The sequence below is a fragment of the Bufo bufo genome, chromosome 9 (assembly GCF_905171765.1).
Source record: "Bufo bufo chromosome 9, aBufBuf1.1, whole genome shotgun sequence".
NCBI classification, from domain to species: Eukaryota; Metazoa; Chordata; class Amphibia; order Anura; family Bufonidae; genus Bufo; species Bufo bufo.
Window position 1 is genome coordinate 103,352,075 of NC_053397.1, and position 144,179 is coordinate 103,496,253.

Below are 144,179 nucleotides of genomic sequence, written 5' to 3' on the forward strand. Positions count from 1 at the left end.
TGTATTATCTAGCTGCACAATTGCAGCATATGAGAGGATGGGAGTCGACGGATGGCATGGGTACAGCCAGCAAAATTATTCAGTCTCTGGTGGGATGTCAAAACTTAAGGTCTGCTCTGGAGGAGGGTACTTTTCATGCAAAGGGCAATACATACCGGATACTTCGTTCCATTCACAATACGTGGTGGAAAGCCAGGGAAATCATAGGTATTCAAGGTTACTCTAACATCACTCCTATTTGGCCGAATTTTATGTATACTGAAGTGAACAAGGTTAGTGGAGTAAAGGTTTGGGATGCTTCAGGACTGAAATATATGGGTCAACTGTTTGATAATAATGTTCTTAAAGAATTCTCAAGACTGCAGCAGGAATTTGGGCTGCAGAAGTCCCAATTCTATCTGTATCTGCAACTTAGACACACGCTACATGCTCAGGACCAGGTGGTAGCAGTAAGCCCTGCGCAGAAAAATTCTATATTAGACCTGTTGAAGTCTAGTGGAGGTACAAAAGGAGTGATATCTCTAAATTACACATGTCTTATGGAAGCGCAATTTAAGAAGCAGCAATTCCCGTTATATGATAAATGGAAGAGGGATGCCCCTGATTTGACAGAGGAACAATGGGACACTGTCTTGGAGGAGTTCACTCAGGTTGCGGTGAGTGAAGCTCAAAAAGTGTCTCAACTCTTGTTCTTACACAGAGTATATAAAACTCCTGTTCTAATGAAAAAAATGGGGTACAGAAATGATTGTTGCCCAAGGTGTGATGTGGCGAATGCAGACCTCATTCACTTGATGTGGAATTGCCCTAGACTGAGAAGATACTGGACGGGGGTAGTTGAGATGGTGAAAACTGTTTTTGATGTTGAGCTCAATATGGAAGTGGTGGAGTGTATATTAGGATGTGTGAATGTACCCAAATCGATGCCTGAGAAAAGATTGGCTGTCATTAGGGTATTATATCAGGCTAGAAAGGTAATAGCATTTCACTGGTTAGATAATCAACCGCCATCAGTGGATGAACTAGAAAAAAAGGTGCATGTGCTGATTAGTCTTGAAAATTATGTCTACCAAAAGAGAAACTGTTTGGTCACTTTGGATTCAACATTATAATCTGCAAATGTAAGGGAGTGAGTAAGTGAGTGATTGAGGGATGTACAGGAACGGGTGGAAAGGGGGGCAAAGAATTATAAGAGGAGTGTTTATATACAAAAAATAGCTACCTTTAATGGTGTCAGGAATAGGAGTGTTTCATGAATATTTATACATGTCTGCTTACTCTTGTAGAATGTACCACATTGCTCAAAGGTGCACTGTTCTGATTTAATACATTGTGATATGTAAAAATAAGGGGATGATATGTCAGATCTTATGATGCGTTATCATATAAATGCTCTTGTCCCAAGGGGTATGTTGGAGGGAGGGGGGAAGGGGGGATTGGGGTGACAGTGTTCTGTCTTTTGTTAAATTTGAAAATCTTTAATAAAAAGAATCTGATTTAAAAAAAAAAAAAAATGTTTTGCCTTGAAATCTTTTGTTACAGGAAAAAAATGGATAAGAAAAATAATTTGACAGTTCATCAATTAGGAAAATGCAAAGTGAATGACCAAAAAATAAATAAATATTTGTTGTTGAACTCGGCAGGGAGATTGTTCCAAACATCTTGGAAAACTAAACAGATGTTTTGTGGATGTAGGCTTGCTTAGATCCTTCTGTCTCTTAGGCCTGATGCGGCCTGCAAAACACGGGCACCAGCCGCGTGCACCCCGCATCACGGATGCCTACCCATTCACTTGATCTACAGGTTCTATTTTTTTTACAGTGCAGACAGATCCCGGCTGCTGCACAGATTTAGCCTGTGCATTGGGGGCCGCAAATTGCGGTCCCCAATGCACAGTACGGCCGCACAACGGCTGTGTGCATGAGGCCTTAATGTTATCCCAGATTGACTTGATGATGTCGATTTCAGGGCTCTGTGGGGGCATATCATATCAACTATCAAGAACATAGTAACATAGTTTATAAGGCTGGAAAAAAAAGACATCTGTCCATCCAGTTCAGCCTGTTATCCTGCAAGTTGATCCAGAGGAAGACAAAAAAGGTAGAAGCCAATTTTTGTCACTTCATGGGGGAAAAATTCCTTCCCGACTCCAATCAGACAATCAGAATAACTCCCTGGATCAACGACCCCTTTCTAGTAGCTATAGCCTGTAATATTATTACCCTCCAGAAATACATCCAGGCCCCTCTTGAACTCTTAAGTGAACTCACCATCACCACCTCCTCAGGCAGAGAGCTCCATAGTCTCACTGCTCTTACCGTAAAGAATCCTCTTCAATGTTTGTGTACAAACCTTCTTTCCTCCAGACGCAGAGGATGTCCCCTCGTCACAGTCCTGGGGATAACTAGATGATGGGAGAGATCTCTGTACTGATCCCTGATATATTTATACATAGTTATTAGATCTTCCCTCAGTAGTCTTTTCTCTAACGGGAATAACCCTCATTTTGATAATCTTTCAGGGTACTGTAGTCCACCCATTCCAGTTATTACTTTAGTTGCCCTCCTCTGAACACTCTCCAGCTCTGCTATGTCTGCCTTGTTCACAGGAGCCCAGAATTGTACACAGTACTCCATGTGTGGGCTGACTAGTGATTTGTAAAGTGGTAGGACTATGTTCTGATCACAGGCATCTATGCCCCTTTTGATGCAACCCATTATCCTATTGGCCTTGGCAGCAGCTGCCTGACACTGGTTTCTACAGCTTAGTTTGCCGTTCACTAAAATTCCTAGGTCCTTTTCCAGGTCAGTGTTACCCAGTGTTTTACCATTTAGTATGTACGGGTGATTTGCATTATTCCTTCCCATGTGCATAACCTTACATTGGTCAGTGTTAAAGAGGACCTTTCACTTGTAAAAACAATGTGAACTAAGTATGCTGACATATAGAGCGGCGCCCGGGGATCTCACTGCACTTACTATTATCCCTGGGCGCCGCTCCGTTCTCCCGTTATGCCCTCCGGTACCTTTGCTCTTTAAGTTATAGTAGGCGGTGTCTTCCCTTGTCCTGTGGGTGTCTCCTTCTCCTAGGCTGCAGCGCTGGCCAATCGCAGCGCACAGCTCACAGCCTGGGAGAAAAAAACCTCCCAGGCTGTGAGCTGCGCGCTGTGATTGCCCAGCGCTGCAGCCTAGGAGAAGGAGACGCCCACAGGACAAGGGAAGACACCGCCTACTATAACTTAAAGAGCAAAGGTACCGGAGGGCATAACGGGAGAACAGAGCGGCGCCTGGGGATAATAGTAAGTGCCCGGACGCCGCTCTATATGTCAGCATACTTAGTTCACATTGTTTTTACAAGTGAAAGGTCCTCTTTAAACCTCATCTGCCACTTCTCTTCCCAAACCTCCAATCTATCCAGATCCATCTGCAGCCGTATACTGTCCTCTTCCGTGTTAATTACTTAAAAAAATTATAATAAAGTAATGTAAATACAGTTTAGTGTCATCTGCAAAAATTGATATTTTACTGTGCAAGCTTCATACAAGATCATTTATAAATATATTGAAGTGAATAGGGCCCAATACTAACCCCTGTGGTAGCCCACTAGTGACAGTCACCCAATCTGAGTGTGTACCATTAATAACCACCCTCTTTTCTATCACTGAGCCAGTTACTTACCCACATACAGACATTTTCTCCCAGTCCAAGCATTCTCATTTTATATACTAACCTTTTATGTGGTACAGTGTCAAATGCTTTGGAGAAGTCCAGATATACGACATCCATTGATTTGCCGCTGTCAAGTCTAATACTTACCTCCTCATAGAAACTGATTAAATTAGTTTGACATTACCGATTCCTCCTGAAGCCATGCTGATATGGCGTTATTTGCCTATTTTCATTGAGGTACTCCAAGATAGCATCTCTTAGAAAACCTTCAAACAGTTTACCCACGACGGATGTTAAACTTACTGGACTATAGTTTCTGGGCTCTGTTTTTGGACCCTTTCTGAATATTGGCACCACATTTGCTATGCACCAAACCAGTCAGTATAGAGAGTCCTTAAATATCAGCAATAAGGGGTCTAGCTATGACATTACTCAATTCTCTTAGGATACGGGGGTGTATGCCTTCTGGTCCCGGCGATTTGTCTATTTTTATCTTTTTAAGATGCCTCTGCACTTCTTCCTGGGTCAGACAGAGCACTTTTAGTGGGGAATTTACTTTTACATTCTGCATTTCATCTGACAGTTTATTTTCTTCAGTAAATACAGTGGAGAAAAAAATTTTTTTTTAATAACTTTGCTTTCTCCTCATCGCTCTTTACAACTTCCCCCTCATCACTCTGTAAAGGACCGACACCTTCAGATTTATACTTTTTACCATTTGTATAATTGAAGAACATTTTAGGGCAAGTTTTACTCTGGCAATTAATCTCTCGGTCTCTAGTTTGGCTGCTTTTATTTGTCTTTTACATATTCTATTTTTTCCCTTATATTTTTTTAATGCTTCCTTTTTAATGCTTTCCCAGGTGTCCCCCTGCTCTGTCAGGTCTATTGATTAATACTAAGTCCAGTGTGGCCGTCCCTCTAGTCACGTCCTGAACCAGTTTGGAAAGGTAATTGTCTTTGGTTATTTCCAAGAACCTGTTTCCTTTATGAGATGTACAGGTTTCAGTTTTCTAGTCTATATCTGGGTAGTTGAAGTCTCCCATAATAACGACCTCATTATGATTTTCCGAACAAGCTTTTTTTTTCCTTCAATTTCTGGAGCACTAGAGAAGATTCCTTATTTATCCCATTTCTTTTTTTGCCACTGTCATGTTGATGTAAAGAAGAAAGATAAATCACATTCTCTAACTGCAAACATATTATAAAAAGTTTTATTTAAAATATGCCCTCGCACACAAGTATATTTTAGAACAAGTATAACGTTTACCCCTCAAGGAAACCATCTATACCCGTGATGGCTAACCTCCAGCTGTGGTAAAACTACGACTCCCAAGATGCCCCCTTGCTTGGCTGTTCTCAGAACTCCATTTAAATGAATGGAGTATGCTGGGAGTTGTAGTTTCAGAACAGCTGGAGTGCCGGAGGTTAGCCATCACTGATCTATACAATGGCTTTGTATTACAGAGAAAATGATCAGTAACGCTAACCCTAACTATGACAAGAATATACACCTAAGGTATAAACTTTCATGGCACAGAAAAAGATACAGTGGCAGATTTACTAGCACTAGTTTTAATACAGTAACTTAGATTAAACAATTGCACCAGCTTTATCAAAATGGGTGGTGCTGGATGAGAAATCTGGAAACTCTCTAGGCTGTGTAGTCTAAATTTATACCACCAATGTGTACCAGTTTTTGGTGCAAATTGTGCAAGAATTCAGTTAGTATTTATAGGATTAGTAAGTTTCACCCATAGTTCCAAATTATTAGAGGGGTATGCCTTAATTCCCGATCAGTGGAGGTCCCAGCAGTTCCCCTTGTTCTTTTCCAGCAAAGCAGTGCTCCTGGCCACAAACCGTGCTAGGAACTACAACACAGCAACATTCACTGCCTCTGTCCTAGTTCCCTGCAAAATGGGGACTTTGGAGCACTGCTGTCCAAGGACTAAGCTGAAGGGACCCTGGCTCTAACATCCTCTGATCAGCAGGGGTCCAAATATGTTAGAGAATATAATATAGATATTTCCCTTTAAACACTCCAAACTATCTGCAATTTAACGGTGTACGTTCTCAGGAAGCAATTCACCATACCGCTGAAAAAAAAGTCCAACTATCATTTCAGTACCTTTAGTCACAAGCTAGTACATTTATTTTGCAACCAATACAATTTACTAATTGGAAATCTCTGACTGCATTCACACATCAAATCTGAATGTGAATGTGAATTCCTTTTTTTCTGGATAGAAGTAATTAAGGCAGGAATTAAACATGCAGTTTTCGTGCAGTTTTTTTTAGGCAAAGCCAGAAGTTAATCTCAGAGGACAGGCAGATATAGCAGAAAGGCTGAAACTTCTCTTCTTTGTATGGCTCAAAAAAAAAAAACACATGAAAAACGGCCACAAAAATGCATGAGTGATTCTAGACCTTATAATGTATTTTAAAAAGTTATGGTGGGAGGTTATGGTGACATTATATGTTATTTTAATATAATTCAGAATAAAAAGCTAGTTAATATTAGGAGATATGACATTTATAGGGAGAGCATTGCAGCAGAAAAGATAAGCCCCGACAAAGGACACCTCTCCTGGGCTGCCAGTTGATGAAAATCTAGCAGAGCAATGAATGGGGAGACTTCTGTGTAAACGGCTGGTTCTAGCTTTGTAAGGGCTCATTCAGACGGCTGTATGCTGTCCGCAAAAATACTGAATGCTATCCGTTTTTTTTTGCAGATCCGCAAAAAAAACGGATAGCATTCAGTATTTTTGCGGACCCTTAGACTTCAATGGGACCATGTCCTGATTTTCACGGACAAGTTTCATTTGTTTTGCGGAACCGTGGAATAGAAAAGGGTCCTATAGAAGTGAATAGGTCAGCATCTAATCCGCAAAAAAAACGGATTCACATTTTTGCGGATGGCATACGGCCATCTGAATGAGCCCTTAGAAAGAGGAAGTCATGTACTTTATGTCTGATTTCTTTTTTTTTTTTTACATCAACCATGTCATAAGCCCTCTAAAGGGAACCTGTCACATTGGACATGGTGTTTGAGATGCAGGCAGTTGTAGAGCAGGAGGAGCCGAGGAGAATACTACATCGTTTTTTGGGGAAACAATCAGTAAAACTTGTATTTCATTCATTTGAATACCTACTCATTCTGGGCTTAGTAGTCAAGGAGGCGGTCCTATCAGTGACAGCTATCTCTATATGTACTATCATAGATGGAAGGCTGACTCCTCCCGACCTGCTCAGCTCCTCCTGCTCTATAACAGACTGCCTGCAGCTCAAACACTATGTTCAGTGTGACAGGTTCCTGTTAAGAGGGCTTATGTCTTGATTGATGTAAAAAAAGAGAATCAGACATAAAGCACATAACTATCTCTTTCTAACAAAGCTAGAACCAGCCCTGTACACCGAAATCTCCCCCATTCATTTCTCTACTAGATTTTCTTCAACTAGCAGCACAGGAGATGTGTCCTTTCTCAGGGGGCTGTAAACTGCATATTAATGTTTATGGCACAAAAACTGTACTGTCTTTGCAGAAACTAATTTCAGCTTAGGCTAGTTTCAAACTAGCGTTGTCAGATCCAGCAGGCTGTTCTCTGAATCCAGCATTGCCACTAGCCACAGCATTCCCTTCCAGCCCCACTAAACCATATGCCGAGAATCGGCCGGACGGAAACCGCTTCGCCATTCCCCATTATAGTTTATTGGGGCCAGACAGGGACGCTGTGGTTTCCGGCAATGCCGGATCTCACAATGCTAGTGTGATCTTACAACTAGAGATTAAACCTAGTTGGTCTGCAGATAAATGCACAACTTCAAGGGCTTATTTAGAGAATTAATGTTCAATGTTTTAAACAAGATTTGCCCATTCAAGTGAATAATTCTGCAAAAAAAAAAGGACAGCACAAGGATCCGTGAGCAGTCCATTTAAAATTGTTCATTTTTAGCAACCAAAAGACGGATTGCTCGTCGGACATCACTCATCTGAACAAGTCCTTGGATCTGACACAGTCTCCCAAAAAGTAGCTGAATAATGTAGTTAAATATTAGATAATTTTCTGGAACATGCATTGGCCATTATTTGCAAAATTCTGCCCATAGAACTCAAAACGGTTCCTGGAACAAACGTTATCTGTGAATGACAATTATACAATTCCATAGGTTGAAGAACATTCTATATACTAGTGACCAATAGGTCTGGACTAAAATCAAAAGAATAAATGAAACACGCGTGCCAAAGAATTCTGTTCAACGATTCAAGGTCCAGGAAGGTTGACGTCAGCTCCCATTGACTGTGATGTTACACTGTTGAACTAGTTGAAGTAATTTTCCTTCTTGGTTTAATTTATGGGTTTCAGTGCCACCTCCAATACAAGCTCCATTTACGAACACTCTTGGCACCTAAAGATGAAAATAATGATATTAGCATATTTAGATTTTTAGATGAAACACATTGCTTATTACAATTAAAATTACTTTGCTCTTAGGTCACCTGCACACGTGGCAGAATATGTTTTTTTTTTTATCCCGTGCGGATTCCCATGCGGAAAAACCACAGCATAGTATGTATGTGTATGTATATATATATATATATATATATATATATATATTTTTATTATTATTTTTATTATTATTATTATTATTATTATTATTATTATTATTATTATTTATATATATATATATATATATATATATATATATATATATATATATATATATAACACAATAGTAAATAAATATATAAATATATAGGGGCACACTATTTACTATATATTTACTATTGTTCACGTCTTATTTGGGCCTGAGGGTGGGCCTTTTAAGGTGCGCACCTTATCCATTCAAGGTGAGAGGTTGAGCCGCTGGTGATATATATATATATATATATATATATATATATATATATATACAGTACAGACCAAAAGTTTGGACACGCCTTCTCATTCAAAGAGTTTTCTTGATTTTCATGACTCTGAAGGCATCAAAACTATGAATTAACACATGTGTAATTATATACATAACAAACAAGTGTGAAACACTGAAAATATGTCATATTCTAGGTTCTTCAAAGTAGCCACCTTTTGCTTTGATTACTGCTTTGCACACTCTTGGCATTCTCTTGATAAGCTTCAAGAGGTAGTCCCCTGAAATGGTCTTCCAACAGTCTTGAAGGAGTTCCTAGAGATGATTAGCACTTGTTGGCCCTTTTGCCTTCACTCTGCGGTCCAGCTCACCCCAAACCATCTTGATTGGGTTCAGGTCTGGTGACTGTGGAGGCAAGGTCATCTGGCGCAGCACCCCATCACTCTCCTTCATGGTCAAATAGCCCTTACTTTCAAAGTTTTTCCAATTTTCCGGCTGACTGACCTTCATTTCTTAAAGTAATGATGGCCACTCGTTTTTCTTTACTTAGCTGCTTTTTTCTTGCCATAATACAAATTCTAACAGTCTATTCAGTAGGACTATCAGCTGTGTATCCACCTGACTTCTCCTCAACACAACTGATGGTCCCAACCCCATTTATAAGGCAAGAAATCCCACTTATTAAACCTGACAGGACACACCTGTGAAGTGAAAACCATTTCAGGGGACTACCTCTTGAAGCTCATCAAGAGAATGCAAAGAGTGTGCAAAGCAGTAATCAAAGCAAAAGGTGGCTACTTTGAAGAACCTAGAATATGACATATTTTCAGTTGTTTCACACTTGTTTGTTATGTATATAATTCCACATGTGTTAATTCATAGTTTTGATGCCTTCGGTGTGAATCTACAATTTTCATAGTCATTAAAATAAAGAAAACTCTTTGAATGAGAAGATGTGTCCAAATTTTTGGTCTGTACTGTGTGTGTATATATATATATATATATATATATATATATATTCAAAGAATGAAGAGGCAGCACTTCCAGTTGTTAGGTGATAGGGTGACGACCCCAAACTTTATTCCAGCTACGTTTCTGCCTTCTCAATGAGGCCTTTGTCAAGCTACAACAGTGCTACACTGTGGGGTTTATATACCCACAATCCAATACAAATTGGTGCAATTAGTGAAACCACATGTGCACAATAAAATCACATGATCCCAAAGACGTCACATCTCACATGACTATTTGTGTAAACATATTCTACATGTCAAAATTTTTTTATACAGAAGTGGTAACATATTCAATAGTGAAGTACCTACTTAATAGGTTCTATATATATCATACATAGTGTTCCAATGTGCTGTATCAATATCCCTCGTGTACAGCTTCTAATTACACATATGTGAATACAAAAAGTGCTCCATCCATTAAGGGTTAAAATCAAATACTCGATGCAGCTGCATCATATTAAACTTTAAAAACTTTTTGGGACTAACCGTCATTGATCAGCCCGGCGCGTTGGCATCAGCGTCCCTCCGTCAGCCAGGCGCATGCGCCGCGCCATGCGTCATCCGTCCACCTCCCCACGTCGTCGCGTCATCACGCACGCACCCTGGAACGCAACTTCGCCCAGTGGAGCGCACAGTGAACATAGCGGCGGCGGGGGGAGGGAAAGAGAAGACACATGACCGGACACACTGCCGAGGCGTCAAGGGGGCGTGCCTGTAACCATGGTGACACAGTGGAAATCAATACAAAACAAAAAGAGAGGGACATCGAGGCAGTCACGAGCGCATAATTACCTAGCCAACCTGCATATTGATGTGCAAATGAACCCAGGAGTGGCGGCCACTACAGCATCCATACACTGACCTGACGCAGTGCGCCCCCTAGGTTAATGTGCACATCCAGAGTGAAAAATCTGTGCAGTTGCAATGGGAGGGATCCATCCCATCTCCATGCACTAAAACATGGTATATACACAGCCAACTTCTGGCTTATAGATTCCCGGTCCGGGTTGGCATCAAGTACCATTCTAGTAAAAATTGATGCAGGTCGGGTTGTCCTAACGTGCTACACGTGACTTGTCATCAGCGCCCCTCCTCAGCATAAGCCACTGGTCACCATTATGTCAGCGCGCTGGGGTGGTCCATATACGGAGCAGTCCAATCATGAGACAAAGGTTCATTGTGTTCTTCAAAACTTCCATCTATAAATAAACCAAAGATATATGAGTGTATTTATCATACAAATGATTACAAATAGCACTGTTGTATATCCTCCCCATTCGACTCAACGAATAATATCACCTCCACATCTGATGAGCAAATAACACATTACCTATCCACATAACTCCCATCTGCATTCAGCATTAAGACCATCAGGTCTAAGTGTACGCAATTTGTGTATCCACATGATCTCACGTTGTTTCAACTTTTTCTCCCTGTTACCTCCCCTTTTAAGTGGGGGAATAAAGTCTATCACCCTGAACTTGAGATCCTTTTCCCTGTGTCCAGCCTCTACAAAGTGTTTGGACACCGGGAGGTCTCTCCGTTTCTGACGGATGGAGTACCTGTGATAGTTCATTCTCGTCTTCACATCACAAGTAGTCTCCCCAACATATAGGAGGCTACAGGGGCATGTCAATAAATAGACCACGAATGAACTATCACAGGTCAAGAAATGTCTGATCTCAAACACTCTATTGGTCACTGGGTGTGTAAATGTTTCTCCCTTCAACATATAGTTGCAGTTTACACAGTTCAAACATGGATAGCTTCCAAATCTTTTTCGACCCATGTATGTCTGAACTGCGGTTTTATCACCTGCCACCTCTGCTCTAACCAATTTGTCCCTCAGACTGTCAGCTCTCCTGTAGGACATCAGGGGGGGTGTAGAGAATTCTTTCACATGGCCAAAATTGCTACTCAGTGTAGGCCAGTGTTTCCTAATAACCCTTGCTACTTGAACACTTCCTTCAGTGTAGGTGGAAATGAATGGTATTCTAGCTTGTTCAGTCACTCTCTTAGGGTTCCTAGGTTTCAGATCATCCAGATGTTTCTGTATTAATCTCTTGGGATACCCTCTATTTAGAAATTTCTCGTCAATCTCAGACAGTCTTTTATTTTTTACAATAGGATCTTTTACAATGCGCTGGATACGGAGGAACTGGCTCCGTGGCAAAGACTTGACCATAGGCCGCGGATGGCAGCTCTCAAATCTCAAGAGCTTATTGCAGTCCGTCGGTTTAATGTACAAGTCAGTTACCAGCCTCCTATCTTGTTTCCTCACCATAGTGTCCAGAAACTGGACCTGCTCAGTGGAGTGCGTCAGAGTGAACCGGATTTCAGGATCCATATTGTTCAAAAATTCATGGAACTGGGTCAATTCACCCTCAGTGCCCTCCCAGATGACGAACACGTCATCTATGTATCTCCACCACCCCAGCACATGGCTGAAGTGGTGGGACACATAGACGTGTCCGGCCTCCAGGTCTGACATGAAAATGTTGGCATAGGTTGGTGCCATATTTGACCCCATTGCGGTTCCGCGTAATTGGAGGTAGTAGCCATTTTGGAAAGCGAAATAATTGTATCTGAGCACTACACCGAGCAGGTCAGTTATGAACTCCTTACATTCATCAGTATAATGTGTTGAGATCAGACATTTCCTAACAGCCTCCACACCCCTATCATGATTGATAGAGGTGTAGAGACTGACCACATCAAAAGATGCTAGTATAGTCATGGGTGTCACTTCCACTCCAGCTATTCTGTCTAGGAAATCGCCTGTGTCCTGTATGTACGATCTAGCTGAACAGGCAAACCGCCGAAGAATCCTGTCCAGAAAGATCGCCAAATTAGAGAGTACAGATTCCCTTCCGGAAACTATGGGTCTCCCCGGGGGGTTACACATGCTCTTATGAATCTTTGGTAGCACGTACATTAATGGTGTCTTGGGATGTGTAACCAATAGGAAATTGTACAAAGACTCATCAATCAGACCTCCTAGTTTGGCTCCATCAAGTACCCTGGTAATGACTTTAATCACTTCAAACTTGGGGTCATGATTCAACCGTTTGTAAACCAGAACATCACCCAGTTGTCTCTGTATCTCAGAGATATACCTTGCGGTGTCCATTACAACGACGGCTCCCCCCTTATCAGCGGGTTTCACTGTGAGGGAGCCGTCGTTGCACAGCTCACCCAGGGCCCGTATCTCAGCAGATGTCATGTTCGGGTGTTTGAGACCACTGGTTTGTAAAGAGTCCTTAAACCCTTCCATCTCCACCTTCACTGCATTAATGTACGTGTCAATAGCTGGACTTCTAATCTGTGGCGTGAAGTCGCTCTTCACGTGTAATCCAACACTGTGAAGGGAGAGTTCACAACTTCGTGCATCAGTATTTACAATTGACTGCTTCTCAGAAAACCAGACCTTCAACTTAATATTCCTAAAAAAATTTTGTAAGTCGACCTCAAGCTGAAACCAGTCAATACCAACTGAAGGACAGTATGATAGGCCTTTAGCCAAAAGTTCAGTCTGTGCAACTGTTAAGACTTGAGAAGATATATTTACCACCACTGATGATTTCTCTTCCTCGTGGGCCGATTCTTTACTGTGCGCTGATCTTTTTCTCCATCTGTATTGTCTTTGTCCCCCACGTCTGGTCCTTTTGGATCTGGAGTGGGGCCTAAAAAACGGTCATCACGCCGCTGTTCCATTTGCATGGATCCCACTTCTGTAGCCGCTTTCATTCTCTGGGTAGAATTACTGCTGTTGTTCCTGATATTGGTGGTGTTACCATAGTTAGGTTGTCGTCTCTGATTTCTCTGTTCTTGCCATGTGTACACATTTCCCCGTTTGTAGTCCTCCTCATCTCGTAGCCATTTACGCCGCTTAATCAATTCTTGCTCTTTTCTGAATTTCTCCAGATAGGCAGAACAATTGGTTAAATAAGTGTCATAGTCCTGTATAGGGAGAGCATCTTTCAATTTAATATCAGCTCTTTCGAACTGCTCACGTGTTGCTCCTAGTTCATGCTGAAGAAACTCCAGATTTAGCAATATCACATCTAGGGCATACTTGTTGGAGATTTGTGTGAACTTGTGTGCAAATTTGCTATCAGCCGGAAATAGACTGGGCTTCAGTTGGGAGCGCATACCCCTTGGGATTCTGTGCGACCTGTAGTATTCAGCTAAAGTCGCCAGATGCAGCTCCATTGAGGCCAACCGTTTTCCATCAGCCTCATAGCCTTTTTTCAATTCCGTGACAGATGGAGTGGATAGGAATGTGCAGTCACTCACCAGATCATGGAGGATCCTCTCCTCGTCTTGTCTCGTGTAGGAGAATATATCGGGGGGGTCCCGTTCAATAGTATCAGGCATTTTATGTGCGTACAGTGCTAAGCTGCTAAGTCCTTATACAATACCACAAATAATGCAGCAGCACAGTCAGATGTGGAGCTCTGGGTGCAAGAAATCCTCACAGAGGTTGGCCTCAATGGAGCTGCATCTGGCGACTTTAGCTGAATACTACAGGTCGCACAGAATCCCAAGGGGTATGCGCTCCCAACTGAAGCCCAGTCTATTTCCGGCTGATAGCAAATTTGCACACAAGTTCACACAAATCTCCAACAAGTATGCCCTAGATGTGATATTGCTAAATCTGGAGTTTCTTCAGCATGAACTAGGAGCAACACGTGAGCAGTTCGAAAGAGCTGATATTAAATTGAAAGATGCTCTCCCTATACAGGACTATGACACTTATTTAACCAATTGTTCTGCCTATCTGGAGAAATTCAGAAAAGAGCAAGAATTGATTAAGCGGCGTAAATGGCTACGAGATGAGGAGGACTACAAACGGGGAAATGTGTACACATGGCAAGAACAGAGAAATCAGAGACGACAACCTAACTATGGTAACACCACCAATATCAGGAACAACAGCAGTAATTCTACCCAGAGAATGAAAGCGGCTACAGAAGTGGGATCCATGCAAATGGAACAGCGGCGTGATGACCGTTTTTTAGGCCCCACTCCAGATCCAAAAGGACCAGACGTGGGGGACAAAGACAATACAGATGGAGAAAAAGATCAGCGCACAGTAAAGAATCGGCCCACGAGGAAGAGAAATCATCAGTGGTGGTAAATATATCTTCGCAAGTCTTAACAGTTGCACAGACTGAACTTTTGGCTAAAGGCCTATCATACTGTCCTTCAGTTGGTATTGACTGGTTTCAGCTTGAGGTCGACTTACAAAAATTTTTTAGGAATATTAAGTTGAAGGTCTGGTTTTCTGAGAAGCAGTCAATTGTAAATACTGATGCACGAAGTTGTGAACTCTCCCTTCACAGTGTTGGATTACACGTGAAGAGCGACTTCACGCCACAGATTAGAAGTCCAGCTATTGACACGTACATTAATGCAGTGAAGGTGGAGATGGAAGGGTTTAAGGACTCTTTACAAACCAGTGGTCTCAAACACCCGAACATGACATCTGCTGAGATACGGGCCCTGGGTGAGCTGTGCAACGACGGCTCCCTCACAGTGAAACCCGCTGATAAGGGGGGAGCCGTCGTTGTAATGGACACCGCAAGGTATATCTCTGAGATACAGAGACAACTGGGTGATGTTCTGGTTTACAAACGGTTGAATCATGACCCCAAGTTTGAAGTGATTAAAGTCATTACCAGGGTACTTGATGGAGCCAAACTAGGAGGTCTGATTGATGAGTCTTTGTACAATTTCCTATTGGTTACACATCCCAAGACACCATTAATGTACGTGCTACCAAAGATTCATAAGAGCATGTGTAACCCCCCGGGGAGACCCATAGTTTCCGGGAGGGAATCTGTACTCTCTAATTTGGCGATCTTTCTGGACAGGATTCTTCGGCGGTTTGCCTGTTCAGCTAGATCGTACATACAGGACACAGGCGATTTCCTAGACAGAATAGCTGGAGTGGAAGTGACACCCATGACTATACTAGCATCTTTTGATGTGGTCAGTCTCTACACCTCTATCAATCATGATAGGGGTGTGGAGGCTGTTAGGAAATGTCTGATCTCAACACATTATACTGATGAATGTAAGGAGTTCATAACTGACCTGCTCGGTGTAGTGCTCAGATACAATTATTTCGCTTTCCAAAATGGCTACTACCTCCAATTACGCGGAACCGCAATGGGGTCAAATATGGCACCAACCTATGCCAACATTTTCATGTCAGACCTGGAGGCCGGACACGTCTATGTGTCCCACCACTTCAGCCATGTGCTGGGGTGGTGGAGATACATAGATGACGTGTTCGTCATCTGGGAGGGCACTGAGGGTGAATTGACCCAGTTCCATGAATTTTTGAACAATATGGATCCTGAAATCCGGTTCACTCTGACGCACTCCACTGAGCAGGTCCAGTTTCTGGACACTATGGTGAGGAAACAAGATAGGAGGCTGGTAACTGACTTGTACATTAAACCGACGGACTGCAATAAGCTCTTGAGATTTGAGAGCTGCCATCCGCGGCCTATGGTCAAGTCTTTGCCACGGAGCCAGTTCCTCCGTATCCAGCGCATTGTAAAAGATCCTATTGTAAAAAATAAAAGACTGTCTGAGATGGCCGAGAAATTTCTAAATAGAGGGTATCCCAAGAGATTAATACAGAAACATCTGGATGATCTGAAACCTAGGAACCCTAAGAGAGTGACTGAACAAGCTAGAATACCATTCATTTCCACCTACACTGAAGGAAGTGTTCAAGTAGCAAGGGTTATTAGGAAACACTGGCCTATACTGAGTAGCAATTTTGGCCATGTGAAAGAATTCTCTACACCCCCCCTGATGTCCTACAGGAGAGCTGACAGTCTGAGGGACAAATTGGTTAGAGCAGAGGTGGCAGGTGATAAAACCGCAGTTCAGACATACATGGGTCGAAAAAGATTTGGAAGCTATCCATGTTTGAACTGTGTAAACTGCAACTATATGTTGAAGGGAGAAACATTTACACACCCAGTGACCAATAGAGTGTTTGAGATCAGACATTTCTTGACCTGTGATAGTTCATTCGTGGTCTATTTATTGACATGCCCCTGTAGCCTCCTATATGTTGGGGAGACTACTTGTGATGTGAAGACGAGAATGAACTATCACAGGTACTCCATCCGTCAGAAACGGAGAGACCTCCCGGTGTCCAAACACTTTGTAGAGGCTGGACACAGGGAAAAGGATCTCAAGTTCAGGGTGATAGACTTTATTCCCCCACTTAAAAGGGGAGGTAACAGGGAGAAAAAGTTGAAACAACGTGAGATCATGTGGATACACAAATTGCGTACACTTAGACCTGATGGTCTTAATGCTGAATGCAGATGGGAGTTATGTGGATAGGTAATGTGTTATTTGCTCATCAGATGTGGAGGTGATATTATTCGTTGAGTCGAATGGGGAGGATATACAACAGTGCTATTTGTAATCATTTGTATGATAAATACACTCATATATCTTTGGTTTATTTATAGATGGAAGTTTTGAAGAACACAATGAACCTTTGTCTCATGATTGGACTGCTCCGTATATGGACCACCCCAGCGCGCTGACATAATGGTGACCAGTGGCTTATGCTGAGGAGGGGCGCTGATGACAAGTCACGTGTAGCACGTTAGGACAACCCGACCTGCATCAATTTTTACTAGAATGGTACTTGATGCCAACCCGGACCGGGAATCTATAAGCCAGAAGTTGGCTGTGTATATACCATGTTTTATTGCATGGAGATGGGATGGATCCCTCCCATTGCAACTGCACAGATTTTTCACTCTGGATGTGCACATTAACCTAGGGGGCGCACTGCGTCAGGTCAGTGTATGGATGCTGTAGTGGCCGCCACTCCTGGGTTCATTTGCACATCAATATGCAGGTTGGCTAGGTAATTATGCGCTCGTGACTGCCTCGATGTCCCTCTCTTTTTGTTTTGTATTGATTTCCACTGTGTCACCATGGTTACAGGCACGCCCCCTTGACGCCTCGGCAGTGTGTCCGGTCATGTGTCTTCTCTTTCCCTCCCCCCGCCGCCGCTATGTTCACTGTGCGCTCCACTGGGCGAAGTTGCGTTCCAGGGTGCGTGCGTGATGACGCGACGACGTGGGGAGGTGGACGGATGACGCATGGCGCGGCGCATGCGCCTGGCTGACGGAGGGACGCTGATGCCAACGCGCCGGGCTGATCAATGACGGTTAGTCCCAAAAAGTTTTTAAAGTTTAATATGATGCAGCTGCATCGAGTATTTGATTTTAACCCTTAATGGATGGAGCACTTTTTGTATTCACATATGTGTAATTAGAAGCTGTACACGAGGGATATTGATACAGCACATTGGAACACTATGTATGATATATATAGAACCTATTAAGTAGGTACTTCACTATTGAATATGTTACCACTTCTGTATAAAAAAATTTTGACATGTAGAATATGTTTACACAAATAGTCATGTGAGATGTGACGTCTTTGGGATCATGTGATTTTATTGTGCACATGTGGTTTCACTAATTGCACCAATTTGTATTGGATTGTGGGTATATAAACCCCACAGTGTAGCACTGTTGTAGCTTGACAAAGGCCTCATTGAGAAGGCAGAAACGTAGCTGGAATAAAGTTTGGGGTCGTCACCCTATCACCTAACAACTGGAAGTGCTGCCTCTTCATTCTTTGAATATATATCTTGGAGGACAAGCCAGCCTCTGTGAGGATTTCTTGCACCCAGAGCTCCACATCTGACTGTGCTGCTGCATTATTTGTGGTATTATATATATATATATATATATATATATATATATATATACACACACATACATATATATACACACACACATACACACACGCTGTATATAGCCAGACAACCTGAACACTCATTCTATTTATTCTTTATAATATGCGTATTATTTAGGCAACTCAAAATGTGTTATACTTTTTGCATTACTTTTGATTAGTGGGAATGTGGGATTAGTGGTGATGAAATTTATTGCTTTCAATTAAAAAAATAGCGGTACATCAGATGCAGGTTTTCTATACACAGTTTTAGTAAAGGGTCCTGAATTTTGGTGCTTGTCACTGCACAATACTGTACCACAATCACCCAAACTGTTCCTGCTATGTATGAACCCAAATGCCAACAATTTAGTATCACGCCAACGCAGTTCAGATTAAAAGGTCCATGTTTATTGCTGTACACCGGCACTTATGGGCGGGCTTTACCGCTGTGCTAGCCTGTAAACGGCTAGGGCAGCGCTAAAGCACACCCATCATTGCCAGTGAAGTCACCAGGAACACTGCTAGGTGGAAGCCTGCACCTAGCAATAAAAAATGTAAACCAAAAAGCTCTTACTCTGCTCAATACAACGCAGGGCAAGGGAGAGCCATCAGATGCTCATATCAGAGGGCCTGCCTGGGTGAAAACGGGGATATGTTCGGGTTTAGCTCTGAACCCGGACAAACCCTTTAACATTTTAAAATATCAAGAAACCAAATCACTTTATAAGAGTAAAACGTAGTCTTTGATTTCATGACAAGTTAAAATACATTAAAACTATTCTTGTATCTTTTTTATTAATTTTGTTGTAGATTACAAATAATGATAATTGTAGTTTTTTAACTGGCCACTAAATGTCAGTACAAATTGCATTTACAGAAGAGCACACTAACAGATGAAGGGGTTTTCCATATAATGTGTATTAGGCCTCATGCACACGACCGTTGTGTTCCATTCCGCAAAATGGGGGTCAGTTGTTCCGTGATCTGTTTTTGTTTCCGTGTGTCTTCCTTTATTTTTGGAGGATCACCAGACATGAAGGAAAGTAAAAAAAAAAGTCTAAGTCAAGTTTGCCATGCAAATTATAGGAAAAAAAACGGACGCGGATGACAATCTTGTGTGCCTCCGCGTTTTTTCACGGTCCCATTGACTTGAATGGGTCCGCGAACCGTTTTCAGTGAAAAAAATAGGACAGGTTATATTTTTTGGACGGACTGGAACCACGGATCACGGATGCGGATGACAAACGGTGCGCATTAACCGAGTTTTCAACGGACCCATTGAAAGTCAATGGGTCCGCAGAAAATCACAAAAAACGTAACAACTGACACGGAATAAAACAACGGTCGTGTGCATGAGGCCTTATGGTGCTGCTCTGACCTCTCTGCTGGGTTGCAGCCGAGACATTTTTTGGCCGCAGCGGTGACTTCCTGCATACCGCAAAGTAATACTACCATATAGTGGCCAAATATGGACACTTAATGGTCAACTAGTATTAAACAATGTCCATGTCCCTGTACATCACAAGCTGTAACCAAGGATGAGCAGTAACACCAGACACCGCTCAGACAAAAAGGGTCGGTTTCTACCATCTGTGTATGGATACAGCGTCTTTAGTGTAACTCAGGCTTTCTGGTGCAATAACAAAAAACTAAAATAAAACACTAAAAAAAAATGGATATTTAAAGGGAACCTGTCACCATGAAATGCAGTGCAATCTCCAGGCAGCATGTTATAGAGCAGGAGGAGCTGAGCAGATTGATAGATTGATAAACAGTTTTGTGGGAAAATATTCAGGAAAATCTGTAATTTATTCATTTAAACCTCTGCACAGGAGTCATGTGGGCGGTCCTGACGGCTGATTGACAGCTAACTCTGCATGACTTATCTGCATACAGGGAAGGCTGTCAATCACCGAGTGGGACCGCTCACATGACTCCTATTCATAAAAAAAGAGCCGAGGATTAAATGCACAAATTACAAGTTTTCCAGAATCTTTTCCTGCAAAACTATGTCAATCTGCTCAGCTCCTTAGGCTCTATAACATGCTGCCTGCACTGATTCCTTTTAAGCGGTCACCCAGCTAATATATAGCTCCTCCCACCAGCTAATTACATAGACACTGGCCTATCACTGCCCCTAACACCCAGCTAGTTTATAGCTCCTCCCACCAGCTAATTACATAGACACTGGCCTATCACTGCCCCTAACACCCAGCTAGTTTATAGCTCCTCCCACCAGCTAGTTACACCTTATAACTGCCCCTAACACCCAGCTAGTTTATAGCTCCTCCCACCAAGCTAGTTACATAGACACTGACCTATCACTGCCCCTAACACCCAGCTAGTTTATAGCTCCTCCCACCAAGCTAGTTACATAGACACTGGCCTATCACTGCCCCTAACACCCAGCTAGTTTATAGCTCCTCCCACCAAGCTAGTTACATAGACACTCCCCTCTCGCTGCCCCTAATGTTACCCAATTAGCGGTGCTGTGCGTGGTAAGCTACAAGGAGGCTGTGGCCTCCTCAAACAGCTGATAGTCGGGGTTCCAGGAGTCTGACCCCTGCCAATCTGATCTTGATGATATCCTAAGGATATTAAACACCCAGGAAACCACTTTAGGCTTGCGGACTCGCAGCAAGGCACCTGGCCTGAACTCCCAGCACTGCCAGGGTCACATAGCATTAGATTGGTTTATGATGCTATGTAACCCTTACAGTTCTGGAATGTATTAGAGGACACTGACATAATGCTGTCACTGTTATCTAATACATTCCGGAACTGTATATAGCATCATAAATCAATGTAATGCTATGTGACTCCGGTGCTGCGAGTCTGCAGTGAGACACTCGCTCATCTGAAAGGGGCCTTAAAGGGAACCTGTTATCTGGATTTTGTGTATAGAGCTGAGGACATGGGTTGCTAGATGGCCGCTAGCACATCCGCAGTATCCAGTCCCCATAGCTCTGTGTGCTTTTATTGTGTAAAAAAAAACGATTTGATACATATGCAAATTACCTGAGATGAGTCAGAGCTTGAAAATATGACTCTTCTCTGGTCACACAAGATATGACTCTTATGTTAATTTACATAAAAGGCAGGAAGTACAAAAATGCATAATACTTACTGAATTCGTCTGCAAATGAAATTAATGAAATTAAAAGTGTAATTTATATGTTTAGGGTAGCACAATGAACATTTAGAAACGCTCAGTGAGGGTAGCATAGTAGAGGTGACAGGTTCCCTTTAAGGTGGTCATCTCACAGAGGTTTCATTACTTACTGTTCTAGCCCCGGTCAGTTGGTGAAGTGCTTCTTGAAGCTGCCGTCCATCTATTTCATCCAGCTCAATGCTCTTATAGCTCACGTTTATGCTGTTAAACGCATCTTTGGCCATTTTGCAATATGGACATGTGGTCTTTGAATAAATTACTACACAATTTTGAGAGACAGTGTCCTATAAAAAGATGACAATTTTATTGATAACCATATATTCTTGGTGACATACTATAATTCCTATAAAAATAGCCTATTCCCGTCAATATCCAGTAATCTGACAGGCTGTTTTGGCAGCATTTACGGTACACCGTTATGCATCTTCAATGTTTTCCATCTAAATACTGTACATTTAGAATGACATAATATATCCTGCACTAGGTGACAGAGGCAGCAGACGTGAGCTAGCGCTGTCCACTGTACTGCTGTCAGCTGCGCCCTTGTCCCTATATCTGTGCCACAAGCACGGTGGACCTGCAATCCCAACTCTGGTCATATACATAGATGATTGTCAGCTGAATGCTTAGTAACTTGATGAGATGAACCAAGGAGGGGGATCTGCAGAACATCCCAGTTATCAGCATTCGTAAAATAAGTGCCATTTTGGGCATGAACCGAGCTGCCCCCTATCCTACATACCAGGTTACAAACATTGTGCGCTAGAAAACCTTTAGGAAATAACCTCATTGTGTATTTCTTCTAGTAGGAATCCTTTTAGGTTATGTAACATGTACTATAGATAACCTGGACCTCTTTACTAATTCGCATTCATCATTCTCATTATCCATGTGCCCTTTTTTTGGTGCATTTTCCACCAAAAAACTAGTATGCATTGCTTTGCATCACATTTACTGTTTTACACTCTTTTCTAAGCTTTTTACTTGTGGTGTGACAAGGGGTGAAGTTTAACATGAAAGGGGACGTGGCTCTGTGGTGCATTTCTGGAGTAAAAGTACACCAATTTATAGGTGGCGTAAACTTAGACTACAGTTTTGTTTTGCACAATGGACACATTTTTGGTCTACAGACAAAATTGTGGCACATGGACAAATTTTTCTTCCACACTACTCCACATTATTTACTAAAATAGTACATTTGTCTACTATTAAGACTGTGATTCATATTCTTAGACAGTGCAAAGTACAAAACTATTAGTTAATTTGTCCAATAGGGTTTCAGTGGCATTTTTCTGCACTTTTGCTTTTTTTTATGGCATTTTTTGCCAGTTTTTCTGTAATAAAAACAGCACTTCCAGATGTCTGGTGAAGGTCTTTGGGAGATATGAAACACAGGACACACAAGCGCTTCTTTCATACTGGCATTTTTGTTAATTAGATGGCAGTTTTTGTCTTTCTTGTTTATTTTTTAAAAATACAGCATACTGTAGCTCTTGACATTTCTTCAGGCTTTTTCACATCACCTACTCTATAGGTCAGGCATCAGCAGCCTCCGACACTCCAGCTATTCAGAAACTACAACTGCCAGAATGCTTCATTCACTTCTATGGGAGTTAGGAGACCAGCCGAGCATGTTTGCATGCTGGGAGCTGTAGTTTCAAAGCAGCTGGAGTGCCGAAGGTTGCGGATCCCTGCTATAGGTGAAAAACTACATGAAGAAGCTGCTAGTAGTAAGAGACACTGGGGGAGATTTATCAAAACTGGTGTAATGGAGGAGAGCGTAGCCCAGCAGCCGAGCCGCATGCACACAGCTGTGTGAGCTCTGCTGAGGATTGTTAGGGAGCGGGCATCCTAAGCCCAAGAAAATCAGCAAACATGGGCAAACTCACTAAAGAGAAGTCCAAGGACACTCCTGTTGAGATAAAATCGGTAACTGGGCAAGGAAACCTGGACAGATTTGTGAAAAAGGCGTCCGCGCCACACATGAGGTCTCAAGACAGGATGGCGCCGTGAGCGGGCGCAACCCAACTACATGAGGCCCCAGACTCTGAAGAAGAAGGAAGTGAAGTTGCGGCACCTCACAAGATCAGCAGCCTGTCTCCAGGGTATTTATGCGGCAACTACTTGCTGAGGCGCTAGACCCTCTTATGCAGGAGATAAAGGACTTTAATCAGGACCTGAAGCAACTTGGAGACAGAGTGGATTTAGTGGAGGCGTCACAAACAGCTATGGTGGACTTTGAGACAGCGATCTCACACAACATGGATCACACACAGGCCCACCTAAACTACTTATATAATTAGCTGGAGGACCAGGACAATCATGGTAGGCGGAATAACCTGAGGCTGAAGGGCTTCCCCTTCTAAACAAGCAGACGCCATCTTTTTCACCGACCTCCTGGGCGCAGACATGGCCGCTGAGATAAAGCTGGAAAGAGCACACCCTGCATTTAGACCTCCACCAGGCCCCACGGAGCAGCCGAGAGACATAATATGCAAGCTTACAAGCTTTCAGATTAAGGAAAAAATCCGATAAGCCACCAGATCTTAATCACCGATAATGTACGCTAGTACCACCATTTCTATTTACCAAGATCTGTCGCCGATGACACTGAAGAAAAGAAGAAACCATCAAGTAGAAAACTCTACTTGATGTGCTACGGGACCACAAGTTAATCTATCGGTGGCTATATCCCTTCTGCCTAATCATCAATACGCAGAGGAAAATGGTGGGGAGAACGCACATTGATCTTTAAAGATTATATGAATACCTTGATATCGCCGACTTACAAATCGAGGACTGGAATCCAGTTCAAGAGTTAAAGGGATTCTGTCACCACATTTTACCCCTACAGTAAAACATAGCTACTTGTAGGACTCCCTGAGCTGTATTAAATGATGACCTTATTAACTAATAGTCTTGATTTATTTCTTTATAAAATCGATTTTAGTGATATGCTAATGACTTACATAAAGGTGCCCAAGGGGATGTCCTTTCCTAACTTGGTGCCCAGCCGCACCCCTCGGTCCGGTGCGCCATTGCGGACTACAGGTAATGGCATCGTCGAGCGAGGTGCGCATGCGCACTACGCTCGACGATGCCATTACCTGTAGTCCGCACGGGCGCAGACTACAGTGTGTAGTGTGTACGCGCGGGATTTCAAACAGGCTCAGGGATTACATCAGCGCGCCGGCTCTTGAATATATTATATTAGAGGCGGTGCTGGACTCAGGAAGGCGGCGCCGGGCACCGGACCGAGGGGTGCGGCTGGGCACCAAGTTAGGAAAGGACATCCCCTTGGGCACCTTATGTAAGTCATTAGCATATCACTAAAATCGATTTTATAAAGAAATAAATCAAGACCATTAGTTAATAAAGGCATCATTTAATACAGCTCAGGGAGTCCTACAAGTAGCTATGTTTTACTGTAGGGGGTAAAATGTGGTGACAGAATCCCTTTAACAGCCCTTCCGATACTACCTATGATTGCACCTTGGAGACCGGTGGGAACAGGGAGACACCAAAGGCAAAAAAGAAAAACAGGGACACTCACACCGCGGAAGATCGCTCTCGACCCTGAATGAGACTTTTAGGGCCCTATTAACATGTACCTACCTAGGAACATACCGGGTTGGGTGAGCAGTTAACTTTAGCCAAGACTAATAACACCAGTCATTTTACACTCTGTCCTCTCTCTCTTTCCTCTAATTTTTCTCTCCCTTAGGCCTCATGCACACGACTGTGCCGTTTTTTGAGGTCGCAAACCGCGGATGCGCAAAAAACGGAAGCCGCTGTTGTGCCTTACGCAATTTGCGGAATGGAACGGGCGGCCCATTGTAGACATGCCTATTCTTGTTCGCAAAACGGACAAGAATAGGACATGCTATTTTTTTTTTTTTTTTTTTGCGGGGCCTCGGAACGGATGCGGACAGCACACGGAGTGCTGTCCGCATCTTTTGCAGCCCCATCGAAGTGAATGGGTCCGCATACAGTCGTGTGCATGAGGCCTTAGGCCCCTTTCACACGGGCGAGTTTTCCGCGCGGGTGCAATGCGTGAAGTGAACGCATTGCACCTGCACTGAATCCGGACCCATTTATTTCTATGGGGCTGTGCACATAAGCGGTGATTTTCACGCATCACTTGTGCGTTGTGTGAAAATCGCAGCAAGCTCTATTTTGTGCGTTTTTCACGCAACGCAGGCCCCATAGAAGTGAATGGGGCTGCGTGAAAATCGCAAGCATCCTCAAGCAAGTGCGGATGCGGTGCGATTTTCACGCATGGTTGCTAGGAGACGATCGGGATAGAGACCCGATTATTATTATCCCTTATAACATGGTTATAAGGGAAAATAATAGCATTCTGAATACATGGTGATGGATCATGCGATGGACCATGTGATTAGCGTAGTGACGTCATCACAGGTCCTTTTCCTCACAGATCGGCTGCGCGAACAAGTGGATTAAGGCGAGTTAATTATTATTATTTTTTTAACCCCCTCCATCCCTATTTTACTTAGCATTCTGTATTCAGAATGCTATTATTTTCCCTTATAACCATGTTATAAGGGAAAATAATACAATCTACACAACCTTGAACCTAAACCTGAACTTCTGTGAAGTTCGGGTCTGGGTACCACAGTCAGTTTTTTTATCACGCGCGTGCAAAACACATTGCACCCGCGTGATAAAAACTGAACAATGGAACGCAATCGCAGTCAAAACGGACTGCAATTGGGTACCTACTCGCGCAGGTTTGCAGCAACGCATCCAGACACGCTTGTGTGAAAGAGGCCTTACTCTTATGACAAGATAACAGTTTTCTTATTCAAGGGAGATTGCCCTTGCAACAGCAATTGCCCGCTCCCTCCACAGGACCCTCTAGGTGGCAGTCTACGCCTATCACTATCACCCACATAAATGTGGTTAAGTTTTGGCTCCTATCTGGAGCTCTGTTTGGTTCTAGTTCATCTAAAGTTGCCATTACTAAGCATGTTGTGTTACTTCACAGATTTGCTGAGGGAAGTAACTATAATGGCAGGAGATCTGAATGTAGCGCTCTTCACTGAAGTAGACACATCGAATGGCACCTCTTTACAAACGCAATCTGCTCTTCAGCATATTCTCAAAAATATAGCGAGGGAGGGTTTAGTAGATAGCTGGAGAGCACTGCATCCTGGTGAGAAGGATTTCACATGTTTCTCTCCAGCACACACTTCATATCAGAGGTTAGACTACATTTTAGTATCCACCTCGCACACTGTAAGAATGCCTCTATTGGTTTGATTGTGCTATTGGATCATGCCCCTGTATATTTGCAGTTCAATCTGGCTAATGTCACCAAGAGGGAGATGATCTGGAGATTAAACAAATTGCTCCTACATCATCCAACGTAAAACGTATAGCGGGGAAAATTGAAGAATATTTCTCAATAAAGGAGTCTCAGGACGTCTCACCAAGTGTGATTTGGGAGGCGCATAAGGCAGTGGTGAGTGGGCATTTTATATCATTAGGAGCTTACACTAAAAAGAAGAGGCAGAAGTCTTACGACTGCAAACTCAGATACGACAAGTGGACTCACTGCACAAAAGGCAACTCACGCCAGATGTGCTACATCAACTAGACCTTCTCAGATCTCAATTAAAAAATATACTCAATGTAAGGACAGCTAAGATATACCTTTCAGCCAAATTCCGCTATTATGCGCATGGCGATAAAGCCTCTAAGTTTATGCTCTCCCAACTGAAAAAAGAGAAAAGTCCACTCATATACATAGCATTCAATCAGCAGCAGCTCAGACACTCCTCAAGACTGACCAGATAGCCAGAAGGTTCAGAGTACTACTCCCAATTATATAATATTAGACCAATTGTGAATGAGAGGGAAGAGGAAATCAGATCCCACAAAATGGAAACCTGGCTTAGCTCCCTTAGTCTCCCTAAACTCAGTGAGGAACAGGCAGAGACGCTGACTAAACCGTTCACCTTGGTGGAACTGAAAAGAGCGCTAAAATCCTCCCCACTGCATAAAAGCCCAGGTCGGGACGGTCTGTCCATGAAATATTACGATACTTTGCAGAATATATTACTACCTAAGCTATTTCTAGTATGCAACTCGATCTGGGAAGGGAAACCATTGCACCCGCACATGCCGACAGCACAAATCACTATCATTCCGAAAGGGGGAAAGGACCCCACTTCCTGTTCCAATTATAGGCCAATTTTGTTGCTTAACAACAATTTGAAGCTACTGGCAAAGATTTTGGCCTTGAGGCTACAACCTCTTCTCCCCAGGTTGATACATGCAGAGCAAGTAGGTTTCATAAGCGGCAGGAAAAGTAGAATGAATACTAGCCGGGTCAGCAACCTAATCCAATATACTCAAACCACCTCTACTCCCTTGGTCCTTCTCGGCACAGATGCCCAGAAGGCTTTTGATAGAGTGGATTGGAAATACATGAGAAAAGCCATGCAAAGTTTCGATATTGCAACAATAAAAATAATTCCAGCACCAAAACAATTCTTGAGTGAAGATTTCTTCTATTTCCAGCAGTGAATATAACAGTGGCAGTAAAACACGTCCTCTAAGTAAAACTAAAATGATCACTATGCGGCTTAAAGCTAGAGGTTATCCATATTGGATGATCTCTAGAGCGCAGACAATAGCACAAAAGAAAAGTAGTTGGGATTTATTGTTTAAAGATGTTATTAGCAAAAATAAATTGCCAACGCTAGCCCTTACTTATAGTAATCAATTTTTTTCCAATACAGCAGGCATTTTCTAAGTGCATTTCCTTGCTCTATGAGATATTATACAAATTGGTGAGAGATGGACACAGGGTGGTCTCGAGACGTCCTCCTTCTCTTGCGACCTCTGTCTCCCTCTCTCTTCACTCATGGTTCCAGACAGAATAGCACCAGAATGTGGTTAAAATATGTCGGGTTCACACGGTGCGGTAGTCATCCGTGTAGAGCAGCAGTTATGTAATTCCCTCTTCTGGCACAAACCAATTCCCTATCAGGTCGTATATTAATTGCAATTCCACGGGGGTGGTAGATGTTATTGAATGCAAGGAGTGCACGTTACTTTATGTTGGTTGTACAGTGAGGAAATTTAAATCCAGACTTTTAGAACATCTGAACTATATCACAAATCCTGCATATGTAAATATATCTCTAATGCAGCGAGGCATTTTATCACAACACATGACAGAAGCCTACATACCTTTTCAGCTTATGCTATCGAACGTGTTTTTACCCCAAAGAGAGGAGGAGATCTGAAAAGGTTAATCTCCCAGAGAGAAGCTTCCTGAATTTTCAGACTAAACACCAGATATCCTGCAGGCTTGAACCTGAGAAAGGAGTTGATGCATATTTATTTATATATATACTCCTTAATATCTGATATTTATATATATGCATTTGCCTAATGTAATTGTCCTATCTTTGTTTTTAATTATCGAACCCAACATTATTAGGACTGGAGGTTCAGACACTACGTTTTTTTGTGGAACAATTGGTTGTTCTTTCTCTCTCTACAAACAGTCCAATATAGAGAATTTAGCAAAGTTTGATTTATTATACCATACAGTGTCTTTCACCCCCTATATATGTTTGGGTTCATGTACATATGATTTTATAATAAGTTCTATGTATCTGTTCTCTAAAAACAAAGGCTAGCCAAGCGATCTATACCCAATTAACTAAATTATCATATACACCTGAACGTTCTGCCTCCCCCTGCTCTGATGGGAGGGTGGAAATAAATCTTTATATATGTGAGTCATGGGGATGGTTCGTCAGTCATGAGTAAGAACATGATTTGTTCGAAACGCGTAGACTGAAGCGGGATTTGAGAGGACATGTTTTACTGCCACTGTTATATTCACTGCTGGAAATTAAAGAAATCTTTACTCAAGAATTGTTTCGGACTTCCGGTCCTGGCGCTGGGATGCAGGACGCGGAGTGAGTGAGCTCCGGCACCTGTCCCTCAAATTACTCCTGAACTCCGTCCCCGGCGGCAATAAGGGGCTCTCATTTACACCTGAAAGCACCCACACAGCGACGGACCTCGGTCCATAGACCGTTACCTGTTACGGAGTGGCAGACGACAAGTTGTAAGCGGGGCAAAGCAAGCTGCAAGTACCGCGCAGGGCAAGATGGCGGACTCCCGCCCTGGATCCCCGAACAACAGCAAGGGGCCTGACAATACGGCTGATAACAGTGGTAAGCCGACTGAAGACCTGCTTAAAATTGATTATAAAACGTTAGCCATCGAAGTGGCCAAATATCTAGCTCCGGACATTAAAGTGACTCTAGCTAAGACTCTGACGCAGTCTCTGCATGAGCTACACGATACTGTAGCGAGATATAGAAGAGTTGGAGCAACGGATGGCAACGATGGAGGAGGATGTCTCTAGATATAATAAAGACGCACAAGATCTTTTTAAGCAGAATATAGTATTGAAAGACCGCCTGGAAGACCTAGAAAGCAGTTCTAGGCGAAATAACTTACGGATAGTGGGTTTGCCAGAGAGCATCAAGCAGCCGGCTTTAAAGGACATTTGCGAGATTGAGATCCCACAAGTCCTAAATCTAAGCGGGAGACATAAGGTGGAAAGGGTTCATAGAGTGGGACCCATTATAGACTCTCATACACATAATCGTACCAATTCTCAGAACTCAACATCAAAACCGCGCCAAGTCATTACTCGGTTTCTGGACTATAATGACAAGGAGGCCACCCTAAGGGCCTTTAGAGCTCGCAAAGGGCCGCTGAAAATAAGGGGGCACACCATCCTGATGTTCGCAGATTACTCTGCCATGGTGGCAAAGAGACAACGAGAATTCAGTAACGTCTGCTCAGAACTTTATAGGCAGCAAATTAGATTCCAGCTGTTGTATCCTGAGATTTTGCGAGTTACCACGCTAGACGGCGAAATTAAAACTTACCAGGATCCAGAGGCTGCAGCGGAGTTTCTTAGCGCGAATATTCGGGAAGGTGAACCAGGGCAGAGAGGAAGATCTCCGAGACAACGGCAGAGGAGAAGAGAAGAAATGAGGAGCCCAGAATGGAGACGATCACCACCTTCAAACAGACGGAGGCGTGACTGGGAACCCGGTGGACAAGGCCTCGTTCAAGAAGAAGGGACTCTTGGTCACGATAAAGCGGACGTTACAGGTGACCGAGCTGAATAGTGCACAAGACTCTTGCAGCCCGTCTAAATCCAGTGATGGATGGAGTCGGAGATCTACACAGGGGAAGGCTTTATAGCATTGTTCATATGTTTGTATTTTCATATGTTTTTGCATATTATGCGGTTTGCTCTATAGAAGCTATGGGGGGCAGGTTGTTAGGAGATGCAGCCCAGAAAAAAGAGAAGTCATAAGGAAAAGTGAGAGGGTAAATATGGGGTTAATGTGTTACAGTGAGAATCTAGTGTTAGGAGGTGATTCTAGCAGGGGAGGGGGGGAGTTTATTATGTTGCAAAAGCCATTGTTCATTTATATGCATCAGCCGTCGCTCACTTCCAGATTCATACAGTCATGGGTTATATTTATCCTGTAGCAACCCTTGTCATTGGAATGTCATGTATTGAAAATAATTGTATATATGAAAATAGTTAGCTGGAATGTAAAGGGCTTACGCTCACCGCAGAAGAGGTGGATGATCCTCCGTCACCTTAAGAAGATGAAGCCTGACATAGCACTGCTTCAGTGTTAGGCCTCTTTCACACTTGCGTTGTCCGGATCCGGCGTGCACTCCACTTGCCGGAATTACACTCCGGATCCGGAAAAACGCAAGTGTACTGAAAGCATTTGAAGACGGAACCGTCTTCAAAATGCTTTCAGTGTTACTATGGCACCCAGGACGCTATTAAAGTCCTGCTTGCCATAGTAGGAGCGGGGAGCGGGGGAGCAGTATACTTACAGTCCGTGCGGCTCCCGGGGCGCTCCAGAGTGACGTCAGAGCGCCCCATGCGCATGGATGACGTGTCCAATGCGATCACATGATCCATGCGCTTGGGGAGCCCTGACGTCACTCTGGAGCGCCCGGGGAGCCACACGGACGGTAAGTACACTGCTCCCCCGCTCCCCACTACACTTTACCATGGCTGCCAGGACTTTAGCGTCCCGGCAGCCATGGTAACCATTCAGAAAAAGCTAAATGTCGGCTCCGGCAATGCGCCGAAACGACGTTTAGCTTAAGGCCGGATCCGGATCAATGCCTTTCAATGGGCATTAATTCCGGATCCGGCCTTGCGGCAAGTGTTCCGGATTTTTGGCCGGAGCAAAAAGCGCAGCATGCTGCGGTATTTTCTCCAGCCAAAAAACGTTCCGTTCCGGAACTGAAGACATCCTGATGCATCCTGAACGGATTTCACTCCATTCAGAATGCATTGGGATAATCCTGATCAGGATTCTTCCGGCATAGAGCCCCGACGACGGAACTCTATGCCGGAAGACAAGAACGCAGGTGTGAAAGAGCCCTTAGCTGGGGACTTTGGGAGAATGAAAAAATTATGGGTCGGACAGGTGATCGGATCAGCTTACTCTGAGCGGAAAGCGGGGGTCCTGATATTGTTTAACAAGGCATTTAATTTTGTGCTATTGGGCACTGTAGCAGATGACAAAGGGAGGTGGGTTAAGGTATCGATACGAGTTCAGAATATGGAGTACACTATATTCAATGTATACGGCCCGAACTCCAATAATACGCAATTTTTTGGGATATTAGAAAGTAACCTACTCACAGATAAGACCTCAAATCTAATAGTAGGGGGTGATTTCAATTCGGTAGTGGTAGGGAAGGAAGATAGAAGAACCAAAATCAGCAGACAACAGGGCGACCATGACGCAGGACTCAGTATTAGGACCTATGATGGAATCGGTAAGGCTAGTGGACCCTTGGCGGCAATATCACCCAGATGAAAGGACATTCACATTTTACTCCCACGCCAGGGATTCATGGTCACGCATTGACTATATTTTCACACAGAGTTCCATTTCAAGCTTGGTGGAACATGCAGATATAGGAGATATTAATATATCGGATCATGCTCCAGTAACCCTGGTTTTGAGGGACACTTTCTTAAAGGGTAAGGATTATTTGTGGAGGTTCCCCTCAAACTTATTAGAGAGTGAAGACTTCAAAAATAAATTAGTAGGTTGGTGGGAGGAGTATAAGGACAATAACCAGGCCCATATAGATACACCGGAACTCTTTTGGCATACATCTAAAGCGGTTATAAGGGGACGTATCATGGGTTATATGTTCAGTAGAAAGAAAAAGGCTCAGCAATCCCTAGAACAGACAAGTGCTAATGTCCGACAAATGTACAGGCAGTTTACGGAGGTGCCTTCGGCAGAGAATAAGGCAAAGTGGGTAGAAGCTCGTCAAGCCTTTGAAATGAGTGAAAAGGATAGGGAATCCCTCAAACACAATTTGAAGCCAAATTGTACCGACATGGGAACAAGGCTGGCCGTTTACTGGCTAACTTAGCTAAAGGCCAGAGAATGCCTCAGTTTATATCCAGTTTTAAAGATGGTGAAAGGAAAGTGGTGATTGATCCGGCAAGAATAAATGAAGTGGTAGGCCAATACTACTCAGCTTTATATGAAGATAGCCCCTCACCCCCGTTAGTTGATACCTTATTGGAGCATGTGAAATTGCCCATTGTAAAATCTGACCAACTTCAGAGACTGAATGCAGATGTAACCATGGAAGAACTCCAATTGGTCATTAAAGGCCTGAAAAATGCCAAAGCCCTGGGACCAGACGGATTTTCGGGGAATACAATAAGATGCTAATCTCACAAGTATCTCCAATAATGTTACAACTCTATAATGATATATTGAAAGGCAAGGTCCATCCAGATAAGGAGAATATATCTTACATCAAACTACTGCCCAAACCAGGGAAAGATCCCCTATTACTTAGTTCTTATAGGCCCATATCCCTAATTAATGTAGACACCAAGATCCTGTCTAAAATCATGGCAGATAGGGACCGAACAGGTGGGGTTTGTCCAGGGTCGTTCGGCGGTTATGAACATCAGGACAGTTTTGGCAGTTCTAGACAGGGTCCGGCATAGACCTCATCCTGGGGAAACTCCAGCCATGCTCACCTTGGATGCTGAAAAAGCCTTTGACAATGTAAGGTGGGCATGGCTGGAGGCAGTGCTAGACAAACTAGGTTTCAAGGGAGCTTTTAGAACATTTATCCAGAATCTATATAAGAAACCAAAGGCGAGGGTGTACACTCGGGGCTATCTCTCACAACCCTTTGAATTAAGGAAGGGCACGAGGCAGGGGTGTCCGCTCTCTCCTTTGCTGTTTAACCTGGCTTTGGAAACCCTGTCCCGGCTCCTTTGTTCATCAGACTTGTATGAGGGAATAGAGGTGGGATCGACAAGTGAAAGCAGCACTTTTTGCCGATGATGTGATCCTGTTTTTAGCTAAACCAGAGGAACACATACCAATTGTCTTTAAGGCTTTAGATGCCTTTGGAAGCTATTCTGGATATAAGGTAAACATATCCAAGTGTGAGTTCCTACCTTTATCACCTAAGACGGACGCCTTAAAAAAACTAAATAGGGTACTGGGAATTACTATAGCCAAATCATATATAACGTACCTGGGGATAAAAATAGGGAGGGATCCTCATTCCTTATATCAACTTAACTTTCCATCACTAATATCCCGGATCAGAGCTGACTTGGACAGATGGCAGGGACTACCTCTTTCCTTAATGGGGCGATGTTGCCTGGTGAAAATGATGGGAGTGGCCAAGTTACTGTACCCCATGCAGACAATTCCGCTTTTACTAAGTCATGCAGATGTTAAATTATTGGAGAGTAAGTTTATTCAGTTTATATGGCAGGGTAAGAAGCCAAGGATTGCCTTAGACAAACTAAAAGTAAGGAAGGATCTGGGTGGCATCAACTTCCCAGACATTCGAGGGTACAATATAGCCTGTAACAGCAGATATGTATTGGATTGGGCAAACCAGACATCTTTCCACTCCAATTTCCAATTAGAAAAGCAATTAGCAAAACCTTGGGACCTGGTGGCATTGATGCATACCAGTATCTCCAGTCTACCGGGGTCAATTAAAAAATCTCTGGTGCTAAGGGACACAATTATTGTGTGGAAAGTGTTACGGAAGATGTATGGTTTGTCCTACCAAATGTCCAAACACCTTCCAATAGTAGATAACCCAAATTTCGAACCAGGTAGGACAAGCAAACTTGTGCTTAACTGGACACAGAAAGGGATTAGAAAAATGTTTGACCTATTCCACGAGACGGAACCCAGATGGATGACGCAGACAGAGTTGAGAGAGAAGTGGAACTTGAAAGAGCCGACCTTTTTACCGTATGTGCAGCTTATGTCTTACGGCAAGGGCTTATGTAAAGATCTGACTAGGGAATGGAGAGCAAATTATTTTGACTCACTCCTAAGACTGAAAACCAGGCCATCAATTTCACTTCTTTACCAATCCCTTAGGGAAAGATGGCAGAAAGTGGATCCCAAAAAGATGTTCCAGAGATGGGAGACACTCTTAGAGGTGAAGGACATACACCAACCTATATGTTCTGGTATAGAGGCATTATATAAGGCCATACCGAATGAACAAGGCCGAGAGACGCATTTGAAGATTCTTCATCACGCAATATATGGTTTTAACATCCCTAGCTCTGATGCAAAACGAGATAGGTTAACCGCATGCCCAAAATGTGGCCTTTCAAAATCGGACCTGTTCCATGGACTATGGAATTGTCCAAAGTTGGAGTACTGGAATGACACTTCTAGCTTAATGAAACAATGTGGCAGGACTGAGGCAGACATTACTCCTGCAATGGCGATATTGCATGTTCAAATCAGTAAATCTGAACAACCGGGTGACTATTCAACGGTGTCTGTCGTGCCAATAGGGCATAAAATCTTACTAGTGGCCAAAAAGTGTATACTGAATCTATGGCTACAGCCTCAGGTTCCTTCTGTCTCAATGGTCACGGCTCAACTCAAGCACACATTTCACTTAGAGTGGCTCGAGGCATTGCAACAAAAGGAAATTTGGGGGGAAAAGTTGTACTTAACATGGCGCAAGTTTATGCTGAGCCACATAGAACCAGGTGAATATACAAGAATTATGTCTCCTTTCAAACTGACGGCATGGTATTTGTTAGAAGATCTAAAAGACAAGCTGGGGGCTTTGAAGGTGATATCAACCCAATGACGTGCTTATCTAGTTTAGTGACTGGATATGGAGTTTAGGCTGATGCAGGGGAGGGGGGGGGTGGGGGAGGTGGTGTTACTTTATTGTGCATACGCATATGCAAGTCTATTTGACACTCTGTATTTCTGATTTAATGTCATATATGTAATGGAATACTAATGGCATTGTTTATAATGTTATTTTGATTGGGAGAAAATAATAAAAAATAAAAATAAAAAAATAATAAAATTTAAAAAAAAAAGAATTGTTTCGGTGCTGGAATCATTTTTATTGTTACAAGCTGCAAGGTGTTACCAACTCTTTCCAAGCACCAAGGGGAAATTATCCAAGATAGTTATAACAGGCGAGCTGGATTCCTATTACTATGTGCAAAGTTTCCATATACCAAAAGGCTTCATAAAAGCAGTAATGGCAACGTACAAAGATCCGAGTGCCTGCGTACTAGTAAATGACACGTTATCGCCATCTTTTAAATTAAGCAATGGGACTAGACAGGGGTGCCCTCTGTCCCCGCTTTTGTTTGTTCTTTCTATGGAGCCACTACTCCAGGCTTTCCGGTTGGATCAAAGGATACAGGAAATAAAGACTCAGGACGGGACCCACACCCAAGCTGCATTCGCAGACGATCTTCTCCTAATTATTTCTAATCCCATGGAGGCCTTGCCTGCAATACATGCAATGCTAGATCAATTTGGAGTATTCTCCAACTTTAAAGTTAACCTTTCTAAGTCACAAGTCCTAAATATTACGATCCGTCAACACAGAAAACACTCGAGAGGTGTTCACTATTTAAATGGGCTACAAGTAGTATCCCTTTTCTAGGTATTAATCTTCCCCCCCGACCCTCAAGTTTATACCAGGAAAATTATAAAAATCTTCCACTTGCTATTGAAACTCTCATTAAAACATGGGATGTCTCATTTACCTCATGGTTTGGGCGTAGATCCTTAATCAAAACAGTCCTTCTCCCAAAAATTCTTTACCATCTACAAGTGTTGCCCATACCCCTTCCTAAGGTCTTCTTCACCCAGTTGACCACTTGCTGGCGGCAGCAAGACGACTAATAGCTACAAACTGGAAGGTAACAGCCCCCCCAGCAATATCGCATTGGTTAAGTGTGACCAGATCTACCGTTTGGAGCCGTTAGCCCATTGGGAATCCAATACCTCACACCTTTGTGAACGTATATGGGGTGCTTGGAAGGTTTACAGAAAGCTTTGATACCTGCTAGTAAAAAGAACCCGACTCAATACACTTACCCCGTTATGTCACTCAGCTGTTTCGGTTCTAATTGTTTATTGGTTCATGTATAAATGAAAATAAATGCTTTAACAGACTTTTACAGCATAGTAAAGTACAATCGTGGTAATTTGCTGACGCAAATATGTACAGACAGACAACCAAGTGTTTGTATGATCTATCCTGTATTTCTGTACTATTGTGGTGCTGACATATAATATGTTGTTACTTTGTAACATCAATAAAATGTTTTAAAAACAAAAACTGGTGTAATGGAAAACTGACAGTTGGCTATAGCAGATTGATAAAAAAAAATGGCTGCACAACTTTACACATGCAAACAATAGAGCTGAGAAATGAGGATCATTCTAAACTAAAGTGGTATTATACCTACTATAAATGGACAAATGGAAGCGCTTAGCGCACATTTTTGATCAAACTTGTGTTGGGCCCATCTACCAGGCGTCAAGGTGGCTTCCGCAGACAGGTACCTAACACTAATATACCACCTCTCGTGGACTTACCTAAGTCTACATTTTCAGGGCGATGTAAGAACCAGCTACATTTGTACTCTGCCCTGAAGCCCCAAGCAGATGGGCGTTGCTCAGTCTAAAAAGAGGTGCTTGCCCAGATTCCAAAGGAGCTCTGCAAAATGTAAGGTGGAATCTGACCGGTTGCTATGGGCAACTGTCAGCTTTCCATTACACCAGTTTAGATAAATCTCCCCCAGTGTCTCTTACCACTAGCAGTTTCCTCAACTTCATGTGTGGGGACCTTAATACAAAACACAATCAAACTTGGCCAGATATGCCACACCACAAATTCAGAAAAAAATCTAATATGATGGAAAGTTTCTATTGAAAGATGAAATGAAAAATCGTGCCCAATTAACAAAACTTAGAAGGAGCTGTCACCATGAACATACAGTATAATCTGCAGGCAGCAGGTCATGGCGCAGGAGGAGCGGAGCAGATTGATATACAGTTTCATGGGTAAAGATACAGAAAAACCTGTAATTTATACATTTATATCTCTGCCCACATGATCCTAAACATCAAAAGGGCAAAGAGTTAAATGAATAAGTTACAGCTTTTACTGAATCTTTTCCCATAAAACTTTAAATCAATCTGCCCAGCTCCTTGAATGAAGGCCAGCTTAAAAGGGGTTGTTTGGGTTCAAAGATGAACCCGAACGTAACCTCTTCTTTACTCATTTACTCTATATCAGATGAACACTGGAGCATTTCCTTGCTCGGATGCTCCCCCTTGCCTTGCGTTTCATCGTGCAGAGCGGGGTCTGTTTACTGCCAGTGACGTACCGGTCGTCTTCCCACTATGCTAGGTGGAGACTTCCACATAGCAATGAGCCCAATGACGTCACTGGCACAAATGGGCAGTGCATAGCGCCACTAGTAGAGCAGAACTATACACCATATACAGGGTTTTTCACGCATCATCTTTGCATTCAGGAAAAATCACAGCATGTTCTATATTTTTGACACAGCTCCATGGAAGTGAATGGGGCCTGTGTGAATGGATGCAATGTGTTTTTCACTGATGGTCACTAGGAGATGTAGATTGTTGTTCTTCAGTTTTTCTTCAAAAGCCTGAAAAAATAAATTTGACTGAACTTGTGTATAAAACCTTCTATTTTTCACTGAAAAAAAGTAATGCAATGTCCAACCACACACAATGCGAAGGATACAGTCATTATGTAACATCGCACCCCAAACTGTTTTGTATAACAATTATATACAGCTTTTTTTATTTAAAATCTTAAAGTGAACCTGTAATTTTTATGCTAACCACACTGAGAGCAACATAAAATAGTGACAGACATGTTGATTTCAGCGGTGTGTCACTTATGAGCTAAAAGTAAGTGGTTGCCGAGAACCAGCATCATAACCATTGCAACCTGGGTCTTGATAAGAGTCAAATCTACCTGAGAAGAGTCATATTTATTCATGATCTCCTGCTCTCTCACCCATCTGCTGATTGGCAGTTCTCTCCTAGAGAGAAAGGGAGAAAACTAGGTAGAAGACTGTCAGACATCAGCAGGTGGGCAGGAATTTATGAATAACCACCTTCTTTTAACTTTTAAATGACAGACCTCTGAAATCAACTCACCTGTCTCTACTTTATGCTGCCGTTAGTATGGGCAGCATAAACTTGATGACAGGTTCCCTTTAACCTGTTAAGGACACAGGGCGTACCTGTACGCCCTGATACTTAAGGAAACAGGGCGTACAGTTAAGTCCTGTGTAGTTCCGATCACCGCCGCGCGGCGGGTGGTGATCGGAACTAGGTGCCTGCTGAAATCAATCAGCAGGCACCCTGGGTCAATGCGCCCCCCCCCCCATATCGCCAATCGCTGACCTGCGGTTTGCAGCGCTTTCGGAAGTTTCTGACATCACACAGATGGCAGCCGTTTAACCCATTCCATGCCGCGGTCCATAGGAACCGCTGTATGGAAGAGGTTAAAAGGGAGGGAGCTCCCTCCCTCTCTCATCGGGGCTGCTGTGCCTTTTCAGCCCCCGATTCTTGACGGGATCACAGAGGGAGGGGGGCCCCCCTCCCTCCCCATCACCCGCTGCTCTGTTGTGGCAGTGAGTGATGGTAACCATGGCAACCGGACGCCTTCACAGACTTCCGGCTGTCCATGGTGCTGATCAGACTTCTGCTAAAGGCAGAAGTCTGATCAGACTTTGTAAAGTGAAAATACAGTACAGTACACTATATAGTGTATTGTATTATACAGACATCAGACCCACTGGATCTTCATAAACCAAGTGGTTCTGGATTAAAAAAAAAAAAAAAAAAAAAAAGAAGTGGAAAAATTTAAAAAAAAAAAAAAAAAACATTTATCACTGTTTAAAAAATTAAAAAAATGTATGATATCACCGCGTCTGTAACGACCTGATCTATAAAACGGTCATGTTACTTTCCCTGCACAGTGAACGCCATAAAAAATAAAAACTATTATGGAATTGAAATTTTGCCCACCTTACTTCCCAAAAAAAGTAATAAAAGTGATCAAAAAAGTCGTATGTACGCCAAAATAGTACCAAACAAACAGTCACCTCATCCCGCAAAAAATGAGCCCCTACATGAGACAATGGCCCAAAAAAATAAAAAAAACTATGGCTCTCAGACTAAAAACATGATTTTTATTTGCTTCAAAAATGGTTTATGTTAAACGTAAATATATTTTTTTTTTAAGTAGACATATTTAGGTATCGTCGCGATGCCAATAGATGCCAAAACATCTATTTCTTGTTACCTTGCCTCACAAAAAGTGTAATATAGAGCAACCAAAAATCATATGTACCCTAAAATAGTACCAACAAAAGTGCCACCCTATCCCGTAGTTTCTAAAATGGGGTCACTTTTTTGGAGTTTCTACTCTAGGGGTGCATCAGGGGGGCTTCAAATGGGACATGGTGTCAAAAAACCAGTCCAGCAAAATCTGCCTTCCAAAAACCGTATGGCATTCCTTTCCTTCTGTGCCCTGCCGTGTGCCCGTACAGCAGTTTACGACCACATATGGGGTATTTCTGTAAACTACAGAATCAGAGCCATAAATATTGAGTTTGGTTTGACTGTTAACCCTTGGCTTTGTAACTGGAAAAAAAATTATTAAAATGGAAAATCTGCTAAAAAAGTGAAATTTTGAAATTGTCTCTCTATTTTCCATTAAAGGGGTTGTCCAGGATTTGGAACCTTTGTCCTATAGTACTGCAGTGTCACCCACATCAACAACACCTATGTCCTACCTGATGAACTTACTTCTAATGCCCCCTTTTGCTCCAATAAATTCTCTGCCGGAAGTGAAGGTTTTCTTTCACTCAGTGATGTACCGGGTCCCTTGCAGAGGAGGAAAGCTTCCTCTTCCGCTGCTCAGGCATCCTGGCGACGTCACTGCCAGCCTAGCTAATTATGCAAAAGTATTGGAGGGGCGGTAACTAGCCTGGCCGAGATCCCGCTAAGCTCCGCCCCCTCCAGTCCGGTGACGTCACCGGGTGCCGACAAGGGACCAATCAGAGTGGTCCCTTGCCCACGCTCACTCTAATTGGTTGGTCTATGCAGACCAACCAATTGGAGCGCGGTACTGTGAAAATGCTGGTTTTAGGCTGCAATCTCCACTCAGAGTGGAGATCGCTGCCTGAAAGCGAGTAAGTGCCCCCAGTTCCCTTTATAAAATAAAAGGCCCCCTCATATGTGCCCCAGTGCCAGTCATCAAATAAATCCCCCATTGTCCTCGATCACCCCCATGTTCCTCCGCTACTGCTCCTGCTGCCCTGGAGCCGCTGACATTTGCAGAGAGAGTGACAGATTGTTAGCTGTAATTTACCCCGTAGATGCCGCGGTCGGCACCCGAACCTTTCTGTAAAAGTTTGGGTTCGGTGAATTTTATACCATCTGATCTGAGTTTTCTCCAATCCGATGGTATATTTTAACTTGAAGTGTCCCCATCACCATGGGAACGCCTCTATGTTAGAATATACCATCGGATTTGAGTTAGATCATGAAAACTCAGATCCGACAGTATATTCTAACACAGAGTCGTTCCCATAGTGATGGGGACGCTTCAAGTTAGAATATACTGAGAACTGTGGACATAACGGCCCCCTGCTGCCTGGCAGCACCTGATCTCTTACAGGGGGCTGAGATCCGCACAATTAACCCCTCAGGTGCCGCACCTAAGGGGTTAATTGTGCGGATCTCAGCCCCCTGTAAGAGATCAGGTGCTGCCAGGCAGCAGGGGGCCAGACCCCCCTCCATCCCCAGTTTTAAATTCATTGGTGGCCAGATCTGAAAAAGCTAATTCTATTATTTTCCGGAAAATAAAGTGAAGTTCGGGTCCCTATTGACTTTAATGGGGTTCGGGTTCGGATCAAGTTCGGGTCCCGAACCCGAACTTTTTCTTAAAGTTCGGCCTAACTCCCCTAACCCGAACATCTAGGTGATCGCTAAACTCTATTAAAAAAAAATAAAAAAAAATTATATAAAAATTTAATAAAAATTGTCTTCTCATATCCATTCATTTTACGCCATTACATTTTTTAAATAAATAAAAAAACTACACATTAGGAATTGCCACGTCCGAAATAACCGGCTCTATAAATATATCACATGATCCACTATGTCCGATAAACACCACAAAAAATAAATTAAAAACTGTAAAAAAAAGGCCATTTTTTTTCACCTTACATCACAAAGTTTTAACAGCAAGCGATCAAAAATGCGTATGTCCCACAAAATGGTACCAATAAAAACGTCACCTCATCCTGCAAAAAAAGAGCCCCTATATAAGAAAATTGCTTAAAAAAATGAAAAAAAAAATTGCTCTTAGAACATGGAGACTAAAACATAATAAAAAATAAAAAAAATGCTATTATTGTGATAAAGTTAAATAAATTTGTAAAAAGTAGACATATTAGGTATCGCAAGGTCCGTAACAACCGGCTCTGTAAAAATATCACATGACCTAACCCCTCCGGTGAACACCGTGAAACAAATAAAATAAAAACAGTACCAAGAAAGCCATTTTTTTTTTTGGCACCTATCACCACATAAAGTGCAACTCTAAGCAATCAAAAAGGCGGAGGACCCCAAAAATAGTATCAATCAAACCGTCATTTCATCCCGCAAAAAATCAGACCCTTACTAAGACAATCGGTCAAAAAATAAAAAAGCTAGGGCTCTCAGACTATCGAGACACTAAAACAACTTTTTGGTTTCAAAAATATTATTGTGTAAAGCTGCCAGCGATGTTTATGGATAGATGTGGGAGCGTGTCTTTTATAGTGTGATACTGTCAGTGATGTTTATGGATAGATGTGGGAGTGTGGCCCTTACAGTGTGATGCGGTCAGCGATGTTTATAGATAGGTGTGGGAGTGTGGCCCTCATAGTGTGATGCTGTCAGCATATTATGTCCTATTCTTGTCCGTGTTCCTATGAGGGCTCATTCACACGTAGGTGTGCCGTTCCGTGCACTAGTGACCTCAATTTCAGGTCACCAATGCATGGGCAACGGCCGCCGGGACGGATCCAGATCCTTTCAACTTGAATGGGTCCGTGATAGCTCAGTTTCACATAACAGTATTGCATGAATTTTTTTTTTCGGTGCGGAGGCATGGCTAGAAACGCCGTAGTGCTTCCATGGGGTTCCGCTGCATACTTCTGCACCGCATCTCCATGATTGTGGACACTTTCAAGTGAGTGGGTCCGTGATCCGTGTTACACACGGCCACTTGACGTGTATTGTGGACCCACTGTATGTCGGAGACAATACGGCCATGGCTGGGCAGCCGCAGTGTACATGAGCCCTAATGGACTGACTGTTTAGACAAATTTCTGACGGCACACAGACGGCATTTGTATTTTGAGGAACTGCAATTTAACGCCCGCATAAGACCTTGTTTGCACGACTTGGTGCAACCCGTGCTCATGCTGTAGACCGCAAATCTAGGTCCACAATGCACCGTAATGCACTTGAATGGGTCCACGATCCATCTGTTAGGCAAAAAGATAGAACTTGCTCTATCTTTTTGTGGTGCTGAGGCACAGAATGGAACCCCAGGAAGCACTCCATAGTGTTTCCTTAGTGATACATTCCGCGCTTCTGTTCCGCTCCATTCCGCATCTCCGGATTTGCAGACCCATTGAAGTGAATGGGTCTACATCCGTGATGTGGAAGGCACACGGAACGGTGCGCGTATATTGCAGATCCGCCAATGTGGACAGTTGTTTTTCCCAGAGTCCATTCAGTTTTTTTCCGGATAGGATGGGGACCCATTCAATTCAATGGGTCAGTAAAAAAATTATGATAGGTGTTCTGCATTGTCCGTGGTTTCCATAAGAAAAAAAATAATATACTGTATGTCCGACTTTTTTCTCATTTGCGGACAAGGACAGGCATTTATTAAAAGGGATCTGTGAAAAAAAACGGATCCTATGAAAAAAAAAAACTGGCACCATTTTTTTTTTTTTTTTGCTGATCCCCGATTTGCGGACAGCAACAAACAACTGTCGTGTGCATGTAGCCTTAAGCTACTTTCACACTAGCGATTTGGTTTCCGTTTGTGAGATCTGTTCTGGGGATCACACAAGCGATCCAAAACGGATCAGTTTTGCCCTAATGCATTCTGAATAGATAAGGATTCATCAGAATGCATCAGTTTGCCTCCATTCCGTCTCCATTCTGCTCTGCAGGCTGCTTGCAGCGTTTTGGTGTCTGTCTGACGAAACTGAGCCAAAACGGTCCTGGCATACAATGTAAGTCAATGGGGACGGATCCGTTTTCACTGACACAATAAAAAAAGGATCCGTCCTCCATTGACTTTCAATGGTGTTCGAGAGGGATCCGTATTGGCTAAGGTAAAGATAATACAAACGGATCCATTCTGAGCAGATGCAGACGGTTGCATTATAGATGCGGATCCGTCCATGATGGATCCACACCAAACGCAAGTGTGAAAGTAGCCTTATCTGTGTAGCAGAGCAAAATTGGGGACATTGTAAAACAACTTTATCATTGCTTGGATAGATTACTGTAACTTGGTTATTGTAATGATGAATGTAAACATAAAAGGAATGCAGTATAAATGATGGACCATTCTGTATGTGGATTCACTGTCTGCCTCTCTGCTCTGCAAGCACTGAGCACATGACGTGTGCAAGGAGGAGTTTATGGGGGAGGAATATGTAAGAGGAGGCGGATCTATTGGGGGAGGAGTGAATAATGTGCAGGAGGCTGAATATGTATGAGGGGGCGGATCTATGGAGGGAGGAGTGAACACTGTGCAGGAGGCTGAATATGTAAGAGGGGGCGGATCTATGGAGGAATGAATAATGTGCAGGAGGCTGAATATGTAAGAGGGGGGCGGATCTATGGAGGAGTGAATACTGTGCAGGAGGCTGAATATGTAAGAGGGGGGCGGATCTATGGAGGAATGAATAATGTGCAGGAGGATGAATATGTATGAGGGGGGCGGATCTATGGAGGAGTGAACACTGTGCAGGAGGCTGAATATGTAAGAGGGGGGCGGATCTATGGAGGAGTGAACACTGTGCAGGAGGCTGAATATGTAAGAGGGGGGATCTATGGAGGAGTGAATAATGTGCAGGAGGCTGAATATGTAAGAGAGGGGCGGATCTATGGAGGAGTGAATACTGTGCAGGAGGCTGAATATGTAAGAGGGGGGATCTATGGAGGAGTGAATAATGTGCAGGAGGCTGAATATGTAAGAGGGGGGCGGATCTATGGAGGTGTGAACACTGTGCAGGAGGCTGAATATGTAAGAGGGGGGCGGATCTATGGAGGAGTGAATACTGTGCAGGAGGATGAATATGTAAGAGGGGGCGGATCTATGGAGGGAGGAGTGAACACTGTGCAGGAGGCTGAATATGTAAGAGGGGGCGGATCTATGGAGGAGTGAATACTGTGCAGGAGGCTGAATATGTAAGAGGGGGGCGGATCTATGGAGGAGTGAATACTGTGCAGGAGGCTGAATATGTAAGAGGGGGGCGGATCTATGGAGGAGTGAATACTGTGCAGGAGGCTGAATATGTAAGAGGGGGGGATCTATGGAGGAGTGAATACTGTGCAGGAGGCTGAATATGTAAGAGGGGGGCGGATCTATGGAGGTGTGAACACTGTGCAGGAGGCTGAATATGTAAGAGGGGGGCGGATCTATGGAGGAGTGAATAATGTGCAGAAGGCTGAATATGTATGAGGGGGCGGATCTATGGAGGAGTGAATACTGTGCAGGAGGCTGAATATGTATGAGGGGCGGATCTATGGAGGAGTGAATAATGTGCAGGAGGCTGAATATGTATGAGGGGGCGGATCTATGGAGGTGTGAACACTGTGCAGGAGGCTGAATATGTATGAGGGGGCGGATCTATGGAGGAGTGAATACTGTGCAGGAGGCTGAATATGTATGAGGGGGGCGGATCTATGGAGGAGTGAATACTGTGCAGGAGGCTGAATATGTATGAGGGGGGCGGATCTATGGAGGAGTGAATAATGTGCAGGAGGCTGAATATGTAAGAGGGGGGCAGATCTATGGAGGAGTGAATAATGTGCAGGAGGCTGAATATGTATGAGGGGGCGGATCTATGGAGGAGTGAATACTGTGCAGGAGGCTGAATATGTATGAGGGGGCGGATCTATGGAGGAGTAAATACTGTGCAGGAGGCTGAATATGTATGAGGGGGCGGATCTATGGAGGTGTGAATACTGTGCAGGAGGCTGAATATGTATGAGGGGGGCGGATGCAGGGAGGTGATCTTACACTGTAGAAACCGCCTGCTGCTGATCTGCACTGGGACACACAATGCTTTGCAGCAGGAAGTGATGGCATACATAAACAGATATGTAAACAGTCTGTTGGGGACTGTAGGAGCAATGCAGCAGTCTCAAAGCTACCTAAAAACATATTGGGAACATAAACTTGGCTACTAATGGTGAGTAAGCTACTTTAAAAAAAATTAGTTTGATCCCGGACAACCCCTTTAATTCTTGTGGAACACCTAAAGGGTTAACAACGTTTGTAAAATCAGTTTTGAATACCTTGAGGGGTGTAGTTTCTAAAATGGGGTAATTTTTTGGTGGTTTCTATTATGTAAGCCTCACAAAGTGACTTCAGACCTGAACTGGTCCTTAAAAAGTGGGTTTTTGAAAATTTCTGAAAAGTTTCAAGATTTGCTTCTAAACCTTGTATCCCACATCCCCAAAAAATAAAATATCATTCCCAAAATGATCCAAACATGAAGTAGACATATGGGGAATGTAAAGTAATAACTATTTTTGGAGGTATTACTATGTATTATAGAAGTAGAGAAATTGAAACTTAATTTGCAAATGTTTCAAAATGTTTGGTAAATTTGGTATTTTTTTAATAAATAAAAATGATTTTTTTTTTACTCCATTTTACCAGTGTCATGAAGTACAATAGGTGACGAAAAAACTATCTCAGAATGACCTGGATAAGTCAAAGCGTTTTAAAGTTATCACCACATAAAGTGACACTGGTCAGATTTGCAAAAAATGGCCTGGTCCTTAAAGGGATTCTGTCATGAGATTTGAGGCCTATAACCTAAACATATGGCCAGGTCCCTACTAATACCCTGAATCCGAAACTGACCTTATTAAATGTGCCTGTGGCTCTATTAGCATATAAAACAGGTTTTTATAACCTGTCATTCACCTACCTAATGTGCCCAAGGGGACGTCGCTTCATACAGGGTGCCCGGCTGCAGCCATCTCCGTCTGGTGCCCAGCGCCGCCTTCCCACTAGAAATCGCCGCCCCCCTCACCTCAGCCCCGCCTCGGCAATCGTCCGGTCCCTCTGCCAGATCCCGTGCGTGCGCACTAGGCATAACCTGAGGGACCGGACGATTGCGGAGGCAGGGCTGAGGTGAGGAAGGTGGCACTATAGACAGGGAGGGCGGCGATGGGCACCAGACGGAGCTGGCTGCAGCCAGGCACCCTGTATGAAGCGACGTCCCCTTGGGCACATTAGGTAGGTGAATGACAGGTTATAAAAACCTGTTTTATATGCTAATAGAGCCACAGGCACATTTAATAAGGTCAGGTTCGGATTCAGGGTATTAGTAGGGACCTGGCCATATGTTTAGGCTATAGGCCTCAAATCTCATGACAGAATCCCTTTAAGGTGAAAATGAGCCCGGGACCTAAGGGGTGAAGTACTGTAGACTTACCTCTACCATTTTTAGAGCTTCCAATTGTGGCAAATCTGTGGAGTTTGAGAAGAAGTTTCCCATTCTGAAAATAAATTAGACAAAGTTTGAATGGCAAACAAGAAAGCCCTGATCACTGTCTTGGAATTGACTGAGCAAACACATACAAGGAATAGTCACCCCAACATGAAATTTACCCCAATCCAGGCTAATACAGAAGAACGATCTAGCAGGCAAACTGACTTGACTGAAAGGGGTTGTCTACAAATACATACTGAATTATATTTATCATAAAAAATAAAGCTGTTAAAAATGACAACAGTTTTATGTGAAACGACTATGATGAAGCAGCCGAAGTCGATTCGCTCATCCCTAGCTATGACGTTTACATACATAAAATATGGCCACATCTGGTGTTTTAAGCGTACAGCAGCTTTGTATGTGGACTGGCACGCAGAGTCATTGACTAGGGATGAGCGAATAGACTTCGGATGAAACATCTGAAGTCGATTAGCATAATATCTAGTTTGAATACTGTATGGCGCGAGTGCTCCGCACAGTATTAGAATGTATTGGCTCAGATAAGCCGAAGTTCTTACTGTATGAAATATCGAAAATGGTGCAGAATTTCAACAAAGGTTATTTTAGTAAGTGACCTATAATCGTCTCACCAACACTTTGATCACCAGTTACCAGAAAGTGGCCAGCCCCTTTAACAAAATTTGCAGTTCACATTTAGACCCTGACAAACAGGGTATAAAGCTTTTTCTTTTTAGACCTGGCTGATGATCAGTGATTGGGATGAGCGAATCGACATTTAGACCCTGTTTGTCAGGGTCTAAATGTGAACTGCAAATTTTGTTAAAGGGGCTGGCCACTTTCTGGTAATTAATGTGTTGGTGAGACAATTATAGGTCACTTACTAATATAACCTTTGTTGAAATTCTGCACCATTTTTGATATTTCATACAGCATGCCCCCTTGTTTGCCAAGTCATTTGTGCTGTCCACACAGAGCTCCGATTCTTAAAATGGCTGCTGATGCCAAATCATCTCCATGTGATGTCTCCTCTAATATAGCAAACGGCAAAGAATATAAACAAAGGCTATATTAGCAGGCTAGATTCCAAACCCTTGCAGTGCCCTCAATATATATTATACCTCCCACAGTGCCCTCAGTATATAGATGCCCTCCAGAGTGCCCCCAGTATACATAGCCATCTGTGGTATACGAGGATATATAATGACCCCTATAGTGCCCCAGTATAAATAATAACTGCCCAGCATATACAGTATCTCACATAAGCGAGTACACCACTCACATTTTTGTAAATATTTTATTACCGGTATAAATTCTCATGAGACAACACTGGAGACATGACACTTTGATACAATGTAAAATAGTCAGTGTACAGGTTGTACGACAGTGTAAATTTGGTGTGCTCTCAAAATAACTCAACACATAGCCATTAAAGGAGCTCCTATTAAACCAGACATACTGGCTGGTAGGGCTCATCACGATAATTAAAACAATACCTCTTTTGTATGTACAATAAATAGCTGCAGAGATATCTGTGTTTTATTCATATGCAAAATTACAAGTTTGAGCACCAGAAGGCAGGGCTGAATCCTTTGAGATCTGCTTTGTTAAACCCCCTGTGCGCTGCACGCTCCCATCTTCCTTTGATTGACAGGGCTGGACATCAGCCTGAGGGCAGAGCTATGTCCTAAAGCTATGTGCTAGCAATCTCATATCACTATGTACTATAGCTTCACCACAATGAGATCTGCTCAGAAAGCTAATCTACATATCCCTGCTTTAGGCCTCCTGCACACGAACATGTGCGCACCGTGGCCGTGCTGCGGACCGAAAATTGCGGGCTGCAATGCACGAACGTCGACCGTGGGGCAGCGGATCGCGGACCCATTCACTGTAATTGGACCGTGATCCGCCCGTTCCGCAAAAAGATAGGACATGTTCTATCTTTTTGCGGAACGGAAGTACGGGACGAACCCCCACAGAAGCACTCCGTAGTGCTTCCGTTCCACACCATTCCGCATCTCCAAATTTGCGGACCCATTGAAGTGAATGGGTCCGCATCCGTGATGCAGAATGCACGCGGAACGGTACCAGTGTATTGCAGATCCGCAAATGCAGTCCACAATATGGCAACGCGACACCTACGGTCGTGTGCAAGAGGCCTTATTCACAAACACAATATATGATTATAAAGACAACAGCAATATGTATTAGCTTATAAAGCACAGAAAAAACATAAATCACTGTGATAACGCTATAGCCTGGTGATACGTGTATGGTTTTTCATGGCGAGACCTCAGGTTTGAATCATAGGAGAGAGATTATTTTTTCTTCAGATATAATTTTTTTTCTTACACATTTATCCAATAATTAAAGTCTATGGGCCAGATCTATCATTACTCTAACAGCTCACTCCACTTTCATATATGGCTAAAGTCAGTTTTAGCCAAGTCAGATTTATGATCGGCTCTTTAAGACTGTAATAAATATGGTTTGACGGTAGCAGTTTATCCGTCAGTAAGCTTTACAAAAGTCGCACATCTTTACGAAAAAGTCGCACGTTTTTATGAAAAAGTCGCATGTTCTATTAAAAAGTCTCATAAGATAAGAATGGTCCTCACTGAAGTGAAATTGCAACTTTTTTGCAACTTTTTAAATAGTCCCAATAGTAAATCTGTCTAGAGATTCATTTACATAAGAAAACACGCCCACTTTCAGAAAACTGGCGAGCATAGTGCAGAGCAGAAAAAAGTCGCAAATTTGTGCGCAGTTTTAGCGTTTGGGACTTTTTCACTCCATTATTCTGACCTGAGCTAATGATAAATCTGGCCCTATGTTCTTATCATATAGAGAGTAATGTTTTTATTTTTTACAATAATTACTGGTTTCTTTATACCATATTTTTCACTTTATAAGACGCACTCCCCCCCCCCCCCCCCCTAAAGAGTGTGTGTGGGGGGGGTCAGTGAGTCTTATAAAGCAAACCTGCCCAGAAACATGGCTGGCGGCACATTGCTGGCTGATAACCAGGAGTGTACCACCAGCATTAAGAAGTGAGGCGGCGCCCTCTAGGAGTAGTGTGGGGAATGCCGCCAGCCTGCATGTCTTGTCCTCTGCAGCGGGATCCCGCTCCAAGGCAGAGGAGCAGCGATTCTCCCTCTCCTCTCCATTGCCACCCTGCATGTTGAGCTGATGTTAGTGAGCGCCAGCGAAATGCTACTCGGCTGCTTCAACCAATCAGCAAAGTCTCCCACCTGGCCACTCGCCGCTGCCTTAAGATAAGAGGAAGAAGGAAGGAGTGTAAACTATGTATGAGGGGGGTTATAGTCCCATTTAATATAAACACCGTCCAGGGATTGTACTGTAATTGGTCTAAGTTTATATTATATGTGACCATAACGCCCATCATCCATAGGAATACACTTATGTACTGCACATATTTTAGCACACCTTTTGGTTCCAAATATTTTTTATATTTTTTCCCCTCACTAAACCCTTGGTGCATCTTATCATCAGGGGTCTCTACATAAAAATGGCCTAGGCTACAAGAAGATTGCCACGGTGACCAAGACCATACAGCGGTTTAGCAAGACTCGGAACAGGCCTCGCCATGGTCGACCAAAGAAGTTGAGTGAACGTTCAGCGTCATATCCAGAGGTTCTCTTTTCAAAAATAGACGTATGAGTGCTGCCAGCATTGCTGCAGAGGTTAAGGGGGAAGGGGGGGGGGGAAGGGGTCAGCCTGTCAGTGCTCAGACCATACGCCTCACACTGCATCAAACTGGTCTGCATGAAGGCAGCCTCTTCTAAAGATGATGTACAAGAAAGCCCGCAAACAGTTTGCTGAAGAAAAGCAGACTAAGAGTACTATCATACTTTTTCTTTTCCGGCATAGAGTTCCGTCCTAGGGGCTCTATACCGGAAAAGAACTGATCAGTTTTATGCCTTCTGAATGGAGAGCAATCCGTTCAGGATGCATCAGGATGACTTCAGTTCAGTCTTTTTGACTGTTCAGGACGGAGATAATACCGCAGCATGCTACGGTTTTATCTACGGCCAAAAATCTGGAACACTTGCCGGAATGCCGGATCCAGCATTTTTTTCCATAGGAATGTATTAGTGCCAGATCCACATGCGCAGACCGAAAAAAATGTGAACAAAATAAATGCCGTTTGGTGAAAGCAGCTATAGGATCCAAAGGAGCCGATATACGGCATGATACTCTGAAAGATCTCAAAACAACCACTGTTTTCAGCTAAGGAACAGTGAAGCAGGCGCGCGCCTTACTATGATTAAACTACAAGCTGACACAGCCTCCGATATCTCCTCCTATCAGAAAACGTGGACGCAGCCGGATTACGTGACCGGTAATCACGTGAGAAAGCAGGAAGGTCCTCCATACTACCTGGACGCTGCGGACCGCATGCAGACCCGATCTACTCTGCAGGGATTGAGTTACTACATCGGCCGTCTGGAGGGGTAATGTAAAGAGCATTAACTTGTATCCATCTACGTATGCCATAACCGAACATTCACAGGCCGTACCCATACCAAGTTTGCTCATACCGGGCAGTACGCTGCAGTGATATATGGCAGCAGGCCGCAAACAACATACTTGTGGCGAATGAATACCATCTTGTCAGCCACTTAAAAGTTGTCGGCCTCTAATTGGAACGTAGTCAATTGACTTTGTGAAGTGGTATACATACATGCGACAGTGAGAACTGGAGTCAAATCAGTTACTGTTTTTCATATTGTCCTAGTGTGTAGCGATCTGCAACGATCCTCTAACTCGCCTCTACAACGAGGTGGTAGCGACAGTTCTAACACGAGGAGTCAGTTGGTTAGCTGATAACGCCGTACCATTTAGGGATTTGTGATAGATTGGATTGCAATTAGGAATTTTAAGACTGGAGTATGTCAGTATTTGGCGCCTTTTTAGCGTATCATTTAGTGTAATATTATGTGTGATATATATGTATAATATTTTATTTTATTGATATGTCCATTATTAAATTTAGCAAATAGTTCTAAACTGCATCTAGTATCCATTTGTGTTCATTTGGATCCAGATAGTTGAGTGCCCCCTGCAATTACTTATCACTTTTCTTTCTTATTGCGACCAGGGGTAGGTCGCAAGGGTTGTGCACCTCACCCAGGAGATATAGGAGGTTTTGAGCCACTGTAAACTACTATAGTTTTATCCCAATGCCTTCTGAATGGAGAGCAATCCCTTCAGGATGCATCAGGATGTCTTCAGTTCAGTCTTTTTGACTGTTTAGGACGGAGATAATACCGCAGCATGCTACGGTTTTATCTCCGGCCAAAAGTCTGGAACACTTGCCGGAATCAGCATTTTTTTTCCATAGGAATGTATTAGTGCCAGATCCGCATGCACACACCCAAAAAAATGTGAACAAAATAAATGTCGGATCCATTTTTCCGGATGACACCGGAAAGACGAATCCAGCATTTCAATGCATTTGTAAGACGGATCAGGATCCTGATCAGTCTTATAAATGCCATCAGTTGGCATACGTTTTGACGGATCCGGCAGGCAGTTCCGGCGACGGAATTGCCTGCCGGATTCCTCTGCCTTAAGTGTGAAAGTACCCTTAGGACATGGATTACTGGAACCATGTTCTGTGGTCTAATGAGACCAAGATAGACTTATTTGGTTCAGATGGTGTCAAGTGTGTGTATGTGTGTGGCGGTAACCAGATGAGAAGTACAAAAACAAGTGTGTCTTGCCTACAGTCATGCATGGTGGTGGGAGTGTCATGTTTTGGGGCTGCATGACAGCTGCTGGCTGTGGGGAGCTACAGTTCATTGAGGGAACCATGAATGCCAACATGTACTGTGACATACTGAAGCAGAGCATGATCCCCTTCCTTCGGAAACTGGGCCTCAGAGCAGTATTCCAACATGATAAAGACCCCAAACACACCTCCAAGACAACCACTGCCTGGACTGGCCAAGCAGGTCTCAAGACCTAAACCCTATTGAGCATCCTTGAAGGTGGAGGAGGGCAAGGTCTCTATCATCCACCAGCTCCGAGATGTCGTCAAGGAGGAGGATTCCAGTGGCAACCTGTGAAGCTCCAGTGAACTCCATGCCCAAGTAAGTTAAGGCAGTGCTGGAAAATAATGGTGGCCACACAAAAAATTCACACTTTGGGCACAATTTGGCTATTTTCACTTAGGGGTTTCCTCACTTTTGTTGCTAGCGGTTTAGACATTAATGGCTGTGTGTTGAGTTATGTTGAGCGCACACCAAATTTACATTGTTTTACAAGCTGTACACCGACTACTCTACAGTCGTGGCCAAAAGTTTTGAGAATTACATAAATATTGGAAAAGTTGCTGCTTAAGTTTTTAGAATAGAAATTTGCATATACTCCAAAATGTTATGAGGAGTGATCAGATGAATTGCATAGCCCTTCTTTGCCATGAAAATTAACTTAATCCCAAAAAAAACATTAAAGTCATTAAAGGACCTGCTGAGATCATTTCAGTAATCGTCTTGTTAACTCAGGTGAGAATGTTGACGAGCACAAGGTTGGAGATCATTATGTTAGGCTGATTGGGTTAAAATGGCAGACTTGACATGTTAAAAGAAAGGTGATGCTTGAAATCATTGTTCTTCCATTGTTAACCATGGTGACCTGCAAAGAAACGCGTGCAGCCATCATTGCGTTGCATAAAAATGGCTTCACAGGCAAGGATATTGTGGCTACTAAGATTGCACCTCAATTAATTTATAGGATCATCAAAAACTTCAAGGAAAGAGGTTCAATTCTTGTTAAGAAGGCTTCAGGGCATCCAAGAAAGTCCAGCAAGCGCCAGGATCGTCTCCTAAAGAGGATTCAGCTGCGGGATCAGAGTGCCACCAGTGCAGAGCTTGCTCAGGAATGGCAGCAGGCAGGTGTGAGCGCATCTGCACGCACAGTGAGGCGAAGACTTTTGGAAGATGGCCTGGTGTCAAGAAGGGCAGCAAAGAAGCCACTTCTCTCCAAAAAAAACATCCGGGACAGATTGATCTTCTGCAGAAAGTATGGTGAATGGACTGCTGAAGACTGGGGCAAAGTCATATTCTCTGATGAAGCCTCTTTCCGATTGTTTGGGGCATCTGGAAAAAGGCTTGTCCGGAGAAGAAAAGGTGAGCGCTACTATCAGTCCTGTGTCATGCCAACAGTAAAGCATCCTGAGACCATTCATGTGTGGGGTTGCTTCTCATCCAAGGGAGTGGGCTCACTCACAATTTTGCCCAAAAACACAGCCATGAATAAAGAATTGTACCAAAACACCCTCCAACAGCAACTTCTTCCAACAATCCAACAACAGTTTGGTGAAGAACAATGCATTTTCCAGCACGATGGAGCACCGATCATAAGGCAAAAGTGATAACTAAGTGGCTCGGGGACCAAAACGTTGACATTTTGGGTCCATGGCCTGGAAACTCCCCAGATCTTAATCCCATTGAGAACTTGTGGTCAGTCCTCAAGAGGCGGGTGGACAAACAAAAACCCACTAATTCTGACAAACTCCAAGAAGTGATTATGAAAGAATGGGTTGCTATCAGTCAGGAATTGGCCCAGAAGTTGATTGAGAGCATGCCCAGTCGAATTGCAGAGGTCCTGAAAAAGAAGGGCCAACACTGCAAATACTGACTCTTTGCATAAATGTCATGTAATTGTCGATAAAAGCCTTTTAAAAACGTATTAAGTGCATGTAATTATATTTCACTACATCACAGAAACAACTAAAACAAAGATCTAAAAGCAGTTTAGCAGCAAACTTTGTGAAAACGAATATTTGGGTCATTCTCAAAACTTTTGGCCACGACTGTACATTGTATCAACGTGTCATATCAGTGTTGCCCCATGTAAAGATGTAATAAAATATTTACAATAATCTGATGGGTGTACTCACTTTTCTGAGATGCTGTATAATGCCCCCCACCTCCGGTAGTGCGAACAAATTCCTCCCTTCCAACTTACCATAGACACGCTCAGGAAAGTAGCATGAACCGACGCTCCCAGCGTGCTCATGTGATGTTACCACACTGGGAGCGTCAGATCCTGCTGTATCCAGTGCAGAGCAAATGCTCCCATGCATGCCTATGGTGAGAGTTTGGTTTTGTTTTTTTATAGGACTCGTTAATGGTATATTACATGATATACAATATTGACACATGGCCATTACACTGATCTAACATTAGAGCACATTTAATCAGTAGGTAATCATAGTTACAATCATGAAATGAAATAGATGAAATATAGCCGTGCGAAGCCGGGTCCTTCTACTAGTCTCATATAAAAATGAATTTGTCTGTCTATACGTTCTTTAAGCGCGACTAAACGACTAGACCGATCTTCACCAAATTTGGAACACAGGTACATCAGGTGTCCAGGAAGGTTTTAGACTAGGTCTCAGCTCTCTAGGACTTACCGTTCCTGAGCTATTCCCAAAAAATGGCCTGCATTAGCCAATAGTAGCCTCAAAAGTCTTTCACTAATATCCCAACTACCATACACACGGTCACATGTCACTTATCAGCCAATAGAAGCTCGCAGGTCCTACTCCAGGTTGCCATAACAACTGATCATAGGTTTTAGCAGTTCGCAGGTCCTTAAATATTCAGTGATATGACGTATGACGGCATAACTACACTGCTACATGCATGGGGGCAGAGGTCACTGTTAAAAGGGGCAGGCACTGTGAAGGTCACTGTTAAAATGGGCAGGCACTGTGAAGGTCACTGTTAAAATGGGCAGGCACTGTGAAGGTCACTGTTATGGGGGATACTATGGATATCTTTTTACGACACATGGAAACATGAAATAAAATAGATTAAATATACCCGTGCGAAGCTGGGTCCTTCTGCTAGTCATTTATAAATATTAACAATAGCTAATTGTGGCACCCAACTTTCCCAGGGCTGATTCTGTCTGCTAATTTTGTCCTCATTTCATAGCCACATCTATCACAGATATTCAACATATCTACAGTCAGGTCCATAAATATTGGGACATCGACACAATTCTAACATTTTTGGCTCTATATACCACCACAATGGATTTGAAATGAAACGAACAAGATGTGCTTTAACTGCAGACTGTCAGCTTTAATTTGAGGGTATTTACATCCAAATCGGGTAAACAATGTAGGAATTACAACAGTTTGCATATATGCCTCCCACTTGTTAAGGGACCAAAAGTAATGGGACAGAATAATCATCATAAATCAAACTTTCACTTTTTAATACTTGGTTGCAAATCCTTTGCAGTCAATTACAGCCGGAAGTCTGAAACGCATAGACATCACCAGATGCTGGGTTTTATCCCTGGTGATGCTCTGCCAGGCCTCTACTGCAACAGTCTTCAGTTTCTGCTTGTTCTTGGGGCATTTTCCCTTCAGTTTTGTCTTCAGCAAGTGAAATGCATGCGCAAATCGGATTCAGGTCAAGTGATTGACTTGGCCATTGCATAACATTCCACTTCTTTCCCTTAAACTCTTTGGTTGCTTTTGCAGTATGCTTTGGGTCATTGTCCATCTGCACTGTAAAGCGCCGTCCAATGAGTTCTGAAGCATTTGGCTGAATATGAGCAGATAATATTGCTGTCACGGCTGTAAGTGAGCAACTAGAGCATACACAGAAAATAGAGCCACTGACCGGACCCAAACTAGGGAGGATAAAGGGTGACCCCTGTCAGACCCTCAAAGCTTTCCCTATGCTGCTAAGCACATACCCGGATCCTAATGGTGGAACGAGGCATGCCCGCGTACCTAAGACTGATGACCACTGTAACCCCTACAATAGTGGAAGGGGCACGGCCACCGGTGCCCTGCTCAGTATATGGAGGGAACCGTGGTCGCCTCGGATCCGGTCAGAAAACAAACAGATACACTACAATGTCTGCACACTTAGCTGAAGGTGCTGCGGCAGCAGAGAAGACGGATCCAAAGACAGGTGGCAATATCCGGAGTACTTGCTGCAGCAGAACAAAAGGTCCAGTGAAAAGATAGTATACAAGTGAAGATACTCAAGCAAGAGCTACAACTCAAATGAGAAATATAATCCACACTCTACAAAAGGAGGAGGGGTGATTTAAAGACAGAGAAATCAAACATAGGAGGAACAGCTGGAAGGAAGGAAACAAAGTAATGACCTCATCCCAGGGGCGGAGAAACAGAGCAGTGAGAACTCCTCCAAGCTCTGGTAGTGACATCATCACAGGGGTGGAGAAACAGAGCTGTGAGAACGTCTCAAAGCTCTGGTAGTGACAGTACCCCCCCCCCCTCTACGGGTGGACTCCGGACACCCAGGACCCACCTTCTCAGGATGAGCCCTATGAAATGCCCTGATGAGGCGAGTGGCTTTAATGTCCGACACCGGAACCCACATCCTCTCCTCAGGACCATAACCCCTCCAATGAACGAGGTACTGAAGAGAACCGCGGACAATGCGAGAGTCCACAATTCTGGAAACCTCAAACTCCAGATTGCCATCAACCAAAATCGGAGGAGGAGGCAAAGAGGAGGGTACCGTGGGCTGGACATATGGTTTTAAGAGAGATCTGTGAAATACATTATGTATCTTCCAAACCCGTGGAAGATCAAGACGGAAGGCAACAGGATTGATGACTGACAAGATTTTATAAGGCCCAATGAACTTGGGACCCAATTTCCAGGAGGGAACCTTCAGTTTAATATTTCTTGTAGACAACCACACCAGATCACCCACATTCAGGTCCGGACCAGGCACACGTCTCTTATCAGCCACGCGCTTATACTTCTCACTCATCTTTCTAAGATTACTCTGAATCTTTTGCCAAATGGTAGACAAAGACGAGGAAAATCTCTCCTCCTCAGGTAAACCAGAAGGAGCCCCTCCCGAGAATGTCCCAAACTGCGGATGGAACCCATATGCACCAAAGAATGGTGACTTATCAGAAGATTCCTGACGACGGTTGTTCAGAGCAAACTCAGCAAGAGGGAGAAATGAACACCAATCCTCCTGATTCTCTGCCACAAAACAGCGCAAATATGTCTCCAGATTCTGATTGAGGCGCTCAGTCTGACCATTCGACTGCGGGTGAAAAGCAGAAGAGAAGGACAGCCGAACCCCCAGGCGAGAACAGAAAGCCTTCCAGAATCTGGACACAAACTGCGTGCCTCTATCGGAAACAATATCAGAGGGAATGCCATGCAACTTAACAATATGGTCGACAAAAGCTTGCGCCAACGTTTTAGCATTGGGTAAACCAGGGAAAGGTACGAAATGAGCCATCTTGCTAAAACGGTCCAGCACCACCAGGATCACCGACTTCCCTGAGGAACGAGGAAGATCCGTGATAAAGTCCATGGACAGGTGTGTCCAAGGACGGGAAGGTATGGGTAACGGGAGAAGGGAACCTGAAGGCCGTGAACGAGGGACCTTAGCGCGAGCGCACGTCTCACAAGCAGCCACAAAACCCTCCACCGACTTACGAAGAGCCGGCCACCAAAATCTCCGAGCAATGAGATCTACCGTGGCTCTACTCCCGGGGTGACCAGCAAGAACAGTATCATGATGCTCCTTGAAGAGTTTGTGACGTAGCTCAGGAGGCACAAACAACTTCCCAGAAGGACAACGAGCAGGTGCCTCAGTCTGGGCAGCCTGGACCTCGGCCTCCAAATCAGAATATAGAGCAGAAACAACTACCCCCTCCGCCAAAATGGGACCCGGGTCCTCGGAGTTTCCTCCTCCCGGAAAACAGCGAGAGAGAGCATCAGCCTTCACATTTTTGATCCCAGGGCGGAATGTAACGACAAAATTGAATCTGGAGAAGAACAGAGACCATCTGGCCTGTCTCGGATTCATACGCCTGGCCGACTCCAAGTATGCCAGATTCTTATGGTCGGTAAAAACGGTGATAGGGTGCCTGGCCCCCTCCAACCAATGGCGCCATTCCTCGAAAGCCAACTTGATGGCCAACAACTCCCTATCTCCCACATCATAGTTTTTCTCTGCCGGGGAGAGTTTTTTACAGAAAAAGGCACAGGGTCGCCATTTGGCAGGAGAGGGGCCCTGGGACAAAACCGCACCCACACCCACCTCGGAAGCATCCACCTCAACAATAAAAGGTAAGGAAACATCGGGATGCACCAAGACGGGAGCAGACGCAAAACTCTCTTTAATCTTAGAAAAAGCTGCAAGCGCCTCCTCCGACCAAGAGGAAAAATCCGCCCCCTTTTTTGTCATGTCAGTGAGGGGTTTGACAACAGAGGAATAATTCAAAATGAACTTTCTGTAATAGTTCGCAAAACCCAGAAAGTGCATCAATGCCTTCTGATTCTCGGGAAGCTCCCACTCAAGTACAGCACGGACCTTCTCCGGATCCATGCGAAAACCAGAAGCAGAGAGGAGAAAACCCAGAAATTGAATCTCTGATACCATAAAAACACATTTCTCCAGCTTGGCGTACAATTTATTTTCCCGCAGAATCTGCAGAACCTGAAAAAGATGATCCTGATGGGTCTGAACATCAGGGGAAAAAAAATCAAAATATCATCAAGATACACCAATACAAATTTCCCCATTAAATGGTAGAAAATACTGTTAACAAAATGCTGAAAGACGGCCGGAGCATTCATCAGGCCGAAAGGCATAACGAGATTCTCAAAATGCCCGTTAGGGGTATTAAAGGCCGTTTTCCATTCATCCCCCTCTCTGACCCTGACCAGGTTGTACGCGCCTCTCAAATCCAATTTGGTTGAAGAGGTCCGGGATCAGAGGAAGGGGATAGGGATCGCGAATCGTGATACGGTTCAGCTCCCTAAAATCTAGGCAAGGTCTCAGAGAGCCATCTTTTTTTTTTTAACAAAAAAAAACCCCAGCGGCAACAGGTGATTTTGAGGGACGAATATGCCCCTTATCGAGACTCTCGGAGATATAGGTTCGCATTGCGATTCTTTCCGGTTGTGAGAGATTGTAGAGGCGTGCTTTTGGCAGCTTGGCGCCGGGAATGAGGTTAATGGGACAGTCAAACTCCCGGTGAGGAGGTAGCTCCTGAACACCGCTCTCGGAAAACACGTCCGAGAAATCAGAGAGAAATGATGGCACAGTTTTAGTAGACACCTCTGCAAAAGTCGCTGTGAGACAATTCTCTCTACAAAAGTCACTCCACTCATTTATTTGCCTTCCTTGCCAATCAATAGTGGGGTTATGTCTAGTGAGCCAGGGTAACCCCAAAACTAGAGGAGAAGGCAATCCGTTAAGGACAAAACAAGATATATCCTCCACATGAGTGTCACCCACAGCCAACCGGATATTGTGAACAATGCCCTTCTGAGATCTCTGTGAGAGTGGAGCAGAGTCAATAGCAAAAACAGGTATATCCTTTTCTAATGTACAAACCTGAAAACCATGCATGGCTACAAATTGAGTGTCAATAAGATTGACGGCCGCTCCACTATCGACAAAAATCTCACAAGAAATGACTTTGCTCTCTAGCGCCAAACTGGCAGACAGGAGAAAACGGGAACTGCAGGTCAGAGGAAAAGCATCAATTCCTACATCAACTTTGCCCAAAGTAGCAGATGAAGCAGAGTTTGATGATTTACCTTTTGAGGTTTTTCTCTTATTATCACTCTTGGTACAGTTCAAGAATCTCCTAGACGGACAAACATTTGCCAAATGACCTATGCCCCCACAACAAAAACACACCATACTCTGAGGACTAAATCCTCTTTTATCAGGGGCAAGTCGACCTAGCTGCATGGGCTCCTCCTCAGAGGGGACCGAGACAGGATGAGGCCCCTGCACACTGAATGAGTCCGCACCACTGCCCCTAGACTGACAATGGCTGGACAGAGAGGTCTCGTTTCTTTCTCTTAGACGCCTGTCAAGGCGTACCGCCAATGACATGGCAGACTCTAAGGACGTTGGTCTCTCATGGAAAGCAAACGCATCTTTCAATCTCTCTGAGAGACCATGACAGAACTGACTCCGGAGTGCAGCATCATTCCAACCTGAATCAGCTGCCCATCTCCGAAATTCAGAACAATAAAACTCTGCAGACAGTTTGTTCTGGCATAAAAAACGTAAGTTAGATTCGGCCAGCGCAACACGATCCGGGTCATCATATATCTGCCCCAGGGCCACAAAAAAATCTTTCCACGGATCGAAGGGTGGGATCCCCTGATGGCAGCGAAAATGCCCAAGTCTGAGCATTACCCCTGAGCAGGGAGATGGCAATCCTCACCCTCTGCTCTTCATTACCAGAGGAATGGGGACACAAGCAAAAATTGAGTTTGCATGCCTCTCTGAAGCGAACAAAATTCTCACTGCCCCCGGAGAACGTTTCCAGAAGTGAGACCTTTGGCTCGCAACAGACTCCATGGGCCGGAGCAGAGCCCAATGCTTGAAGCTGAGTCATAGATTGACGGAGATCCGCTACCTCCAAAGAAAGACCCTGCATGCGGTCAACCAGGCCAGAAAGCGGATCCATGTCAAAAGAAAGACGGTTTTGGTGGATTATAATGTCACGGCTGTAAGTGAGCAACTAGAGCATACACAGAAAATAGAGCCACTGACCGCACCCAAACTAGGGAGGATAAAGGGTGACCCCTGTCAGACCCTCAAAGCTTTCCCTATGCTGCTAAGCACATACCCGGATCCTAATGGTGGAACGAGGCATGCCCGCGTACCTAAGACTGATGACCACTGTAACCCCTACAATAGTGGAAGGGGCACGGCCACCGGTGCCCTGCTCAGTATATGGAGGGAACCGTGGTCGCCTCGGATCCGGTCAGAAAACAAACAGATACACTACAATGTCTGCACACTTAGCTGAAGGTGCTGCGGCAGCAGAGAAGACGGATCCAAAGACAGGTGGCAATATCCGGAGTACTTGCTGCAGCAGAACAAAGGTCCAGTGAAAAGATAGCATTACAAGTGAAGATACTCAAGCAAGAGCTACAACTCAAATGAGAAATATAATCCACACTCTACAAAAGGAGGAGGGGTGATTTAAAGACAGAGAAAATCAAACATAGGAGGAACAGCTGGAAGGAAGGAAACAGAAAGTAATGACCTCATCCCAGGGGCGGAGAAACAGAGCAGTGAGAACTCCTCCAAGCTCTGGTAGTGACATCATCACAGGGGTGGAGAAATAGAGCTGTGAGAACGTCTCAAAGCTCTGGTAGTGACAATTGCCCGAAACACTTCAGAATTCATCCTACTGCTTTTGTCAGCAGTCACATCATCAATAAATACAAGAGAACCAGTTCCATTGGCAGCCATACATGCCCACGCCATGATACTACCACCACCATGCTTCACTGATGAGCTGGTATGCTTAGGATCATGAGCAGTTCCTTTCCTTCTCCATACTCTTCTCTTCCCATCACTCTGGTACAAGTTGATCTTGGTCTCATCTGTCCATAGGATGTTGTTCCAGAACTGTGAAGGCTTTTTTAGATGTTGTTTGGCAAACTCTAAGCTGGCCTTCCTGTTTTTTAGGCTCACCAATGGTTTACATCTTGTTGTAAACCCTCTGTATTGACCCTGGTGAAGTCTTCTCTTGATTGCTGACTATGACACACATACAGTGGGGGAAATAATTATTTGACCCCTCACTGATTTTGTAAGTTTGTCCAATGACAAAGAAATGAAAAGTCTCAGAACAGTATCATTTCAATGGTAGGTTTATTGTAACAGTGGCAGATAGCACATCAAAAGGAAAATCGAAAAAATAACTTTAAATAAAAGATAGCAACTGATTTGCATTTCATTGAGTGAAATAAGTATTTGAACCCTCTAACAAAAAAAGACTTAATACTTGGTGGAAAAACCCTTGTTTGCAAGCACAGAGGTCAAACGTTTCTTGTAATTGATGACCAAGTTTGCGCACATTTTAGGAGGAATGCTGGTCCACTCCTCTTTGCAGATCATCTCTAAATCCCTAAGGTTTCGAGGCTGTCTCTGTGCAACTCTGAGCTTGAGCTCCCTCCATAGGTTTTCGATTGGATTAAGGTCCGGAGACTGACTAGGCCACTCCATGACCTTAATGTGCTTCTTCTTGAGCCACTCCTTTGTTGCCTTTGCTGTATGTTTTGGGTCATTGTCGTGCTGGAACACCCATCCACGACCCATTTTCAGTTTCCTGGCAGAGGGAAGGAGGTTGTCGCTCAGGATTTCACGATACATGGCTCCGTCCATTTTCCCGTTTATGCGAATAAGTTGTCCTGTGCCCTTAGCAGAAAAACACCCCCAAAGCAAAATGTTTCCACCCCCATGCTTGACGGTGGGGGCGGTGTTTTGGGGGTCATAGGCAGCATTTTTCTTCCTCCAAACACAGCGAGTTGAGTTAATGCCAAAGAGCTCTATTTTGGTCTCATCAGACCACAGCACCTTCTCCCAGTCACTCTCTGAATCATTCAGGTGTTCATTGGCAAACTTCAGACGGGCCTGCACATGTGCCTTCCTGAGCAGGGGGACCTTGCGAGCCCTGCAGGATTTTAATCCATTGTGGTGTAATGTGTTTCCAATGGTTTTCTTGGTGACTGTGGTCCCTGCTAATTTGAGGTCATTAACTAACTCCTCCCGTGTAGTTCTAGGATGCTTTTTCACCTTTCTCAGAACCATTGACACCCCACGAGGTGAGATCTTGCGTGGAGCCCCAGAGCGAGGTCGATTGATGTTCATTTTGTGCTCCTTCCATTTTCGAACAATCGCACCAACAGTTGTCACCTTCTCTCCCAGCTTCTTGCTAATGGTTTTGTAGCCCATTCCAGCCTTGTGCAGGTCTACAATTTTGTCTCTGACATCCTTGGACAGCTCTTTGGTCTTTCCCATGTTGGAGAGTTTGGAGTCTGCTTGATTGATTGATTCTGTGGACAGGTGTCTTTTATACAGGTGACTAGTTAAGACAGGTGTCCTTAATGAGGGTGACTAATTGAGTAGAAGTGTCTAACCACTCTGTGGGAGCCAGAACTCTTAATGGTTGGTAGGGGTTCAAATACTTATTTCACTCAATGAAATGCAAATCAGTTGCTATCTTTTATTTAAAGTTTTTTTTTCGATTTTCCTTTTGATGTGCTATCTGCCACTGTTACAATAAACCTACCATTGAAATGATACTGTTCTGAGACTTTTCATTTCTTTGTCATTGGACAAACTTACAAAATCAGTGAGGGGTCAAATAATTATTTCCCCCACTGTACACCTACTTCCTGGAGAGTGTTCTTGATCTGGCCAACGGTTGTGAAGGGTGTTTTCTTCACCAGGGAAAGAATTCTTCGGTCAACCACCACAGTTGTTTTCCGTGGTATTCCGGGTCTTTTGGTGTTGCTGAGCTCACCGCCGCGTTCCTTCTTTTTAAGAATGTTCCAAACCGTTGTTTTGGCCACGTCTAATGTTTTTGCCATCTCTCTGATGGGTTTGTTTTGTTTTTTCAGCCCAATGATGGCTTGCTTCACTGATAGCGACAGCTCTTTGGATCTCATCTTGAGAGTTGACAGCAAATAGCACACTTGAAATGAACTCTGGACCTTTTATCTGCTCATTGTAATTGGTATAATGAGGGAATAATACACACCTGGCCATGGAACAGCTGAGAAGCCAATTGTCCCATTACTTTTGGTCCCTTAACAAGTGGGAGGCACATATGCAAACTGTTGTAATTCCTACACCGTTCACATGATTTGAATGTGTAACATCCCAGAGTTATGTTACTAAAATCTCTTTCTCCCCGCTACATCCTGTTAAGTGTATTTGTACTGTCATCTTGTGTAATTTAATATCACATTCTCACAAATGTGCATTGAATGTACACCAGCAGGTGGCAGCAATGTGTTCAGCAGGGCTTTAGTTCAGTTTAGTATCTAGATTGGAATAGTTTATTCCAGTTTAACTCCCCCCTCTTTGAGGAGGTGTGGAATGTTCCCACATCCTGCCTCATGGGGAGGAAAGGAAGTTATAGTTAGTGTGCCAGCCACCCCAGCTAGGGGAAGGCTGTGCTGGTAGGAGCTCCCAGGTCTAGGGATCCCAACCCAGGATCGTGCCTCGGCTGAGGCCAAAGATCTTCATCCCCAGTCTGAGCCTTCAGCCTCAGCTGGTTGACAAGCAAGCAGCCACCTCCAGATCTCCAGGAAGAGCCATTCCCTGTGAGCAGAACTGTGAGTAACTATCCAGAGACCAGGAGAAGCCAAATTCCTCCTCAGCTAGTCAGTCCCATACACAGCAGAAGATAGACAGAGCAGAAGACAGGTTCCTGCCATATTCTCCAGGCACATGCTAGATGCAGAAAAGATATTGATCCCTGCCATACATTGCCAAAACCTGCTGGGACCTAAAAGACTAATGCTGTATCTCATATGGATTCAAGCTGCCTCCAGTAAAGACAAGTTGAATTATATTACAAGTCTGGATCTCATTTACTGCTGCTAAAATCCTCAATTACTCCTACTAGCAACACTCATTTATTGCAAGTGAGCCAGGATCCAGGAGTCCAGCCGTACCCAGGTAGGAGACACCGTTGACACTACACAGAGACATTACCCCACTCTGGCATTCCTTACCTGGTACGTGAGTTGCAACACCCTAAAGGGCCCTGACACTGTAACCTGCGCATACTGCAATTGGCGTCACGAACAAAACTCTTAACCATCATTTACACCTGACCCAGTCAGTGCATATTATTGCGCCAGTGTGCATTAGTCCAATCCGGCTTACTGCAAATGTAAATACCCTCAAATTAAAGCTGACAGTCGGCAGTTAAAGCACATCTTGTTAGTTTCATTTCAAATTCATTGGTGTTGTGTATAGAGCCAAAAATGTTAGAATTGTGTCAATGTCCCAATATTTATGGACCCGACTGTATTTGAACAGCTGTTCAGATATGTCAGGACATGTTCTAATATATTTATATAACTGTTATCTATCTATAAACCGGCTTAATAAGATAATACTAAAAATATTTTATCTAACAATGTATCTATCCAACTATCTACCAATTTTATATATCTATCTTCTAATATCGAACGTCCTATCTTTCTATCTGTCCATCTAACAATTTATCCATCTACCAATCTATCTATATATCGACCTATCTAGTCTCTTTCCATTATCTATCAATCTTTTTACCTTTCTATCCATCTAACAATTTATCCATTTATCTATCAATCTATCCATCTATTTACACCTATCAATGTATCTATTTATCTATCACATATCTATTTATCTATTATATATCTATCAATCTATCTAAAGAATATTTGATGCAGAAATGTGAGCAGTACAGAATAGTAATTTAGGGGTGCCAGCAGCAGTGGGAGCTATTCAGCCTCCAAATATATAAAAGAAAAAAATGCCACAGCACTTCCCAAATGTGTATCAAAAAGTATATTTCAAATCACCAGGCAGCAACGTTTTGGTCCACTCACTGGGACCTTTCTCAAGCAGTGACAGTATACAAAAGGTAACTGCGAAACGGCTGCCGCTGCTCAATGCGTGCTTCAGAATTGTCCGCCCCCTGCCACACTTGATTTTGGAATAAAAGCTGCTGCTATTTCCACACACGGGTGAGTGCCGCTGTCTATTCTCTCTTACACCGGTATCATTTGCACTTTACCTGCTACGTTCAGCTGTGCACCACCGATCGTGTAATACACTAACAGGCAATGCATTACAATACAGATGTATTGTTATGCATTGCAGAGGGGATCAGACCCCCAAAAGTAAAGTCCCAGAATGAGACAGAAATAAAGTAAAAAAAATAATAATTAAGTGTTTAAAAATAAAGTTTCAAGTAAAAAAAAACAAAAAAAAAAAACAAAAAAAAAAAAAACACCCCTATCCCCTGATTTTATCTAAAAAAAAAATAGAGAGAAAAAGAAAAAAAGCACACACACATTAGGTATCGCCACGTCCGTAACAACCGGCTCTATAAATATATCACATGATCCACCCAGTCCGATAAACACCGTAAAAAAAAAAATGAAAAACTGCTTAAAAAAGCCATTTTTAATCACCTCACATCACAAAGTGCCACACCAAGAGATCAAAAAGGCATATGCCCCCCAAAATGGTACCAAAAATAAATAAATATATAGCTCTCAGAACATGGAGACACTAAAACATCATATTTTTGGTTTCAAAAATGCAATTATTGTATTAAAGTATATATATATAATTTATTTGGTATCATCGCATATGTAACAACCAGCTCTATATAAATATCACATGAATTAACCCCTTAGGTGAACACAGTAACAAAAATAAAGTGCCAGAAAAAGCAATTTTTTGTCAACTTGCATCACAAAAATTGCAACAACAACCGATCAAAAAGGCGTATGTCCCCAAAATAGTACCAAACTGTCACCTCATCCTACAAAAAAAAATGAGACCCTACCTAAGACAATCGCCCAAAAAATTTAAAAACTGTGACTCTCAGACAATGGAGACACTCAAACATCATTTTTTTGTTTAAAAAATTGTATTATTGTGTTAAAGTGAAATAAAATAAAAAAGTAGATATGTTAGATATCACCATGTCCGTAACAATCTGCTCTATAAAAATATCATATGACCTAACTCCTCAGATGAACACCGTAAAAAATAAACAGTGCCAAAAAAGCCATTTTTTGTCACCTAACATCATTTAAAATGTAACACCAAGCGATCAAAAAGGCCTATGCCCCCCAAAATAGAACCAAACCGCCATCTCATCCCACAAAAAAATTAGCCCCTACCCAAGACAATTGGTCAATAAAAAAAAATATAAAAAAGCTATGGCTCTCAGACTATGGAGACACTAAAACATCATTTTTTTTGTTTCAGAAATGCTATTATTGTTTAAAACTTTAATAAATAAGAAAAAGTATACATATTAGGTATTGCCACGTCCGTAACGATCTGCTCTATTAAACTGTCAAATGACCTAACCCCTCAGATGAACGCTGTAAAAATAAATAAATAAAAACTGTTCCAAAACAGCCAATTTTTTGGTCACCTTGCCCCTTAAAGTGTAATAATGAATGATCAAAAAATCCTATGCACCCAAAAATGGTACCAATAAAAACCTCAACTCTTTCTGCAAAAAAAGAGCCCCTGCACAAGACGATCGGCAGAAAAATAAACATATGGCGTTCATAAAATGGACACAAAAACAACATTTATTTTTCAAAAATGCTTTATTATGTAAAACTGAAAAGAAAGTAGACATATTTGATATCATTGCGTCCGTAACAACCTGCGCTATAAAAATAGCACATGATCTACCCTGTCAGATGAATCTTTAAAAAAAAAAACGTAATATAGAGCAATTAAAAATCATATGTACCCCAAAATAGTACCAATAAAACTGGCACCTTATCCCCTAGTTTCCAAAATAGGGTCACTTTTTGGGACATGCACCCATACAGTAGAAACTCCCAAAAAGTGACCCTATTTTGGAAACTAGGGGATAAGGTGCCAGTTTTAGTGGTACTATTTTGGGGTACATATGATTTTTAATTGCTCTATATTACGTTTTTTTTTGTGAGGCAAGGTAACCGAAAAATGGCTGTTTTGGCACCTTTTTTTATTTTTTATTTACAAGATTCATCTGACAGGGTTTAAATGGGACATGTTATCTAAAACCAGTCCAGCAAAATCTGCCCTCCAAAAACCATACGGTGCTCCTTTTCTTCTGCACCCTTACAGCAGTTTATGACCACATGTGGGGTGTTTCTGTAAACCGCAGAATCAGGGTAATAAATATTGAGTTTTGTTTGGCTGTTAACCCTCAATGTGTTAAAGATTTTTTTTTTATAAAATAGAAAATCTGTCAAAAAAGTGAAATTTTTAAATTTAATCTCCATTTTCCTTTAATTCTTGTGGAACACCTAAAGAGCATGACATTGTGAATGGATTAATGGAATTTATTAAACATATACAGCCTTATTCTACATAATTAAAAAACTAATCTTTATTTCATGATGGAATAACTTTTGGATGGTAATATAAAATGCTTTTTGAGGAAAATATATTTTTAAAAAAATCTGATTTAAATTAAAAAAATCCGTTTTGATATTTTTTTTTTTTAAATCATAGATTTTTATCCACCCTGCCTAAAGGGTTAACAAAGTTTGTAAAATCAGTTTTGAGTAACTTGAGGGGTGTAGTTTCTACAATGGGGTCATTTATGGGGGGTTCCACTTTGTAAGCCCCACAAAGTGACTTCAGACCTGAACTGGTCCTTAAAAAGTGGGTTTTGGAAATTGTTAAAAAATTTTAAGAATTGCTTCTAAACTTCTAACGTCCTAAAAAAATAAAATGATGCCAACATAAAGTAGATATATGGGGAATGTTAAGTAATAAATATTTTATTAGGTATGACTTTCTATTTTAGAAGCAGAGAAATTGAAATTTGGGATTTTTTCATAAATAAAGGTGAAATATATTGACTCAAATTTATGACTATCATGAAGTACAATGTGTCACGAGAAAACAATCTTAGAATGGCTTGGATAAATAAGAGTTCCAAAGACATTACCACATAAAGTGACGCATGTCAGATTTGTAAATTTTGACCTGGACACTGGGGCATCAATGACCCTTGGTCATGAAAGGGTTAATAAAAGGTAAGAGGGAAAAAAAACTAACTAAACTCAAATACTAAAATGTAGACCTCAGGGTTTTCTAGGCCAGTGGAGACTCCCTGACTGGTAGAACAAGGAGAACGTTTTTTGTCTACTGACTATTAGATGTCACCTAGGCCTAAAGCGAAGCGCCCGGACAAGTATGTGCCCTCCGCTTTTTAAGTTATACAACTGCCACCACTAAAACAGTATCAGACAATCAACCTATCAGAATATCAGTTTAGTTTTAAGAAGACCAATAGACGCATGTTTAGGTATGACATTTTGTATTAGTCAATTAGATGTCGTCCACATGTTAGTCAATAGGTAAAAATGATATAAAGGAAGAAAGGCAGAGGGAAGGTTATGGATGAATGAACTGAGGGGAATGAACGGAGGTAACATCATTCTGGGTATTAGTAGGTTTATTCATTGTAAGGCCTCATGCACACGACCGTTGTGTGCATCCGTGGCCGTTGTGCCGTTTTCCGTATTTTTCGCGGACCCATTGACTTTCAATGGGTCCGTGGAAAAATCGGAAAATGCACCGTTTTGCAGCCGAGACCGTGATCCGTGTATCCTGTCCGTCAAAAAAATACCTGTCCTATCATTGGTGGCAGCGGAGAGTAAACTGGGACTCCGATCGGTACACTCCGCTGCCACCAATGATAGGGGGGGAGATTTTAATTAGGAGGGGGAGGGAGGGGAGAAGGCCCACTGGCGCCCAACGAGTTAACTACAGGGGAGGGAGGGGGGCCCACTGGCCACCAATGAGTTAACTACAGGGGAGGAAGGGGGGCCCACTGGCCACCAATGAGTTAACTACAGGGGAGGGAGGGGGGGCCGGCCACACTGGCCACCAATGAGTTAACTACAGGGGGGGGGCTGCCCCCTGCTGTCTGGCAGCACCTGCCAGGCAGCAGGTGGCAGTCATGTACACAGTTCTTTTAGTATATTCTAACCTGAAGCGTCCCCATCACCATGGGAACGCCTCTGTGTTAGAATATACTGTCGGATTTGAGTTTCACGATGTAACTCAAATCCGACGGTATATTCTAACATAGGGGCGTTCCCATGGTGATGGGGACGCTTCAAGTTAAAATATACCATCGGATTGGAGAAAACTCTGATCCGATGGTATATTAACTCCTGACTTTACATTGAAAGTCAATGGGGGACGGATCAGTTTGAAATTGCACCATATTGTGTCAACGTCAAACGGATCCGTCCCCATTGACTTGCATTGTAATTCAGGACGGATCCGTTTGGCTCCGCACGGCCAGGCGGACACCAAAATGACTTTTTTTTCATGTCCGTGGATCCTCCAAAAATCAAGGAAGACCCACGGACGAAAAAACGGTCACGGATCACGGAAAAACGGAGCCCCGTTTTGCGGACCGCAAAAAAATACGGTCGTGTGCATGAGGCCTAAGAGCTATAAACCTTGTTGTATCTGGGCCTGATTATTGGAATAAAGAATCATCTCTGGAAAAGAATCGAGGATTGCTGCCATCATTATTCATCATTTTCCAGCACTCATTTTTAATGGCCATTGGACAGATACAACTTTGTCTAAACGCCACTAATTTCAATAGGATATGTCTGGCCAAGAATATGACGTCCTATTTTTTACATCTATTATTCACTGGCAGTTAAAAAATAAATAAATACATAAATAAAAAATAGTCTGTGTGACATTAGCCCCCTCATCTGAATGTACCCTACTGACAGGACAACCCCCTAAAGAACATCTTTCACAGTCATCAACCCTAATAAACAAGGTATACTGAATGGTAGGGTTGATCGTGGGGACCCTTTTCTCTGCAATACATATTTGAACATTTGATTTTTAGTGACAATGCATTCAGTCAGTCTTCAAACCCTTTCACTTTTTCACATTTTGTTTGTTGCAGCCTTGTGCTAAATTAGAAATTGAAAAGTTCCCACATTTCGCCTATCACTCTGCACTCAATACCCCATAATGACAAAGTGAAAACAGAGGGGAACATTAATCAAGCCCTATACTCCACAATTCTGTACACCTTAATTTGTGACTTCTTGAACTTCTCAGCACTTTTCTGAAGTGCAGAAAAAGGTGGTGTGGCTCGTGGAATGGGCGTGGCTTTGCACTGCTGCAGCATCTATACCAGGGATGGCCAACCTGCAGCTCTCCAGCTGTTGTAAAACTACAATTTCCACAATGCTCTCCTGTAGGCAGTCTGGGCATGCTGGAGAGCCGCAGGTTGCACATTCCCGATGTATACTAATAAAAGCCCCGTGTGCATGCTTAGGGCTGGTGTCCGTGTGTGTGTGTGCCGATTATTCATGTGCGCATGCGCTGCGGCCAATCAACGCACGGGGCACCACACGCAGCCCACACCAGCACATTGTCCTATCACAACCACCCCACGCGCTGCATACCGGTCCCGGTCACTGTACCCCCCTCCACCTTACAAACCGGTCAGTGTCTCCTTCCCCCTCACATACCAGTCACTCTCCCTCGCTTCTCCTATATTCAGCCGGTGTTCTCCGCTGATAGTTCCGCTCTTTCCTCCACTCAACGTCTTGCGCGCTCCCACATTCCAGTGGCTAATGACGTGCACGCCTCCGTCTCTCTGCAATGCTCATGTGCTCAGTCCACAGTTACTTGCGCCACTTTCTGGAGACTAGGAGGAGAACAGCTGGTACATTTATATCGTCCCTCTAACATACTACACCCACAGTGTGTATGTGTATATATAAAGAAAATATTAAAAGGAACAGCACCACCCATCCCAATCTGGGAGCAAATGTACCGATTATTGAAAGGTAATTTATGGTGCACACGGTTAGAGATCCAGGCTGGGGGTCCCATTAAATATCCAAAGTGAAAAAATCCGCAGCACTCGCCAATGAGGTGAAAAAAATTCAGTTGATTTATTCAAGCAGCATAATTACAACAACGTTTGGCCCGGGGTTGGTCTTTCTCAAGCAGTGCTTGAGAAAGACTAACCCCGGTATTTCTCAGTACCGTTTCACAACAGATTGAGGATTTACGCCCTCTTTATTTCTCTAATCTTGACCGCGTCCACACCACTGTTATTTCAGATCTTGAAAGTGATCGTTCTATAGTCATCAAACCCCAGATAAGGGGGGGGGGAATGCAATGGTTATGGACCATGGTCAGTATAGAGAAATGTGTGAATCTTTGCTGCATGATTCCTCTACATATAAAATGCTGGCCCGGGATCCCTCTGATGAGTACAGAGTGGAACTTAAAGGGAACCTGTCACCAGTTTTATGGTGTCCTAACGAAGGGCAACATAAATAAGTGATTGATTCTCTCAGCACAATGCTGGGTCACTTTCTTTAATTGACCCAGTCAATCTGCCAACATCTTGTATTGAAAAGCTCCAGCTGATAATGATGAGTCATGAATATTCATGAGCTCCTGACCATCCCCGCCCACCTGCTGCTGAATGACAGTTTGTTTCCATAGGAATCAGCAGCAGGTGGGCAGGGGAGTGGCTATAGCTCTGAATTAAATATACGCTGGACTCAATGACATCACGCTGGACTCCAATCAGCTCATTAGCATGCGGCATCTTTGTGTGTATATTATGAGGTAACCATCTGTCACGCCAGTAAGTGAATACATCTAAGGTACTTTTTAGTAGTTAATGATTGTATATAATTAGTTAGATTATAATTAAATATCCACATGACAGGTTCCCTTTCAGGTTATTTTAGATGAGGCCAAATCACCACAGAAGAAGAGTATAGATTTCTGTTACCCGTTTGCCCTCGCTTGTCTACATTCTACTGTCTCCCCAAATTACACAAGGGGACGCATCCACTTAAGGGCAACCCATTGTGTCAGGGGTGGGGAACCTTTGTCAAAATTTGGGGATTTATGTGGATCAGATTTTGGCCCCTTTTGTGACTGCACTTCCCTCCTATAACCGTGACACCACAGATTTGTTAAAGCAGCTAGAGGGGATTCACATTGAGGAAGGTAGTCTGTTGGCCAGTATTGATGTTGAGGTACTGTATTCTAGCATTCCTCACTCCCTGGGCATCAAGGCGGTCGAGAACTTTTTGAGCACTCGTGGTTGTCAGTACCGCGCCCACAGTCTCTTCGTCCTCCGTTTATTGGAATTCACGTTGACTCAAAACGTGTTCTCCTTTAGTGGGAGGGTCTACCACCAGCTCAGGGGCACTGCGATGGGGAGTTCTTATGCCCCATTGTATGCCAACTTGTTCCTGGGCTGGTGGGAGGCGACCCTTGTTTTTACAGAGGAACGATCTGTTCTAATGGACGGTGTGGGACTGTGGGCGCATTACATTGACAACATTTTTATCATTTGGAATGGTAGTGACTCTTCATTTCGGTCCTTGGTGGAGACACTCAATGATAACACGATTGGGATTAGATTCACGTGCGAGTCTGACAGTGAACGCCTGCCTTTCCTCGATGTCCTTATCTCCAAAACCCAGGGAGGTGAGCTCATTACGTCAGTATATAGAAAGCCCACATCTACCAACACTTTGCTTAGGTGGGAGACTAGTCATCCTCTCAAACTTGAGAGGTATTCCCAAGGGGCAATACCTCCGGTTAAGGAGGAATTGCTCGACTCAACGTGAATTTAGAAGGCAGGCCGATGACCTTCGTATTAGGTTTCGGCAGCGAGGGTATCCAGACAGTCCTGCGGAGAGCTTTTAGGTCAGCGCTAGAAGAAAACAGAACTAATCTTCTGACTCCAAGACTCCATCATACACCGACCCAGAAGTTAATCCGCCTTATCACCACATTTGATAGGGCAGCGCCTGAGATCCGTGAGGTTATTCGCAGGAACTGGGGCACTCTTTTGATGGACCCTGATCTGAAGGAGGTTGTGGGTGAACACCCACACCTCACGTATCGCCGTGGACGTAGTCTTCGTGACAGACTAGTTTCCAGCGAATATATACCCCCTTCCCTTCCTGGCTGCTCTTGGCTAAAAACAAAATGTCAAAGGCTGTTACAGGTGTAGTGGCTGCATTGCTTGCACTCACTTGAAAACCGGTAAAAAACATTCCAAAGTAATATCACTGGTAAAGAATATGCCATTCATCACTACATTAATTGCCGCATGTGTGGGGTGATCTATCTTTTGACTTGGGAATGTGGTAAGGAAAATGTGGATAAGACTATCCGCGAGTTTCGCAGAAGAATAGGCGAACACTTAAATGATATTTCCAAGACCAAAGATACACCAGTGGCCACCCACATTCACCATAATGGTAAAGCTCGTGTTTCCGTTATGGGTATAGAGTTCTTCCTCCACGGAGTGGAGGGAATTGGGATCCAGCCATTCTCCAACGTGAGACCCGCTGGATCAATTATCCTAAAACCATGGCCCCATTAGGTTTAAATGAGCAGCTCAATTTTAGCTGCTTCATTAGAAAACCTTTCCCTTGGTTTAGTAACATCTGCATGTCTGAAAACCATCCTTTGTTCGTTGACCTTATTATTAGTCAGTTTCTATGCACTAGAGCCGTTTGTTCTTTGGCCTGCATTAATACCTCCCACTAATATTATTATTTGAGTTACCAGAGGCTCACGTTACTGTGAGTCTCTCCATCACCCAGGATGCCATGTTTCTGAGGCGTCCTGGTTGCTAGGCACTTTGCCCGCCTCCAGACTTTACTTGTCTGCCCTTCCTGTGGGTGGCTTGTGTTGGAATGCAGCGTCGTCCGTCGCTGCGCTCCACTTCCTGGTCGGTCTCACCACGTCCTGGACGAGCGGCGCAAATTTGTATGCCTTTAAAAGCGCTAGCAGGTAAATTCCTCTTGCTGACAGCCCTACTACTTTGACTCTGCATTTTGGGCCGCAACTCATAGTTGCCTAATCTGCAGTTGCCCACTGGTGAGCTGGCATGTGTTGCCCAAGTTGTCACTACCCACTGGCGTGCTGGCATATTGGTGACTAGTGGTTTTTGGGTGGCCTGGGTCCCACTGGCCTGGCTTTCCCCTAGGGATTCTGAATTACCTTGATTTTTGGTGTAAGTCCCTACCACTGCCATTTCATTATCTATGTTTATCCCCCTTTTTTTCTAAGCAAGCTCTTTGTTGTGTTTGCCACTATCATTGTGCATCTCCCCTGATGAGTTCATGTGGAACGAAACATGACACGTCGGGAGTTTACCTCCAATAGGGTGTACTAGGGATACTGCCCGGGAACAGGGAAAGGTATCCGGACGGAGTCGCTCCTTGCGGGGCAAGTACTTCGTATAGATAGGCAGGGTATTCTCAGTCCCTTCCCCCTGGACAGGGTGTATTAGGGACTTACTCTGCCGTGTCCTATCTACGCTGAAGTTCATCATTGGCATTGTTCCCGATTGGTACCACCATCCTTGGGATCCTTTTCATCTCCAGTATATAAAGGATATCAGTCTCCTTGAAGCTCATTATATTGGAAGATACCTGACCATTAACCTGCACAGCCATCGATGGGTGAGAACGTTCCTTTTTATACATATATACTGGCACCAATCAGCATATGTTCGTCTAGGCCCAATCTGGGCTGTCTATTTAATGTTCTTGTTGGTTCTTACCGTGACATAGCGTGGTCATTTTAACACTAAGTTTTACCCCCTCTGTCCCCAGGGGATCAGTATTTTTGTATTTGTATTTTGGGAGGAATTGGCTGAGCCCTATTTGTACGCTCGGCCTTCTAGTTGTTAGTGAAATGATGTCCACCTGTGTGCAATCTAAGTGTCAGATGATCTGTCATTACATATACACTCAGAGGCTGCAACACCTAAACAAGAGGCATCACTAACCAAACACTGCCATGAAGACCAAGGAACTCTCCAAACAAGTAAGGGACAATGTTGTTAAGTACAAGTCAGGGTTAGGTTATAAAAAAAAAATATCCAAATCTTTGATGATCCCCAGGAGCACCATGAAATCTATCATAACCAAATGGAAAGAACATGGCACAACAGCAAACCTGCCAAGAGACAGCCGCCCACCAAAACTCACGGAGCGGGCAAGGAGAGCATTAATCAGAGAGGCAGCAAAGAGTCCTAAGGTAACCCTGGAGGAGCTGCAGAGTTCCACAGCAGAGACTGGAGTATCTGTACATAGGATGGCAATAAGCCGTACGCTCCATAGGAGTTGGGCTTTATGGCAGAGTGGCCAGAAGAAAGCTATTACTTTCAGCAAAAAAACAAAAAGGCACGTTGTGAGTTTGCAAAAAGGCATGTGGGAGACTCCCAAAATGTATGGAGGAAGGTGCTCTGTTCTGATGAGCCTAAAATGTAACTTTTCGGCCAAAGAAAACGCTATGTCTGGCATAATCATAAACCCAACACATCCCATCACCCAAGAAACATGGTGGTGGTGGCAGCATCATGCTGTGGGGATGTTTTTCAGCAGACGGGACTGGGAAACTGGTCAGAGTTGAGGGAAAGATGGATGGTGCTAAATACAGGGATATTCTTGCGCAAAACCTGTACCACTCTGTGCGTGATTTGAGGCTAGGACAGAGGTTCACCTTCCAGCAGGACAATGATCCCAAACACACGGCTAAAGCAACACTTGAGTGGTTTAAGGGGAAACATGTAAATGTGTTGGAATGGCCTAGTCAAAGCCTAGATCTCAATCCAACAGAAAATCTGTGGTCAGACTTAAATATTGCTGTTCACAAGCGCAAACCATCCAACTTGAAGGAGCTGGAGCAGTTTTGCAAGGAGGAATTGGCAAAAATCCCAGTGGTAAGATGTGGCAAGCTAATAAAGACTTATCCAAAGCGATTTTGAGCTGTGATTGCCGCAAAAGGTGGCTCTACAAAGTATTGACTTTAGGGGGGTGAATAGTTATGCACATTGACTTTTTCTGTTATTTTGTCCCATTTGTTGTTTGCTTCACAATAATCTTCAAAATTGGGGGCATGTTCTGTAAATGAAATTATGCAAATCCTCAAACAATCCATGTTAATTCCAGGTCATGGGGGGTGAATACTTTTGCAAGGCACTGTATATACACCACCCTCTGGTCTCCTGCCCCTCCACTACAGATATGTATCCATAATAATAATAAAAGCCCTGTGTGCGTGCGCAGTGTCTGTACGCCGATAATCACACTGCGCGTGCGTGGCACGCAGACCAATCAGCACACGACGCTCCACACGCCACCTAATCACCGCCGCCCCACACGCAACCACACCATGCACGCTAGTCTGGGCGGCTGTGAGTCCCTGAGACGTGCCATTACCGGCAGAACTGATAACATTTTTCTCACAGCGCTCACTGTGCATGCTTAGGGAACTCTCGCGCAACCTGAGAGGGAGACCACAAAGCTAGAACTGAGCATGTGTAAACAAGCACTTGCGAACAGAGCTGGACTCACCACGCATGCTTACAGGATACAAAATTTAGCCACGCAGGCGCACTGGGTTGGGGAGCTTCTAGCCTCAAACACAAAACTGAGCTCTCTCCTACAGAAATGTGCGTTGGCGTAGATGGTATCCTCTGTACACTACTGAGAGCAAGTTTTATTCCATGGAAAGGGCAAGTTTAGTAACAGAGTTAAATTCTCTTTTATATGTTATGTAATTTTAACATATATTTTGGTTTAAAGTGCATTTTCGTTCTGGCTGAGATATCCCTGGTGTTTAGTGGTATCATCATCATTCATAATAATAAAAGCCCTGTGCGCGTGGTGCGTGTGTGTCGATAATTGAACTGTGTATGCGCGGCGTGCCGCCCAATCAGCACACGGCGCCCCACAGGTCGCCCGCACCGCCCAATCATCACACGGCGAGGTCTCAGCCACCCTTTCCTCTAAAATAAAATGGAACATGGTCAAGATCATATATTCAGAGAAAAGTCGCTTATATCAAAATATTAATGCATGAATGATATCCTATTTTCATGTCATCTGTTAAATCTTTAATAGTATGGCCCCTTGCAGACAAGCGAGTATCACGCTGCAGCGTGGCTCCTGGCCTGACCTTCCAGCACTGACGGGGTCATATAGCATTATATTGATTTATGATGCTATGTAATCCTTACAGTTCTGGAATGTATTGGATAAGGGCTCTTTCACACTTGCGTTCTTTTCTTCCGGCATAGAGTTCCGTCGTCAGGGCTCTATGCCGGAAGAATCCTGATCAGTTTTATCCTAATGCATTCTGAATGGAGAGAAATCCGTTCAGGATGCATCAGGATGTCTTCAGTTCCGGACCGGAACGTTTTTTGGCCGGAGAAAATACCGCAGCATGCTGCGCTTTTTGCTCCGGCCAAAAATCCTGAACACTTGCCGCAAGGCCGGATCCGGAATTAATGCCCATTGAAAGGCATTAATCCGGATCCGGCCTTAAAGCTAAAACGTCGTTTCGGCGCATTACCGGATCCGACGTTTACTTTTTCTGAATGGTTACCATGGCTTCCAGGACGCTATAGTCCTGGCAGCCATGGTAAAGTGTAGTGGGGAGCGGGGGAGCAGTGGAGCAGTATACTTACCGTCCGTGCGGCTCCCCTGGCGCTCCAGAGTGACGTCAGGGCGCCCCATGCGCATGGATGACGTGATCGCATGGACACGTCATCCATGCGCATGGGGCGCTCTGACGTCATTCTGGAGCGCCCCGGGAGCCGCACGGACCGTAAGTATACTGCTCCCCCGCTCCCCACTACTACTATGGCAACCAGGACTTTAATAGCGTCCTGTCTGCCATAGTAACACTGAACGCATTTTGAAGACGGATCAGTCTTCAAATGCTTTCAGTTGACTTGTGTTTTTCCGGATCCGGCGTGTAATTCCGGCAAATGGAGTACACGCCGGATCCGGACAACGCAAGTGTGAAAGAGCCCTAACACTGGCAGCATTCTGCAAAGATAAGCTAGTAAGTGATCTTACATCACTGCATTATGCCCTACACAATCCCCTACTTATTTCATAACGTCTGGACTAATGAAAGGTCCTCTAAGGGGGCGTGGTCTGGCTGCCTAGGCGGATGGGTGCATAGAGCCTGAGCTCCCGTGCCAGCGCTGATTTAAGCGACTTTAAAAAGCCCAGTGACACTCCTTTTTGCCTAAAAACTGAGGGGAACCTCTCCAGAGATGACTGGACGCAGAAAGGCAGCGGCTAAGCAGCCTAAACTTACGAAGTTTTACTTCTCCAGAGACGCCGGGGATATCCAAGATGGCGCCGGAAGAGATGCGGTCTCTCCTACTGAGCGCGCGGCGACACTGGACCCACTGCTGAACTCTCCAGCTACGAATCTGCAGAGATCGCTCTCTGACTCGGCGCTCCCCACCCAGCTGGAACTGGGTGATCACCGCACAGCAACTAGCGGAGCAGAGAGGCCTCCAAGCCTGGAAGACACACAGGGTCCGGTGAGTCACAGCTCCCCGCCCCGTCTCACATCAAGGGAGCTTCCCTCTGCTTCTCCCCCTTCCCCACGGGGCATCTCACAGTCGCAGGCCCAACATGTGGCTGCGAAGGCACCCTTAAACAGGGTCTCAAAAAACTCTCCTATAATCCCGGACGAGGACGGAGAAACAACGCAACAAGCGTTAACGGTGTCCAACACAGCCCTCACAGACACAGCCATGAGGGACATGCTTATACTACAGTGGTGATCCATGCTGCTGGACATAAAGTTCATCATAGCACCTCTGCGCTCTGACATTGATGAACTGGGGGCCCGGACGGACCATCTGGAAAACAAATTTGGGGACTTTGCAGCCTCACATAATACCCTAATTGACGCTCACACAGAGCTAGAGGCAGAAGTAGAAAGTATTAAGGCCAAAATGGCCGACCTTGAAGACAGGAGCAGACGCAACAACATTAAGTTGAGAGGGATTCCAGAATCGGTGACTCCTAAAGAAATCCCTGAATATGTGCGGTCTCTTCTGAAAGCAGTTCTACCAGATTGTCCTGAAAGGGACTTGGAGATTGATAGAGCGCATTGTGTACCTCGACCGCGACACCTGGAGGACTCAGTGCCGCGGGATGTGCTAGCCAGAGTGCATTTTTTCAGGATCAAAGAACAGTTGCTCTCTTCTGCGAGGAAAGGTGGAGGCCTCCCTGCACCCTTCCATAAAGGTACTTTTGTTTGCCGACTTATCTGCAGCTACATTGCGTTTGAGAAGGGCCTTCTCACCTATCACGTCGGCCCTTAGGAGCGCAGAAATACCATACCGCTGGGGTTTTCCAGTTCGCCTGCTGATACACCACGACGGGACCTTCCACGCTACCAAAACCCTGGAAGAGGGACTGGCGCTTTTACAAAGCTGGAACATCCCAGTCTCTGTTACAGATGAAGCTCAACGCCATGCTCCAGCCAAAGACCGTAAAGACTGGTCAAGAGTTCGCTGAATCCAGTTTTATCTTAGGCGAGTATACCTCGCCTTCAGGTGCTGTACAGTTGTACGGGTTCTGTCGCCCTAACATGCCTTTTTCCTAGGTTGCAGACGGGACATTTGCCCTATTTCTTGTATTGAGCCTTTTTTAGGCTTGCTATGTTTTACACTTGTTTGATTTTGCTGCCTTACCTCCTGTGGTTTTGGGGGTTAATTTCTTTAGAAGTTCATGTAATGCCTGTCCTCTCTTGTGCTACCTATGTCCAGGTGATACAGGCGTCCTCGCTGGGAGACGTTCTGTGTCTGGTACCTCTCTTATTACCTGCCAGTATGAGAATGCTGTTTATTTTTATTTATAATGGTAATAACATTTGCTAGCCTGAATGCCAATGGTTTAAATAGCCCAATGCGCAGAGCACATCTGGGGAAAGAATCTAGGGTATTAAAATGTGATGTTCTGGGGATACAGGAGACGCATATGCTTCAGCGCGATGCTTTCAGGTTGAAGCATTCACAGTTTCCTCACATTTTCAATCACACTTTCACTCTAAATCCAGGGGGGTCATGTTAGCTATTAAAAACACAGTAGCATTTTCCCATGTAGCTGATCATATAGATCCTTTAGGCCGATTATATTGATATGCACCCTCAACAATGCATTATTTACCATAGTGTCTCTATATGCATCCAACCATGGCCAAGTGCATTTCTTTCATAAGTTAATGAAACTAATCCACAAGAAGCAACAGGGAAAATTGGTGATTTGTGGCGATTTTAATTTGACATCAGATCCGACAGTAGATACTTCCACCTCCCAAACACGGGCCACCCCCTCCCTCGCGGCTACTTTCTGGAAGGAGGAGCTCTATGACGTTTGGCGTATCCAACATGAGTCTGCTAGAGATTATTCATTTCACCCTGTGGTCCACAATGTGTACTCCAGAATCGACATGTTCCTGGTGGACAGAGCACTTCTTCCCTACGCCCAAAACTCCTCCCTAGAAACTATCAAATGGTCTGACCATGCAGCTATTACCTTGACGGTCTCGGAATCTATTAATTCCCCTCAAACATACCTGTGGCGAAGCAGCCCTTTTTTGCTGTCAGACCCTCAATATAGATCCCGTATAGAATCAGATCTCAGAGACTTTATCAAGTTTAACAACTCCTCTCACACGGACCCAGTGACTCTGTGGAATGCTCACAAGGCATATATCCGGGGGTCTTTTATACAGCAGGGTGCGATACGGAAAAAACGAATGGAAGCTAAAATGTCAGACATCTTGTCCCAACTACAACAGGTGGAGGCGAAAAACAAAGCAAATTCTACTCCTCTGTTAGCGGATGAGCTCAGACGCCTTAGACAGGAGCTGAGAGAAAATGCTTCGCAAAACAAAAGCGACTTATTATTCACAAGATAAGGCGGGTAAACTTTTGGCGTCCAAATTTAAGGCTCGGCATACAAAAAGCAGAATCCCACACATTTTCCACCCTCACTCTCAGGAGAAGGTCTACTCCCCCATAGACATCGCTAATGGGTTTCAAACATACTATGAAGACCTTTATAATTTGCAGAACTCCCATCCCACCCCAGGAGAGCTAGATGACCGGGTCAACCACTATCTTAACTCCTTACATCTACCCACACTGAATAGTTCTCAGCTTCAGGGTCTTAATTCCCTGATTACTACCGATGAGGTAGAGGCAGTGATTACGTCTCTCCCAAGAAACAAAGCACCTGGCCCCGATGGCTTTGCTAGCCACTATTATAAACAGTTTAAGCAGATCATCAGCCCTTACCTAAAAGACTTCTGTCAAGCTGCTATGTCCCAGGGATCTTTGCCAGCTGAAAATCTACAAGCCCTTATAATTACTCTCCCTAAACCTGGTAAACCGCCTGATAGACCCCAAAACTTTAGACCCATCTCCCTCCTAAACCAGGATGTCAAAATATATGCGAAACTTTTAGCCATTCGCTTAGCTAAAATTCTCCCTTCCATTATTCATGTGGATCAAGCCGGAATTGTCCCGACCCATCAGACCTATTATAACACGAGACACCTTCTAGGTATTTTTCATCATGTCCATAAGAATGGAATACTCACGCTGGCCCTCGCTTTAGATGCAGAGAAGGCATTCGATAGACTCAGATGGTCGTTCGCCTTCTCGGTACTTGAACAAATGGGTTTCACCGGACATATACTCACCGCTGTCAAAGCACTGTATAGCAATCCCACAGCCAGAACGTTTGTGAACGGGACCTTGTCGGATGTATTCGAGCTCACGAACGGCACCAGGCAGGGATGCCCTCTATCCCCCCTCATCTTTATAATAGCCATGGAAAAATTGGCCCAGGCGATTAGGCAAGACCCCAATATAACAGGGGTTACTGTGGGTGGACGATCCCATGTCACATCCCAGTATGCTGATGACGTATGTCTAACCCTCACAAACCCTGAGGAGTCCATGTCGGCGGTTATGGCTCAAATTTCCCAGTATGGAGATCTTTCATACTACCACCTCAACTCCTCCAAAACGCAGGCCTTACCTATTAACTTACCAGAAGCCCTGGTGTCGACTCTTCGTAACACTTGGAATTTCGATTGGCGAAATAACAGCATTAAATACTTAGGCGTTAACATGTCTTACACCCAGGCCCAGTTGTATGCACTCAATTATGACTCTCGCCTACTCTCTACAGAAAAGGAACTTGTAGAGTTTGCTAAACTTGATACCTCGTGGATGGGGAAGATCGCTACATTTAAAATGTTTATCCTTCCTAAGTTTTTATATCTGTATCGCACTCTGCCCATAACCCTCCCAGAGAGGTTCTTTTCCCAAGCGCATTCACTTCTCTCTAATTATTTTTGGGATAGAAAACACCCCAGGATAGCTCGGGACATCATAACCAGGGAACGTTGTATGGGAGGCTTAGCATTGCCAGATCAAAAAAATTGTACTATATATCCTCTTTGGTCTCCATGCTGAAGGGATGGGCTCAGTCTTCCCAGGACCTGCCTTGGGTTCACCTAGAGGCATCACAGGGTGCCCCATAGTCCTTGAAGGGGTTGTTAAATCTGCCATTTTGGAAGATCCCTATTCCCAAAAACTTAGGCCCAACGGTGTTGGCATCGCTGAAGGCATGGTCTACGTACCATATACTAGCAGAGGCTGATGATCCCCCTACAATTGCCTCTCTTCCCTTCTCTCTGCCCCGAACTATGCTACCCCAATCTGATTTGTCATTGTGGGCTTCGGCCAATATCCTCACGGTGGGGGACCTATTAGACCAGGGGGTACTACAACCTTTTTAATGGATAAGTGAAAAGTTCTCAATCCCAAGCAGGGAATTCTTCAAATATCTACAGATCCGCCATTTATTACAGGACCTGCAGCCATCCGGGGTAAAACTAGACAAATTAGCTAAACTATACATCACAGGCAACGTGAAAGGCTTGAAACCCCTATATAATTCCATTTTCCAGCCGGGGCATTTTAAACGCTCTCACCCTATGATCGCCTGGGAGAGGGACCTGAATTTGTCTATTTCTGAAGCGGATTGGATGCAGGCCCTCAGAATGATCCACAGATATCTGAAGTGCACCTCTCATGTAGAATCAGCTGTTAAAACTGTGCTTAGATGGTACTACACGCCGGATAGATTGGCTCTCATGTATGCTTCTGTCTCCAATCTATGCTGGAGAGGATGCGGATGCAGAGGCACCCTATTACATATATTATGGCAATGCCCTAAGATTCAAACATACTGGTCCGCTTGCAGAGATCTACTCAACAGGATTACACCCTCTGGGGTAACATGGTCTCCGCAACTGGTCCTTCTATTGATAGTAGTTGATATCCTGCCAGCCCGTATAAGGGCCTTATTCTGTATATATTGTGTAATAGCAAAATTGTTAAGGAAGTGGAAGACCCCAGACATCCCAGATATATCTGAATTAATATCTACACTCAACATCACCTACTCTTATGAAAAGGTTATAGCTATGGGTGGAGAGGGATATAACAGATTCCAACTGAGTTGGAAACTCTGGTCGAGCTCCCCATATGGCTCCCCGTCTTAGAGACGCCCCAGATCTTCCACCTTTTCTGTCCTTAGCCAAACCCTCTAAAAACGACAAGTTTTTAAATATGGGCTTTTTACCATTGGTCTCCTTAGACATGACATAGGTGGCCACATCTCTCGGCACAACAACCACTTTCTAACCACAGGCATTATAAGTTAATGTAAATCTTAACGGTTTCTTCGTATTGAAGAATGTTTTTGATTATTGTTGCTAAGATATTATGTAACTCTTGTATGTATTCTTCAGGTATGCCCGATATATCCATATAATTGTTAAATACAATAAAAAACTATTGAAACAAAAAGGTCCTCTAAGTTTTTTCTCAAATATATAACGTACACTCGCCGGAACACACTCATGGAAGCCGATCCAAAAAGGTAAGAATCGCAGCATACATCTCTGTTTAAAAAGAAAACGCTCCCTAAGGAGCAGGTACTGTGGAAGACCGATGCCCCCCAGAGCCGTAAAGCCTTGTCATGAGACTTCTAACAAAAGAAGCTTCTTGATACGCCACAAATAGAGATGTCACGAACTTAAAATTTTCCGTTCGTGAATGGCGAACGCAAATTTCCGCAAATGTTCGCGAACGGGCGAACCGCCATAGACTTCAATAGGCAGGCGAATTTTAAAACCCGCAGGGACTCTTTCTGGCCACAATAGTGATGGAAAAGTTGTTTCAAGGGGACTAATACCTGGACTGTGGCATGCCGGAGGGGGATCCATGGCAAAACTCCCATGGAAAATTACGTAGTTGACGCAGAGTCGGGTTTTAATCCATAAAGGGCATAAATCACCTAACATTCCTAAATTGTTTGGAATAACGTGCTTTAAAACATCCAGTGTGTGTATACGATCAGGTATGATGTTGTATCGATCATGTAGTGTAAGGGTTACGCCTGCTTCACAGTGACAGACCAAACTCTCTGTTTAACGCACCGCAAACAGTCCATTTGCACAACCGCAAACTCCCCATTTGCACAAGGTTGGATACCAAGCTAGCCATGTCCTCACTGACGTCATTGAAGGTCTCTTCCTCCACCCAGCCACCTACAACACCAAGGGTCCCCAAAAGGTGACAACAAGCCCCCTGGGACGCCTGCTGTGGTTGGTCTTCCACCTCCTCAAAGCCACCTTCCTCCTCTGACTACTCTTCTTCAGACTCCTCTCTCTGCGTTGCCGCAGGTCCAGCAATCGACGACGACAAGGCTGCTTCTGGTGGGGATGGTGACCACAACTCTTCCTCTTCATGCTCATCTACGGCCTGATCCAGCACTCTTCGCAGGGCACGCTCCAGAAAAAACGCATATGGGATGAGGTCGATGATGTTGCCTTGGGTTTGACTGACCAGGTTTGTCACCTCCGCAAAAGGACGCATGAGCCTACAGCCATTGTGCATGAGCGTTCAGTAACGCGGCAAAAAATACCCAGCTCTGCAGAGGCGGTCCTCTTTTTTTTAAATTAAAAAAATCTGTTCTTACCAGTTTAATCTCTGTTTTGTCCCCTATCAGGCCGGTGTATGGAATAGATTTTAGGAACCGGGAGATGGATAAAGATGGTTGGTCGGTCCTCTTACTTCCAATTTGGGGCACTGCGCGTGCGCCGTGCAATGTACTGTGCCACCCTATACGAGTGGTGTGTTAAGAATAGTACTACTTATCAGTTTAATCCGTGTTACGTCCCCTATCAGGGGACGTGTATCGAATAGATTTTAGACAACCGCAAAGAGTTGTCAATAGTTGACACACTCATGACATAAATTTTATTCATCTATGCGTCAATCTTGGTGTAGTGATGACTGTGCTCGTGCGCACGTTTGGGAGATTGCAGGCGATGGCGGTTTTTCAAAGCCTATGGTCGTGCTGAAGTAGTTCAGTGACAGTTAAGTGACCCAGAAAACAATGATTCTGCAGTGTGGGCCCATTGTTGGCCTAGTAGGCTTTAATGATCACCTTAGATGATCACAAAGAAAATTAATGTTTTTTCTATGCAAAATTATCCAGCCGATCGCTTTTGGTCTGTTCACAATGAAGCAACGACCTTATCATCTGGGGTGTGCCAATATTGCCAACAAACTCATAGAGGTGATCGCTTCATTGTGATACGCAAGCCCCTTCACCACAACAACGTAACGATCACGAAGGGGAATTGACACATGTATGTGCCTTTTTTTTGTTTTGTTTTTGCAGCCACAGTGCAGCACCAGAGGCCAGAAAAATTAGGCATGTACACATGCCTGAAAAATTAGGTATTGTTGCAGCCGCTGCTGTAGCAGCGGCCGGAAAAGTTGATGTTTTCCAGGCAGAAAGTGCACTATAACATTGCAGCTTGAACCCTAGATGGTGGCGGAGAAGTCACGCAAGTCATCCGGCATGCAGAGATTAAATACAGCGGCGTGTGGACCATTTTTAGCCCAAGGCATCTCATCAGGCCTTTTTTAGTCAAATGCATCCCCCACTGTCAGTCCCTTCGGGATCCATGCCTCATTCATCTTAATAAAGGTGAGGTAATCTAGACTTTTTTGACCTAGGCGACTTCTCTTCTCAGTGACAATACCTCCTGCTGCGCTGAAGGTCCTTTCTGACAGGACACTTGAAGCGGGGCGGGGCAGGCCAGAAGTTCTATCGCAAATTGGGATAGCTCAGGCCACAGGTCAAGCCTGCACACCCAGTAGTCAAGGGGTTCATCGCTCCTCAGAGTGTCGATATCTGCAGTTAAGGCGAGGTAGTCTGCTACCTGTCGGTCGAGTGTTCTCTGAGGGTGGACCCCGAAGGGCTGTGGCGATGCGTAGGACTTAAAAAGCTCTGCATGTCATCCATCAACAACACGTCTGTAAAGCGTCCTGTTCTTGCCAGCGTGGTTGTGGTAGGAGGAGGATTACTTTCACCTCTTCCCCTGTTAGATTCCCGTTGTGCTGTGACATCACCCTTATACGCTGTGTAAAGCATACTTTTTAACTTGTTTTGGAACTGCTGCATCCTTTCCGACTTCCGGAAATTCGGTAACATTTCAGCCACTTTCTGCTTATACCGGGGGTCTAGTAGCGTGGCCACCCAGTACAGGTCATTCTCCTTCAGCCTTTTTATACGAGGGTCCCTCAACAGGCATAACAGCATGAAAGACCCAATTTGCACAAGGTTGGATGCCGAGCTACTCATGTCCCGTTCCTCATCCTCACTGATCTCATTGAAGGTCTGTTCTTCCCCCCAGCCAAGTACAACACCACGGGTACCAGATAGGCGACAACGAGCACCCTGGGATGCCTGCTGTGGTTGGTCGTCTTCCTCCTCAAAGCCACATTCCTCCTCTGACTCCTCTTCCTCAGACTCCTCTACCAGCAAGCGATGATGATAAGGCTGTTTCTGGTGGTGATGGTGACCACAACTCTTCCTCTTCACGCTCATCTACGGCCTGATCCAGCACTCTTCGCAGGGCACGCTCCAGGAAGAAAACAAATGGGATGATGTCGCTGATGGTGCCTTCGGTGCAACTAACTAGATTTGTCACCTCCTCAAAAGGACGCATGAGCCAACAGGCATTGCGCATGAGCATCCAGTAACGTGGCAAAAAAATACCCAGCTCCGCAGAGGCTGTCCTAGCACCCGGTCATACAAATACTCGTTGACGGCTTTTTCTTGTTGGAGCAGGCGGTCGAACATTAGGAGTGTTGAATTCCAACGTGTCGGGCTGTCGCAAATCAAGCGCCTCACTGGCATGCTGTTTCGCCGCTGGATATCGGAAAAGTGCGCCATGGCCGTGTAGGAACGCCTGAAATGGCCACACACCTTCCTGGCCTGCTTGAGGACATCCTGTAAGCCTGGGTACTTATGCACAAAGCGTTGTACGATCAGATTCAACACATGTGCCATGCACGGCACATGTGTCAACTTGCCCAAATTCAATGCCGCCAACAAATTGCTTCCGTTGTCACAAACCACTTTGCCAATCTCCAGTTGGTGCGGGGTCAGCCACTGATCCACCTGTGCGTTCAGGGCAGACAGCAGTGCTGGTCCGGTGTGACTCTCTGCTTCCAGGCAAGTCAACCCCAAGACGGCGTGACACTGTCGTATCCGGGATGTGGAATAGTCCCTGGGGAGCTGGGGGGTGCAGTTGATGTGGAGCAAGACGCAGCAGCAGAAGAGGACTCAGCCAAGGAGGTTAGCGAAGAGGATGGAGTAGGAGGAGTAGAGGAGGTGGCAGCATGCCTGCCTGCAAGTCGTGGCAGTGTCACCAACTCCTCTGCAGAGCCACGCATTCCATGCTTGGCAGCTGTCAGCAGGTTTACCCAATGCGCAGTGTACGTGATATACCTGCCCTGACTGTGCTTTGCAGACCAGGTATCAGTGGTCAGATGGACCCTTGCCCCAACACTGTGTGCCAGACATGCCATGATTTCCTTTTCCACAATAGAGTACAGGTTGGGGATTTCCTTTTGTGAAAAAAGAATTCGGCCGGGTACCTTCCACTGCGGTGTCCCAATAGCTACAAATTTTTTGAAGGTCTCAGACTCCACCAGCTTGTATGGTAAAAGCTGGCGGGCTAAGAGTTTTGACAAGCCAGCTGTCAGACGCCAGGCAAGGGGGTGACTCTGACATTGGATTCTTACGCTCAAACATTTCCTTGACAGACACCTGACTGTGGGCAGATGAGCAGGAACTGCTGAAGGTGAGAGGCGGAGTGGTGGGTGGTTGAGAGGGGGCAAGGAGGACAGCAGTGGTTGACGTGGCTGAAGATGCTGGACCAGGAGGAGGATGGTGGCTTTGAGTTTGTGTGCTGCTTGTACTCATCATGTGTTGATCCCATAGGTGTTTGTGATGTGAGATCATGTGCCTTCGCAAAGCAGTTGTACCTAGGTGGGTGTTTGACTTCCCACGACTCCGTTTCTTTTGGCACAGGTTGCAAATGGCATCGCTGTTATCAGAGGCACACACCAAAAAAATGCCACACTGCTGAGCTTTGCAATGACGGCATTCTGGTGGTGGCAACAGCATGCGTTGATTGGCGTGCTGTCTGGCTGACCCCGGGTGCCGATACATGCTGTCTGACTGTGCCACTAGCTCCTTGCGACGACCTCCCCCTGCTTCCAACTCGTCTCCTCCTCCTCTCTGTCTCCCCATCTGAACTTTCCCCCTGTTCTTCTCTTCGAGCGGGCACCCATGTGACATTCACGGACACATCGTCGTCATCATCAAGCGCTTCACTTGTATCTGACAACTCAGCAAAGGAAGCAGCAGCGGGTACAACATCATCATCATCACACCGTACGTCCATGTGTGTAATGCTGCCTGACAGACATATCCCTGTAATCTAAATCCTCTGGCAATAATGGTTGCGCATCACTCATTTCTTCCAACTGATGTGTAAATAACTCCTCTGACAGATCAAGTGAAGCAGCTGTGGTGCTAGTGTTGGTGGTGGCGGGCGAGTGGTAACTTGAGAGGTGCCCGAAGCTGAGCTGGAGGAGGATGGTGTGTCAAGGTTCCGAGCGGAAGCTGTAGAAGATTGGGTGTCCTGTGTAAGCCAGTCAACTATGTCCTCAGAACTTTTCGAGTTCAGGGTACGTGGCCTCTGAACACTGGGCATTATTCTAGGGCCAAAGGAAATCACAGCACCATGACAGCCCCTGCGGGTGGCCTGCCTCTGCCTGTCATTTTTTTTTAGATTAGTGGTACTATGCGTGCAAGCTACTGTGCCACCAGATATGAGTGGTGGGCACTGGCAGTGGGCACAGTACAGTCAGTGGGCCTGACACACACTGGCAGGCAACTGCAATTATATTACAGAGAAAAAATTTAATGACTTTTTTATCTGCAAGGTACTGTGCACCCTATATGAGTGGTGTGCACACAGTACAGTCTGTGGGCCTGTGGCCTCTCACACACGGGCAGGCAACTGAAATATATATATATATATATATATATATATATATATATATATATATATATATATAAATTAAAAATAAAGCAGACTGATGTACCAGCCCTAAAAATGGCTTTTTGGGGTGCTGTCAGGACGCTGTCCTTACAGCAGATGAGTCTTTGAGGACTGGAGTGGACACAGAACACTGGCCTAGCTAACGATTTCCCCATTAATTCAGCAGCAGCAGCACTCTCCCTGCACTAACTAACACTGCAGCTTCAGAATGAATCTAAGATGGATGCTGTCCTTGCTTTTTGATAGGAGGTGGGAGGGTCTGGGAGGGAGGGTATGCTGCTGATTGGCTGGAATGTGTCTGCTGACTGTGAGGTACAGGGTCAAAGTTTTCTCAATGATGACGTATAGGGGGCGGACCGAACATCGCATATGTTCGCCTGCCGCGGCGAACAAGCGATGTTCGCCAGGAACTGTTTGCCGGCGAATAGTTCCGGACATCTCTAGCCACAAACTGGCAGATCAGGCAGACCCCACTTTAGGCTGAAAAAAAAAAAAAAAAAAAAAAAAAAAAAAAACTGAGGTGTGTAGATTCACCAGAGACCATCTACTGTTACCGGGTAGCGAATCTGCCTGAAGGGGACAATGCGGTCATCAGCGGAATGCACAGATTGGTTTGAGATGGGAGAAAAACTTCTCCAGGAGAGAATGTAATGACTATGTCCGACGCCACAAAAACACCAGAGAAAATATTCTGGACATAAGAAAAAATAGTGCAGGCATTCAAGAACAGTAAGAATCCAACCTCAGGTAGACAGAAACAGCATCTGGGAGGGGCATAACACTGAAAGGGTGCTGTGTTCCAGCAATGAAACATCTATTAGCATTGACAACACCATAGTCCTGTCCGGTGAGGGGGGGAAAAGCAGCTGATGCACAGTATAGGTGTGTCCCCTACATAAGGACATGTCAAAGCTATTACTCGTCTCTTAAAAGAGGCAGCTTTGATAGCGTCACAGCGTCAGTTAGCGCCAATGTCCCACTTGAAATGAGAACCATGTGGAAGACCAATGTCATAGAAATGAGGAGGTTATGCCAACCAGGGAGAACCCCACAATAGTGCGCAGCAGAAGTGAATAGCTCATCAGCTATAGCATGCCTACTAATGCAAATACCTGGTCAGAGAATGGAAGTACCGCAGATGACCATGTCATCAGGAATGAGTGGACGAATCAGCTAAAACTGCAAGCGCCAGCATAAAGACCCCACCTATTGGTGCAATGGCATCCAATAGGTGGGGTCGGAGATCCACCTGAGAGGGAATGTAGACACAGCCACTACACCTAGGACCTGTGTGAGCAGAGGTCGCACTACATTTTTTCCAAAAGAGTAAAAATACTCCTCTTACCATTTTGAGGAGTTTTGTCAGCCGAAGAGGAGTATGAAAGTTGAAGTAATCAATATATGTAATACAAAGGTCTAAATAACATTAAGAGGGTGCTCTGTATGCATGAAACCGTTATCAGTCTACTCTAGAATTGTCTTCACTACATAATAGCACATTTAGACAATTTCACATTTCTGACTTTTGTGTAATTTAAAAACTTGTGTTTTGTCCATCATATTTAAAATGTAACGCAGCCAAAATGGTAAATTGTCAGTGCTCTGCATCTCCAGCATAACAATGGCCCATTGGCACCATGATTATCCCCACAACGTTCTGCTGTGTAGATCCAGTGCCTACATATAAGACAAGCAGCGCAGAATTATCTTTGCTGGGATGATGCTGATGGGGCAAAAAAATTAATAAATACAGGATACACAAAGCACTGCATTAACAGGATATAGACTGATATGAGGCAAATACACTGACTCACTGATCACTGCACCAGCAGGCTCTGGCTGAGCAACTGAGCCACAGCTTGCACTAGCAGGCCCTTGCACTCAGCCAGAACTGCAGTGATCAGTTAATCCACAGGCTCTTGCTGAGCACCTGAGCTGGAGCCTGCTGGTGCAGTGATCAGTTAATCCACAGGCTCTTGCTGAGCACCCGAGCTGGAGCCTGCTGGTGCAGGGATCAGTGAGTCCTCTGACTCGGATGCTCAGCCTCTGGATTCACTGATCACTGCACCAGCAGGCCCTATCTGAGCACCTAACACAGGAGAGTTTAGCATCATACTTTACATTCTAGTGTCAGGACTCAGTCACCTCCTCACCTCCGATGTCGGCAGCTGGCTCCGCAGTCAGAAGAATACATCCATGCTGCACTCTAAGTGATCCCATTACCCCGGTGCAGAGCAAAGATCAGTGCTCTGCTGTCCTTCCATAGCTCCTTATCAGGTTGTCCCCAGAGATCAGTTTGCCTCCTCACGGGATGCTCTCCTGTCTTCATGGATCTTTCCTCTGCCAGCCTACACAGTCAGGGACTCTGGAGCAGCATGGAGAAGCAGCGCGCCGATATTGGCCAATGAGCAGCCTCCCTCCCTAATAACAAGCTCCTTACTTGCTGCCAACCCTACACCTGCGAGTAAGGAGCCCATGAGATTTACAGCGGCTAAACCCTGAGCCTGAGAAGAATACCACACAGGCAAATTCTCCACCTGAGAATGGGGCCAGACAGGAGTAGCCACAGGAACTAGTGCTGGCGCAATACTCCACCTGAGGAGGAGGTCATACCATAGAAGCCATAGTATACGGTGATAGCACCATACTCCACCCGATGAGGAGACCATACAGTAGGAGCTCTGGTATGTAGTACTAACACAAATACTCCACCCAAGGGAGGGGGGGGGGAGACTGTTCAGTAGGAGTGCTAACACAAATCTTTCACCTGAGAATAAGCCCATACAGATAGTAACCACCGAAACAAGGGCAAGCGCAATACCTGAGAAGGCCATACAGTAGTAGCCATGATATGTAGCGCTACGGTAGCGTAAATACTCCACCTGAGAAGGAGGCTATACTATAGTAGCCACAAAAGCCAAAGTCAGGGTAGAAGGAGGCCCTACAGTAGTAGCTACGATCTCTAGTGCTAGCGTAAGTACTCCAACTGCGGAAGAGGACATATAGTAGTAGCCATGGAATGGAGTGCTAGCCTAAATACGCCACCTGAAAAGGAGGAGAGCCAGAAGTGGATACAGTATTCAGAGGCAGTGTAGTACTGAATTCGCTTGGTAGTAACCACCGAATTCTCTTCTAGGGCAGATACACCACCTATTGAAGGTGTTGAGTATCATGACCAACCATGTAGTATGGAGTCCCACCGCGGTGTTGTGGGGATACACCCTGGGAGAAGAGACTGCCATGTTGGTGCTTAAAATCAACAACCAAAAATGAAGGGGATAACGCGGTAGTAGCTGCTGTATCCAGTGGTTGCGCCGGTACTTCACTTGTGGGGGAGGACCGGGTAATAGTAGGAACCGTCTCTTCGCCTACACCCCCCCTGGAAGAGTAAGAATATGATATATAGTATCTGGTGCTGTAATGTAGTAGACAAAGTATCCAATGGTGGTGCAATTACTTCACCCATTAATATGATTATTGAACTTGCAGGAATAGGTAACGCAGGATATACTATCCAGTGATAGAGCAATTACTTCGCCTATGGAAGGGGGTAATGTGACCAGCTGTGCCGTATCCTGTGGTCGTGCAATTACGCCACCTATGGAGGAAGGGGGGGGGGGGGAGGGAATGCGACAGGCTGAACAGTATCCAGTGGTCGTACAATTAGGCCGCCTTCAGTATTCGAAAACTGAAACTCCTAGCCTGAACTGGAGGCAAAAAGGGGTTAATTTTAAACTACACAGCCATGTAATAGGGAAGCCAGCCTCAGTAAGGTGGCAGGCAAGTAAGGGGTTTAGACAGAGAGGCCCGGGGGCGGAGATCAGCAGGCTCCTGGAGAAGGGGGGAGGACGTCTGGGCTCGAAGATTTTGCGCTCGGGGGCCAGTCCCCGCCCACCAAACTCCAGGATGGAAGTTGCGGCCTAGTAGGCCGCAAAGCCAGGGACTCGCGTAGGAGAGGCCAGAAAGAACTGCCGTCGGATTCTTGGACCACAGACAGATGAGACCTGGGACGGTTGTACATGACGACCAGCAGCTGGAGGCAGCGGTCTCCCCGGGAAGAAGTGTGACCACTGGGAACTAGTACTGGTCGGTCTCGGAGGTATGGGGTGGAGAGAGGGGGTAGCAAGGAGAGAACCCGGGCCGAGAGGAAACAGCATTTGGCCCGGAAATGGAGGAGTTGAGAGTGGAGGAAAGGAGAGGGGAGGTGGTGCATGGAGAGGGTTATACTCACCCTGTGTTCACAATACTCACCCCAACTTCATCCTCTTCTGTTCACCCCCCCCCCCCCCCCCTTCGGGGTACCAGCAGGGTCACCTCTTCAGCCACTAGCACCGAGGTGGTAGGGAGGCTCGAGTGGAGGAGAGACTGCAGGAAGGCAGGTAACCACATGGCTGGCGGTATGCAGGGCAGCTGGGCCGCCCTGGTCCACTTTTGCCTTCTTGGGGGAGGTTGGGCGTTGAGGGGAACCGACACCGGTCTTCCTCCCCGGGTAAACAAAGAGGCCAGGCAACTCTGTTTCCTGTACCTGTAGCTTAGAAAGGTAAAATAACAAAATAAGACGGAGGTCTGCCTCCTACAGACACTAAGCTAAAATCTAATTAGTTCAGTGTATGCAGGAGGGGTATAGCTAAGCGGAGGAGCGAACACTTTTTTGCCTAGTGTTGCCTCCTAGTGGCGGCAGCTATACCCATGGTCTCCTGTGTCCCCCAATGATACGAACAAGAAAATGGAAACACTGAAGACAATTGCAGACAAAATTGATTCACCTTGCATGCAAAATCATCTATTTTTCATTGAATAGACTAATGTTCTGTATCACTTGGGAGGAAGAGGACTCATCACAGTGTATATAGGATGAGCTAGCGGGTTTTCAGCATCACACATCCTCAGGTTAGATGTGGTCTGCTGCAGTAAGAGACAATGAGGGATATTTATCAAGACTGCCGTATCCATGTCAGTCTTCATGTCCCTGCATTGGCGCATCTCTGCACTGCTATGTACCAGAAACTGAAGTCTACACCAGCTACAGGCTGGCACAGACTTCCGCTATAACTTGCGCCACTTTCTGGCAAAAGTTATAGTAAATGCGGAGGCGGCGCTAAGACATGTCCCCTTCTGCTAAGCTACGCCCCTTGTATTGCCACTTCTTAAGAGTGGTAAGAAGCCTAAGAAATTGAAAATTATGCCACCCATATGGCATGTGCCATAATGTGCGACTTTTTACGCCATAATTGTGGTGTAAAGGGGTTCTCCGGGAATTAAAGGGGTTATAAAAAATATAAAACATGCCCCCCAATGCCCAGGCCCCTCATATAGATTATACTTACCCCACTCCCCAGCACCCATGTCGCTCCTGATTCCTGCATAGCCACCAATGGGGGGGGGGGGGGAACAGCCAAAAGCAGCCAACGAGTCTCCCCAGCATCATGGGTGACACAAGGGAGGCTCGTCCCCGTCCTGGTCTGCTATTGGCTGCCGGAAGTTTTGATCCGTGCGATGGGGAGATGCAGCAACGTCCGCGTGGGGATCAGGAGCGACGCGGGTGTCGGGGAGCGGGATAAGTATAATCTATATGAGGTGCACAGGTTTGGGGGGGGGGGGGGTGATGTTTTATAGTTTGGACAACCCCTTTAAGAAAATGAAAAAACTTAAATATTACTTTATTATAAATATATTCCCAAATACCTTTCATTAGTAATAATGGAAAAGTTACTTCACAACACTGAGCTAAAGAGCTGCCTCAGCCTCCTCTCTGCTCTGTCAGGGATTATAATCCTGAATACAGTTTAAGGCTATTTTCACATCTGCGCTTTGCTTTCCGCTATTGAAATCTGTCATAGGATCTCAATAGCGGAGGAAAACCCTTCAGTTTTGTCCCCATTCATTGTCAATGGGGACAAAACTGAAATGAAGGGAACTAGAATGCATTCCATTCCGTTTCATTGCATTCCCATAACGCACACAAAAGCACTGCAAGCAGCGTTTTTAGTGAGTCCTGGGATGCGGAGAAAGACAGATCAGTCATGACTCACAATGTAAGTAAATGGTGCCGGATCTGTTTTCTCTGACACAATAGGAAATGGATCTGGCACCCATTGACTTACAATGGTTTAAGAGAGGAGTCCGTCTTGGCTATGTTAAAGATAAGACAAGTGGATCCATTCAGAACAGATGCGGACGGTTGCATTATTATGACGGCTGCGTTTTTGCTGATCCATGACGAATCCAGCAAAAATGCTGGTGTGAAAGTAGCCTAATATGATCTTTAGCTGCATCTCTGTGGGAATGAGTTCATGAGGAGACGAAGGACAGGACAGACTGCTCATTACTACACCCCACCTCCTCTCGGGGCCATGATTAACATACTGCACACATTCTTGGTATATTCAGGCAATTATTAATAAAAAAGGTCAATTACCTTGCTAATGAAGCGGTTAATCTCTTTGACAAAGGATGGCAAGTACCTTTTCTAAGTGGCAATGAACACACTTTCCTAAAATGAAGAAAACATAAATTAAAAACAAATAATGGCGTATATATCAGAAAATGATAAACTACCCACATACAAGACAACACCGCCGACTTACAGACACTAGAGTTTATGTGACTCACCCACTCGCATCCTCTGTGGACCTATTGGCTAGGCGGTGGTGGTGAACCTATGGCACGGGTGCCAGAGGCAGCACCCAGAGCGCTCTCTGTGGGCACCCTGGAAAAAGTCTATGGTGTGCCAATATTAGGGGTGCACCGAAATGAAAATTCTGGTCCGAAACCGAAACTTCAGGATGCCCTTGACCGAAAACCGAAACCGAAACGGCCTTTTTGCCCAAATACTTTTAAAATACTTTTTTTTTAATGATTTTATTAATAATTCTTTTTCATGAATGAAATTCATCTGTGGGTGGCGCTGTTATGGAGAGGGGGATCTGTGGGTGGCGCTGTTATGGAGAGGGGGGATCTGTGGGTGGCGCTGTTATGGAGAGGGGGATCTGTGGGTGGCGCTGTTATGGAGAGGGGGGATCTGTGGGTGGCGCTGTTATGGAGAGGGGGGATCTGTGGGTGGCGCTGTTATGGAGAGGGGGGATCTGTGGGTGGCGCTGTTATGGAGAGGGGGGATCTGTGGGTGGCGCTGTTATGGAGAGGGGGGATCTGTGGGTGGCGCTGTTATGGAAAGGGGGATCTGTGGGTGGCGCTGTTATGGAGAGGGGGATCTGTGGGTGGCGCTGTTATGGAGAGGGGGATCTGTGGGTGGCGCTGTTATGGAGAGGGGGATCTGTGCACTGTTATGGAAAGGGGATATGTGCACTGTTATGGGCATAACAGTGCACAGATCCCTTTCCCCATAACAGTGCACAGATCCCTTTCCCCATAACAGTGCACAGATCCCCCCTCCCCATAACAGTGCACAGATCCCTTTCCCCATAACAGTGCACAGATCCCCCCTCCCCATAACAGTGCACAGATCCCCCCTCCCCATAACAGTGCACAGATCCCCCCTCCCCATAACAGTGCACAGATCCCCCCTCCCCATAACAGTGCCATAGACCGATCCCCCTACCCATAACAGCCCCGGCCCTGCTGCTCACAGCATCACTCACTGCATCTTTATTTTACCTTACAATCGTGACGCTCCAGTAACAACTCTGCAGGCAGAGCGGCGGCGTAACGTCACTTACTCACGTGACGCACCTGCTCCGCCCACTTTATGAATGAAGGAGGCGGAGCAGGCGCGTCACGTGAGTAAGTGACGTTACGCCGCCCTCCGCTCTGCCTGCAGAGTTGTTAGTTACTGGAGCCTCACGATTGTAAGGTAAAATTAAGATGCAGTGACAAAGTAAACCGCCCGCCCGGCGCCCGCCCGCAGATGGTGGGTGACAAATCCCACACCCCATATTTTCGGCCGATATGTAACAATATCGGCCGAAGTGGATTAGGTGCATTTTCGGCCGATATTTTCGGCTGCCGGAATTTCGGTGCACCCCTAGCCAATATGCTTTAGACTGTGCCTGCCATTCATCAGCACAGGGGGCACCATGAACGGCACGGGCAGTGCAGGCTCTTATAGATAAATGATAAAGTACATGGAAGATACACTAAAGTGGACTGTAGTATTCAGGTGAAATTGCCGTTTTGGCACTTTGCGATAAATATGTGGGTTTTGGGTTGCATTTTGGGCACTCTGTTTCAAAAAGGTTCACCATCACTGACCTAGGCTGAAGTAAGATATACACTAGGCCAGGGATCAGCAACTTCCAGCACTTCAGCTGTTCTGAAACTACAACTCCCAGAATCCTCCTTTTACATCTATGGGAGTTACAAGAGCAGCTAAACAAGTGTGCATGCTGGGAGTTGTAGTTTCACATCAGCTTGAGTGCCTAAGGTTACTGATCCCTGCACCAGAAATCTACAGCAGTCTTGAGCGACAATTGCATACTAACCACTAGGCCTGTGACACAGTGAATAAGTGCTCTGAATGAGAGCAGCTCCAGCTCTGTGTATCGGATTAACTGTCCGACACAGGAGTCAACCATTTCTGTTCCTAGTATAGGGATCCATTACTGTGCCCGCATTAGTAGCACGCCCATTCTGCCTTACTTGCTGTCCCGCTTGGCAGAGCCGGCCCCGACTTCACATGCTGGGCAGGACAACAATCAAGGCAGAATAGGCTCCGACATGGAGGACAGCGGGACCCATTCATTTCAATGGGGCCGCAAAAGATGTGGACAGCACACCGTGTACTGTCCACATCCGCACTTCTGTTCCCTGGCCCCACAAAAATGATAACGCATGTCCTATTCTTGTCCGCAATTGCAGACAAGAATAGGTAATTCTATCATAGGGCCGGCCATGTGCATTCTGCAAAGTGCGTAACGCACACGGCCAGGATCCGGGTTTTGTGGACCAACAATTTGGGGACCACAAAACACATATGGTCGTCTGAATGAGCCCCTAGTGGAATAAGACTAGGGCTACACGGCAACATTTTGTCGCACAACATTTTTTATAATGATAGTCTATGGTGTCGCACTGCGACCTGCGATATGCTACGTCTGCGATACGACAGCAGCAAAAAATCTATCCAAGATTATAAAAACTGTAGCGCAACACATGTTACAGTGTAGTTGTGCCCTATGTGTCGCGCGACCCATGTCGTCGTGTAGCCCTAGCCTTAAACAGGGACATGGCTAGGACAGTAGTAACAAGCAACACAGCAGCATGCCAATGGTTTAAAGGGGCTGTCCAAATAAAAGATGGTATACTCGCCATTTAACCCGCCACTGTTTCCAGAGCTGCTGCTCCGGTCTGTTTACAGGCTGCAGCAGTGAAACTGCCGTATACATCATGTGACCAGTGCAGCCAAACACTAGCATGAGAACACTGAGGCTAGTGACTGGCTGCAGCAAGCATGATACAGTGTGAGATACAGACATTAGAAAGGGGTCCCAGTAAGAGCTTCATATACCGGCAGCTCTCACTCCCAAACCAATTTCTAACTGTACCGTTAGTTGTATAGAAGCTAACACCGCTCTCCCAGTCTTGTTTTAAAGTTTAGATTGTCAGCTCATATCTCTAGCTGCTATGAAGGCTCAGGTATACCAGGTCAAGAGAGCACTCTGGATCAGGTATTCATTAAAGGGATTCTCTGCTTTAGTTATATTCATGACCTCTCCTAAGGATAGGTATTCCATATCAGATTGATGGGGACCCGACTCCCAGCACCCCTGTTGATCAGTTATATGAAGAGAACACACCACTCATACGAATGTTCACTTGAATAGGAGGGAGACGTCCTATTGAAGTGAATGAGACGGTGGAGCTGTAATTACAAATGCTCGCCGCTGTTACGTTGCTGGCGAGCAAGTAAACAGGGAAGAGAACACAGCGATGCAGTCTCTTCATACAGCTGATTGTGGGGGCGCAAGGGCCCACTCAATTCTGATATTCATGACCTATCCTGAGGATAGGTCATCAATACAGGAAAAGCAGACAACCCCTTTAAGAATATCTCAGGGCAGCATGGTGACTCAGTGCTTAACAAGAGGACTATATTACACTACAATAATACTCCCATATTACTATATGTGTCAACAGCACAATACAATAAAACTCATTACTATTTGTCCACCGCACAGTACATTACAACGGTGCTCCTATATAGGTCTCCCCACTAAAACGGTGCTCCTATATATATGTCTCCCCACTAAAACGGTGCTCCTATATATATGTCTCCCCACTAAAACGGTGCTCCTATATATATATATATGTCTCCCCACTACAACGGTGCTCCTATATATGTCTCCCCACTACAACGGTGCTCCTATATATGTCTCCCCACTACAACGGTGCTCCTATATATGTCTCCCCACTAAAACGGTGCTCCTATATATGTCTCCCCACTAAAACAGTGCTCCTATACAGTTGCAAGAAAAAGTATGTGAACCCTTGGGAATGATATGGATTTCTGCACAAATTGGTCATAAAATGTGATCTGATCTTCATCTAAGTCACAACAATAGACAATCACAGTCTGCTTAAACCAGTGCTTCTCAAATAGTGGGGCGCGCCCCCCAGGGGGGGGCACCAGGCTCCGTAAAGGGGGGCTCTTTCAGGGCTGGCCTTTGGGGTGTGCAGGCTGTGCGGCCGCACAGGGCGCCATAGCAACAGGGGCGCCGGGCGGCCGACAGCTCGCAGTGTAATATGCGGCAGGGAGATGAGCGCTTCCATTGTGGAAGCGCTCATCTCCCGTCTGATCAGAGGCCGGCGCAGGCGCTGGACGCGATGTACGGAGCGGGGGCCGGGGGAGGGACTGGGAGCCGGCAATAGCGGTGGGGCGGTGCGGTCACTGTACTATAGCCCCGCCCCACCGCTCCCTCCGGTATACTAATATAAAATGTATTATTGAATTAAAAGTTATTAAACATGCCCCCCTCACTCCTAATAGTACCGTATATCTGAATTTCTTCTGTATAATGCCGGCAGGCGGGCCGGCGCGTCCCTCAGTGATGTCACGTGCCTGCGCCGCCTGCTTTATGAATGAAGCAGGCGGCGCAGACAAGTGACGTCACTGAGGGACGCGCCGGCCGCCCGGCCCGCCTGCCGGCATTATACAGAAGAAATTCGGATATACGGTACTATTAGGAGTGAGGGGGGCATGTTTAATAACTTTAAACAGCGGCGGCGGGCACACGGAATCTGTGGATGGCACAGTTAAGGGGTGGGGGTCTGTGGATGGCACATATATAACAGTGCCAGCCACAGATCCCCCCCATAAGTGTCCGTCATCCACAGATCCCCCCATAAGTGTCCGTCATCCACAGATCCCCCCATAAGTGTCCGTCATCCACAGATCCCCCCATAAGTGTCCGTCATCCACAGATCCCCCCATAAGTGTGTGTCCGATCCACATTTCTTTCTTTTTTTATTCTCTTATACGTTAATAAGGATACAGTGTTATGCAGAGGTGTACTTATAACAATTTTATAGACAAATGATACTATTTACAGTCGCGCGGGGGGCGCGAAATGTTTTCTTCTTCCTAGGGGGGGCATGACAGAAAATAATTGAGAAGCACTGGCTTAAACTAATAACACAGAATTAAATGTTACCATGTTTTTACTGAACACACCATGTAAACATTCACAGTGCAGGTGGAAAAAGTATGTAAACCCTTGGATTTAATAACTGGTTGAACCTCCTTTGGCAGCAATAACTTCAACCAAACGTTTCCTGTAGTTGCAGATCAGACGTGCACAACGGTCAGGAGTAATTCTTGACCATTCCACTTTACAGAACTGTTTCAGTTCAGCAATATTCTTGGGATGTCTGGTGTGAATCGCTTTCTTGAGGTCATGCCACAGCATCTCAATCGGGTTGAGGTCAGGACTCTGGGCCGATCCAGAAGGCATATTTACTTATGTTTAAGCCATTCTGTTGTTGATTTACTTCTATGCTTTGGGTCGTTGTCCTGTTGCAACACCCATCTTCTGTTGAGCTTCAGCTGGTGGTCAGATGGCCTTAAGTTCTCCCGCAAAATGTCTTGATAAACTTGGGAATTCATTTTTCCTTCGATGATAGCAATCCGTCCAGGCCCTGACGCAGCAAAGCAGCCCCAAACCATGATGCCTCCACCACCATACTTCACAGTTGGGATGAGGTTTTGATGTTGATGTGCTGTCCCTCTTTTTCTCCACACATAGTGTTGTGTGTTTCTTCCAAACAACTCAACTTTGGTTTCATCTGTTCACAGAATATTTTGCCAGTACTGCTGTGGAACATCCAGGTGCTCTTGTGCAAACTGTAAACGTGCAGCAATGTTTTTTTTGGACAGCAGTGGCTTCCGCTGTGGTATCCTCCCATGAAATCCATTCTTGTTTAGTGTTTTACGTATCGTAGATTCGCTAACAGGGATGTTAGCATATGCCAGAGAAGTTTGTAAGTCTTTAGCTGACACTCTAGGATTCTTCTTCACCTCATTGAGCAGTCTGCGCTGTGCTCTTGCAGTCATCTTTACAGGACGGCCACTCCTAGGGAGAGTAGCAGCAGTGCTGAACTTTCTCCATTTATAGACAATTTGTCTTACCATGGACTGATGAACAGCAAGGCTTTTGGAGATACTTTTATAACCCTTTCCAGCTTTATGCAAGTCAACAATTCTTAATCGTAGGTCTTCTGAGAGCTCTTTTGTGCGAGGCATCATTCACATCAGGCAATGCTTCTTGTGAAAAGAAAACCCAGAACTGGTGTGTTTTTTATAGGGCAGGGCAGCTGTAACCAACACCTCCAATCTCATCTCATTGATCGGACTCCAGTTGGCTGACACCTCACTGCAATTAGCTCTTGGAGATGTCATTAGTCTAGGGGTTCACATACTTTCTCCACCTGCACTGTGAATGTTTACATGGTGTGTTCAATAAAAACATGGTAACATTTAATTCTTTGTGTGCTATTAGTTTAAGCAGACTGTGATTGTCTATTGTTATGACTTAGATGAAGATCAGATCATATTTTATGACCAATTTGTGCAGAAATCCATATCATTCCAAAGGGTTCACATACTTTTTCTTGCAACTGTACACGTCTCCGCACTACAATGGTGCTCCTACACACGTCTCCGCACTACAATGGTGCTCCTACACACGTCTCCGCACTACAATGGTGCTCCTACACACGTCTCCGCACTACAATGGTGCTCCTACACACGTCTCCGCACTACAATGGTGCTCCTACACACGTCTCCGCACTACAATGGTGCTCCTACACACGTCTCCGCACTACAATGGTGCTCCTACACACGTCTCCGCACTACAATGGTGCTCCTACACACGTCTCCGCACTACAATGGTGCTCCTACACACGTCTCCGCACTACAATGGTGCTCCTACACACGTCTCCGCACTACAATGGTGCTCCTACACACGTCTCCGCACTACAATGGTGCTCCTACACACGTCTCCGCACTACAATGGTGCTCCTACACACGTCTCCGCACTACAATGGTGCTCCTACACACGTCTCCGCACTACAATGGTGCTCCTACACACGTCTCCGCACTACAATGGTGCTCCTACACACGTCTCCGCACTACAATGGTGCTCCTACACACGTCTCCGCACTACAATGGTGCTCCTACACACGTCTCCGCACTACAATGGTGCTCCTACACACGTCTCCGCACTACAATGGTGCTCCTACACACGTCTCCGCACTACAATGGTGCTCCTACACACGTCTCCGCACTACAATGGTGCTCCTACACACGTCTCCGCACTACAATGGTGCTCCTACACACGTCTCCGCACTACAATGGTGCTCCTACACACGTCTCCGCACTACAATGGTGCTCCTACACACGTCTCCGCACTACAATGGTGCTCCTACACACGTCTCCGCACTACAATGGTGCTCCTACACACGTCTCCGCACTACAATGGTGCTCCTACACACGTCTCCGCACTACAATGGTGCTCCTACACACGTCTCCGCACTACAATGGTGCTCCTACACACGTCTCCGCACTACAATGGTGCTCCTACACACGTCTCCGCACTACAATGGTGCTCCTACACACGTCTCCGCACTACAATGGTGCTCCTACACACGTCTCCGCACTACAATGGGGCTCCTACACACGTCTCCGCACTACAATGGGGCTCCTACACACGTCTCCGCACTACAATGGGGCTCCTACACACGTCTCCGCACTACAATGGGGCTCCTACACACGTCTCCGCACTACAACGGGGCTCCTACACACGTCTCCGCACTACAACGGTGCTCCTACACACGTCTCCGCACTACAACGGTGCTCCTACACACGTCTCCGCACTACAACGGTGCTCCTACACACGTCTCCGCACTACAACGGTGCTCCTACACACGTCTCCGCACTACAACGGTGCTCCTACACACGTCTCCGCACTACAACGGTGCTCCTACACACGTCTCCGCACTACAACGGTGCTCCTACACACGTCTCCGCACTACAACGGTGCTCCTACACACGTCTCCGCACTACAACGGTGCTCCTACACACGTCTCCGCACTACAACGGTGCTCCTACACACGTCTCCGCACTACAACGGTGCTCCTACCCACGTCTCCGCACTACAACGGTGCTCCTACACACGTCTCCGCACTACAACGGTGCTCCTACACACGTCTCCGCACTACAACGGTGCTCCTACACACGTCTCCGCACTACAATGGTGCTCCTACACACGTCTCCGCACTACAACGGTGCTCCTACACACGTCTCCGCACTACAACGGTGCTCCTACACACGTCTCCGCACTACAACGGTGCTCCTACACACGTCTCCGCACTACAACGGTGCTCCTACACACGTCTCCGCACTACAACGGTGCTCCTACACACGTCTCCGCACTACAACGGTGCTCCTACACACGTCTCCGCACTACAATGGGGCTCCTACACACGTCTCCGCACTACAATGGGGCTCCTACACACGTCTCCGCACTACAATGGTGCTCCTACACATGTCTCCGCACTACAACGGTGCTCCTATACATGTCTCCGCACTACAATGGTGCTCCTACACACGTCTCCGCACTACAATGGTGCTCCTATACGTCTCCACACTACAATAGTGCTTCTATATATGTCTTCACAGCACACAGGCCAGCAATGCATTAATGTAGCTACAAGCCCCTCACACGGTTACACACCACTGCTCTCTACCCGGCGTGGTCTAAGCCTTCTAGGTCTCAAGAGCTCTCAGATGAGAGTGTTATGTGGAGAAGTCCCCCTGTAACCTGCAGCACTGACAGGCACCTACCTGAACACTCCGCCGTACAGGACAGAAAACTGCAGCATCTCATTCACTGACTCACGGCTGGCTGTTAACTCCGTGCGGCGCAAGGAGCTTGTGACGTCACAAGGTCACGTGAAAAGCTAAAGACACGTGTTTTGAAGCAGCCTGGCATGTACTAGCGGGGAAATACCTACATCCCATGCGCTGTGGTAATGAAGATAATATACGTAATTCTAACTCTAATGATTCAGGCTTCCAACGTCACATAGTCTTTGACGTCAGACGGTCCTTACAGCGCATGGAGTTTAGACACTGCCTCTGGCTGAACGTACTACACAGCTCCAAACACAAGAGTCAAAGCTGCACCGGAGAAGAAGTTCTAAACTAGTCTCCGTGTAGCGACCGCCTTATTTCCTGCTGTCAAACCGTACTATCATTGGGAGGAGTCTACTACAAAATGGCTGTTGCCTTACTTTGTTGTGAAACTGCTATAATGACTGTTTCACACACAGTCCTCCCAAGTGTCCCTCTTTTGGAGGTACAGTCCCTCTTTTTGACCCAAGTCCCACTTTGCTCCCTAAATGTTCCTCTTTTTGATCTGAGATATAGATTTGCATTATTACATTTACAATATTGATCCAGAAAATGCTTTTCCGGTTCTCTCTGTATTTAACAGCCCACCTTGTATATTATTTCATTATTAGATGCAATTTGGATTTTTGGAAATTTCTATATTCAGATATTTTTTGCGCTATTGTGTAGAAGAAAACGATTCACCTGTATAGATATGCAGGGAAAATAGATCTTTCACACACTAAACCAAAATTCTCCCTCTTTGACTTTCCAAAGATTTGGGAGGTATGTACTTGAGCGACTCCATTGTGGGAATCGCGCTCCCTGTGTCAGCGTCATCCTCCATTGTGGACTTGCAGGAGCGCAGGGCTTTATAGTGATTTATAATGCTGCTGGTGTCTCTGCTTGACCTTATTTCTACAGGATTATAATGACAGCTTTATGTCAATATGATTCTGTATCGGTAAGGTCAAACACAGGCACACAGCATTATAAATCAGTACAATGTCCTGCTCTCCATCAAGTCCACAATGGAGGATCACACTGACACACGGAGTGTGATTCCCGCAATGGACTCTGCTTTCCGGTGAGCAGCCTCCGTCCTACTAGACAGAAACATAGCTGATTGCGTGATTACTGTGTTTCTGACCGGAGCAGCGCACTGCATTAAAGGTCACTAGGAGCAGGTCAGGTCCCCCCACTGTCAGTGACAGCCAGGAGAAGGCAGAAGCTGTTTATTACCGTCTCTCCTCAAGCTACTTTTACATATGCGTTTTGGGAATCGGCAGAGGAATCTCAAAGCGGGCCAAAACAGTTCCGTTTTGTCCCCATGCATTCTGAATGGAAAGAGATCCGTTTAGGATGGCTTCCGTTCTGTCAGCATTCCGTTTTGTGACCAGACACAAAAACGTTGAAAGCTGCGGTTTTATCCCCAGTCATCAAAACGGAACAAACCAGATCCGTCACTAAAAAAATGTAAGTCAATTGTGATGGATCCAGTTTTTTAGGACCTTAAAAAATCAGATCCGTCACCCATTGACTTTTAATGTATTTAGTGAAGGATCCAGTTTGTTCCATTTCTATTTCACACAACCGCATCCTAATGAAACAGGTGCATACTGATGTGTAATCAAAACTGAACCATTTTCGTCAGCTTTTACGCTCCTCTGTCAGATCTCAAAACCTGAAACCAAAACACATATGTAAAAGTAGCTTTAGATGCTTCCTCTAGTCCCAGAGGCAGAGCAGAGCTTCAGGGTCTTAGCAGGTCATGGTTAGCTCTGTCTTATACAAACTCCCAACAGGGAGCTGTTTTCCCCTGTAACTGGGGCTCCTTTTGATGTTACAGTGGAAATAATGCAAAAAAGTGCCATTGTCCCCAAGATGTGTTTCAGTGACCTTCGGAGGACATATGTGGCAAGCATATGTTTAAAAAAAGAAGTAAGAAAAATTATAAACGAAAACACAAAAGAAAAATATAAGAAGGAAAAAGCGCAAATTCATCGTTTACCAGAGTAGGGCTGCAATCGATTATTTTAGTAATCAAGTATTCTATTGATTAATCCAACAATAAATTGAGTACTGTAATAAGGAAAAACTAATTAAAACAATGTTTTCCATTATAAAAACTCCTCAGCTCCCCCCCCCATTGCCATCATTCCTCTGTGCCATCAGCTTCCCCCAGTGCCATCAGTCCTCTGAGCCATCAGCTCCCCCCATTGCCATCAGTCCTCTTTGCCATCAGCTCTCCCAAGTGTCATCAGTCCTCTGTACCATCAGCACCCCCAGTCCTCTGTGCCATCAGCCCCCTCAGTGCTATCAGTTCCCTGTGCCAACAGCTCCCCCAGTGCCATCAGTCCCCTGTGCCATCAGCTCCCCCAGTGCCATCAGTCCTCTGTGCCATCAGCCCCCCATGCCATCAGTTCCCCCTATGTCATCAGTCCTCTGTGCCCTCAGCTCTGCCAATGCCATCAGTTCTCTGTCCCCTTAGCTCCCCCAGTGCTATCATTCCTCTGTGCCATCAGCTCCCCAAGTGTCATCAGTCCTCTGAGCCATCAGCTCCCCCAGTGCATCAGTCCTCTGTGCCATCAGCTCCCCCAGTGCCATCAGTCCTCTGCGCCATCAGCCCCCCATGCCATCAGTTCCCCCTATGTCATCAGTCCTCTGTGCCCTCAGCTCTGCCAATGCCATCAGTTCTCTGTCCCCTTAGCTCCCCCAGTGCTATCATTCCTCTGTGCCATCAGCTCCCCCAAGTGTCATCAGTCCTCTGAGCCATCAGCTCCCCCAGTGCATCAGTCCTCTGAGCCATCAGCTCCCCCAGTGCATCAGTCCTCTGTGCCATCAGCCTCCCGAGTGCCATCAGTCCTCTGTGCCAACAGCTCCCCTATGCCATTAGTCCTCTGTGCCCTCAGCTCCCCCAGTGCCATCAGTCCTTCATGCCATCATTTACCCCCCCCCCCCCCCCCCCAGTGGCACTATCTCCCGCTCTTAGTCATCAGTCCCCAGCTCCAGTGAAATACTTATTTTTCCTGTAGGGGTGCCGCCGACACTCCACAGCTCTGCTTACCTTCTCTTCGAAAGCAGCACTGGGACCTGATGTCACACAGCATCAAGTCATAGTGCGAGCTTACATGCATCAGGATACAGTGCAGCGCTGTGCGGGCTGGCGGGTGACCACGTAGCATGAGTCACATGACACAAACAAGCTCTGTGGTCGCATGACACAAATGAATCCTCGATGCAAAAAAAATTGCATCAAGGATTTTTCTGTGTCGAGTTAGGCTACTTTCACACTAGCGGCACGGACCTCCGCCAGGCTTTTCCGTCGGGTGAACAGCCTGTCGGATCCGTCCTGCCGCTAGTGAACGTGTGCCCCCGGACCACCGCTCCGGCCCCATTAACTATAATGGGGGCGGGGCGGAGGCACGGCAGCACACGGCGAGAGGCTGCCAGAATAAATGTTGGACATGTCGTAGTTTTATTCCGGCAGCCTCTCGCCATGCGCTGCCGTGCCTCCACAGGAACTCCGTCCCGCCCCCATTATAGTCAATGGGGCCGGCGGAGTGGTAGTCCGGGAGCACACGTTCACTAGCGGCAGGACAGATCCGACAGGCTGTTCCGTCAAATGAACAGCCTGTTGGATCCGTCCTGCCGCTAGTGTGAAAGTAGCCTTACTTGATTTAATCGATTAATCTTTGCAGCCCTATCCCAGAGTTTTTTTTAGTGAGGGACATATTATGTGCTAAAAATATATTTAAAAAAAATACAAATAAAAGGAACAAATAATGCCCATGCCAAACAAAATCGTCGCCATTATTGCGCTATTAAAATAAATCTCATTCTCCTGATGGTGTTAAGAGCTTCCACCCACGTCAGCGGATGATATTTAGTCTAATTAAAGGGTGCACACTACATTATTTAAGAACGAAATGTTACTTCACGAGATGCATGTCATGAGTAAGGTTGTGTAACCGAAACACATTAACTGTACACCACATGTATACCATTGGAGTCTGCTTTTAACTTGTTGGAAATAATGGATTTAGGGTTTTAACCTGTTGAGTGCTGGACAACCGTCACAGTGTCTGAAGTCTTGTTAGCCATCTATGTGTGTCCTCAATGTGTCATGGCATCTGACCAGTTTCGTTGCACTGCTTCTCTGGAGCACTGGGCTTCTCCCAGCACAGTAAGTTTCCTGAATGGGTGTCTGGGAGTTTTTTTGTGATTAGCATGGGAGTTTTCTTATATTTATTGCTGATATGTCTATTTTTTGTTTTATTAGGACGAGGATGCTCCTCTCCAGGCCCCAAAAGTCATTGCTCTACATGTGCTATATGTTTCACTAAACGCTCTATGGCTTATTCTAAATGACTCTGCCAGGCCTGCACCTCTGAAGTTCTTGAAAGGGAACTTACATCATTTATGTAAGGCATACAGCATGTGGTGCAACAGGAGTTTAAATCCTATTTGTCTACCTTATCCTTTTTGCTTAAAGGGCTTCTGTCACCCCACTAAACAGTTGTTTTTTTTGTGTACTTATAATCCCTATACTGCGATTTATCCATACATAATGTGATTAATCATTTTGGTTCAGTAGATTCTGCTAAAAACGTACTTTTATAATATGTATATTACCTCTCTACCAGCAAGTAGGGCGGCTACTTGCTGGTAGCAGCCGCATCCTCCTATCATAATGACGCCCCCTCCGCATGTTGATTGACAGGGCCAGCGGAAGGGATCTCTCTCTGCTGGCCCTGTTTGCATTCGAAATCTGGCGCCTGCACCGTACCTGTCTTCAGTTGGCGCAGGCGCACTGAGAGGAGGACGCTCGCTCGGCCGCTCCTTCCTTAATGCGCCTGCTCCGGATGTAGATGTGACGTTATCGGCGCAGGCGCATTGAGGATGGAGCGGCCGAGCGAGCGTCCGCCTCTCAGTGCGCCTGCGCCAATTGAATACCGTTACGGCGCAGGCGCCAGATTTTGAATGCAAACATGGCAAGCAGAGAAAGATCCCGTCCGCTGGCCCTGTCAATCAACATGAGGAGGGGGCGTCATTATGAAAGGAGGATGCGGCTGCTACCAGCAAGTAATCGCCCTACTTGCTGGTAGACAGGTAATTTACATATTATAAAAGTACGTTTTTAGCAGAATCTACTGAACCAAAATGATTAATCACATTATGTATGGATAAATCGCAGTATAGGGATTATAAGTACACAAAAAAAAAAAATAATGTTTAGTGGGGTGACAGAAGCCCTATAATCCTGAGAAACCTTCAACTTCTAAAGCTAAAGATACTCCTCCTCCTGACTGAGAATCGGGTTGACTATCAGAAACTGATGATTCATACAGTAGTCCTTCTATCCCAGAGAAGAAGAAAATAATTACTTCTCACAGAGTACTTAATCTGGGTGGTTAGACAAACTACGGATATAGAAGAGACTAGAGAACAGAGTTCCATCCTGGATGAATGTTCATAGGTCTCAAGGTTAGGAAGAAGGTGATGTTTCCAATACATGAAAACCTTCATGCCTTTATCAAAAATGATATGGAAAAGCGAGAAAAGAAGTTATCCATCCATACTGAGAGGAGGGGACATCTTCCCTTTGATTAGGTAATTTACAAAGTGGTTTTCCGAGTCTATGAAAAGAAAAAATCTCTGTGGTTGCTTATTATATAATAAACTAAACATAAATGAGCATCTTGTTACATGTTTTGATACAGCAGAGCTTCAGCAATGTATTATCAGCCAATATACATACATATAATACAGCGCTCATTCACACACACAGTATATTTGTGTATTCCACCAGTCAGGGTTTGCTTGAAACTAATCTTATTTGTATGCCAGCAGACACATAAAGGAGATAAAGTATAAAAAAAACACTACTATCTCCTCAACACAAAATAATCACACATGGGAGATCAAGGATTGCCTAACCTGCAACACAACAGGTGTGATCTACCTGATTCAGTGTCCGTGCAGGAGACAGTATATAGGCAGGACCAAACGCCCTATGAAAACCAGGCTGGCCGAACATATAGCCAACATAAGGAAGGGATACGACAAACATTGTCTATCTAAACATTATAAGGAGATACATAATAAAGATCCCTCAGGCCTGGTATTCACAGCCTTGGAAAAGGTAGACAGACATTGGCGTGGTGGAAATTACATCAAACAGATGTCGAGGATAGAATCCAGACATATCTACCAATTTGGGTCACTGTTGCCAGTGGGTTTGAATGCCGAACTGGAAATCTTCGGGTTCTTATAGACTGGGTGCCCCCGCTCCGACTCTTGCGACTCAGTCAGGCCGTTTAGCGACACTGAGTCGTGGACTCGGACGTGGGCCCCCAGACATATATACCATCAGTGAAATTCAGAGACTATATTTCATGAAGTCTCTTCCAAATATCTGCACGTCCTGTATCTAACCAGAATGTACACTTCTATGTTGTCCTCTCGACCTATCCCATTCTTAGCATTTTATGTATCTACTATTTTACATTTTTAAGTATTTATGTATTTTAATTCATATATTGGCTTTCATCTATCCATTTTCTAGCCATAGGTACAAAATATTACTACTATTGTATGTATATAGCTGCTGCTGTATAGTTTAATAGTTAGATCTTATGGATACATAATATTGTACTGTGGTAAGCTATATATCAATAGTTATTTGAACTACAGTCACATTTGTATTATTATTTGTGTCACTCCATCTTGTAGTTCCATAATTGACACCATATCAGGATGTGATGCTGTTTTTTCAGAAATATGTCAGTAACCCACCCATGCAATATATAATCAAAATTGGATCTCTACATGACATATAGATTGGTGCAAGGAATCCAAAGCACATAAAAACGCATGCCGAAAAATAACCGCATTAAAACCGCATATAAAAAACGCATGCGATTTTCGGTTGTTGCGAGCGAATCCAGTGATCCAGGTTTTGGCACTAGCTGTTAATATAAAAAGCGGAGTAGCACAGGTGTTGCCGTACCACTGACGAAGGGAAAGAGTTCCCGAAACGCGTCTGGGCCGCACACCTGTGAAAGCAATATCTCCGCAACTTATGCATGGCCATGCAGAGAAGCTTAACTGAAGAAGCCTGATATCCAGGACAGAGAGCTGATTATTTATCAACTACCGCTCTTCACTGCCCGGAGACAGACTACGTTTGAAATCTCGCGAGATCCGAGACCAGCAATCCACAGGAGCCAGGAGCTAGACGCCGACAGCGTCCCACGCTGCTCACCTTGTGCCCATCTGCCGCTCACCTCCCGCTCACGTCCGTAGAGACACCGACGAGCCATACCAACGGAGGTAGGACAATTCCATCTGTGAAACTTATGGGACGGGTATGTCTTTCTGACCGAGCAAGGTGACTGTATATTATGTATCACTTGTAACCAAGGACATTGGGATACGCCTACTCACAGGAGTAGGAGCTGCAGGGTTCAGCTGTTCTAACATTGGACACCATTAACACCGGATTCATCCTTATAACCCACAGCACCACATGTTCCCTGCGTACCCTGGATATTGAAGTGCTACAATCCAGATACACGCCATTTTTATGTGGTCTACATAAGGGACAGATACCATTATTATCCTGAATTGTGGTTATATTATTTAGGAATTTTATTGCAATTTTAATTTTGTTTTTATATGCCAATTGTAGATTCTAGGTATATGTTCACGTGTTATACCATTGTGATTTAATTAAATTTTATTTTATTGCTATCTATCTGGTCCAAGTGTTGAGTGCTCGCCCTACACCTTGATTTCTTTTTGCTACATACCACTAGAGGAGGGGTGATCCTCTATACTGGGCTAGTAGCACCTTTTATCCAGAACCCCGTCTGGAGTGAGCCACCTTTCTTGAATATTCAGACTATAAAAAAAACACTGTCTAATTTATTTACATTTTCATAATAAACTCCCCCTTTCACAGTAGTTTTGCCCCCTTTGTGCTAAACTCATAGTAGAATGCTCCTTAGTGCCCCCTTTATAGTAGAATGCCACCTTAGTGCCCCTCTCCAGAGTAGTTTCATCTACCTTGTGCCCCTTTTATCCTTTTATAGTACAGTACACCATCCACAGTAGTTTGCCCCTTGCATAGTTGAGTGCCATCTTAATAGCAAAATGTCCCCTCCACAATTGTTTTATCCCCTTAGTGTCCCCTTCATAGTAGAGTGCTCCTATCATTGTAATTTTGTTCACTTAGATAGCGCCCATAGTGCCTCCTTCATATTAGAATGCCCCTTCACATTAGATAGCCCTCTTAGTACCCCTTCACATTAGATAGCCCCCAAAGTGCCTCCTTCACATTAGATAGCCCCATAGTGCCTGCTTCACATTAGAATGCCCCTTCACATTAGATAGCCCTCTTAGTACCCCTTCACATTAGATAGCCCCATAGTGCCCCCTTCACATTAGATAGCCCCCATAGTGCCTCCTTCACATTAGATAGCCCCCATAGTGCCTCCTTCACATTAGATAGCCCCCATAGTGCCTCCTTCACATTAGATAGCCCCCATAGTGCCTCCTTCACATTAGATAGCGCCCATAGGGCCTCCTTCACATTAGATAGCCCCCATAGTGCCTCCTTCACATTAGATAGCCCCCATAGTGCCTCCTTCACATTAGATAGCCCCCATAGTGCCTCCTTCACATTAGATAGCCCCCATAGTGCCTCCTTCACATTAGATAGCGCCCATAGTGCCTCCTTCACATTAGATAGCCCCCATAGTGCCTCCTTCACATTAGATAGCCCCCATAGTGCCTCCTTCATACTAAAAATCCCCCTTAGTGTCCCCAACACATTATAATACCCTCTTCTCCTGCTTCCTCCTGATGTCAGAAGGCACTGCTGACAGCTCAAGAAGGGGGGCGGGCTAGTAAGCTCTGCTCCCACAATGCAAGTGCAGATATTGATTCTCATGCTGGTGTTGTGTTGCAGGGGGCAGGCAATGAATTTATCATCAGTGATGGTTGACTTGTTCATTGTGGGATGGTACAAGGCAGTCAGGATCACGTACACAATGAATGGCACATGATCATAAAGCAAGGAGGAAGCCGGGGAAGCGCACCACGTGACCGGGAACCAGATCGCTGGCCTGGTAGGAAATGTTTACCGTATTTTTCGCTTTATAAGACGCACATAGATTTTAGACGAGGACAATAAGAAAAAAAAAATTTCCATTACACCTCAGGACAGACCACCAATCAGACCCCCAATGTTAGTCAGACCTCAGCTGACAGCCCCAATCAGACCCCCAATGTTAATAAGACCCCAATAAGAACTCAGATCAGACCCCCAATCATACCTCAGCTCACACCCAAAAGTAAATGACCCCCATCAGACCTCACATATGAGCCCCAATATAAATAAGACCCCATTCAGACCTCAGATCAGCCCCCCAGTCTCAAATCAGCCCCCCATGCCTCATTTGATCAGCGCCCATGCCTCATTTGATCAGTTCCCAGCCTCATATCAGCCCCCATGCCTGTTTTCATCAGCCCCTTGTCTTTTTTCATCAGCCCCCATTGCCTCAGATGTGCCCTTGCCTCAGATGACATAAAATTAAAAAAATCACTTACCTCCCCTGCTCCAGGTGCAGCCGCTCCACACCGCCAGCGCTCTTCTTCCTTCTCCTCGGTCGGCTGTGCTGTAAACTGGCGCGCACAGCGTGAGGTCACAGTGCGCCTTCACGCTGTGTGCAGCCTTCACAGCCGAGGACCAGGAAGCAGTGAGTACAGAGCCTTCACCGCTTCCCGGTCCTCCAGTACTAATGAGCGCTTCCATAATGGAAGCGCTTCAGTAGTATTTGCCCCATAAGGCGCACTTTGGGGGGGGGAAATGCGTCTTATGGGGCGAAAAATACGGTAATTACTGTTAATTAAAAAATTAAAATGCACAACAGTGGGGACATAAAAAACCCACAAAGGTTAGAATAATAAAATCTATTAAAAAAAAAGGATATAAAATCTGACCAAAGAGAGCAAGACAAAACCCAAAATAGGTAGAACTCCTAAATACAGTAATAGTAAAGGGGAGCCACTGAAGATAAGGAAAAGGTAGAGTTACTAAAAGTATAGCTCAGTATACGAAATAAGAGAAAGGAGCTAATATTGGTGGTACCAGGGCGGTTAGTACATCCAGTAATATACTCAATTGACTAACTGTAAATATAGTCTAAGCTAAGTTCAAATAAGGTAAATGTGAACAAGGCTCCAGATCCAGAGGGATTACTCTCAAGAGTTCTTAAATAACTCAGTTCAGTTATTGCTGTGCCCCTGTTCAGCATTTTTGGAGATTCTCTATGAACTAGTATAGTGCCAAGTGACTGGCGCAAGGCAAATGTGGTGCCTATATTCAAAAAGGGCTCTAGGTCTTCCTCAGGTAATTATAGACCAGTAAGCTTAACTTATGTTGTGGAAAATATGTTTAACTCTTAAGGGACTATATACAGGAGTATGTGACTGTTAATAATATCATAAGTGTTAACCAGCATGGGTTTACCAAGAAGTTAGTAGGCACAAAAAGAATGTGGTGGTGGTGAGAGGTGAAATGTTCCGCCAAGTCACTCGGACCGCTATTTGTTTCCGATATGCAGGAATCAGCAGGTGCAGAGAGGTATCGCCACTCCCCCATAAAAAGAAGTAAAGACCGTCTAATACAGATGAACACGCTAAAGTTGTAAAGTGTCTAAAAGATAAATGTAGACCTGTCCACAATGGGGTGGTTTTAAATTAGGATGATGTATAGAGAGGAAAATCAATAAATAAAAAAAAGAAAGGTATCTACTCACTTCGTTGGGGGGTTGTCAACAGGATAAGCTCAAGACACCTGCGACATTCAACACCCCCTGGCCAGGATCGCATGTAGAATGTTGGAGACGTATCGCATTTCCAGAGCGGAAAAGGAGGTAGCGTTCCAACCTGGAGCTCACCGATGGTTTGTATGACATGTGATAGTGTTCCAACCTGGAACGCATTGTCAGAATATTTATACTGCTCTGATTAGCAACAGTCTATATTATTTATGCAATAAAAGCACACAGAGCTATGGGAACTGGGTATTGCGGATGTGCTAGCGGCCATCTAGCAACCCATGTCCTCAGCTATGTACCCAAAATCCAGGTGACAGGTTTCCTTTAAGGCTCCATTCACACGTCCGCAACGTGTTTTGCGGATCCGCAAAACACGGAAAGCGACAATGTGCGTTCCGCATTTTGCGGACCGCACATTGTCGACACTAATAGAAGATGCCTTTGCTTGTCCGCAATTGCGGACAAGAATAGGACATGTTCTATTTTTTTCAATATTTATTACCCTGATTCTGTAGTTTACAGAAACACCCCATTTGTGATCATAAACTGCTGTACGGGCACACGGCAGGCCGCAGAAGGAAAGGAGCGCAATTAGGTTTTTGGAGGGCAGTTTTCACTGGGATAATTTTAAGTTGCCATGTCACATTTGAAGACCACCTAATGCACCCCTAGAGTAGAAACTCCAAAAAAGTGACCACGTTTTGAAAACTACGGGATAATCTGGCAGTTTTGTTGGTATTTTAGGGTGCATATGATTTTTGGTTGCTGCATATTACACTTTTTGTGAGGCAATGTAACAAAAAATGGCTGTTTTGGCACCGTTTTTATTTTTTGTTATTTACAACGTTCATCTGACAGGTTAGATCATGTGGTATTTTTATAGAGCAGGTTTTTACGGACGCGACAATACCAAATATGACAACTTCTTTTGGTTGTTTGTTTCAGTTTTACATAATACAGCATTTTTGAAAAAAAAAAATTTTAGTGTCTCCATATTCTGAAAGCCATAGTTTATTTTTATTTTTTGGGTGACTGATTGATTTGTACTATTTTAGGGTGCATATGACTTTTTGATCGCTTGGTATTACACTTTTTGTGATGTAAGGTGACAAAAAATTGCTTTTTTGACACAGTTTTTATTTTTATTTTAGTGGTTAGTTTATGTGATATTTTTATACAGCAGGTTGTTAGAGATGTGGCAATACCTAATATGTATACTTTCTTTTATTTAAGTTTTACACAATAATATCATTTTTGAAACAAAACAAAAAAATGTTTGTCTCCATAGTCTGAGAGCAATTGTTTTTAAAAAATTTTGGGCGATTGTCTTAGGTAGGGTATAATTTATGCGGGATGAGATGAAGTTTGATTGGCACTATTTTGGGGTGCCTTTGACTTCTTGATCGCTTGCTATTAAATTTTTTGTGATGTTAGGCCTCCTGCACACGAACGTATTTTTTTGCGGTCCGCAAAAACGGGTCCCGTTTTCCCGTGATCCGTGACCGTTTTTTCGTCCGTGGGTCTTCCTTGATTTTTGGAGGATCCACGGACATGAAAAAAAAGTATTTTTGGTGTCCGCCTGGCCGTGCGGAGCCAAACGGATCCGTCCTGAATTACAATGCAAGTCAATGGGGACGGATCCGTTTGACGTTGACACAATATGGCGCCATTTCAAACTGATCCGTCCCCATTGACTTTCAATGTAAAGTCTGGAGTCCCTTTTATACCATCGGATCGGAGTTTTCTCCAATCCGATGGTATATTTTAACTTGAAGCGTCCCCATCACCATGGGAACGCCTCTATGTTAGAATATACTGTCGGATATGAGTTAGATCGTGAAACCTCATTTCCGACAGTATATTCTAACACAGAGGCGTTCCCATGGTGATGGGGACGCTTCTAGTTAGAATATACTACAAACTGTGTACATGACTGCCCCCTGCTGCCTAGCAGCATCCGATCTCTTACAGGGGGCCGTGATCAGCAGAATTAACCCCTCAGGTGCCGCACCTGAAGGGGTTAATTGTACTATCATATTCCTCTGTAAGAGATCAGGGCTGCCAGGCAGCAGGGGGCAGACACCCCCCCCCCCCTCCCCAGTTTGAATATCATTGGTGGCCAGTGCGGCCCCCCCCCTTCCTCCCTCTATTGTAATAATTCGTTGGTGGCACAGTGTGCCCCCCCCCCCCCCCCCCCCCTTCCTCCCTCTATTGTAAAAAATTCGTTGGTGGCACAGTGTGCGCCCCCCCCCCCCTTCCTCCCTCTATTGTAATAAATCGTTGGTGGCACAGTGTGCGCCCCCCATTGGCCCCCCCTCCCTCTATAGCATTAACAACATTGGTGGCCCGTGTGCGGCCTCCCACCTACCCCCCCCCCCCCATCATTGGTGGCAGCGGGTTACTAGCAATAGTACAATAGTAAAAGATTCATACTTACATGGGAGCTGCGATGTTCGTGTCCGGCCGGGAGCTCCTCCTACTGGTAAGTGACGGTTCATTTAGCAATGCGCCGCACAGACCTATCACTTAACAGTAGGTGGAGGCAGCTCCCGGCCGGACACGAACATCGCAGCAGCAGGTAAGTATGAATCTTCTACTATTGTACTATTGCTAAGTAACCATGGCAACCAGGACTGTAGTAGCGTCCTGGTTGCCATGGTTACCGATCGGAGCCCCAGCGATTAAACTGGGACTCCGATCGGAACTCCGCTGCCACCAATGATGGGGGGGGGGGGGGAGATGGGAGGCCGCACACTGGCCACCAATGTTGTTAATGCTATAGAGGGAGGGGGGGCCGATGGGGGGCGCACACTGTGCCACCAACAAATTATTACAATAGAGGGAGGGAGGGGCGCACACTGTGCCACCAACAAATTATTACAATAGAGGGAGGGAAGGGGGGGGCGCACACTGTGCCACCAACGAATTATTACAATAGAGGGAGGGAGGGGGGGGCGCACACTGTGCCACCAACGAATTATTACAATAGAGGGAGGGAGGGGTGCACACTGTGCCACCAACGAATTATTACAATAGAGGGAGGGGGGGGCCGCACTGGCCATTAACCTATTATTACAATAGAGGGGGGGGAGGGCCGCACTGGCCACCAATGATATTCAAACTGGGGAGGGGGGGAGGGTCTTCCCCCTGCTGCCTGGCAGCCCTGATCTCTTACAGGCCGTGATCAGCACAATTAACCCCTTCAGGTGCCGCACCTGAAGGGGTTAATTGTGCTGATCACGGCCCCCTGTAAGAGATCGGGTGCTGCCAGGCAGCAGGGGGCAGTCTTGTACACAGTTTGTAGTGTATTCTAACTAGAAGCGTCCCCATCACCATGGGAACGCTTCTGTGTTAGAATATACTGTCGGTTCTGAGTTTTCACGAAGTGAAAACTCAGCTTTGAAAAAGCTTTTATGCAGACGGATCTTCGGATCCGTCTGTATAAAAACTAACCTACGGCCACGGATCACGGACACGGATGCCAATCTTGTGTGCATCCGTGTTCTTTCACGGACCCATTGACTTGAATGGGTCCGTGAACCGTTGGCCGTGAAAAAAATAGGACAGGTCATATTTTTTTCACGGCCAGGAAACACGGATCTCGGATGCGGCTGCAAAACGGTGCATTTTCCGTTTTTTACACGGACCCATTGAAAGTCAATGGGTCCGTGAAAAAAAACGGAAAACGGCACAACGGCCACGGGTGCACACAACGGTCGTGTGCAGGAGGCCTTAGGTGACAACAAATGGCTTTATTGAAACTGTTTTTATTTTACTTTTATTATTTATACAGTGTTCACCTAAGGGGTTAGGTCATATGGTATTTTTATAGAGCAGGTTGTTACGGACACGGCGATACCTAATATGTCTACTTTTTTTAATTTTTTTACATTTAACACAATAATATCATTTTTGAAACAAAAAAAAATCATGTTTTAGTGTCTCCATAGTCTTAGAGACATAGTTTTTTAAATTTTTTGGGCGATTGTCTTAGGTAGGGGCTCATTTTTTGCGGAATGAGGTGACGGTTAGATTGGTACTATTTTGGGGGGCATGCGCCTTTTTGATCGCTTGGTGTTGCACTTTTAGTGATGTAAGGTGACAAAAAAAAATATTTTTAGCAGATTTTTTTTTTTTTACGGTGTTCATCATGTTAGGGTTAGGTCATGTGATATTTTTATAGAGCCGGTTGTTACGAATGCGGCGATACCAAATTACAATTTTTGTTTTCTTTTGTTTTTTACAATTTTATGCGTTCTATTTTGGGAAAAGGGCATTTTTTTAATTTGAAACTTTATAAAAAAGTTTCATATGGAAAACACAGTTTTTTTACTTTTTTTTTTTTTGTCCCACTCTGGGACTTCAACTTCTGGGGTCTGATCCCCTCTGCAATGCATTACAATACATTGTGTATTGTAATATATTGCATGTCAGCTTGTATGCTGACAGCCTGCCTGTGAGACCCAGCCTAAGGGCTGGATCTCACAAGCTTCCGTAGAAGGCCTATGGAAAGCATCGGGCTTGCCTTCTCTGCCATCGGGTCCAGTCACTGCAGCGTTGGGGAAGTGGAGGGAACCCGTATCCTCCGCAAACCCTGTGCATGCTGCGGTCAGCTTTGACCACATATAAGGGGTTAATACGCCGGCATGGGTGAGTGACTGACAGACCCCTGCCGCTGATCGGGCGGGTGCAGCACCTCCACCTGCCCGATCAGCCTGCCGTACATGTACTGCGCTGGTCCTTAAGTCACATCCATCAGCCACGTACATGTACGGGGCGGGTCCTTAAGGGGTTAAATAGATTAAATACACCCAAGCGAAGCCAAATCTTTCAGCTAGTATATATATATATATATATATATATATATATACAGTGCTGCCCATAATTATTCATGCCCCTGGCAAATTTTGACTTAAAGGGGTTATCCCATCATAATGATCACTGTTAAATCTGTTAATGATTTGACAGTGATCATTTTTGTAAATATACTTTATTAACAAATTCCCACCAATTAGGATAAAATTCATCCCCACTTACCTTATTGTTGTGACTCGGTCTCCCCTGGTTACGACCACCGCTCTTCTGCAAAATCCCGATGGTCGCGCTTGCCCAGAAGACTCCTTCTTTTCTCCCGGCCGGGCCACTCGCTGTCCTGAACGCGCACGCTGCCGCGCATGCGCGACAGTGACTTCTTCCCGGCCAGAATAGTACAGAGCTGCGAACGCGCACACCGGCTCTGTACTATACTGGCCAGAAATAAGTCACCATGGCGCATGCGCAGCGGCGTGCGCATTCAGTCCAGTGCGCGGCCCGGCCGGGAGAAGACTTCAATCAAGATGAAGCCCGCCCCCAGCCAGAATCCAGGAAGTGAACGCGCGGTGGCAGCAGGTAAGTATAAAAACTCAAAGTGGGATAACCCCTTTAAAGCTACTTTTATTCAACCAGCAAGTAATTTTTTGACAGGGAATGACATAGGTGTCTCCCAAAAGATAATAAGATGATGTACAAGAGGCATTATTGTGGGGGGAAAAAACATTTCTCAGCTTTTATTTACATTAGAGCAAAAAGTGTCAAGTCCACAATTATTCATACCCTTCTCAATAATTAATAGAAAAGCCTTTACTGGCTATTACAGCAATCAAACGCTTCCTATAATTGCACACCAGCTTTTTGCATGTCTCCACAGGTATTTTTGCCCATTCATCTTTAGCAATGAGCTCCAAATCTTTCAGGTTGGAGGGTCTTCTTGCCCATCACCCTGATCTTTAGCTCCCGCCACAGATTCTCAATGGGATTGAAGTCTGGACTATGGCTGGGCCACTCCAAAACGTTAATGTTGTTGTCTGCTAACCATTTCTTCACCACTTTTGCTGTGTGTTTTGGGTCATTGTCATGCTGAAATGTCCACTGGTGCCCAAGGCCAAATTTCTCTGCAGACTGCCTGATGTTGTTGTTGAGAATCCTCATGTATTGCTCTTTTTTCATGGTGGCATTTACTGTGATTGGGTTCCCTGGTCCATTGGCTGAACCCCCCCCCCCCCCCAAAGCATTAGGTTCCCACCACCAGTGGGGGTGGTGTTCTTTGGGTTGAAGGCTTCTCCTTTTTTACGCCAAATGAAGGAAACATCATTGTGACCAAACAATTACATTTTAGTTTCATCTGACCATAACACAGAAGACCAGAAGTCTTCTTCTTTGTCCAGATGAGCTTTTGTGTACCTTATCTGGAGAAGTGGCGTCCTCCTTGGTCTGCATCCGTGGAACCCAGCAGTGTGCAGTGTCCGTTGGATTGTCTGCCTTGAGACATTGCCACCAGCAGAGCCCAGATTCACCAGGATGGCCTTGGTGGTCATTCTTGGATTCTTTTTCACCTCTCTAACTATCCTCCTGGCCAGCACAGGTGTCACTTTTGGCTTCCGACCACGTCCTGTGATATTTTCCACAGTGCGGAACATCTTGTATTTTTTTATAATACTTTGCACTGTAGCCACTGGAACTTGAAAACATTTAGAAATGGCCTTGTAGCCCTTTCCTGACTTGTGAGCAGCCACAATGCGCAGCCACAGGTCCATACTGAGCTCCTTTGTCTTAGCCATGACTGTCCACAAACCAACTGCAGAGAGCTGCTGTTTTTCACCTGTTGAGTTGATTAAAACAGCTGTTCCCAATTAATCAGGGTAATTAGGATGCTTTAGAACAGCTTGGACTATTTGGAATGGTATAGAACTTTTGATTTTCCCACAGACTGTGACAGTTTGTGAAGGGTATGAATAATTTTGGACTGTACACTTTTTGCTCAAATGTAAATAAAAGCTGAGAAATGTTTTTTTCCCCACAATAATGCCTCTTGTACAAACCGGATTCCAAAAAAGTTGGGACACTATACAAATCGTGAATAAAAACTGAATGCAATGATGGGGAGGTGCCAACTTCTAATATTTTATTCAGAATAGAACATAAATCACGGAACAAAAGTTTAAACTGAGAAAATGTACCATTTTAAGGGAAAAATATGTTGAATCAGAATTTCATGGTGTCAACAAATCCCCAAAAAGTTGGGACAAGGCCATTTTCACCACTGTGTGGCATCTCCCCTTCTTCTTACAACACTCAGACGTCTGGGGACCGAGGAGACCAGTTTCTTAAGTTTAGAAATAGGAATGCTCTCCCATTCTTGTCTAATACAGGCCTCTAACTGTTCAATCGTCTTGGGCCTTCTTTGTTGCACCTACCTCTTTATGATGCGCCAAATGTTCTCTATAGGTGAAAGATCTGGACTGCAGACTGGCCATTTCAGTACCCGGATCCTTCTCCTACGCAGCCATGATGTTGTGATTGATGCAGAATGTGGTCTGGTATTATCTTGTTGAAAAATGCAGGGTCTTCCCTGAAAAAGATGACGTTTGGATGGGAGCATATGTTGTTCTAGAACCTGAATATATTTTTCTGCATTGATGGTGCCTTTCCAGACATGCAAGCTGCCCATGCCACACGCACTCATGCAACCCCATACCATCAGAGATGCAGGCTTCTGAACTGAGCGTTGATAACAACTTGGGTTGTCCTTGTCCTCTTTGGTCCGGATGACATGGCGTCCCAGATTTCCGAAAAGAACTTCGAATCGTGACTCGTCTGACCACAGAACAGTCTTCCATTTTGCCACACTCCATTTTAAATGATCCCTGGCCCAGTGAAAACGCCTGAGCTTGTGGATCTTGCTTAGAAATGGCTTCTTCTTTGCACTGTAGAGTTTCAGCTGGCAACGGCGGATGGCTCGGTGGATTGTGTTCACTGACAATCGTTTCTGGAAGTATTCCTGAGCCCATTCTGTGATTTCCTTTACAGTAGCATTCCTGTTTGTGGTGCAGTGTCGTTTAAGGGCCCGGAGATCACGGGCATCCAGTATGGTTTTACGGCCTTGACCCTTACGCACAGAGATTGTTCCAGATTCTCTGAATCTTTGGATGATGTTATGCACAGTTGATGATGATAGATGCAAAGTCTTTGCAATTTTTTGCTGGGTAACACCTTTCTGATATTGCTCCACTATCTTTCTGTGCAACATTGTGGGAATTGGTGATCCTCTATCCATCTTGGCTTCTGAGAGACACTGCCACTCTGAGAAGCTCTTTTTATACCCAATCATGTTGCCAATTGACCTAATTAGTGTTAATTGGTCTTCCAGTTCTTCGTTATGCTCAAATTTACTTTTTCCAGCCTCTTATTGCTACTTGTCCCAACTTTTTGGGGATTTGTTGACACCGTGAAAATTGGAATCAACGTATTTTTCATTTAAAATGATACATTTACTCGGATTAAACGTTTGATCTGTCATCTACGTTCTATTACAAATAAAATATTGACATTTGCCATCTCCACATCATTGCATTCAGTTTTTATTCACAATTTGTTTAGTGTCCCAACTTTTTTGGAATCCGGTTTGTACATCGTCTTATTATCTTTTGGGAGACACCTATGTCAGTTCCCGTCAAAAAATTACTTGCTGGTTGAATAAAAGTAACTTTAAGTCAAAATTTGCCAGGGGTATGAATAATTATGAGCAGCACTGTATATATACACTCACCTAAAGAATTATTAGGAACACCATACTAATACGGTGTTGGACCCCCTTTTGCCTTCAGAACTGCTTTAATTCTACGTGGCATTGATTCAACAAGGTGCTGATGGCATTCTTTAGAAATGTTGGCCCATATTGATAGGATAGCATCTTGCAGTTGATGGAGATTTGAGGGATGCACATCCAGGGCACGAAGCTCCCGTTCCACCACATCCCAAAGATGCTCTATTGGGTTGAGATCTGGTGACTGTGGGGGCCATTTTAGTACAGTGAACTCATTGTCATGTTCAAGAAACCAATTTGAAATGATTCGAGCTTTGTGACATGGTGCATTATCCTGCTGTCACGGAACCATGAACCAGACGTACAACAAGAGATAAGTGAAAATAAGAAGGCTTTATTGAAAATAAAGCTGTAAAGCAAAAGTCCAAACGGATGGCGAAACCGAAGCAGAGTCTTTGCGAAGCCAGAGGTCAGGAACCAGAAGGGTAGTCAGACGAAGCCAGGATCAGGAACCAGCAGGGTAGTCAGACGAAGCCAGGATCAGGAACCAGCAGGGTAGTCGGACGAAACCAGGATCAGGAACCAGAAGCAGCAGCAGTCTAGAAGCATGTGAACACAGGAGGACCAAGCAAGGAACTGAAGCCACAGACCTCCTATATATATGAGCTAGGCATCCAGCTCCTCCCAGTGGGAAGGAGGAGCCGCAGGGTGGGAGGCTACAAGAAACCCAGAAACCAAGATGGCCGCCAGCACATGTCAAACGAAGGAGAACAGCAAGAAGGTAAGACCATGACAGTACCTCCCCCTCAAGGGCCCCTCCTCCGCGGAGTAAAGAACGGATTCTGAGGGAAGCGTGCGTGGAAGGCTCGGAGCAAGGCAGGAGCATGGACATCTGCGGAGGGAACCCAGGAACGCTCCTCTGGACCATAACCACGCCAATGGACCAAAAACTGCACCCGACCGCGGACCAGGCGTGAGTCCAGGATATTGCTCACCTCATACTCCTCACGATTACCCACTTGGACCGGACGAGGCCGAGGAACCGAGGAAGTGAAACGATTACACACCAGTGGCTTCAACAGGGAGACATGAAACACGTTGGAGATCCGCATGCCAGGAGGAAGCGCAAGGGCATAGGCTACCGGGTTTACCCTGCGAAGCACTCGGAAGGGACCAACAAAGCGAGGCGCCAGCTTGGGAGTGGGCACTCGAAGGTTGAGGTTGCGGGTGGACAACCATACACGGTCTCCGACCTGGTAGGAAGGAGCAGGCGCTCGTCTGCGATCAGCCTGGAGTCTCTGGCGCTGCGCAGAGACCTCAAGGGACTTCTGGATCAGTACCCAAGAAGCACGTAGGACGGAAAGGTGATCCTCCACAGCCGGAATATCCTGGGGAGAGAATACCTCCGGTAACACGGCAGGTTGGAACCCATAATTGGCCATGAAGGGAGACGTCCCAGAGGAAGAGTTCACCGCCGTGTTCCTGGCAAACTCAGCCCAAGGCAGGAGGTCAACCCAATTGTCTTGGTGATCGGAGACATAGCAACGAAGGAATTGCTCCAAGGCCTGATTGGATCGTTCTGCGGCCCCATTGGACTGAGGGTGGTAGGCCGAGGAGAAGGAGAGATGAATCCCCAACTGGGAACAAAAGGCGCGCCAGAACCTGGACACAAACTGACTCCCCCGATCCGACACAATCTCCTTGGGCAAACCGTGCAACCGGAAGACCTCCCTGGCAAAAATCGTGGCCAACTCTTGTGCAGAGGGTAACTTCTTGAGAGGAATACAGTGGCACATTTTGGAAAACCGATCCACAATCATGAGAATGACCGTATGGCCTCGGGATGCAGGGAGGTCCACAATGAAATCCATCCCCAGGTGTGACCATGGGCGCTCCCCGGTGGCTATGGGTTGCAGAAGGCCCAACGGAAGGTGCCGAGGGGACTTACTCTGGGCACAAACGGAGCATGCCGCTACATATGCGGCGATGTCGGAACGTAGGGAAGGCCACCAGAACAGACGTGAAACAGCCCAGGACAGCTGATTCTTTCCAGGATGCCCCGCGGTCTTGGAGTTATGGTAGGTTCGCAACAACCGAGTGCGCAACTCCTCAGGCACAAAACATCTGCCGTTGGGTCTCCCAGAGGGAGCACCAGATTGAGCCGCCAAAATCTGCTCACCCAGGGGAGAGGTCAGGCTGGTGCGAATGGCGGCCAAGATCTGATTCGGAGGTATGACCGAAGTCGGAATCGACTCCTCCCTGGACAGCTCGGAGTACTGCCGTGATAAGGCATCCGCCCTGATGTTCTTGGAACCGGGTAGGTAGGAGACCACGTAATTAAAACGTGACAAGAACAGAGCCCATCTGGCCTGACACCACGTCAATCTCTTGGCCTCAGAAAGGTAGGTCAGATTCTTGTGGTCCGTCAGGATGAGGACCGGAACCACCGAACCCTCGAGCAAGTGCCTCCATTCTTTAAGGGCCTGCACGATGGCCAATAACTCCCTGTCACCAATCTGATAGTTGCACTCCGCGGAAGACAGTTTCCGGGAGTAAAACCCACAAGGAAGCAGAGGACCCTCTGGTGTTCTACGCTGAGACAGAAGGGCGCCTACTCCCGTCTCAGACGCGTCCACCTCGAGGACAAAGGGCAACCCAGGGTTGGGATGCGACAGAATCGGAGCCGACACAAAGGCGGACTTTAGAGCCTCAAAAGCTCGGATGGCCTCGAGCGGCCAGACCTGGGAATTACTGCCCTTCCTGGTCAGATCCGTGAGAGGCTTGGCTAGCATGGAAAAGTCCCTGATGAACTTCCGATAATAATTGGCGAAGCCCAAAAAGCGCTGCAGGGAACGAAGACCACTGGGCTGGGGCCACTGTAAGACAGCCGAAACCTTCTCAGGATCCATGGAGAACCCCTCAGCGGAAATGATGTAACCTAAGAAGGTTACCTGGGATCGGTGAAATTCGCATTTCTCAAGCTTACCGAACAGCTTGTTCTCTCGTAACCGTTGCAACACTCGTCTGACATCCAGAATGTGGGCCTCCATGGATTCAGAATATACCAAGATGTCATCCAAATAGACCACCACACACTGCTGCAAAAGGTCACGGAAAACATCGTTGATGAATTCCTGAAAGACTGCGGGCGCATTGCACAACCCAAAGGGCATAACCAAGGATTCATAATGACCGGTCCTGGTGTTAAACGCGGTCTTCCACTCATCGCCCGCCTTGATCCTTACCAGGTTATATGCCGCCCTCAGGTCGAGTTTGGTAAAGACCGTGGCCCCTTTAAGGCGATCGAACAGCTCGGAAATCAAGGGTATCGGGTAAGCGTTCTTTTTTTTTTTGACAAATCTTTATTTAAAATTTTCTTTCGTCGTTATAACATAAGTGTACATACAAGTGCACTTTGTGAACAAATATAAAAGAATTAACAACAAACAGTACATCTGTGGCCCAGTACAGAAAATAGCATGAGGATATACATATAATTCACTAAAAGCGATGGTAATGGCTTCTCCTAAGTGAATATTGCACAATTTTTATTATGTTGTCTAAAGCAATCCAACAAATAATCCTCATTAGTATCAGTTACCTTTTTCCTATCTGGGCAAGGTGTGGTAGGTAATCATACATTTTCTAAAATACATCAGTCTCAAAAGATCTTCTTCTAAAACACTGCCAGACCCCTGCCCTGTCCCTTGGTTATGTGAGTCAGATCTTATTCCACCGTTGGCGATATATAATTTTCCTGCCACTTCAGCCATGGAGTCCATACCCTCAAATATTTGTCATGGGCCAGAGAACTCCAGCTAGACAGTTCTTCCATTTGACGTATCTCTTGCACTTTATTGATCCAATCAGTCAGGGCCGGCGGTTTACTGGATAGCCAGTTCATTGGAATTAAGAGTTTTGCCGCTGCAACTAATGAAGCCAGCAATGAGTGTTTTTTTAATATGAAATTGGTTGTGGGTAAGTTTAGCAGGACCCCTAGGGGAGTCAGTATACTGGAGACAGTGCAAATCTCTTGTATGTGTTTTGATATTGTATCCCAAAACGGGGAAATCAAGGGGCATTCCCACCATATGTGTAGCAAAGTTCCTCTATCCTCCTTACACCTCCAACACCTATCCGATTGGGAGGAGTCCATGGCGTGAAGTTTGACCGGGGTGTTATACCACCTGGTGACTAGTTTATAGGCATTTTCCTGGATCCGAATGCATTTAGAGAACCCGTGAGAATGACAAAGGATCTTATCTACTATTTTAGGATCAAAGGTAATGCCCAAATCTTTTTCCCATTGGGAGATAAATAGGGGTCTAGTGGAATTTTCACTATCTAGCATTTTGTTATATATCCTAGAAATAGACCCTTTCTTGCCTTCCTGTTGAAGCAAAATAGCGTCATACCAGGAGGGGTCAAGACGGTCAGGTGTACAAGCCATGTATTGGTTACATATTTTCCGAAATTGTGAATAATGAAGGGGAGACCATGTTATATGTGGGAACCTCGACTGTAAGCTGAGGATGGAAGGGATCTCTCTCTGTTGCAGGATGTCCCCTATTGCCTCCGTGCCCAATGCCGCCCACAGTCCCAGGTCATCTTGAAAACCCCTCACAACCAAGTATGGAATAAAACACATGGGTGTGAATGGTGACAAGCAAGGGGGGGAACGAATAAGTGTAGACATCTTAGACCATACCACCAAAACTCCTCTGAGGGGGTCTAGGCCTCCCCGACTATCGCCACCCCTCACTATCAATTTAGGATCCCATAAGCTTGCTAATCTACTAGGGCCCAATAAGTGTCTAGCTATATTGCATCCTAGTTTATTTACCGAAGGGCTGCTAATTTCAGAGTGTAATCTCAACTGGATTGCTTTATAATAGGTGGCTATGTCAGGGAGTCCAAAACCCCCCCTAGTTATGGGCTTGGCAAGTGTTCTATATGCCAACCTTGCTCTGCAGTTACCCCAAACAAAAGAGGAGAAGAGGCTGCGTATCTTCGCTAAGAAGGATTGGGGAAGTGGTATTGGTAATGACTGCATGGTGTATAATAGCTTAGGTAAGATATAAGTTTTAAGCAGGTTTTTCCTCCCTATCCAAGACAGAAAGGGGATCTTTATATCGGCTAATTGCTGTTTGATATCTAGCAGCAGTGGAGGCAAGTTTTGATAAAATAATTGATTGGGGTCCTTCGTCACCTTAATACCCAAATACGTTATGAAGGAGTCATGCCATTGAAAAGGGAAATTTCTCTTAAGGGGTTCCGACGTCGCTCGCGGGATATTAATACCTAATGCTGTGCATTTAGACAAATTAATCTTAAAATTGGACAGAGAGCCGTAAACTTCTAGTTGTTTTAAAATGGCAGGTAATGCTTCTTCAGGTTTTGTCAAAAAGAGAAGCATATCGTCCGCAAACGCGGCCACAGTGTGAACCTCCTTGCCTACTCTTAGCCCTGTGATAGCTGGATCTTGTCTCAAGGCTTGTATAAACGTTTCCAAACACAATATAAATAACGTGGGAGATAGCGGACACCCCTGCCGGGTCCCGTTAGAGATCTTAAAAGCAGGTGATAGTATACCATTAACTTGGACCTTAGCGGAGGGGTTAGAATACAGGGACAGCACCGCCTCCACAAACTGAGGAGGAAGACCGAACTTCAACAGAGTGGCCTTCATATAATTCCAGTCCACTCTGTCAAAAGCCTTTTCTGCGTCTGTGCTGAGAAACACCAGCTTCTTTCCATGTTTCAAAGCAAATTGTTGAGCTTGTAACACTCTGAAGGTACTGTCCCTGCACTCCCTGCCCCCCACAAAGCCAGACTGCTCAGGGGAAACAATCCCCGGCAACAAGGGGGAGAGTCTGTTAGCTAAAAGTTTTGCCCATAATTTTACGTCTGCGTTTAGCAGTGAGATCGGTCTGTAACTGGTTGGAACTTCCAAGTCCTTGCCTGGCTTTGGTAAGACAACAATATGAGCCTCTAGTGCCTGTTTAGTCAAAGGGAACCCCTTTAATAATGAGTTAAAGAAAACAACCAGCTGCGGTCCTAGAACTGGAAAGAATTTCTTATAATAGGCAACCGTAAGCCCATCTGGGCCAGGGCTTTTACCGGACGGTGTGGAGCTTAGGATTTTTTGCACTTCCTGTAGAGTGACTGGGGCCAACAAAGATAATTTAGTGGGGTCATCTAGGGCTGGTAAGGTCAGATGCTGCAGATAATTCCCTATTTCTCTATCTCTAGCTGACCGTATATCTATTGGCTCCTCTGGCCTAAGGTTGTACAGGGTATGATAATAATCCCTAAATATCTTAGAAATCTGCTTAGTGTCAGAGGTAACGGTCCCTCCTTGTGTTCTCATGCTTTTGATAAAGACCTGATCGTCTCGTTTTTTAATGAGAGCTGACATAATTTTTCCCCCTCTGTTTCCATGTACATATTGTTTATGTTTAACCCTCATATAGGCCCTAGATGCTTTAATGTTTAGTAACTCCTCAAGTTCCTGTCTCAAAGCTTTCAGATCTTCCAAATCCCTCAGTGCGAGTGATCGTTTATGGGACATTTCTAGTGTGGCAATACGAGATAGCAAATCTGACATCTTGTCCATTCGCCTCTTTTTTATATAAGAACCAAGTGCAATGAATTCCCCCCTGATCACTGCCTTGTGCGCTTCCCACACAGTGGCGCTTGGTGTGCAATTGTCTACGTTAATGTTAAAATATTCCCCTAATTTCTGATATATGGACTCCACCTGAGTACTGGAATCCAAAAGAGTGTGATTCAATCTCCAGGACCACTCCCTGCCACACAGATCCGGGAGATTGAGGATGAAGGAGACCGGTGCATGGTCAGAGACCGTGATACTATGTATTGTGGAGGACTTCACCTCAGGTAAGCACCTATCTGAGACAAGGAGGTAATCAAGCCTCTGGTAAGACTTATGGGGATTAGAGTAAAATGTATAATCACGCCTGTCACCATGCACCGACCTCCAGACATCACTGAGATGGAGTCCTCTAAGACGAGTCTGGACCGATTTAAGAGCGCGAAAGGAAATGGCTGATTTTCGGGTGGAAGTATCAAGTAGTGGGTTTAGAGCCAAGTTTAGGTCCCCGCCTACTATAGTTGTGCCAGAAGCAAAAGCCTCAATTATACCCAATATTTCATTCAACCAAGTAGTCGTTTTTATATTAGGCGCGTATACATTGCATAACGTAACAGTGTGGTGACCTATCTCTCCCCTCAAAAGGAGATATCTACCTTCTGGGTCTTTTACCTCTGCCTGCATCGTAAAGGGAACACCTCTCCTAATGCCAATACTGACCCCTTTGGCTGCAGAACTGCTAGAAGTGGCATGATACCAAGTATTAAAGGGAGAGTTTTTAAGGTTAGGCACATGTGAGTCAGAAAAATGTGTCTCCTGAAGGAGTACTATATCAGACGCAATTTTCTTAAGGACTTGAAAGACTCTACTTCTTTTCACTGGATTGTTGCATCCGTGCACATTAAATGTGGATAGACATAATGTTAACAGAGCCATTGGGAATTAGTTATAGATCCACGGGCTGAGATCGTATATCCAACCAGATGACACAGATGTACACAACAAAAACTGTTATAACCATGTAACAAAGAACATAAATGTAGAATAGTTCCTGAAAAAGCAGGAATTTTGTGCTGGGGGGAGGAAAAAATATATTACACATGTAAATGACATGTGTATCCCGACCAGCCCAGAACCCCTGCTTTTAGCCCTGAGTACCATAATACAAGAAGAGAAAATTATACTACTCCATCATACATTTCTGCTAACCGGGAGTGAGCAAGTATGAGTAGAAAGGGTTAAACGCTTCAGCGCCACATACACCTCAACTTAAAGTGGAAAATAGCTCAAAACCATGTTAAGGAAAAAAAAAAAAAAAAAAGGTAAGAAAAGTTTTATACATATTTTCATGGGCTACTATCTTATTAGATTCGACGAACGCGTCAAAGCAGTCCCAGGAGAGGTAATACCTATGTATAAAATGAGGAACAAGAGGAGACCAGCTCTATGGGCAAAACCTCAGTCCGGTGCTCCTTGGGTCCAGGCTTTCTTATTCTTCCCGGATCTCTGGGGTTTAGGCCGCATCCATTTTGATGCTGAAGGCAACGGCGGAAAGTCCTCCATGGGTGGTACAGGCATCCAGGAATGAATCTCCACCGGTGAAAGTTGCAGTGCCTCCCAGACTGGTGGGAGATCTTCTGGCGTGCGGACGGTTATGCGGCGGTTTCCAGCCGTGATTAGGATCCCAAAAGGAAAAAGCCACCTGTATGGGAACTTTGCGGTGCGGAGAAGGTCAGTGAGAGGCTTTAATAATCTCCTCTTTTGCAAGGTAGAAGCTGCAAGGTCTTGGTAGATCTGCACATTGGCCCCCTGAAGCTTTATCTCACCCTTCTTCCTAGCGGCTTGTAAGATCAATTCGGTGTCTCTATAACTCAGGATACCGCATATTATATCTCTAGGGTTGTCACGGGATGTCGGTTTCGGCTTTAAAGCCCTATGTACCCTTTCTACAGTGACATGAACTGCTTGTTCTGGGCCCAGCAATATGTGAAAGAGGGAATCCATTAACTGGAATAGGTCTTCTTTTTCCTCAGCCTCAGGAAGGCCCCGGAGCCTAATATTACTCCGCCTGTTCCTGTTTTCCTGGTCCTCCATTTGTAGTAAGAGAGAGTTCATCGCTCTAGTATGGGAGAATAAGGATTCTTTCACCGCCGAGTTGAATGTAAGTATAGCGTCTTGTGTCTGTTCAAGTGATTCTACTCGGTCTCCGATCTGGTGAATGTCCGCCTTTATGGATGTTAGATCAGCAGCCAGCGGAGCTAGTGCTCTCTGTAGCGCCCCTTCTAGAAATTCTCTGGTGAGAGCGGATCTCTCATCGCCGTGCTGCGAGCTGTGTTCGCTTGGGTCCTCTTCCTCCCTCAGTGTATGAGACTGAGACGCTTGTGAGGCTGAGTCGCGTGAGGCCGCGCCATGCTGTTTCGGCGCCATCTTAGGTGCCCTCGCTGGCGGCTGAGAAGCCGGCTTGTTAAGGAATTTATCCATGTCCCGGCTCGGGCTTGAGTCGTCTCTTCGCCCGGAGGTTATCGGCATACAATCTTTCGACTGGATCTTCATGCCGGACACTGAGTAGTGCTGTGATGAGGGCTAAAATAGGGTCTGGTGGCGAGAGCTCTGCTAACAAGCAGCCGCCATCGAGCTCGGTCAGGCCACGCCCCCCCGGGTAAGCGTTCTTGATCGTGATGCGATTGAGACCCCTGTAATCGATGCAAGGCCTCAACTCACCGCCCTTCTTTTTCACAAAGAAAAATCCAGCCCGTGCCGGGGACGAGGATTTGCGAATGTGTCCGCGTGAAAGCGCCTCCCTCACGTACTCCTCCATGGCCTCATTCTCCGCTACCGACAGTGGATAGACTTTGCCACGAGGAGGAACGGCACCAGATTGTAACTCTATGGCACAATCGTATGGGCGGTGCGGAGGTAGGGCAACCGCGCGCACCTTATCGAATACATCCCGGTACTCCTCGTATTTAGGAGGCAACAGAGAGTCCGAGGAAGTACACAGCAACTTGACAGACCCATGGATGCAACTAGCCCCACACTGCGGTGACCACGAGAGGATCTCGGCCGATCTCCAATCGAAAGTCGGATTATGCTTCCGGAGCCAGGGGTACCCCAAGACCACCGAGTAGTGTGGAGACGAAATAACCTGGAGGCAGACCGACTCTCTGTGAACGGCACCAATGGCTATCCCCACTGGAAGGGTCTCATGAGTCACGTGTGGCGGCAGAAGGGGTCTGCCGTCTATCGCCTCAAGAGCCAGTTGGGAACCTCGAGCCTGCAGAGGAATGGAATTGGCGGCAGCGAACACATTATCAATGAACAAACCACCAGCACCAGAGTCCACCAACGCCTGGGTCGTCACCGAGCCCCCGACCCAGGAGAGGACAACAGTGATCAGTGGTTTGTCAACACGGGAAACCGGGGACGAGGAGACTCCACCCAAGATCTGCCCCCGACAGGATCTCAGGTGCGAGCGTTTCCCGGACGGTTCGGACATGCCAACCGAAAATTCCCACCGAGACCACAGTACATGCATCGGCCCTCGCGTCTCCGGAGTACCCTCTCCCCCTCGGACAGGCGAGCAAACCCCAGCTGCATGGGTTCACCCCCAGACAAGTCATCCCCAGGAGGCGTGGGAGGAGAGGGAGGCACGGGTGGGACAGCAAACGTGGGCGCCAATCTGTTAGAAAACCTCCGCAGGCTCTCCTTAAAGGAAGGTCTCTCCCTGAGTCTGGTGTCAATCAAAATCAGGAAAGAAATAAGAGACTCGAGCTCCACTGGTAGATCCTTAGCTGCAACCTCATCCTTCAAGGCATCCGAGAGACCATGAGAGAAAGCAGCGACCAGAGCCTCATTATTCCAGCCCACCTCTGCTGCCAGGGTACGAAACTCAATGGCGTATTCAGCTACGGATCGTGAACCCTGTCTGATGGACATAAGGAGCTTCGCAGCAGAGGCAGCACGAGCCGGCACATCGAATACCTTCCGAAGAGAAGCAACAAAACCGGAAAACTCGGCAACCACCGGATTGTTGTTCTCCCATAAAGGGCTGGCCCAGGCCAAGGCCTTGTCCGAGAGCAGCGAGATCAAGAAGCCCACCTTTGATCTCTCAGTAGGAAAGGCATGTGGCAGCAACTCGAAATAAATGCCCACCTGGTTAAGGAAACCTCGGCACTGAGTTGGCTCTCCCCCAAAGCGCTGTGGAAGAGGGGCAGAACCGGTCATACCCCGAAACACCGCAGGTGCAACAACAGGTGTCGGGGTAGACTCTGGCACAACAACCGGAGCGGCAGTAGGAGCGGGCCCAGGAGCGACAACCGACCCATCGGCAACGGGAGCGAAATGAGCCGTGCGTTCAAGCAGGGTTTGCAACGCCACAGCGAACCGACCCAACAGGTGATCCTGCTGATCAAGTCTGGCAACCAGCGTGGGTAGCGAGGATGGCCCTGTACCGTCAGAATTCATGGCTTGGTCCTAATGTCACGGAACCATGAACCAGACGTACAACAAGAGATAAGTGAAAATAAGAAGGCTTTATTGAAAATAAAGCTGTAAAGCAAAAGTCCAAACGGATGGCGAAACCGAAGCAGAGTCTTTGCGAAGCCAGAGGTCAGGAACCAGAAGGGTAGTCAGACGAAGCCAGGATCAGGAACCAGCAGGGTAGTCAGACGAAGCCAGGATCAGGAACCAGCAGGGTAGTCGGACGAAACCAGGATCAGGAACCAGAAGCAGCAGCAGTCTAGAAGCATGTGAACACAGGAGGACCAAGCAAGGAACTGAAGCCACAGACCTCCTATATATATGAGCTAGGCATCCAGCTCCTCCCAGTGGGAAGGAGGAGCCGCAGGGTGGGAGGCTACAAGAAACCCAGAAACCAAGATGGCCGCCAGCACATGTCAAACGAAGGAGAACAGCAAGAAGGTAAGACCATGACACCTGCTGGAAGTAGCCATCAGAGGGTGGATACATGTTCTCATTCTGTTTACGCCAAATTCGGACTCTACCATTTGAATGTCTCAACAGAAATCGAGACTCATCAGACCAGGCAACATTTTTCCAGTGTTAAACAGTCCAATTTTGGTGAGCTCGTGCAAATTGTAGCCTCTTTTTCCTATTTGTAGTGGAGATGAGTGGTACCCGGTGGGGTCTTCTGCTGTTGTAGCCCATCCACCTCAAGGTTGTGCGTGTTGTGGCTTCACAAATGCTTTGCTGCATACGTCGGTTGTAACGAGTGGTTATTTCAGTCAACGTTGCTCTTCTATCAGGCTGAATCAGTCGGCCCATTCTCCTCTGACCTCTAGCATCCACAAGGCATTTTTTGCCCACAGGACTGCCGCATACTGGATGTTTTTTCCTTTTCACACCATTCTTTGTAAACCCTAGAAATGGTTGTGCGTGAAAATCCCAGTAACTGAACCGATTGTGAAATACTCAGACTGGCCCGTCTGGCACCAACAACCATGCCTCGCTCAAAATTGCTTAAATCACCTTTCTTTCCCATTCTGACATTCAGTTTGGAGTTCAGGAGATTGTCTTGACCAGGACCACCCCCCTTAATGCATTGAAGAAACTGCCATGTGATTGGTTGACTAGATAATTGCATTAATGAGAAATAGAACAGGTGTTCCTAATAATTCTTTAGGTGAGTGTGTATATATATATATATATATATATATATATATATCAATTTTAGGTAGTTAGTATAGATTTTTGCACACATTTGCGTGCGCGTGTACTGCGCCTGCTGATTGCCGATCAGTAATGTAAATTTTTACTGATCGAACCTCTGCTGATTAAAAAAAAGTTTTCCAGTAGGCGGCTTTTTCCCCCCCTAAATTTTCATATTAATTTTCTTATCTTTTTTTTTTTTTTTTTTTCCTTCCCCCTAAATCTTATCGGAAATTTATTACAAGCCCCCTCACGTGTGAAACCATTACATAGACCTCTCTGACCGTGTTCGCCCGCGAACACATGCGGACTGCCATCTTAAATCACAAGTCCGGCGATGCACAGGTAAGTTCTTACCTGTGCCTGCGTCGTGAGCCGGTCTGAAACAAATGCGGTCACCGGGAGCAGGCAGTTCACGGGCGAACACGGCGAACTGGCCATCACTGCTGAAGAGGCATACTCCATCCTTGCCTCCGATACGGAATTTGCCAGCGAGGGAGAAGAGGACGCCACTTTCCTCTACCCCCCTCATCATCATCATCATCAGCCGCAGAACAACAGCTGAGGCAGCCCCCCAGAGTGAGCCCATATGGACCCAACCCCCCTGATGATTATCAGCCCCAAATTCCAGAGTTTGTGGGAAACTCTGGAATCCAAATTGACTGCATGGGCTTCACAGAAATTGATTTTTTCAAAATCTTTTTCCGTGAAATTTTATAGTGGCCCAAACAAATTTATACGCCCAGCAGTTTATTACCCAGAACCCCATATCGCCATACGCTAGACCCCTTGGTTGGACGCCAGTTACAGCAGCAGAAATGAAAATTTTCTGGGGGCTTGTGCGGCATATAGGGCTTGTTAAAAAAAACTGAAATTAGACAGTATTGGAGTTTGGATGCCTTGTACCACACTCCAATATTCAGTAATGCCATGGCCCGGAATAGATTCGATTCGATGCTGAAATTTTTGCATTATAATGATAATGCACAGTGTCCGCCCCAAAATGACCCAACATTTGATCTGCTTTTTAAAATTAGGCCCATCCTTGACCACTTCAGCACCAACTTTGCTGAAGTGTACACCCCAGAACAAAATATCTGTATAAATGAGTCCCTGGTACATTTCAAGGGGAGGATAAGATTCTGCCAGTACCTGCCCAGCAAGCGAGCAAAGTATGGCATAAAAATGTATAAACTCTGTGAAAGTAGCTCCGGGTACACCTATAGGTTTTGGGTTTATGAAGGGAAAGACTCCCAGATTGAACCCCCAGAATGCCCCCCCCCCATCCTAGGAGTTAGTGGGAAACTAGTGTGGGACTGCACCCATGCAGGATAAGGGTTACCCCCTCTATGTGGATAACTATTACACCAGCATACCCCTATTCATGTCCCTAAAAGCCAGAGGCTGTGGCTTGCGGCACAGTATGCAAAAATCTGAGAGGCCTCCCTAGATCCCTGATAGGGCAACCACTGAGAGAGGGTGAAAGCAGGGCTTTCCTCCATGAGAACATGCTGGCGGTTAAGTACAAGGACAAGAGGGATGTCCTTTTGCTGACCACCATTTACAGTAATACCAGCTCTCCTGTCCCTGTACGTGGTACCACTACCACTGTCCCCAAACCAGACTGCATTCTGGACTACAACAGGCACCTGGACAGGGTTGAAATTTCAGATCAAGTTCTGAAGCCCTACATTGCCACACGAATAACAGAAGTGTGGTACAAAAAGCTGGGCGTACATATTGTACAGATGGCTCTGTACAATGCATACGTGCTATTTAAAGAGGACCTTTCATGGGTCCAAAGTATATGAACTAAGTAGCAGGCTACATAGAGAGGCGCCCAGGGATCTAAGTGCACTTACTATTATTCCTGGGCGCCGCTCCGTTCGCCCGCTGTGGCCCCCGGTAATTTCTCAACATTCGGTGCAAGTAGGAGGAGACGCCAGTGTCTCTCCTTCTCTCTGCTCCCTGACAGCAGCGCTGTCCATTCGCAGCACAGAGCTGAGAACCAGGGAGGTTTTTTTCAAATTAAGGTTTTATTGAAATTTTTCGGTACAGCCAAAATAGAGACATATGCAAATTCAAAAAGTGTTTAACAATTTAAATATTATGTCCACAGAACTGTGTTGGGTATACACCCGTTATCACATAGTATAGCTCATGGGAGAATATGAGTTAGACATATCTAAATGGACATGTAAAATCTCAGTAACATATAGACAGACAAGACGTTGGACAAGGGAATAGGGGGGAGGAAAGGAAGGGGAAAGGGTACAATTTCTACTGAAGCGGTTAGGCCCAGGGAGGTTTTTTTCTCCCTGGCTCTGAGCTGCGATTGGACAGCGCTGCTGTCAGGGAGAAGGAGACACTGGCGTCTCCTCCTACTTGCACAGAATGTTGAGAAATTACCGGGGGCCTGCTACTTAGTTCATATTCTTTGGACCCATGAAAGGTCCTCTTTAAGTCTAGAGGACACACAGGAACATTTCTTCACTTTCTAGAAGTAGTGATCAAGGCCCTAATTCTTCCAAACCAAACAGAAGAGGGCCCCAGTACGTCTGTAAGTTACAGTGGCCGTGTTGTACCAGGACAACATTTCCCAGGTAAAGTCCCCCAGATAGCAGCAAGAAAGGGAAGCACCTAAAAAAGATGCAGAGTGTGTTCAAAAAGTGGGATTAGGAAGGACACAATTTACCACTGCTAAACCTGCCATGAAAAACCTGGCCTGTGCATGAAGGAGTGTTTTAGAATCTACCACTCATCCATGGAATAATTTCATCCTTGCTCCCTGTAGTTTTACCACCTTATATCTCTAATTTTGTCCGCATTGCTTACATATCCACTTTTCACCAACCAATACATATTCAATTCTGTGAGACACCGGTTTGCTGAAAAGTACCCTTTCCACCACTTAAAATGTTCGTACGGGGGTGCACTTTCCAAAATGGTGTCACTTCTTGGGGGTTTTAATTGCTGGGGACCTCAGGATTTTTAATTTTCACAGTCAAATGTTTCCTTATTCTATGAAACACGCTTGGGGCCAAAGTGCTCACTACATGCCTTGAAAGATTCCTTGAGGGGTGTAGTTTCCAAAATGAGGTCACTTTTTGGGGATTCCAATTGTAGGGGTGCACCAGGGTGTGTTCAATTGCAAGATGGTGCCTGTCAATTATTCAGGAGAAATCTGCCCTCCATCAGCCATTTGGTGCTCCTTTCCTTCTGACTTTCCTTCTGACAAGCACATATGAGGTATTACCGTAATCAGGGGGAAATGGGCAACAAACAAACTATGGGGTGTATTTTCTCCAGTTTTCCCCTGTGTAAGTGGAAAATTTGAGCCTAAAGTCACTTTTGCGTGGAAAAAAAATGAAATTTTTCATTTTCACAGTAATGCTATGAAACACCTTTGGGGCCAAAGTGCTCACTACATGCCTTGAAAGATTTATTGAGCGGTGTAGTTTCCAGAATGGGGTCACTTTTTGGGATTTTTTACTGTAGTGGTGCATCAGACGGTCTTCAATTGTAACATGGCGCATGAAAATGATTCCTGTGAAAACTGCCCTCCAAAATCCATACCGTATGTTGCTAATTGCCCTCTGCGCCCTGCTGTGTGTCCATACAGCAGTTCACAACCATAAATGAGGTGTTTCTATAAACTGCAGAATCAGGGTAATAAATATTGACTTTTGTTTAGCTGTTAACTCTTGCTGTGTTACAGGAAAATATGGATAGCACAGACATCAACAGTGAGGTAACCAAAACTGTACCATTAACTTTGTGCTGGTCAGGGACAAGCTTGGGGGGCTAACACCAGGAGGTCTTGACATGAACTGAAGAGGGAAGAAAGGAGGGAGATCTCCCCTGATAAAACCAGGCCAACTAAGAACCCACCTTCCCCCATGCCTTTGAGGCCAGAGGCAGTCCTGTGGGTTCCACCAGAAGATCTTCACATGGAGCTATTAATGCGACACAGAAACTGGGGAGTGGTAAAAGGCCGCAGGCTGAGCCCAGATGCAAGAAGCCCCAGGCTGAGCCCAGAGGCAAGAGACCACAAGCAGAGGCAAGAGGCTGCAGGCCGAGGCAAGGGGCAGCTGGCGGAGCCCAGAGGCAAGGGGCAGCAGGCGGAGCTGTTAGAACTTTTGAGTATAAAAAGAGTCCATCATATAAGGCCTATAACAGGTATATGAATAGGAACATTAAGAGTAGCTATTTTGGTCTGATTTTGTCTTATTCAAGAGGGCAATATAAGTTCAAACCCTTGTGAACTTAGAATCACTAACTCGAGATTAGACTTGTGTAAAGACTTTTGTTTATAAAACTTAGGAGGGTTTGCATAGTCTGCTCTTGTGTGAGAAGAAATTTATACAGGTCTAATAAAATGTATTTACCCAGATAAGACACTGAAGTAGAAATGTGTGAGTCTTAGGTTAGTTGAAATGGATAGAAAGAGACTCTAATTTTCTTTGGGGTTTTTATATTAATCAATATATGAGTGGATTTAGATTTTTATATCGATTTTAAATATGTGTGTTTTATATAACTACGAGTGTAGCAATTATAGATATATTCATTTAAGGTTAGAATTGAGGTAGAAATTCCTATGTAATTTCAGAATGTCTCCCAGAGATCAGTGTAAGTTAATAATCTCTTTCCCTTAAGATTTCTTGAATGGAGAAATGTGGACACAGGCGATCATAAACAAACCCTGTCTTTTTTACCAAACAATGACCACGAGTGTTGTAGTGTGTGTTTGGAATGAATTAGGTTTAGTCAGAGATTTAGAAAGAGACTAGATGTTTGACAAAATATAAACTTAATTGTTTCTTTCAGGTCTCTTCAAGGTTCTGTCTGAAACCTTAGTTAAAGTGTATCCCTTCTTCAAATTAATAAGAAAATACACAGAAAATGGCTATAATTGCCAAGACTTTTGTATGGAGCCTTAGTGCCACCTAGTGTTAGGATAAAATTAATGCTTACATTTTGTAATCACTAGGTGAGGTCCTATTAGTTATAAAGTGATGACACTAAGTAAATGTTTGAACCAGGCCAGTCCAATTTTAGATGGTATAAAAAGATGGTATGGGCTGACAGAGTGATGATCTTCTTGAATCAGCTTGGGATGGTCATCTTGAAGAAAACATCTTGAAATATCTTGAGACCTGAAGACATCTTGATCCATCGGATCCAGCCACTTGACCACCTGTTCAGCCATTGGAAGCAGCCATCTTAAAACCATTGAAACTGATTTCTGCTAGCTGACATTTTGGTATAGTATAACCTTACCTATATTTTATAGGATAATTAATTAATATAATATAGATCTATATATATTCAATTAACCATACTTTGTGTTTTGGAATAAGATTAGGGTGTACCTGCAGCATCATCCTAAAACTTGATCCGATTCAGGGAGATTTATATGTACTGTTGGAAA

At 45.1% G+C, this 144,179-nt stretch overlaps 1 protein-coding gene across 1 annotated transcript; it reads right to left on the bottom strand.

Annotated features, from left to right (window-relative positions):
- Positions 1–6,825: 6,825 nt before the first annotated feature.
- Positions 6,826–107,230, bottom strand: GLRX2 (glutaredoxin 2). The gene is made up of 5 exons (XM_040407616.1): positions 106,990–107,230; positions 98,113–98,187; positions 47,722–47,785; positions 21,626–21,799; positions 6,826–8,075 (listed from the first exon to the last, which is right to left on the bottom strand). Exons 1-5 carry the CDS (start codon positions 107,025–107,027, stop codon positions 7,953–7,955), a joined length of 474 nt encoding a protein of 157 aa, XP_040263550.1. The 5' UTR covers positions 107,028–107,230; the 3' UTR covers positions 6,826–7,952.
- Between the last annotated feature and the right edge of the window lie 36,949 nt (positions 107,231–144,179).

Coding starts and splice junctions, on each gene's coding strand:
- GLRX2 (XM_040407616.1), bottom strand. CDS start 107,027: ATGCTGCAGTTTTCTGTCCTGTACGGCGGAGTGTTCAG. Junction 98,188..106,989: donor CTGTACGGCGGAGTGTTCAG/GTAGGTGCCTGT, acceptor TCTTCATTTTAG/GAAAGTGTGTTCATTGCCAC. Junction 8,076..21,625: donor AACTGACCGGGGCTAGAACA/GTAAGTAATGAA, acceptor TTTCATCTTTAG/GTGCCAAGAGTGTTCGTAAA.